The sequence below is a fragment of the Rana temporaria genome, chromosome 4 (assembly GCF_905171775.1).
Source record: "Rana temporaria chromosome 4, aRanTem1.1, whole genome shotgun sequence".
Lineage (NCBI taxonomy): Eukaryota > Metazoa > Chordata > Amphibia > Anura > Ranidae > Rana > Rana temporaria.
The window spans coordinates 469,439,179-469,583,357 of NC_053492.1; positions in this window are offsets into that span (position 1 = coordinate 469,439,179).

Genomic DNA, 144,179 nt, shown 5'->3' on the forward strand with positions numbered 1-144,179 from the left:
ACCGTATATACAGTATCTCACAAAAGTAAGTACACCCCTCACATTTTTGTAAATATTTACTTGTATCTTTTCATGTGACAACACTGAAGAAATTACACTTTGGCCCAGATTCTCGTAGATGGGCGTAAAACTGCGGCGGCGTAACGTATGTCATTTACGTTACGCCGCCACAAGTTTTTCAGGCAAGTGCTTGATTCACAAAGCACTTGCCTGTAAAGTTACGGCGGCGTAGCGTAAATCCCTCGACGCAAGCCCGCCTAATTCAAATGAGCCGGGTAGGGGGTGTGGATCATTTAAATTAGGCGCGTTCCCGCGCTGAACGAACTGCGCATGCGCCGTCCCTAAAATTGCCCGGCGTACATTGCTCTAAATGACGTCACAAGGACGTCATTGGTTTTGATGTGGACGTAAATGGCGTCCAGCCCCATTCACGGACGAGTTGCGCAAACGACGTAATTTTTTCAATTTTCGACACGGGAACGATGGCCATACTTAACAATGGCTGCGCCTCATATACCCAGGGGCAACTTTACGCGTTGCAAAGAGTACGTAAACGACGTAACTTCACTGCGTCGGTCGGGCGTACGTTCGTGAATTTGCGTATTTTGCTAATTTGCATACTCGATCGGGAAAACGACGTCGGCGACACCTAGCGGCGAAAAAAAATGCATTTAAGATCCGACAGCGTAAGAGACTTACGCCTGTCGGATCTAATGGTTATCTATGCGTAACTGATTCTAAGAATCAGGCGCATAGATACGACGGACGGACTCAGAGATATGACGGCGTATCTCTTTTAAGAATCTGGCCCCAAGTGTCAATATTTTGTGTGGCCGCCATTATTTTCCAGCACTGCCTTAACCCTCTTGGGCATGGAGGTCACCAGAGCTTCACAGGTTGCCACTGGAGTCCTCTTCCCCTCCTCCATGATGACATCACAGAGCTGGTGGATGTTGGAGACCTTGCGCTCCTCCACCTTCCGTTTGAGGATTCCCCACAGATGATCAATAGGGTTTAGGTCTGGAGACATGCTTGGCCAGTCCATCGCCTTTACCCTCAGCTTCTTTACGAATGCAGTGGTGGTTTTGGAGGTGTGTTTGGGGTAATCATGTTGGAATACTGCCCTGCGGCCCAGTCTCTGAAGGAAGGGGGATCATGCTCTGCTTCAGAATGTCACAGTACATGTTGGCATTCATGGTTCCCTCAATGATCTGTAGCTCCCCAGTGCCGGCAGCACTCATGCAGCCCCCCAGACCATAACACTCCCACCACAATGCTTGACTGTAGACAAGACACACTTGTCTTTGTCCTCCTCACCTGGTTGCCGCCACACACGCCTGACACCATCTGACACCAAATACCTTTATCTTGGTCTCATCAGACCACAGGACATGGTTCCAGTAATCCATGTCCCTAGTCAGCAACTGTTTGCGGTCTTTCTTATGCATCATCTTTAGAAGAGGCTTCCTTCTGGGACCAATTTAATGCAGCGTGTGGCGTATGGTCTGAGCACTGACAGGCTGACCCCCCCACCCCCCCACCCCTTTACCCTCTGCAGCAATGCTGGCAGCACTCATACGTCTATTTCCCAAAGACAACCTCTGGATATGACGCTGAGCACGTGACCTCAACTTCTTTGGTCTACCATGGCGAGGCCTGTTCTGAGGGGAACCCGTCCTGTTATATCGCTGGATGGTCTTGGCCCCCGTGCTGCAACTCGGTTTCAGGGTCTTGGTAATCTTCTTATAGCCTATGACAGTGATGGTGAACCTTTGCACCCCAGATGTTTTGGAACTACATTTCAATGATGCTCCACTACACTGCAGAGTGCACAAGCATCCTGGGAAATGTAGTTCCAAAACATCCGGGGGGCCAAGGTCCACCATCCATCACTGGCCTAGGCCACACCTGCTCCCCATTCACACCTGAGACCTTGTAACAGTAACGAGTCACATGACATCGGGGAGGGTGTACTCAGTTTTGTTGCCAGTGGTTTACTACTTAAGGCATACCTCCCAACCGTCCCGGATTACACGGGATCCTCCCACAATTCAAAGTGTGTCCCGGGGTCCCGCGGACTAGACAAGATTCCCGCAAAACAGGGCCCCGGGCGCGACATATGGTGGGGCGACATTCCGTGCCTCCATGCTCAACAACTTTGATCCCCGCCCCCCCGCTCAACAACTTTGATCCCTGCCCCCCCCGCTCAACAACTTTGATCCCTGCCCCCCCCGCTCAACAACTTTGATCCCCGCCCCCCCCGCTCAACAACTTTGATCCCCCCCCCAGTCAACAAGATGTCCGCATTGTTGGGAGGTATGCTTAAGGACCGCTCATTGTATATATATATATACGTAATTTTTTTAAAGATGAATATCTTGGTAACGGCAGCAGCCGCTGCCACAACCGAGATATCCATCTTTCCTGTGAGCGGTCCTGTAAACGATAACGGTGGTTTCCGCAGCAGATTCGCCACGAGATCACCGCTATCGGAGGCGGGAGAGGGGCCCCCCCTCCCGCCGCTTACCGGCAGTGGCGGAGGCGATCAGGTCCTCTCTCCTGCTCGGTTGGGATATCTCCATAGTATAGCAGGGCGGAAGCGACGTCAAAACGTCACTTTCGCCTATAAAGGAATATTTTCTTGTTGTAATTTTTTCAAATGACAAATTATTTTTTGCATTTTAGTGTAAATATGAGATGTGACGTCTTTTTGACCCCCAGATCTCATATTTTAGAGGACCTGTCATGCTTTTTTCTATTGCAAGGGATGTTTACATTCCTTGTAATAGGAATAAAAGTGACCTAATCTTTTTTAGTGTAAAAATGAAAAAAATAAATCAAAATAAATAAGAAAACAATTTTTTTTTTTTTTAAAGTGCCCCGGCCCGACAAGCTCGCGCGCAGAAGCGAACGCATACGTGAGCAGCGCCTGCTTATGAAAACGGTGTTCAAACCACACATCTGAGGTATCACCGCGATCGTTAGAGCGAGAGCAATAATTCTAGCCCTAGACCTCCTCTGTAGCTCAAAAGATGCAACCTATAGAATGTTTTATGGCCCGTACACACAATCGGTTAACCAGAGGATAACGTTCTGCTGGACCGTTTTCATCGGTCAAAACCGATCGTGTGTGGGCGCCATCGGTTATTTATCCATCGGTTAAAAAAAAGCCAACTTGCTTTAAAATTTAACCGATGGATTCCTAACCGATAGGTCAAAACCGATCGTTAGTAGGCACGACCATCAGTTAAATATCCACTCATGCTCAGAATCAAGTCGACGCATGCTTGGAAGCATTGAACTTTTTTCAGCACGTCGTTGTGTTTTACGTCACCGCGTTCTGACCCGATCGGTTATTTATCCGATGGTGTGTAGGCACGACGGACCATCAGTCAGCTTCATCGGTTAACCTATGACAACGGTCCTTCAGACCGTTTTCATCGGATGGACTGATCGTGTGTACGAGGCTTTAAACGTCGCCTATGAAGATTTTTAAGGGTAAAAGTTTGACGCCATTCCACGAGCGGGCGCAATTTTGAAGCGTGACATGTTGGGTATCAATTTACTCGGCGTAACATTATCTTTCACAATATAAAAAGAAATTGGGCTAACTTTACTGGTGTCTTATTTTTTTTTATTAAAAAAAGTTAAATTTTTCCAAAAAAAGTGCGCTTGTAAGACCGCTGCGCAAATACAGTGTGACAAAAAGTATTGCAATGACCGCCACTTTATTCTCTAGGATGTTAGAAAAAAATATATATAAGGTTTGGGGGGTTTTAAGTAATTTTCTAGCAAAAAAAAAAAACTGTTTTAATCTTGTAATCACCAAGTCTGAAAAACAGGCAAGGTCCTTAACCACTTAAGGACCGCCTCCTGCACATTTACGTTGGCAGAATGGCACGGCTGGGCACAAGCACGTACAGGTACGTCTTGTGCTAGTACCCAGGCGTGGGTCACGGGCGGGCGCCCACGACCCGGTCCAAAGCTCCCTGACCGGGACCGCGGAGCCCGCGGACCGATCGCCACTGGAGTCCCGCGATCGGTCCCCAGAGCTGAAGAATGGGGAGAGCTGTATGTAAACACACCTTCCCTGTTCTTCACTGTGGCGGCGTCATCGATCGTGTGATCCCTTTTATAGGGGGACACAATCGATGACGTCACACCTACAGCCACACCCCCCTACAGTTGTAAATACACTTTAGGTCACACATAACCACATCAGCGCCCCCTTGTGGTTAACTCCCAAACTGCAATTGTCATTTTCACAGTTATCAGTGCATTTTTATAGCACTGTTCGCTGTGAAAATGACAATGGTCCCAAAAATGTGTCAAAATTGTCCGAAGTGTCCGCCATAATGTCGCAGTCATGAAAAAAATCGCTGATCGCCGCCATTAGTAGTAAAAAAAAAAATTAATAAAAATGCGATAAAACTATCCCCTATTTTGTAAACGCTATAAATTTTGCGCAAACCAACCGATAAACGCTTATTGCGATTTTTTTCTTATCAAAAATATGTAGAAGAATACGTATCGGCCTAAACTGAGGAAAAAATGTGTTTTTTTATATCTTTTTGGGGGATATTTATTATAGCAAAAAGTAAAAAATATTGAGTTTTTTTCAAAATTGTCGCTCTATTTTTGTTTATAGCGCAAAAGATAAAAACCGCAGAGGTGATCAAATACCACCAAAAGAAAGCTCTATTTGTGGGGAAAAAAAGGACACCAATTTTGTTTGGGAACCACGTCGCACGACCGCGCAATTGTCAGTTAAAGCGACGCAGTGCCGAATGGCAAAACCTGGCCGGGTCCTTTAGCTGCATTTTGGCCCGGGTCTTAAGTGGTTAAGTGGTTAATGGCTGTGTGTTGAGTTATTTTGAGGGGACGGCAAATGTACACTGTTATACAAGCTGTACACTCACTACACAACATTGTAGATACAAAGTGTCGTTTCTTCGGTGTTGTCACATGAAAAGATAGAAGAAAAGATTTACAAATGAGTTAGGGGTGTACTTACTTTTGTGAGATACTGTATATATATATTTTTTTTTACTTTTTGTCTTCCCCTGGCCCGGTCTGGCTCCTCTCCGGCGTCCCCTCCACACAGCAGTGTTGTTAATATCCCAGCGGAGTCGCCGTGTCACGTCACCCCGGAGGAGTTTTTCGCCCTCGGGCCGCGGCTGATACGGATATTTCTGCTGACTCTGGTTTTTCGCTCACGTTTTACGCTCTGCTCTTATTATTTTTTCATTATCCAGCCAGCAAAAATAATAGTAATAATAATACTGCGGCCGGCACGTCCCTCCCCGCAGACCGATAGGTCACATTGGATGGCCCGCGTCAGGCGTGGGAGGATTATCTGGGATGAGACGTCTGGAAACTTTACATTAATTGTCAGCTGATGAGATTTTGTTTTATTGCTGTGATGAGTAATAATGATACATTTTTATATTATTGCAACAGCAACGTCTTCAACAACAAAACAAAGGCGGAGGGAAACCCGGGCTGCCATTAGAGATCATGGGGCCTTGTACAGCCAGAGTGCGCGCAAAGGACGTAAGAGTAGCAAAATTGTGATAGGGGAGGGGCTTATAACTTGATCGATGTATAGAGAGCAGGGGTCAGAGGTATGTGATATACAGAGTGCAGGGGTCAGGAATGTGTAATGTACAGAGAGCAGGGGTCAGAGGTATGTAATATACAGAGTGCAGGGGTCAGGAATGTGTAATGTGCAGAGTGCAGGGGTCAGAGGCATGTCATATACAAAGTACAGGGGTCAGGAGTATGTAATGTGCGGAGTGCAGGGGTCAGAGGTATGTCATATACAGTGTGCAGGGGTCAGGAATGTGTAATATGCAGAGTGCAGGGGTCAGGCATGTGTAATGTGCAGAGTGCAGGGTCAGGAGTATGTAATGTGCAGAGTGCAGGGGTCCAAGGTATGTAATATGCAGAGTGCAGGGGTCAGGAATGTGTAATGTGCAGAGTGCAGGGGTCGGGAGTATGTAATGTGCAGAGAGCAGGGGTCAGGAATGTGTAATGTGCAGAGTGCAGGGTCAAAAGCATGTAATATATAGAGTGCAGTGGTCAGGAATGTGTAATGTGCAGAGTGCAGGGGTCAGAGGCATGTAATATACAGAGTGCAGAGGTCAGGCATGTGTAATGTGCAGAGAGCAGGGGTCAGGAATGTGTAATGTGCAGAGTGCAAGGGTCAGAGGCATGTAATATACATAGTGCAGGGGTCAGAGGCATGAAATATACAGAGTGCAGGGGTCAGGAGTATCTAATGCGCAGAGGCATGTAATATACAGAGGGCAGGGATCAGGAGTATGTAATGTGCATGGCACAGGGATCAGAAGTGTGTAACGTATATATAGTGCAGGGGTCAAAAGTATGTAATGTACACTGTAGCATGCAGGGGGTCAGAAGTATATAATGCAGTTGCAGAACTAACAGGGTCGCAAAGGTCCCACTTGCGAGCCTGCCCCAGTATTCTGCCACTGTGGGCACACTTATGTAAGGGGGGGGGGGGGCACACTAATGTAAGGGGGGCACATTTATGTAAGAAGGGGGCACGCTCATGTAAGGATGTGCCCTGGGATCAGTGGGAAGGTCCCCTGCCAGGGGTTGAGGTGCCCTTCATGGTTTCTTGCACTGGGGCCCTGAAGATTCTGGTTATGTCTCTGATGTAGTGTACAGTCCAGAGTGAAAAAGCCAGAATTATGTAACAAACAGAATGCAGGGGTCATAAATATGTAATTTATAGAGTGCAGAGGTCAGATGTATGTAATGTACAGAGTGTAGGGGTCAGACGTATGTAATGTACAGAGTGTAGGGGTCAGACATATGTAATGTACAGAGTGTAGGGGTCAGACATATGTAATGTACAGAGTGTAGGGGTCAGACATATGTAATGTACAGAGTGTAGGGGTCAGACGTATGTAATGTACAGAGTGTAGGGGTCAGACGTATGTAATGTACAGAGTGTAGGGGTCAGACGTATGTAATGTACAGGGTGTAGGGTCAGACGTATGTAATGTACAGAGTGTAGGGGTCAGACGTATGTAATGTACAGAGTGTAGGGGTCAGACATATGTAATGTACAGAGTGTAGGGGTCAGACGTATGTAATGTACAGGGTGTAGGGGTCAGACGTATGTAATGTACAGGGTGTAGGGGTCAGACGTATGTAATGTACAGAGTGTAGGGGTCAGACGTATGTAATGTACAGGGTGTAGGGGTCAGACGTATGTAATGTACAGAGTGTAGGGGTCAGACGTATGTAATGTACAGGGTGTAGGGGTCAGACGTATGTAATGTACAGAGTGTAGGGGTCAGACGTATGTAATGTACAGGGTGTAGGGGTCAGACGTATGTAATGTACAGAGTGTAGGGGTCAGACGTATGTAATGTACAGGGTGTAGGGGTCAGACGTATGTAATGTACAGAGTGTAGGGGTCAGACGTATGTAATGTACAGAGTGTAGGGGTCAGACGTATGTAATGTACAGGGTGTAGGGGTCAGACGTATGTAATGTACAGAGTGTAGGGGTCAGACGTATGTAATGTACAGGGTGTAGGGGTCAGACGTATGTAATGTACAGGGTGTAGGGGTCAGACGTATGTAATGTACAGAGTGTAGGGGTCAGACGTATGTAATGTACAGGGTGTAGGGGTCAGACGTATGAAATGTACAGAGTGTAGGGGTCAGAATTACATAAAGTAGTGCAATGACCGTCATTTTATTCTCTAGGGCAGGGGTCTCAAAGTACCGGCCCGCGGGCCATTTGCGGACCGGTTTTAAATGGCCCGCAGGCAGGGCGGGTGCTGCGGAAGTGTAGATCGAGGTGCATGAAGAGTAGTGCAGGAAGCGTCTGTCATAAGTTCACTTGTCTCTCATGTCACACTGCTACTCCCCGGCGGCCCCTCCTCTCTTCTCGTCCATCCCCATTTGCTTGTGACATTATCTGAGATGGACGAGAAGAGAGGGGGGGCTGCCGGGGAGTAGCAGCTTGACATGAGAGACAAGTGAACTTATGACAGACGCTTCCTGCGCTACTCTGCCTTTGAAGAAAACAACAAGTAAATGCTGACCTGTGCCCTGGTGTGCTCTCATGTGCCCTGATGTGCTCTCATGTGCCCTGATTGTGCCCTAATGTGCTCTCATGTGCCCTGATGTGCTTTCATGTGCCCTGATTGTGCCCTGATGTGCTCTCATGTGCCCTGATGTGCTCTGATGTGCTCTCATGTGCCCTGATGTGCTCTCATGTGCCCTGATGTGCCCTCATGTGCCCAGATGTGCTCTCATGTGCCCTGATGTGCTCCCATGTGCCCTGATGTGCTCTCATGTGCCCTGATTGGGCCCTCATGTGCCCTGATGTACCCTAATGTGCTCTCATGTGTCCTGATTGTGCCCTGATGTGCCCCATGTACCCTCATGTGCCCCATGTACACTCATGTGCCTCATGTACCCTGATGTGCTGGGCTCTGTACATCAGGGTACCCTGTGCCCTGTACCCTGATGTGCCATGTGCCCTGTCCTGATGTGCTGTGCCCCATGTGCCCTGATGTGCTCTCATGTGCCCCATGTTCCCTGATTGTGCCCTGATGTGCCCCATGTGCCCTGATTGTGCCCTGGTGTGCTTGTATGTGCCCCATGTGCCCTAAAATGCCCCATGTGCTCTGATTGTGCCCTGATGTGGCCCATGTACCCTGATGTGCCATGGGGCACATGAGAGCACATCAGGGCACAATCAGGGAACATGGGGCACACCAGGGAACATGCGGCACATGAGAGCACATGGGGCACAGCACATCAGGACAGGGCACATGGCACATCAGGGTACAGGACATGGCACATCAGGGCACAGCACATCAGAACAGGGCACATGGCACAGGGCACATGAAACAGCACATCAGGGTACAAAGCCCAGCACATCAGGGCACATGGCACATCAGGGTACAGGGCACATGGGGTACCCTGATGTGCTGGGCTTTGTACCCTGATGTGCTGTTTCATGTGCCCTGTACCCTGATGTGCCATGTGCCCTGTCCTGATGTGCTGTGCCCTGATGTGCCATGTCCTGTACCCTGATGTGCCATGTGCCCTGTCCTGATGTGCTGTGCCCTGATGTGCTCTCATTTGCCCCATGTTCCCTGGTGTGCCCCATGTTCCCTGATTGTGCCCTGATATGTTCTCATGTGCCCTGTCCTGATTGTGCCCATGTGCCATGTGCCCTGTCCTGGTGTGCTGTGCCCTGATGTGCCATGTCCTGCACTGTGCCATGTGCCCTGTTCTGATATGCCCTGCCCTAATGTGCCGTGCACCCTGATGTGGCCTGTTGTGCTGTACCCCTATGTGCTGTGCTCTGATGTGCCCTGTACCCTGATGTGCTGGGCTTTGTACCCTGATGTGCGCTGTGCACTCATGTGTGCTGTGCCCTGATGTGCTGTACCCTGATGGTGAGTGGTCAGTGTGTAGTGTAGTGGTCAGTGTGCAGTGTAGTGGTCAGGGTTAATAATGTGTTCGCTGACACCAGTACTGTTTTTGAAGTTTGAAAGTTTGCATGCGGCCCCCCATGGGATATGGAAACTTGTCTTGTGGCCCTCAGGTAATTTGAGTTTGAGACCCCTGCTCTAGGGTGTTTGAAAAAAAAAGTTTGAGGGGTTCTAAGTAATTTTCTAGCAAAACTGATTTTAACTTGTAAACAACAAGTGGGGGGTCCAGGATATATTCTGATGCAGGGAGGGAGCCTATCGCGTTTCGGAAGCCTTCTTCTCCCATGTTCTCCTCCAGCCAGAAACACGCATCGGGATCTGGCCGCCGCCCAGCACACATGTATCCAATCTAATAGAGAATAACAAAGGATCTCGCTCGCCGTGTTCTGTCTTCTAAGCACCCAAACAAAAGGAAATCTTGCGGTTCCACGCTCCTAAGACTCCTGTATCAGCGCCCGACGTCATTGAATGCGCCGTGCCCTGCAACAACAAACACAGCCCTAGTCCATTACCGCCGCAAGAAGCCAAAACCATCCGCCGTGCAAGACGCAGCTTGCTGAGCGCGGCGTCTGAATAGGACGGTAAATACAGAACCCAGAGAGGGAAGGTTGGTGGAGGGGGGCTGGGAAAATAATTGTCATGTAATGAAATGTCTGACCTGCACGCTGTGGGAGGATAAAGAAAACACATCGAGACGCAAGACAGAGGTGGCATGAGAGCCGGGCCCTATGGAAGGAAGGTCACAAAGGATGGAACTTGGGGGGGGGGGGGGCTGAGCAGTCTGAGCCCCCCAATTTTCAGTTTGGATCTACTCTAATCAACCCCATAGATCCCAACTGTCCCGGATTTCGAGGGACTGTCCCTGATTTGGAAAAATGTCCCTCTTTCCTCCTCATTTCTCATTTGATCTCTATAGATGTATATAAAATGCACTTTTTATCTATCAAAATGTGTTTCCAGAGCTAAACCTTTAATCCGAATTCTAAATTTCTGCATTTGTAAATATAAAAAGCCAATATAAAGGAATAGTAGTGGTTAAAAAAAAAAAAGCACTTGTGGCTCTTTAATTAGGCAAATATGGCGGTCGCCTAAGGCCTCGCGCTCGCAGGGGCCTCGCGGCCGCCTAATTTGCCTGACCAAGGAAGAGGGAGAATGATGCCATTGCCTGCGGATGTGCGGGACCAATCTCCTCATGCAAGGACTTATAGGCGTGAGTGGGGCCTCATGTCCAAGTTTTGCCTAAGGTCTCATAAAGCCTAGACAGGTGGGGGCCATCTTCCCCCTCACTCGTCTTCATACCCAGCCACGAGAAGGACCCGATCGCCTCTGCCACTCCTGTAATCGGCGGAGGGCGCGGGAGGGGGGCCCCTCTTCCGCCCCTGATAAAAGTGATCTCGCGGCGAATCCGCCGCAGAGACCACTATTATCGGAAACCGGACGGCCGACTGAAGAAGAGGATTTCTGGGATATGGTCGCTAGCTGCTGCCATGACAGAGATATGACTCTTCAAACAGCGGATGTATATCGGCGTGCGGCGGTCCGGAAGTGGATAACGATAAATGGCGCCGCAACACGTGCAAAATGTGTTACTGCAGCACCACACGTGTGACATAAAGTTACATAGTAGGCGAGGTTGAAAAAAAGACACAAGTCCATCAAGTCCAACCCATGTGTGAGATTATGGGCCAGATTCTCATACATTTACGTTGCTCCTGGGCAGCGTAACGTATGTGATTTACGTTACACCGCCGCAGGTTTACAGCGTTAGTGCCTGATTCTCAGAACACTTACCTGTAAACTTGCGGCGGTGTATCGTAAAAGCGCTCGGCGTAAGCCCGCCCAATTCAAATGGGGCGGGCACCATTTAAATTAGGCGCGTTCCCGCGCTGAGCGTACTGCGCATGCTCCGTCGGGTAAATTACCTGACGCGCATTGCGCTAAATGACGTCGCCCCGACGTCATTTGCTTAGACGTTAACGTAAATGGCGTCCAGCGCCATTCACGGACGTCTTACGCAAACGACGTAGATTTTTATAAATTTCGACGCGGGAACGACGGCCATACTTAACATTGGCTGCGCCTTATAGACCCAGAGGGAACTTTACGCGCTGCAAAGGCTACGGAAACGTCGTAAATTCTCTGCGTCGAGCGCGCGTAAGTTCGGGAATCGTCGTAATTAGCTAATTTACATAAGCGACGGGGAAAACGACGTCGGCGACACCTAGCGGCGGGAAAAAAAATTGCATTTAGGATCTGACAGCGTAAGAGCCTTACGCCTGTCAGATCTAATGGGTATCTATGCGTAACTGATTCTAAGAATCAGTCGCATAGATACCCGGGGCCAGATTAGGACTTACGACGGCGCAAATGGTGTTGCGCCGTTGTAACGCCTTTAAGAATCTGGGCCAATATGTCAGTGTTACATTGTATATCCCTGGATGTTGTGTGCCCAGCCGCGGTGGAAGTCATCAATCTTCTTAATAAGTATTTAAAGTGACTTTACATCATGGCGTCTCATTAATTACCAATTGCTCTCCATTACTTTTGCACATAACCGGAAAGGCTCTGGACTCCAGGAGAAAACTTTCTACACACCGGGGCCTGGCACCACTACAGTGCCCTCTCTGCTCTCCCGAGTGCCCAGTCCAGTTATTATGATTATTTCTATACAGGATTTATACTATAAAGCAGTGGTCTCCAACAGTGGCGGCTGGTGCTCAAATATTTTGGGGGGGCCATCAATTGTCACCACTGTGCCATGCCATCAAACGCAGTCACTGTGCCATGCCATCAAACGGAGCCACTGTGCCATCAATTGTCTCCACAGTGCCATGCCATCAAACGCAGACACTGTGCCATCAATTGTCACCACTGTGCCATGCCATCATACACAGCCACTGTGCCATCAATTGTCACCACTGTGCCATGCCATCAATTGTCACCACTGTGCCATGCCATCAAACGCAGCCACTGTGCCATCAATTGTCACCACTGTGCCATGACATCAAATATAGCCACTGTGCCAACTGTCACTACTGTGCCCTTTAATTGTCACCACTGTGCCCATTGTTGCCACTGTGCATGTCACTGTGCCCTTTAATTGTTGCCACTGTGCCCATTGTCACCACTGTGCCCTTTAATTGTCACCACTGTGCCCATTGTCGCCACTGTGCCCATTGATGCCACTGTGCATGTCACTGTGCCCTTTAATTGTTGCCACTGTGCCCATTGTCACCACTGTGCCCTTTGTCACCACTGCACCCATTGATGCCACTGTGCCCTTTGTCGCCTCTGTGCCCATTGTCGCCGCTGTGCCCTGTAAAATGCACTTACCTTTCTGCTTCCACGTCCCTCGATGTCTTCTCCCGCTTTGGTGACGCTTCAGCCAATCAGGTTACCGATAACCAGAATCCGGGAACCTGATTGGCTGAGACGGCCGTCAGTCTTATCCAAGGAACGCACCCCCCGTACGTTCCGAGGATAAGACATCCGGGGGACGAGGGCTGTACTCGGAAAGCCGCTGGCTCTGATAGGCACTTCCGCACAGCCCACCAGCTGCCGTTATTCAGGTGGTCGGCGCTCAAGGTCCGGCCACCTGAATAGACCAGCGGCAGCTGGCAACAATAACATACATTCATGCAATGCATGAATGTATGTTAATTGTGAGAGCGGGCCGTTTTTTTTTGTGACTACAGGGGGGGGGGGGCAGCACTGATGGGCACTGATAGGTGGTACTGATAGGCAGCACTGATAGGTGGTACTGATAGGCAGCACTGATAGGTGGAACTGAGAGGCAGCACTGATAGGTGGAACTGAGAGGCAGCACTGATAGGTGGCACTGGTAAGCCACTGATGGGCACTGGTTGGCAGCACTGGTGGAAACAGATTGATAGTACTCATGGGCACTGATTGGCAGCACTGGTGGGTACTTTTTTATTTGCCGCCTATCATTGCCTCCTCATCAGTGCCCATCGGTGAAGGAGAAGAATTACCTGTTTGCAAAATGAAAAACCATGAAAAAAAATATATATTTTCCAAATTTTCAGTCTTTATTTGTTTATTTATCAAAAGATTAAAAAAAACTCCTTGGTAATTACTGTAAATAGCACCAAAAGAAAGCTCTATTTGTGTGCAAACGTTTTGTTTGAGTGCAGCGTTGTATGACCGCGCAATTTTCATTCAAAGTGCGACATCGCTGAAAGCTGAAAATTGGCCTGGGCAGAAAGGGGGGTAACAGTGCCCACCAGGCAAGTGGTTAAACTGAACCAGTGCTCAGGTTCAGTGCTGCTTTGTCTTCAGCATTCTATGTCCTGAGAACCTGCGATCCTGTATTCTGTATTCCAATGACTCTACCTTCCATTCCACCCACTGTGCCATACAACCCACCACCTACAGAAGGATGCCGGCTGTCTCCGGAGGTTCTCATTAGACTGAAGGAGACCTGGGACCTCCATAGTTGGCACTCTGCTCTCTGTATTGGGACTCTCTGTAGCTGGGTCTCTGCTCTCTGTAGTTGGGTCTCTGCTCTCGGTAGTTGGGTCTCTGCTCTCTGTAGTTGGGTCTCTGCTCTGTGTAGTTGGGCCTCTGCTCTGTGTAGTTGGGTCTCTGCTCTCTGTAGTTGGGTCTCTGCTCTGTGTAGTTGGGTCTCTGCTCTCTCATAGTTGCGTCTCTGCTCTCTGTAGTTGGGTCTCTGCTCTCTGTAGTTGGGTCTCTGCTCTCTGTAGTTGGGTCTCTGCTCTGTGTAGTTGGGTCTCTGCTCTCTGTAGTTGGGACTCTGCTCTCTGTAGTTGGGTCTCTGCTCTCTGTAGCTGGGCCTCTGCTGTCTGTAGTTGGGTCTCTGCTCTCTCATAGTTGGGTCTCTGCTCTCTGTAGTTGGGTCTCTGCTTTCTGTAGTTGGGTCTCTGCTCTATGTAGTTAGGTCTCTGCTCTCTGTAGTTGGGTCTCTGCTCTGTGTAGTTGCGTCTCTGCTCTCTGTAGTTGGGTCTCTGCTCTCTGTAGTTGGGTCTCTGCTCTCTGTAGTTGGGTCTCTACTCTCTGTAGCTGGGCCTCTGCTGTCTGTAGTTGGGTCTCTGCTCTCTCATAGTTGGGTCTCTGCTCTCTGTAGTTGGGTCTCTGCTTTCTGTAGTTGGGTCTCTGCTCTATGTAGTTAGGTCTCTGCTCTGTGTAGTTGGGCCTCTGCTCTGTGTAGTTGGGCCTCTGCTCTGTGTAGTTGGGCCTCTGCTTTGTGTAGTTGGGCCTCTGCTCTGTGTAGTTGGGCCTCTGCTTTGTGTAGTTGGGCCTCTGCTCTGTGTAGTTGGGTCTCTGCTTTGTGTAGTTGGGCCTTTGCTCTGTGTAGTTGGGTCTCTGCTCTCTGTAGTTGGGCCTCTGCTCTCTGTAGTTGGGACTCTGCTCTCTCATAGTTGCGTCTCTGCTCTCTGTAGTTGGGTCTCTGCTCTCTGTAGTTGGGTCTCTGCTCTGTGTAGTTGGGACTCTGCTCTCTCATAGTTTTGTCTCTGCTCTCTGTAGTTGGGTCTTAGCTCTCTGTAGTTAGGACTCTGCTCTCTGTAGTTGGGACTCTGCTCTCTCATAGTTTTGTCTCTGCTCTCTGTAGTTGGATCTTAGCTCTCTGTAGTTGGGACTCTGGTCTCTGTAGTTAGGACTCTGCTCTCTGTAGTTGGGACTCTGTTCTCTGTAGTTAGGACTCTGCTCTCTGTAGTTGGGACTCTGCTCTCTGTAGTTGGGTCTTAGCTCTCTGTAGTTGGGTCTCTGCTCTCTGTAGTTGGGTCTCTGCTCTGTCTAGTTGGGTCTCTGCTCTCTGTAGTTGGGACTCTGCTCTCTCATAGTTGCGTCTCTGCTCTCTGTAGTTGGGTCTCTGCTCTCGGTAATTGGGTCTCTGCTCTCTGTAGTTGGGTCTCTGCTCTGTGTAGTTGGGCCTCTGCTCTGTGTAGTTGGGTCTCTGCTCTCTGTAGTTGGGTCTCTGCTCTGTGTAGTTGGGTCTCTGCTCTCTCATAGTTGCGTCTCTGCTCTCTGTAGTTGGGTCTCTGCTCTCTGTAGTTGGGTCTCTGCTCTCTGTAGTTGGGTCTCTGCTCTCTGTAGTTGGGTCTCTGCTCTGTGTAGTTGGGTCTCTGCTCTCTGTAGTTGGGACTCTGCTCTCTGTAGTTGGGTCTCTGCTCTCTGTAGCTGGGCCTCTGCTGTCTGTAGTTGGGTCTCTGCTCTCTCATAGTTGGGTCTCTGCTCTCTGTAGTTGGGTCTCTGCTTTCTGTAGTTGGGTCTCTGCTCTATGTAGTTAGGTCTCTGCTCTCTGTAGTTGGGTCTCTGCTCTGTGTAGTTGCGTCTCTGCTCTCTGTAGTTGGGTCTCTGCTCTCTGTAGTTGGGTCTCTGCTCTCTGTAGTTGGGTCTCTACTCTCTGTAGCTGGGCCTCTGCTGTCTGTAGTTGGGTCTCTGCTCTCTCATAGTTGGGTCTCTGCTCTCTGTAGTTGGGTCTCTGCTTTCTGTAGTTGGGTCTCTGCTCTATGTAGTTAGGTCTCTGCTCTCTGTAGTTGGGTCTCTGCTCTGTGTAGTTGCGTCTCTGCTCTCTGTAGTTGGGTCTCTGCTCTCTGTAGTTGGGTCTCTACTCTGTGTAGTTGGGCCTCTGCTCTGTGTAGTTGGGCCTCTGCTCTGTGTAGTTGGGCCTCTGCTTTGTGTAGTTGGGCCTCTGCTCTGTGTAGTTGGGTCTCTGCTTTGTGTAGTTGGGCCTCTGCTCTGTGTAGTTGGGTTTCTGCTCTCTGTAGTTGGGCCTCTGCTCTCTGTAGTTGGGACTCTGCTCTCTCATAGTTGCGTCTCTGCTCTCTGTAGTTGGGTCTCTGCTCTCTGTAGTTGGGTCTCTGCTCTGTGTAGTTGGGTCTCTGCTCTGTGTAGTTGGGTCTCTGCTCTCTGTAGTTGGGTCTCTGCTCTCTGTAGTTGGGTCTCTGCTCTCTCATAGTTGCATCTCTGCTCTCTGTAGTTGGGTCTCTGCTTTGTGTAGTTGGGTCTCTGCTCTCTGTAGTTGGGTCTCTGTTCTCTGTGTAGTTGGGTCTCTGCTCTCTGTAGTTGGGACTCTGCTCTCTGTAGTTGGGCCTCTGCTCTGTGTAGTTGGGCCTCTGCTCTGTGTAGTTGGGTCTCTGCTCTGTGTAGTTGGGCCTCTGCTCTGTGTAGTTGGGCCTCTGCTCTGCGTAGTTGGGTCTCTGCTCTGCGTAGTTGGGTCTCTGCTCTCTGTAGTTGGGTCTCTGCTCTGTGTAGTTGGGTCTCTGATCTCTGTAGTTGGGCCTCTGCTCTCTGTAGTTGGGCCTCTGCTCTGTGTAGTTGGGCCTCTGCTCTCTGTAGTTGGGCCTCTGCTCTGTGTAGTTGGGTCTCTGCTCTCTGTAGTTGGGCCTCTGCTCTGTGTAGTTGGGCCTCTGCTCTGTGTAGTTGGGCCTCTGCTCTGTGTAGTTGGGTCTCTGCTCTGTATAGTTGGGTCTCTGCTCTCTGTAGTTGGGTCTCTGCTCTCTGTAGTTGGGTCTCTGCTCTCTGTATTTGGGTCTCTGCTCTCTGTATTTGGGTCTCTGTTCTCTGTGTAGTTGGGTCTCTGCTCTCTGTAGTTGGGACTCTGTTCTCTGTAGTTGGGTGTCTTCTCTCTGTAGTTATGTCTCTGCTCTCTGTAGTTGGGTCTCTGCTCTCTGTAGTTGGGTCTCTGCTCTCTGTAGTTGGGTCTCTGCTCTCTGTAGTTGGGACTCTGCTCTCTCATAGTTGCGTCTCTGCTCTCTGTAGTTGGGTCTCTGCTCTCTGTAGTTGGGTCTCTGCTCTGTGTAGTTGGGTCTCTGCTCTCTGTAGTTGGGTCTCTGCTCTGTGTAGTTGCGTCTCTGCTCTCTGTAGTTGGGTCTTTGCTGTGTAGTTGGGTCTCTGCACTGTGTAGTTGGGTCTCTGCTCTGTAGTTGGGCCTCTGCTCTCTGTAGTTGAGACTCTTTTTTCTGTAGTTGGGTCTCTGCTCTGTATAGTTGGGGTTCTGCTCTCTGTAGTTGGGTCTCTGCTCTGTGTAGTTGGGACTCTGCTCTCTGTAGTTGGGTCTCTGCTCTGTGTAGTTGGGACTCTGCTCTCTGTAGTTGGGTCTCTGCTCTGTGTAGTTGGGACTCTGCTCTCTGTAGTTGGGACTCTGCTCTCTGTAGTTGGGTCTCTGCTCTGTGTAGTTGGGTCTCTGCCCTCTGTAGTTGGGTCTCTGCTCTCTGTAGTTGGGTCTCTGCTCTCTGTAGTTGGGTCTCTGCTTTGTGTAGTTGGGTCTCTGCTCTCTGTAGTTGGGTCTCTGTTCTCTGTGTAGTTGGGTCTCTGCTCTCTGTAGTTGGGCCTCTGCTCTGTGTAGTTGGGCCTCTGCTCTGTGTAGTTGGGTCTCTGCTCTGTGTAGTTGGGCCTCTGCTCTGCGTAGTTGGGTCTCTGCTCTGCGTAGTTGGGTCTCTGCTCTCTGTAGTTGGGTCTCTGCTCTGTGTAGTTGGGTCTCTGATCTCTGTAGTTGGGCCTCTGCTCTCTGTAGTTGGGCCTCTGCTCTCTGTAGTTGGGCCTCTGCTCTGTGTAGTTGGGCCTCTGCTCTCTGTAGTTGGGCCTCTGCTCTGTGTAGTTGGGTCTCTGCTCTCTGTAGTTGGGCCTCTGCTCTGTGTAGTTGGGCCTCTGCTCTGTGTAGTTGGGCCTCTGCTCTGTGTAGTTGGGTCTCTGCTCTGTATAGTTGGGTCTCTGCTCTCTGTAGTTGGGTCTCTGCTCTCTGTAGTTGGGTCTCTGCTCTCTGTAGTTGGGTCTCTGCTCTCTGTATTTGGGTCTCTGCTCTCTGTATTTGGGTCTCTGTTCTCTGTGTAGTTGGGTCTCTGCTCTCTGTAGTTGGGACTCTGCTCTCTGTAGTTGGGTGTCTTCTCTCTGTAGTTATGTCTCTGCTTTCTGTAGTTGGGTCTCTGCTCTCTGTAGTTGGGTCTCTGCTCTCTGTAGTTGGGTCTCTGCTCTCTGTAGTTGGGACTCTGCTCTCTCATAGTTGCGTCTCTGCTCTCTGTAGTTGGGTCTCTGCTCTCTGTAGTTGGGTCTCTGCTCTCTGTAGTTGGGTCTCTGCTCTCTGTAGTTGGGATTCTGCTCTGTGTAGTTGCGTCTCTGCTCTCTGTAGTTGGGTCTTTGCTGTGTAGTTGGGTCTCTGCACTGTGTAGTTGGGTCTCTGCTCTGTAGTTGGGCCTCTGCTCTGTGTAGTTGGGACTCTGGTCTCTGTAGTTGAGACTCTTTTTTTCTGTAGTTGGGTCTCTGCTCTGTATAGTTGGGGTTCTGCTCTCTGTAGTTGGGTCTCTGCTCTGTGTAGTTGGGACTCTGCTCTCTGTAGTTGGGTCTCTGCTCTGTGTAGTTGGGACTCTGCTCTCTGTAGTTGGGACTCTGCTCTCTGTAGTTGGGTCTCTGCTCTGTGTAGTTGGGTCTCTGCCCTCTGTAGTTGGTTCTCTGCTCTCTGTAGTTGGGTCTCTGCTCTCTGTAGTTGGGACTTTGCTCTCTGTAGTTGGGTCTCTGCTCCCTGTAGTTGGGTCTCTGCTCTGTGTAGTTGCGTCTCTGCTCTCTGTAGTTGGGTCTCTGCTCTGTCTAGTTGGGTCTCTGCTCTCTGTAGTTGGGCCTCTGCTCTGCGTAGTTGGGTCTCTGCTCTCTGTAGTTGGGTCTCTGCTCTGTGTAGTTGGGTCTCTGCTCTGTGTAGTTGGGCCTCTGCTCTGTGTAGTTGGGCTTCTGCTCTCTGTAGTTGGGTCTCTGCTCTCTGTAGTTGGGCCTCTGCTCTGTGTAGTTGGGCCTCTGCTCTGTGTAGTTGGGCCTCTGCTCTCTGTAGTTGGGTCTCTGCTCTCTGTAGTTGGGTATCTGCTCTGTGTAGTTGGGCCTCTGCTCTCTGTAGTTGGGTCTCTGCTCTCTGTGGTTGGGTCTCTGCTCTCTGTAGTTGGGTCTCTGCTCTGTGTAGTTGGGTCTCTGCTCTCTGTAGTTGTGTCTCTGCTCTCTGTGTAGTTGGGTCTCTGCTCTGTGTAGTTGGGTCTCTGCTCTGTGTAGTTGGGTCTCTGCTCTGTGTAGTTGGGTCTCTACTCTGTGTAGTTGGGTCTCTGCTCTGTGTAGTTGGGTCTCTGCTCTGTGTAGTTGGGTCTCTACTCTGTGTAGTTGGGTCTCTGCTCTGCGTAGTTGGGTCTCTGCTCTCTCATAGTTGCGTCTCTGCTCTCTGTAGGTGTCTCTGCTCTCTGTAGTTGGGTCTCTGCTCTATGTAGTTGGGTCTCTGCTCTCTCTAGTTGGGTCTCTGCTATGTGTAGTTGGGTCTCTGCTCTGTGTAGTTGGGTCTCTGCTCTGTGTAGTTGGGTCTCTGCTCTCTGTAGTTGGGTCTCTGCTCTCTGTAGTTGGGCCTCTGCTCTGCGTAGTTGGGTCTCTGCTCTCTGTAGTTGGGTCTCTGCTCTGTGTAGTTGGGTCTCTGCTCTGTGTAGTTGGGCCTCTGCTCTGTGTAGTTGGGCTTCTGCTCTCTGTAGTTGGGTCTCTGCTCTCTGTAGTTGGGCCTCTGCTCTGTGTAGTTGGGCCTCTGCTCTGTGTAGTTGGGCCTCTGCTCTCTGTAGTTGGGTCTCTGCTCTCTGTAGTTGGGTATCTGCTCTGTGTAGTTGGGCCTCTGCTCTCTGTAGTTGGGTCTCTGCTCTCTGTGGTTGGGTCTCTGCTCTCTGTAGTTGGGTCTCTGCTCTCTGTAGTTGGGTCTCTGCTCTCTGTAGTTGGGTCTTTGCTCTCTGTAGTTGGGTCTCTGCTCTGTGTTGTTGGGTCTCTGCTCTCTGTAGTTGAGACTCTTTTTTCTGTAGTTGGGCCTCTGCTCTCTGTAGTTGGGACTCTTGTTTCTGTAGTTGGGTCTCTGCTCTGTGTAGTTGGGCCTCTGCCCTCTGTAGTTGGGTCTCTGCTCTCTGTAGTTGGGTCTCTGCTCTCTGTAGTTGGGACTTTGCTCTCTGTAGTTGGGTCTCTGCTCTGTGTAGTTGGGTCTCTGCTCTGTGTAGTTGGGTCTCTGCTCTCTGTAGTTGGGTCTCTGCTCTCTGTAGTTGGGTCTCTGCTCTCTGTAGTTGGGATTCTGCTCTGTGTAGTTGCGTCTCTGCTCTCTGTAGTTGGGTCTTTGCTGTGTAGTTGGGTCTCTGCACTGTGTAGTTGGGTCTCTGCTCTGTAGTTGGGCCTCTGCTCTGTGTAGTTGGGACTCTGGTCTCTGTAGTTGAGACTCTTTTTTTCTGTAGTTGGGTCTCTGCTCTGTATAGTTGGGGTTCTGCTCTCTGTAGTTGGGTCTCTGCTCTGTGTAGTTGGGACTCTGCTCTCTGTAGTTGGGTCTCTGCTCTGTGTAGTTGGGACTCTGCTCTCTGTAGTTGGGTCTCTGCTCTGTGTAGTTGGGTCTCTGCCCTCTGTAGTTGGTTCTCTGCTCTCTGTAGTTGGGTCTCTGCTCTCTGTAGTTGGGACTTTGCTCTCTGTAGTTGGGTCTCTGCTCCCTGTAGTTGGGTCTCTGCTCTGTGTAGTTGCGTCTCTGCTCTCTGTAGTTGGGTCTCTGCTCTCTGTAGTTGGGATTCTGCTCTGTGTAGTTGCGTCTCTGCTCTCTGTAGTTGGGTCTTTGCTGTGTAGTTGGGTCTCTGCACTGTGTAGTTGGGTCTCTGCTCTGTAGTTGGGCCTCTGCTCTGTGTAGTTGGGACTCTGGTCTCTGTAGTTGAGACTCTTTTTTTCTGTAGTTGGGTCTCTGCTCTGTATAGTTGGGGTTCTGCTCTCTGTAGTTGGGTCTCTGCTCTGCGTAGTTGGGTCTCTGCTCTCTGTAGTTGGGTCTCTGCTCTGTGTAGTTGGGTCTCTGCTCTGTGTAGTTGGGCCTCTGCTCTGTGTAGTTGGGCTTCTGCTCTCTGTAGTTGGGTCTCTGCTCTCTGTAGTTGGGCCTCTGCTCTGTGTAGTTGGGCCTCTGCTCTGTGTAGTTGGGCCTCTGCTCTCTGTAGTTGGGTCTCTGCTCTCTGTAGTTGGGTCTCTGCTCTGTGTAGTTGGGCCTCTGCTCTCTGTAGTTGGGTCTCTGCTCTCTGTGGTTGGGTCTCTGCTCTCTGTAGTTGGGTCTCTGCTCTCTGTAGTTGGGTCTCTGCTCTCTGTAGTTGGGTCTTTGCTCTCTGTAGTTGGGTCTCTGCTCTGTGTTGTTGGGTCTCTGCTCTCTGTAGTTGAGACTCTTTTTTCTGTAGTTGGGCCTCTGCTCTCTGTAGTTGGGACTCTTGTTTCTGTAGTTGGGTCTCTGCTCTGTGTAGTTGGGCCTCTGCCCTCTGTAGTTGGGTCTCTGCTCTCTGTAGTTGGGTCTCTGCTCTCTGTAGTTGGGACTTTGCTCTCTGTAGTTGGGTCTCTGCTCTGTGTAGTTGGGTCTCTGCTCTGTGTAGTTGGGTCTCTGCTCTCTGTAGTTGGGTCTCTGCTCTCTGTAGTTGGGTCTCTGCTCTCTGTAGTTGGGATTCTGCTCTGTGTAGTTGCGTCTCTGCTCTCTGTAGTTGGGTCTTTGCTGTGTAGTTGGGTCTCTGCACTGTGTAGTTGGGTCTCTGCTCTGTAGTTGGGCCTCTGCTCTGTGTAGTTGGGACTCTGGTCTCTGTAGTTGAGACTCTTTTTTTCTGTAGTTGGGTCTCTGCTCTGTATAGTTGGGGTTCTGCTCTCTGTAGTTGGGTCTCTGCTCTGTGTAGTTGGGACTCTGCTCTCTGTAGTTGGGTCTCTGCTCTGTGTAGTTGGGACTCTGCTCTCTGTAGTTGGGTCTCTGCTCTGTGTAGTTGGGTCTCTGCCCTCTGTAGTTGGTTCTCTGCTCTCTGTAGTTGGGTCTCTGCTCTCTGTAGTTGGGACTTTGCTCTCTGTAGTTGGGTCTCTGCTCCCTGTAGTTGGGTCTCTGCTCTGTGTAGTTGCGTCTCTGCTCTCTGTAGTTGGGTCTCTGCTCTGTCTAGTTGGGTCTCTGCTCTCTGTAGTTGGGTCTCTGCTCTCTGTAGTTGGGCCTCTGCTCTGCGTAGTTGGGTCTCTGCTCTCTGTAGTTGGGTCTCTGCTCTGTGTAGTTGGGTCTATGCTCTGTGTAGTTGGGCCTCTGCTCTGTGTAGTTGGGCTTCTGCTCTCTGTAGTTGGGTCTCTGCTCTCTGTAGTTGGGCCTCTGCTCTGTGTAGTTGGGCCTCTGCTCTGTGTAGTTGGGCCTCTGCTCTCTGTAGTTGGGTCTCTGCTCTCTGTAGTTGGGTATCTGCTCTGTGTAGTTGGGCCTCTGCTCTCTGTAGTTGGGTCTCTGCTCTCTGTGGTTGGGTCTCTGCTCTCTGTAGTTGGGTCTCTGCTCTGTGTAGTTGGGTCTCTGCTCTCTGTAGTTGTGTCTCTGCTCTCTGTGTAGTTGGGTCTCTGCTCTGTGTAGTTGGGTCTCTGCTCTGTGTAGTTGGGTCTCTACTCTGTGTAGTTGGGTCTCTGCTCTGCGTAGTTGGGTCTCTGCTCTCTCATAGTTGCGTCTCTGCTCTCTGTAGGTGTCTCTGCTCTCTGTAGTTGGGTCTCTGCTCTATGTAGTTGGGTCTCTGCTCTCTCTAGTTGGGTCTCTGCTCTGTGTAGTTGGGTCTCTGCTCTGTGTAGTTGGGTCTCTGCTCTGTGTAGTTGGGTCTCTGCTCTCTGTAGTTGGGTCTCTGCTCTCTGTAGTTGGGCCTCTGCTCTGCGTAGTTGGGTCTCTGCTCTCTGTAGTTGGGTCTCTGCTCTGTGTAGTTGGGTCTCTGCTCTGTGTAGTTGGGCCTCTGCTCTGTGTAGTTGGGCTTCTGCTCTCTGTAGTTGGGTCTCTGCTCTCTGTAGTTGGGCCTCTGCTCTGTGTAGTTGGGCCTCTGCTCTGTGTAGTTGGGCCTCTGCTCTCTGTAGTTGGGTCTCTGCTCTCTGTAGTTGGGTATCTGCTCTGTGTAGTTGGGCCTCTGCTCTCTGTAGTTGGGTCTCTGCTCTCTGTGGTTGGGTCTCTGCTCTCTGTAGTTGGGTCTCTGCTCTCTGTAGTTGGGTCTCTGCTCTCTGTAGTTGGGTCTTTGCTCTCTGTAGTTGGGTCTCTGCTCTGTGTTGTTGGGTCTCTGCTCTCTGTAGTTGAGACTCTTTTTTCTGTAGTTGGGCCTCTGCTCTCTGTAGTTGGGACTCTTGTTTCTGTAGTTGGGTCTCTGCTCTGTGTAATTGGGCCTCTGCCCTCTGTAGTTGGGTCTCTGCTCTCTGTAGTTGGGACTTTGCTCTCTGTAGTTGGGTCTCTGCTCTGTGTAGTTGGGTCTCTGCTCTCTGTAGTTGGGTATCTGCTCTGTGTAGTTGGGCCTCTGCTCTCTGTAGTTGGGTCTCTGCTCTCTGTGGTTGGGTCTCTGCTCTCTGTAGTTGGGTCTCTGCTCTCTGTAGTTGGGTCTCTGCTCTCTGTAGTTGGGTCTCTGCTCTCTGTGTAGTTGGGTCTCTGCTCTGTGTAGTTGGGCCTCTGCTCTGTGTAGTTGGGCCTCTGCTCTCTGTAGTTGGGTCTCTGCTCTCTGTAGTTGGGTCTCTGCTCTCTGTAGTTTGGTCTCTGCTCTCTGTAGTTGGGCCTCTGCTCTCTGTAGTTGGGTCTCTGCTCTGTGTAGTTGGGTCTCTGCTCTGTGTAGTTGGGCCTCTGCTCTGTGTAGTTGGGCCTCTGCTCTGTGTAGTTGGGTCTCTGCTCTCTGTATTTGGGTCTCTGCTCTGTGTAGTTGGGTCTCTGCTCTGCGTAGTTGGGTCTCTGCTCTGCGTAGTTGGGTCTCTGCTCTGTGTAGTTGGGTCTCTGCTCTCTGTAGTTGGGTCTCTGCTCTCTGTAGTTGCGTCTCTGCTCTCTGTAGTTGCGTCTCTGCTCTCTGTAGTTGGGTCTCTGCTCTGCGTAGTTGGGTCTCTGCTCTGTGTAGTTGGGTCTCTGCTCTCTGTAGTTGGGTCTCTGCTCTCTGTAGTTGCGTCTCTGCTCTCTGTAGTTGCGTCTCTGCTCTCTGTAGTTGGGTCTCTGCTCTGCGTAGTTGGGTCTCTGTTCTGTGTAGTTGGGTCTCTGCTCTCTGTAGTTGCGTCTCTGCTCTGTGTAGTTGGGTCTCTGCTCCCTGTAGTTGGGTCTCTGCTCCCTGTAGTTGGGTCTCTGCTCTGTGTAGTTGGGTCTCTGCTCTGTGTAGTTGGGTCTCTGCTCTCTGTAGTTGGGTCTCTGCTCTCTGTAGTTGCGTCTCTGCTCTCTGTAGTTGCGTCTCTGCTCTGTGTAGTTGGGTCTCTGCTCTGTGTAGTTGGGTCTCTGCTCTCTGTAGTTGGGTCTCTGCTCTCTGTAGTTGGGCCTCTGCTCTGCGTAGTTGGGTCTCTGCTCTCTGTAGTTGCGTCTCTGCTCCGTGTAGTTGGGTCTCTGCTCCCTGTAGTTGGGTCTCTGCTCTCTGTAGTTGAGACTCTTTTTTCTGTAGTTGGGTCTCTGCTCTCTGTAGTTGGGTCTCTGCTCTCTGTAGTTGGGTCTCTGCTCCCTGTAGTTGGGTCTCTGCTCTGTGTAGTTGGGTCTCTGCTCTCTGTAGTTGGGTCTCTGCTCTCTGTAGTTGAGACTCTTTTTTTCTGTAGTTGGGTCTCTGCTCTCTGTAGTTGTGTCTCTGCTCTGTGTAGTTGGGTCTCTGCTCTGTGTAGTTGGGTCTCTGCTCCCTGTAGTTGGGTCTCTGCTCTGTGTAGTTGGGTCTCTGCTCTGTAGTTAGGACTCTACTCTCTGTAGTTGGGTCTCTGCTCTGTGTAGTTGGGTCTCTGCTCCCTGTAGTTGGGTCTCTGCTCTGTGTAGTTGGGTCTCTGCTCTGTGTAGTTGGGTCTCTGCTCTCTGTAGTTGGGAGTCAGCTCTCTGTAGTTGGGTCTCTGCTCTCTGTAGTTGGGTCTCTGCTCTGTGTAGTTGTGTCTCTGCTCTGCGTAGTTGGGACTCTGGTCTCTGTAGTTGAGACTCTTTTTTCTGTAGTTGGGTCTCTGCTCTGTATAGTTGGGTCTCTTTTCTCTGTAGTTGGGTCTCTGCTCTCTGTAGTTGGGTCTCTGCTCTCTGTAGTTGGGTGTCTGCTCTGTGTAGTTGGGTCTCTGCTCCCTGTAGTTGGATCTCTGCTCTGTGTAGTTGGGTCTCTGCTCCCTGTAGTTGGGTCTCTGCTCTGTGTAGTTGGGTCTCTGCTCCCTGTAGTTGGGTCTCTGCTCCCTGTAGTTGGGTCTCTGCTCTGTGTAGTTGGGTCTCTGCTCTGTGTAGTTGGGTCTCTGCTCTCTGTAGTTGGGTCTCTGCTCTGTGTAGTTGGGTCTCTGCTCCCTGTAGTTGGGTCTCTGCTCTGTGTAGTTGGGCCTCTGCTCTGTGTAGTTGGGCCTCTGCTCTGCGTAGTTGGGTCTCTGCTCTCTGTATTTGGGTCTCTGCTCTGTGTAGTTGGGTCTCTGCTCTCTGTAGTTGGGTCTCTGCTCTCTGTAGTTGGGTCTCTGCTCCGTGTAGTTGGGTCTCTGCTCTCTGTAGTTGGGTCTCTGCTCTCTGTAGTTGGGTCTCTGCTCTCTCATAGTTGCGTCTCTGCTCTGTGTAGTTGGGTCTCTGCTCTGTGTAGTTGGGTGTCTGCTCTCTGTAGTTGGGTCTCTGCTCTCTGTAGTTGGGTCTCTGCTCTCTGTAGTTGGGTCTTTGCTCTGTGTAGTTGTGTCTCTGCTCTGCGTAGTTGGGACTCTGGTCTCTGTAGTTGAGACTCTTTTTTCTGTAGTTGGGTCTCTGCTCTGTATAGTTGGGTCTCTTTTCTCTGTAGTTGGGTCTCTGCTCTCTGTAGTTGGGTCTCTGCTCTGTGTAGTTGGGTCTCTGCTCCCTGTAGTTGGGTCTCTGCTCTGTGTAGTTGGGTCTCTGCTCTGTGTAGTTGGGTCTCTGCTCTCTGTAGTTGGGTCTCTGCTCTCTGTAGTTGGGTCTTAGCTCTCTGTAGTTGTGTCTCTGCTCTCTGTAGTTGGGACTCTGCTCTCTGTAGTTGGGTCTCTGCTCTCTGTAGTTGGGTCTTAGCTCTCTGTAGTTGTGTCTCTGCTCTCTGTAGTTGCATCTCTGCTCTGTGTAGTTGGGTCTCTGCTCTCTGTAGTTGGGACTCTGCTCTCTGTAGTTGGGTCTCTGCTCTCTGTAGTTGGGTCTCTGCTCTGTGTAGTTGGGTCTCTGCTCCCTGTAGTTGGGTCTCTGCTCTGTGTAGTTGGGTCTCTGCTCCCTGTAGTTGGGTCTCTGCTCTGTGTAGTTGGGTCTCTGCTCCCTGTAGTTGGGTCTCTGCTCTCTGTAGTTGGGTCTCTGCTCCGTGTAGTTGGGTCTCTGCTCTCTGTAGTTGGGTCTCTGCTCTCTGTAGTTGGGTCTCTGCTCTCTCATAGTTGCGTCTCTGCTCTGTGTAGTTGGGTCTCTGCTCTGTGTAGTTGGGTGTCTGCTCTCTGTAGTTGGGTCTCTGCTCTCTGTAGTTGGGTCTCTGCTCTCTGTAGTTGGGTCTTTGCTCTGTGTAGTTGTGTCTCTGCTCTGCGTAGTTGGGACTCTGGTCTCTGTAGTTGAGACTCTTTTTTCTGTAGTTGGGTCTCTGCTCTGTATAGTTGGGTCTCTTTTCTCTGTAGTTGGGTCTCTGCTCTCTGTAGTTGGGTCTCTGCTCTGTGTAGTTGGGTCTCTGCTCCCTGTAGTTGGGTCTCTGCTCTGTGTAGTTGGGTCTCTGCTCTGTGTAGTTGGGTCTCTGCTCTCTGTAGTTGGGTCTCTGCTCTCTGTAGTTGGGTCTTAGCTCTCTGTAGTTGTGTCTCTGCTCTCTGTAGTTGGGACTCTGCTCTCTGTAGTTGGGTCTCTGCTCTCTGTAGTTGGGTCTTAGCTCTCTGTAGTTGTGTCTCTGCTCTCTGTAGTTGCATCTCTGCTCTGTGTAGTTGGGTCTCTGCTCTCTGTAGTTGGGACTCTGCTCTCTGTAGTTGGGTCTCTGCTCTCTGTAGTTGGGTCTCTGCTCTGTGTAGTTGGGTCTCTGCTCCCTGTAGTTGGGTCTCTGCTCTGTGTAGTTGGGTCTCTGCTCCCTGTAGTTGGGTCTCTGCTCTGTGTAGTTGGGTCTCTGCTCCCTGTAGTTGGGTCTCTGCTCTGTGTAGTTGGGTCTCTGCTCCCTGTAGTTGGGTCTCTGCTCTGTGTAGTTGGGTCTCTGCTCTGTGTAGTTGGGTCTCTGCTCTCTGTAGTTGGGCCTCTGCTCTCTGTAGTTGGGTCTCTGCTCTGTGTAGTTGGGTCTCTGCTCTCTGTAGTCATTACTCCCTCAATGTAATCGGCTTTGGATTTCGGCATTTCCCTCCTTTTCTTCTCTGCATTCCAAAATGAACTGAGAACCAACAATTTGCAATCAGCAGGTTTTGATTAGCTGGTGTTTTTCCATAGAGACCTGTGCGATTCTCAGTCATTCAGGAATTACGGCAATTCCCGGGATGTTATTCTCTCTGCAGAGGAGCTGGATCGGCACTCACATATTTGGCTGATTTGCTGAATTCTTCCCACCAGCTGCAGCTCATTGTGTGCAGTCATTGTCATCATCTCTGTATAACTATTGGGCTGGATTCAGGTACCTTTTGCGTTTTTTTTTACGGAGGCGCAGGGCAACGTTTTTGCCCTGCGCCCCCGCAAATTTACTGCGCTGCCCTTGATTCACGGAGCAGTAGCTCCGTAAATTGCGTGTGCGCTCCGGCAAAATGCCCGGCGTAAGCGCGCGCAATTTAAATGATCCCGTAGGGGGCGGGAATCGTTTAAATTAGGCGCGTTCCCGCGCCGATCGTAGAGCGCATGCTCCGTCGGGAAACTTTCCCGGCGTGCGTTGCGGCAAATGACGTCGCAAGGACGTCATTTGCTTCAAAGTGAACGTGAATGGCGTCCAGCGCCATTCACGAATCACTTACGCAAACTACGTAAAGTTCAAATTTCGCGACGCGGGAACGACGCGTATACGTAACATGGGCTGCCCCTGCTAATAGCAGGGGCAGCCTTGCGCGAAAACCGCCGTACGTAAACGACGTAAACTGCGTACGCAGGGCTCGCGCAACGTTGTGAATCGGCGTTAGTATGCAATTTGCATACTATACGCTGAGCACAACGGGAACGCCACCTAGCGGCCATCGCAAGAATGCAGCCTAAGATATGCGGGCATAAGAGCCTTATGCCGCGCAGATCTTAGGCTGCAGTCGGCGTAACGAGGTTCCTGAATCAGGAGCATTCGTTACGCCGGGGCAAGTAAGCAATTGCGCTGCGTAACCTATGGTTACACAGGCGCAATTGCTTCTTGAATCCGGCCCAGTGTATAGTATGCAAATTGCATACTAACACCGATTCACAACGTTGCGCGAGCCCTGCGTACGCAATTTACGTCGTTTACGTAAAGCGGTTTTCGCGCAAGGCTGTCCCTGCTATTAGCAGGGGCAGCCCATGTTACGTATACCCGTTGTTCCCGCGTCGCAAAATTTTAATTTTACGTCGTTTGCGTAAGTGAATCGTGAATGGCGCTGGACGCCATTCACGTTCACTTTGAAGCAAATGACGTCCTTGCGACGTCATTTGCCGCAATGCACGTCGGGAAAGTTTCCCGACGGAGCATGCGATCTATGATCGGCGCGGGAACGTGCCTAATTTAAATGATTCCCGCCCCCGGCGGGATCATTTACAGTAGGCGCCCTTACGCCGGACAAGTTAACACAGCGCCCCCGCAATTTACGGAGCTTCTGCTCCGTGAATCGCGGGCAGTGCAGAAAATTTGCACGGGCGCAGGGCAAAAACGCTGCCCTGTGCCTGCGTAAGAAAGGCGCAGATTCTTACTGAATCTGGGCCATTGTCATCAGCTCTGTATAACTATTGGGGTAGATTCAAAAAGCAATTGCGTCTGCGTAACCATAGTTACGCAGCGCAATTGCTTACTTGTGCCGGCGTATCGAATGCTCCTGATTCAGGAACCTCGTAGGCTGCATTCTTACGCAGGCCGCTAGGTGGCGTTCCCGTTGTGGTCAGCGTAGAGTATGCAAATTGCATACTAATGCCGATTCACAACCGTACGCGCGCCCTGCATACGCAGTTTACGTCGTTTACGTACGGCGGTTTTCGCGCAAGGCTGCCCCTGCTATTAGCAGGGGCAGCCCATGTTACGTATACCCGTCGTTCCCGCGTCGCGAAATTAGAATTTTACGTCGTTTGCGTAAGTGAATCGTGAATGGCGCTGGACGCCATTCACGTTCACTTTGAAGCAAATGACGTCCTTGCGACGTCATTTGCCGCAATGCACGTCGGGAAAGTTTCCCGACGGAGCATGCGCTCTACGATCGGTGCGGGAACGCGCCTAATTTAAATGATCCACGCCCCCTACGGGATCATTCAAATTACGCGCCCTTACGCCGGGCATTTTTGAGGAGCGCCCACGCAAATTACGTGGCTACTGCTTCGCGAATGAAGCGTAGCGCAAATAATTTGCGGGGGCGCAGGGCAAAAACGGGACGCTGCGCCTCCGTAAGAAGTGCGCAGCGGTACCAGAATCTGCCCCAATGTTGGCTTTAGATACACTTGAAGTAGTTTTTTGTTAGCAGGTGTTCTGTATTATTCCATATTTTTGTTTTATATTTTGTGTTTTTTTGGTAACTTGACAACGTTAATTAAAAAAAAAATATATATATTCTGTCTGTCTGTATGCAAATTGCATGATAGCGCAGATTCACAACCGTACGCGCGCCCTGCATACGCAGTTTACGTCGTTTGCGTACGTCGGGTTTTGCGTAAGGCTGCCCCTGCTATTAGCAGGGGCAGCCAATGCTACGTATACCCATCGTTCCCGCGTCGGGAAATTTTAAAATTTCGTCGTTTGCGTAAGTGAATCGTGAATGGCGCTGGACGCCATTCACGTTCACTTTGAAGCAAATGACGTCCTTGCGACGTCATTTGCCGCAATGCACGTCGGGAAAGTAAAGTTTCCCGACGGAGCATGCGCTCTACGATCGGCGCGGGAACGCGCCTAATTTAAATGATTCCCGCCCCCTACGGGATCATTTAAATTGTGCGCGCTTACGCCGGCCATTTTGCCGGCGCGCCCGCGCAATTTACGGAGCTACTGCTCCGTGAATCAAGGGCAGCGCAGTAAATTTGCGGGGGCGCAGCGGCAAAAACGTTGCCCTGCGCCTCCGTAAAAAAAGCCCATTGTCATCAGCTCTGTGTAACTATTGTTACTATTGCCCTGCGGAGCACCTGTGCCAAGGGGCAGCGATTCTCGAGGTGGGGCGATTGTAGGTCCAGGTATGGTGAGTGCCCCTGGTGCCGGAGGATGGCGACCGCCTGCCTCTTACAAACAGCTCTAAGGACATTCTTGGGGGGGGGGGGGGATGCATACGTGCCGGGCAGAGTGTCCCAGTGTTAGATGGCAGCGGCAGCATCCAGGAAGCCTGCGTGAGAGTCTAAGTTTGGGCTGGAGGGGACCTTGGCATTCAGCCCTCCTCCCCCTCCTCCTCATGTGACTGCGAAGGGTTCAAGGCTGGGCAGCTTCAGAAGAGAGATGCAGATTACATACTGTACAAGATCAGCCGGCGCTGCTTACACACTGCGGCGGCGCCTGCCAACATAAAGGGCCAGATCCACCAACCAATTACGCCGGCGTATCTATTGATACGCCGCGTAATTTTAACCACTTAAGCCCCGGACCATTTTGTTGCTAAATGCCCAGGCCAGGTTTTGCGATTCGGCACTGCGTCGCTTTAACAGACAATTGCGCAGTCGTGCGACGTGGCTCCCAAACAAAATTGGCGTCCTTTTTTCCCCACAAATAGAGCTTTCTTTTGGTGGTATTTGATCACCTCTGCGGTTTAAATTTTTTGCGCTATAAACAAAAATAGAGCGACAATTTTGGAAAAAAATTCAATATTTTTTACTTTTTGCTATAATAAATATCCCCCAAAACATATATAAAAAAACATTTTTTTCCCCTCAGTTTAGGCCGATACGTATTCTTCTACATATTTTTGGTATAAGCGTATATTGATTGGTTTGCGCAAAAGTTATAGCGTCTACAAAATAGGGGATATTTTTATGCCATTTTTATTAATATTTTTTTTTTATACTACTAATGGCGGCGATCAGCAATTTTTTATCTTGACTGCGACATTATGGCGGACACATCGGACACTTTTGACACATTTTTGGGACCACTGCCATTTTTACAGCGACCAGTGCGCCGGTTACTGTGAAAATGACACTGACAGTGAAGGGGTTAACCGCAAGGTGGCGCTGTAGGGGTTAAGTGTTCCCTAATGTGTGTTTCTTACTGTAGGGGGGCGTGGCCTGGCGTGACATGTCACTGATCGTCGTTCCCTATGACAGGGAACAGACGATCACTGCCACTGCCACTAGGCGAAAGGTTTGTTTACACTTACCTCTCCCCGTTCTTCAGCTCTGTGACCCGATCATGGGACACCGGCGGCGATTAGGTCCACCGGTCCCGCAGGCGCAGTCACAGAGCTCAGGACCGGGTCGCGAGCGCGCTGGCTGAGCTCATTGGGCCAGATTCAGAAAGAAATACGTTATGCTGCGGCAGCGTAACGTATCCCATTTACGTTGCACCGCCACAGGTTTACAGCGTAAGTGCCTGATTCACAAAGCTCTTACCTGTAAACTTGCGGCGTTGTAACCTAATTCTGCTTGGCGCAAGCCGCCTAATTCAAATGGGGTGGGCACCATTTAAATTAGGCACGTTCCCGCGCCGAACGTTCTGCGCATGCTCCTTTAGGAAATCTCCCGACGTGCATTGCGCGAAATTACGGCGCCCCGAAGTTTTTTTTTAAATATCGACGTGCGTTACGGCGTTTCGTATTTCCGGACGTCTTACGCAAAAAAAAATCGAAATTCGACGCGGGAACGACGGCCATACTTTAACATGGCTGATCTAAAGATAAGCTATGTTAAAGCAGGTGTAACTTTGCGACGGGTAAAAATGACTAGCGACGATGTACGGGATTGCGACGAACGCGCTGATCTTCGTGGATCGCCATAACAAGTCATTTGCATATTCTACGCCGGCCACAATGGCCTCGCCACCTAGCGGCCGGCCTAGAATTGCATCCCTAAGATCCGACAGTGTAATTCAATTACACCTGTCGGATCTTAGGGCCGTAACACAGAGATACGCCGTCGTATCTCTTCTGTGAATCTGGCCCTTAAAGTCAACGTACCTGTACGTGGTTATGCCCAGCCGTGCCGCTCTGCCAACATATAATGTCGTGTGGCGGTCCTTAATCGGTTAAAGACTAATCAACAAAAATAGTACAGTGCAGGGGGGGGGGGGGGACAAAAGGGCACATTACAGGAACAGCCGGCGGGGCACAGTACAGGTTTCTGGGATGTTGCCTGGGACATGGCCATCCCGGGACAGCTTAGTAAAAAAGCGTCACTGTCCTGTCAAATCCAGGACAGTTGGCAGGTATGATGTAATTCAAGATTATCACTGGGCCCCCATGCACCTGGGGGCCCCTGGGCACTGCCCTTGGGTGCCCATGCATTAAGACGGCCCTGCAGCCAAAAACTGTACAGGCACTATGACTGTGCCATCTCTTGAGTTGGCACCTCAGCCCAGGAAGTAGATGGTGAACGTGGATGATGTCTGGACAAAAATGGCACCATCCTTCTAGAGCAGGGGTCTCCAAACTTTCTAAACAGAGGGCCAGTTTAATGTCCTTCAGACTTCAGCCAAGCTGTGGGCATAAAGGTCCTGACGTTAGTGGGAATAAACAATGCCCCATCTTTGGTGTCATTGGGTGGAATTGTGCCCCAATTGTTGGTGTCATTGGGAGTAAATGTGCCCCATCTTTGGTGTCATTGGGAGGAATTCTACCCCTTCATTGGTTTCGGGGGGGTGGGGGTGGGATTATGCCCCATTGTTGGTATCAGTGGATGAAAATAGTGCCCCAAGGGCCAGATATAAGCAAGCAAAGGGCCGCATCTGGCCCCCGGGCCGCATTTTGGAGACCCCTGTTCTGCAAAAAGCAGATGAAGATTATTAGCCGGATTCAGAAAGAGTTAAGCCGGCGTATCAGTAGATCTGCGCCGTCGTACATTTAAGTGTATTCTCAAATTGAGTTACGCTTAAATGTAGCTAAGATATGAATGCCTGCGCCGTCGTATCTTAGCTGTCTAGTTCCGCCGGCCGCTAGGGGCGTGAATGCTGATTTACGCCTAGAATGCGTAAATCAGCGAGATACGCCGATTCACGAACGTACGCTTGCCCGTCGCAGTAAAGATACGCCGTTTACGTAAGGCGTTTTGCGGCGTAAAGTTAGTTCAACAAAAAGTTGGACTAGCCAATGTTAAGTATGGACGTCGTTCCCGCGTCGAATTTTGAAAATTTTACGTCGTTTGCGTAAGTCGTCCGTGAATGGGGCTGGACGTAATTTACGTTCACGTCAAAACCAATACGTCCTTGCGGCGTACTTTGGAGCAATGCACACTGGGATATGTACACGGACGGTGAATGCGCCGTTCGTTAAAAACGTCAATCACGTTGGGTCACGAGTCATTAACATAAAACACGCCCCCCTGTTCCTCATTTGAATTAAGCGCCCTTACGCCGGCCCCATTTACGCTACGCCACCGTAACTTAGGAGGCAAGTGCTTTGTGAATACAGCGCTTGCCTCTCTAACTTACGGCGGCGTAGCGTATATGCCATACGTTACGCCTGCCTAACATTGCGCTCGCCTACGTGAATCCGGCTAATTGTCAGGGGGGAGAACTATTATCTCTGTGGAAGGTAAAGATACCTGGAAGTGTTACACTGATGCATTACAATGTATGCTGTACCATGAAAAAATATGGAGCTGCACAAACTGACATACAATTTGTATAAAAGTATTATTCTAATTAAATATAATACATATATACATATATATATATATACATATACACTCACCGGACACTTTATTAGGTACACCTTGCTAGTAGCGGGTTGGACCCCGTTTTGCCTTCATTCTTTGTGGCATAGATACAACAAGGTGTTGGAAACAGTATTCAGGTGTCCGGCCCCCTGTTGAGCGCCGGCCATCTGAATAACAGGGGTGGGCGTGTTTTGGAAGTGCCCGATGAGAGCGAGAGGCTCTGATAGGCTTCCCGATTACAGCCTGTGGGCTCTAATCGGCTTCCAAACGGTTAACCAGAGGGCGCACTGCTGTGCGTTCCCTGTTTAAACAATGCGGTGTTAGGGAATAGCTTCCCTAACACTGACCCGCCTCTCAGCCAATCAGGTTCACCGGGTCTGGTTACCGGTCATCTGATTGGCTGAAGCGACATCGAGGGCGGGAGAAGACATCGAGGGAACGTGGAGAGGGCGGCGCTGACCCGAGGAAGGTAAGTGCTGGGCTGGGGGGGAAACTGGCTGCATTTGGGGGCACAAACTGACGGAAATTGGGGGCACAAACTGGCTGCATTTGGGGGCACAAACTGATGGAAATTGGGGGCAAAAACTAACGGAAATTGGGGGCAAAAACTGGCTGCATTTGGGGGTACAAACTGGTAGAAATTGGGGGCACAAACTGGCTGCATTTGGGGGCACAAACTGGCTGCAATTGGGGAGACAAACTGGCAACAATTGGGGAGACAAACTGGCTGCATTTGGGGGGACAAACTGGCGGAAATTGGGGGCACAAACTGGCTGCATTTGGGGGCACAAACTGGCGACAATTGGGGGGACAAACTGGCTGCAATTGGGGGGACAAACTGGCGACAATTGGGGGGACAAACTGGCGGCATTTGGGAAGGACAAACTGGCGGAAATTGGGGGGACAAACTGGCTGAATTTGGGGGCACAAACTGGTGACAATTGGGGGGACAAACTGGCTGCATTTGGGGGGACAAACTGGCGGAAATTGGGGGCACAAACTGGCTGCATTTGGGGGCAAAAACTGGCTGCATTTGGGGGCACAAACTGGCTGCATTTGGGGGGACAAACTGGCTGCATTTGGGGGGACAAACTGGCGGAAATTGGGGGCACAAACTGGCTGCATTTGGGGGCACGAACTGGCTGCATTTGAGGGCACAAACTGGCTGCAATTGGGGGGACAAACTGGCGACAATTGGGGGGGACAAACTGGCTGCATTTGAGGGCACAAACTGGCTGCAATTGGGGGGACAAACTGGCTGCAATTGGGGGCACAAACTGGCTGCAATTGGGGGCACAAACTGGCTGCATTTGGGGGCACAAACTGGCTGCATTTGGGGGCACAAACTGGCTGCATTTGAGGACACAAACTGGCTGCAATTGGGGGGACAAACTGGCGACAATTGGGGGGGGACAAACTGGCTGCATTTGGGGGAACAAACTGGCGGAAATTGGGGGCACAAACTGGCGGAAATTGGGGGCACAAACTGGCTGCATTTGGGGGCACAAACTGGCTGCAATTGGGGGGACAAACTGGCGACAATTGGGGGGGACAGACTGGCTGCATTTGGGGGCACAAACTAGCTGGCTGCATTTGGGGGCACAAACTGTATACTAGTCAAAGAACCTGATAATCAATTATATATTCAGTACCATGGACAGGGAAGTCCAGCAATGGCCTGGGTATAAAGAGCGGACCCCCAGCTTATAGCCGGTCATCCTTTTTAGTTACGTAGCTGGAAAAGCTGAAGAAGGTCCACCATCTATTGAACACGGATCCAGAAGAAGTAAGAGTAAGGCCTCATTGTAACTGATGACAGTGTATTCTAGGAGTGCGAAAAACATGTCTCTGACCCAACCAACATCAACTAATTAATTTACTGTGTCAGGCTGGGTTCACACTACTACACTACTTTCATCCTACTTTGCTCTGTGTTCAATGTTTCCCTATGAGAGCGTCTTGTAGCGTCCTACACAAGTCGGTCCGACTTTGAAAATGCTCCCTGTACTACTTTTGGTCCTACATTGATCCTACTTCAGCCCATTGAATATCATTGAAGTCGGACCAAAGTAGTATCCTGTTCATGAAAGTAGGATGGATGTAGGACCAATGTAGCAGAGCAAAGTAGGATGAAAGTAGTGTAGTAGTGTGAACCCAGCCTGAATCAGTTTATGAGTATTGATCCAGAGGAAGAAAAACTAAAACTCCAATAAGAGGGCCACCAGGAGGTGCTTTAGCGTTTGATTGGTGTTAGATTGTGATTGATCATTAGAGAAGAGATGGGTCTGTTATCTGCCAGAATCCATTCTGTTTATTATACAGGGAAAAATGAACAGTCTATGTAGTTTTGTAAAGAAGCGCCAATTTACTTGCCATGCTCAGATGTAAATGCCGGATCCTTAGGCTGCATTCACACCTAAGCGACAGCCGCGTTCGCGTGTAGCGGCAGATTTGCCGCGAGTACAAATGTTTCAATTTTTTTTTTTTCCCTAAAAGTATTCCCATTGCTGTCTATGGGAAAACGCGCCTGTCGCGTGAAAAAAAGGGTCTGGGAATTTTTTTCAGGCGACAGGCGTTGCGCGTCTATGAGATGTGAACCATCTCCATAGACAGCAATGGGAATTCTCCCCTCTAGCGGCAGAAGCGTCCCGCGTCGGGCGTTTTGTCGCTTAGGTGTGAATGCAGCCTTAGGACTCATGCACACTTGCTTCGGCTTCAACACAGATTAATGACTAGTAGACATGTGCAATTTGTTTAGTTCTGAATTCGTTTTTTTTTAACAAATTTTCGAATTTTTGGATTTCCGAAATTTGGAATTTCTGAATTTCTGAATTTTAGACTTTTGGATTTTTGGAAATTCGGAATTTCGGACATTAGAAAATTCTAAATTTCGGGAATTCGTAAATTCAAAATTCGGTAATTACAAACTACGAATATCGGTAATTTGAAAATTCTAAATTTCGAAAATTAGAAATTTCGGTAATTTGGAAACTCTAAATTTCAGTAATTTGAAAATTCTAAATTTCGGAAATTTGACAATTCTTAATTTCGGAAATTTGACAATTCTAAGCTTCAGTAATTTGACAATTCTAAATTTTGGAAATTTGACAATTCTAAATTTCGGAAATTTGACAATTCTAAATTTCGGAAATTTCTGAATCCAAAAAAAAAGAAAAGTTCTGAATTCGTTTTTTTTAAACAAATTTTCGAATTTTTGGATTTCCGAAATTTAGAATTTCCGAATTTCTGAATATTAGACTTTTGGATTTTTGGAAATTCGGAATTTTGGAAATTAGAAAATTCCAAATTTTGGGAATTTGGAAATTCAAAATTCGGTAATTACAAAATACGAAAATCGGAAATTAGAAAATTCAAAATTTCGAAAATTTGAAAATTAGAAATTTCCGTAATTTGAAAATTAGAAATTTCCGTAATTTGAAAATTCTAAATTTCAGTAATTTGAAAATGCTAAATTTCAGAAATTTGACAATTCGAAATTTCGAAAATTTGACAATTCCAAATTTCGGAAATTTGACAATCCTAAATTTCGGTAATTTGAAAATTCTAAATTTCGGAAATTTGACAATTCTAAATTTCGGAATTTTGACAATTCTAAATTTCAGTAATTTGACAATTCTAAATTTCGGAAATTTGACAATTCTAAATTTCGGAAATTTGACAATTCTAAATTTCGGAAATTTGACGATTCTAAATTTCGGAAATTTGACGATTCTAAATTTCAGAAATTTGACGATTCTAAATTTCAGAAATTTGACGATTCTAAATTTCGGAAATTTCTGAATCCAGAATTTGCAAAAAAAAAATAATAACACAAAAAAGAAAAATGAACACATGATTTTTCGGCAGTGCACATGTCTAAACTAGTTTACACTTGCTTAAAAACAAGGCTTCGGAAAAGCTTTGTTAAAGCTCTCTGAACGCTACTCAAAGTCCCTGTAAATTAATAAAATGGTTAGCTTACAGTCCTGTTTACACCTTGATTTTGCTTTGCTTTGGCTTTGCTTCAAAAATTATACCCCATGTAGCTTCAGTGGTGCTTCAAAGCGTCTTCAAAGCCTCTGTAGAGGTCTATGGCAAAGCTAAAGCCGCACCGAAGACTCATCAAAGCCCCAGGAAGCCTCACCAAAGCCCCATCGAAGCTACACCCGAAGCCCCATCGAAGCTCCACCAAAGCAGGCGTTCAGAGAGCTTTAACAAAGCGTGTCGGAAGCCATGTTTTGAAGCAAGTGTAAACTAGCCGTTAATGTGTGTTGAAGCCGAAGCAAGTGTGAATGAGCCCTTAAACTCCCTTTTCCTCAAATCCCAATATTCCTGAACACCCACTGGGAAGGAAAGTTTCTAATCTTATCTCCTTCAGTAGCTCAGATAGGCCACACCTGATGAGACAGAGGTAGCTGGGCAAGTCATCTGCAGCCAGGTAAGAAGTCCTCCACTGTCAGAACTACCATGCAGGCAGCCAGACAAGAGTCTAATAGCACAAATCTTCCCCAGAAGCAGAGGCGGCTCTCTAATTAGGCAAATTAGGGGGTCGCCTAAGGCCTCGCACTCACAGGGGCCTCGCGCCCACCAAATTTGCCTGTGATCAATACTAATGTCGGCATCATCAGATCTCTCTATTACTCCTATTTCTTTCTCACCTCCCCCTCTCTCCCCCTCTTGCATTGGCTGAATATGTCTGATGGGTGAGGAGGGTGCCCTGGAAGTGGTGCTGATCACCTGTGTGCTAGATCCATGCATTTTCTGCAGCCATTTTTCTTGCTTGAATAATTTTTCCCATTATGGGCGAGAGTGGGGCCTCATGTCTAAGTTTTGCCTAAGGCCTCGCAAAGCCTCACAAAGCCTAGAGCCGCCTCTGCCCAGAAGATACAGCTACTGTGGCTAGAGGGATTCAAGACCTACGGGTAAAGCACCACCCCACTGGAACTAGTGTACTCTGATAGCAATTGGCAAAGGGCAGTACTTTAATTCCAGTGGGGTGGAGCCTTATCATTGGGCCTTGGATCCCTCCAGCTGCTCACCTGCGTTACCAGAGCTATCCTACACTTCACTGAGAGTGATACTGTTTATGATAAGGTGACCAGATTTTTTAAAATTAAATCCGGGGACATATTTTTTCTAGTAATGGCGGCAATCAGCGACTCTCTGCCCGCTGCCGCCACCGCCCGCCTCACAGCCTGTCAAGTCTTACTCTCCGGGCCCCCGGCTACTACTGGGTGGGGAGCGGAGGAAGATCACTCCGCCAGGGAAGGCAAGGATATAGGCAGGCAGGCGGCTGGCCGGGACTTGAGCCAAGGCAGAAGAACATGTGAGGGGCGCTGAATGGGCACCCGAAACTGAAGAAATATTCCCTCGGTTATGACCAGCACATGATCATCAGAAGGGGGCACAGATAATGGAAAAAATTACACCCCTAAGCTAGTAGGAGCGGCGGAGTAGGGTGTGTAATTCAGATATATATATATTTATTTTTTTGCATGTGATTGGATATTCTTTGCAAATTACAGCTTTACATCATTTACTAAGCTCTGAAGTGTGACGGAACCCACTGTCACTGTGTGCTTTGGGGAGGGCTGTGGGCTGGCCTCCTACTCACAGACTACGGTCAGGCCCGTCGGAACCCGACAGGCAAAGCAGGCATTTGCCTGGGGCCCCCGAGCTGGCCAGGGGCCCCAGCAACGAGGGCCCTTGCCGCACGGCTGCCACCTCCTGCAGTCCGGTTCGGCCGTGTACCATAACCGCGCGGTACAGGAGAATCAGGTTCCTGTTCCTGGCCGAACACGGAGTGTTCACTTCCTTTGGTCCGGCCCCGAGAACAGCAAACTGAAACTCCTGTATCACGCGGTTATGGTACACGGCCGACCGGACTGCAGGTGGACGCAGCGATGCGGCAAGGGCCCTCCCTGCTGGGGCCCCTGTGCGGACACCAACATATGCAGGCGTGTGCGTGTGAGGCGGGGCGGAGGATAGAGGTAAGACAAACCCCCCCCCCCCGCTTCTCAACTCGAAATGTCATTTTTTTTTGCTTGGGGCCCCCAAATGTCTTTGAACGGCCCTGACTACGGCCCAGCAGAGAACGGGAGATTTGGAGGGCTATTTGCCATCTCACACCACCTGGAGAAGATGCCACCTCCAGACATTTGTGTCCGCGGTCACCAGATTATCAGAACCGGGTGAACACGGTATCTGTGGCTTTGCTCGTGGAGTCGTTTCCGGCTACCTAAACCTATTGGCCCGGCTGGGCTAAATACCGTATTTATCTGCCTATAGCGCGCACCGGCGTATAGGGCGCACCCCCAACCTAGAAGGAAAATTTCAGGGAAAAAAAAGAAAATACTTACAGTTTGAATGCCCCTCGTCGGTGTCTTGCCCGGCGTCCATCGGCGGCCTTGTCAAGTCCGGCATCCGTCTGCCGCCTTGGTGGTGTCCTCCCCGCTTCTCCCGCGCTGTTTTTGAGCCGATACCCGCTTCCCGCGCTGTGTTTGAACGTCGCTGCCGACATATACCGAGCGCAGTACACTCAGGCACGCTCGGCCACGCTCGGCTCCTCTAGCATAAAGAATAGGAGGCGGCACAGGGCGTGACCGCGAGCGGAGCAGAGCCTGGCCGAGTGTACTGCGCTCGGTATATGTCGGCGGCGGCGTTCAAACACAGCGCGGGAAGCGGGTATCGGCCTATATCGCGCACCCACGATTTCCCCCTGATTTTAAGGGGAAAAAAGTGTGCGGTATACGCCGATAAATACGGTATATACTTTTATTCCACAAACTATTTACTTTTAGCTGATAAAGGCATATACAAGATGGCGGTATTCCCAAAGTAATGAAGGTCCCTATATCACCTGCATCCCATCCCCCCCTCATGTTAATTATCATAGCATGTAGACAAAAGGTCTGGGGACACATCCCAGCAGGGGATGTGTAAGGAGGGGCTGCCTGGTTATCATAATTCCTTTATGGGTTTCAACTGCAGTTTCTGTTTCAATGTACAAGTGTTGAGTTCCCATTGGTTCTTCCTTGTCCCCTACCCCCTCTCTAAAAAAAAAGGGGAGTGTCCCTAACTGTGTTTAAAAGTGTATGTTTTGTATTTAATAAACAGTTTATTCTCTGCCTGCATATATCTCAACACCTGTCTGGTTTGCCTCGTGATTGAGGGGTTAAGGGCTGGTTATGGTGAGTCTGCCGGCTGCGGGTGCGTTTGGAGGACAGGAGACACAGGTCTGGCAGAGGTGCCCAGCCGGGGTATCCGAGATCCGTTACATGGAGCAGCTGCACTTGCACAGTCTGTTTGCCTTTAATAAACCAACCCCACTGCGTCTGATCTTTCTACTAATTACAAATCCTACATTACAGCTTATCCAGGCTATTTTTTTCTGAGTCTCCAGCACTTCTTGGGTGGTTCAACGGAATCCCAAGGAATCTGGAAAACACACCCCTGCCAACATAATCCGGGTTGACCTAGGGCCTCCTCCGAGCCTAAAATGGACCCAAAAAGGCCATCAAAGTAGGGTGACCACATTTCCAAACTGCCATTCAGGGACACCTCCAGGGGAGGGCTGGCAGCCTTAGGCCTGGGGGGCAAGTCCAGTCAAGTGGCCCATTGATCCACTGAATCAGCTCACCATCCATGGCCCACCTGGTTTATCAATGCAGCCTCACCAGTACTCATCAGTGCAGCCAACTCCAGTGCCCATCAATGCAGCCTGATCACTGGGGCAGGTTACATGGGGTGTATGGGGGGGGGGAAATGGGGGGTCAGCCAGGGGTGTCAGGTTCTCTCACCTCAGTGATCTCAGCTCAGCAGGTCCTTGCACACTACGGCCTCCTAGGGGTAATGCTCTTGGTCCTGGGGTCAAGTTGCACCCAGCCCTGCAACCCTGCGTCCCAACTCCCTGGCACGCACTGCCTCTGCCTGCTTCCAAGAATCCGGGCCCAGGGAGTTGTAGTTTCTACTGCGCTGCTCTGTTTTTCACCCACTGGGAGCTTGAGCGTGGACTACAACTCCCGGAATGCAACAGCTAGGGTAAGCCGCTGTGGCCGTGCCCCCGGCCCGACTTCCAAGAGCAGAATAAAAAAGAAAATGCTAGTGGGCAGTGGTTGCCGGCCATTTTGAACATAAGTTTGAGCGGCCTGGGAGGCAATTGCCACCCTGCCCCCTGGCCCAGCCCTCCCCTGGACACCTCCCCTCGCACCTACGCTCGCCCAAAAAAATATGATTTTTTATACATTTTTTGCCAGTTTAAAAAAAAAAAAAAAAGCAAACAGTGGCAGTCGGGTGGCTCGGGCAATGGGAGGGAGGAGGACGGAGAAGTCGGGCAATGCGAGCGATACGGGAGGCAGGACGGGCACTGGGCAGCTGAGCAGTGGATCTGGATCTAAGCCAGCCAGCACTGCAGAATTCCACTGGCTGGAGGAGTCAGGACTCAGGAGTCGCTCTCTGGGCTGGCTGCTCTCTCTGCTGCCGCGGCCGGAGAAGGAGAGGAGGTGGGTGGACTCGGAGACTAGCGCAGGGCAGCACAGGGTAAAGGGCTCGTTCTGAGAGACTCTCTGCGAATGTGTCGTCACTCGTTGCTAGATGCCAGGCGGGGCGGCCCTAGCAACTATTTTTGAAATAGTTTATAAAGGTGGCTGTGTGTCCTTATTTTATTCTGGGACACTGTATTGTCCCGGAATGAAGGTACACGGGACATGGGACACAAATATAAATTGCGGGACTATCCCGGGCAATCCTGGACATGTGGGCACCCTACATCAAAGAGGTATCTCCATTATATGCCCAAACTACATAGACTGGGATTTCCTGATTCGAAGTAGCAGAAGAGCAACCTGAAACAATCCAGCAGTGGCGGTTCGTCCATAGAGGGCGCTGGAGTGCCGCCCCCTCTGGCTCTCACCGCCACTGAGTCTAATAACATAGATTCATGCATTGCACGAATCTATGTTATTGTCGCCGCTGCCACTGTTCTATTCAGATGTCCGGCCATCTGAATAACGGCAGCTGGTTGGCTGTACGGAAGTGCCTATCAGAGCCAACGGCTCTGATAAGCTTTTCCGAGTACAGCCCTCGGGTCCCGGAAGCTTATACAAGGAACGCACTAGGGATGCGCTCCTTGTATAAGACTGACAGGCGTCTCAGCCAATCAGGTTGGCCGTATCTGGCTACCGGTAACCTGATTGGCTGAGAAGCCTGTCAGTCATCGAGGGCGGTAGAAGACATCGAGGGACATGGATGGCTGACTCCAGTAAAGGTAAGTGCCAGGCTGGGGGGGGAAAGGGGCACTTTGCAGGGCACAGCGGCAACGAAGGGCACAGTCAGTGGCGACAATAGGCACAGTGGGGACAATGGACACAGTGGGGACAATGGGCACAGCGGCGACAATTAAAGGGCACAGCGGTGAAAATTAAAGGGCACAGTGGTGACAATTAAAGGGCACAGTGGTGACAATTGATGGCACAGTGGCTGTGTTTGATGGCATGGCACAGTGGCTGTGTTTGATGGCATGGCACAGTGGCTGTGTTTGATGGCATGGCACAGTGGCTGTGTTTGATGGCATGGCACAGTGGTGACAATTGATGGCACAGTGGCTGCGTTTGATGGCATGGCACAGTGGTGACAATTAATGGCACAGTGGCTGCGTTTAATGGCATGGCACAGTGGTGTGAATTGATGGCACAGTGGCTGCGTTTGATGGCATGGCACAGTGGTGACAATTGATGGCACAGTGGTGACAATTAATGGCACAGTGGCTGCGTTTGATGGCATGGCACAGTGGTGACAATTAATAGCACAGTGGCTGCGTTTGATGGCATGGCACAGTGGTGACAATTGATGGCACAGTGGCTGCATTTGATGGGCACAGTGAGGCTGCAATTTTTTTTTCCGTTTGCGCCCCCCAAAATTTTTGAGCACCAGCCGCCACTGCAATCCAGGACCATGGCACACCTCACCTTGCCACAAACAGAAAGGCCTGCAATGCCAAGGCCACTTCCAACTTGTAATTTTGGTCATCATCTCTTGACCACAGAAAGGTTGAAGGAAACATGATCAGTGAGTAAATTGGGTCCTTGAAGCCCTCGCTTCCTCAGCGTAGACCAACACTGTGTCCTGGAAGGTACAGGCAATGAGCCAACCAACTTATCGGTTCCATCCATCAGGACAGTGATGGAGATATAAAGTTGAGCCATCTGGGAATAACATGTTAATGATTGCTCTCCTCTGGCTGATCTTGGTGTCCTCCCTGCACAGGTTAATGAAGGAGTTCAGTCTGTGCCCTCTTATCCGCTCCTCACAATGGCTGTTTGTGTCCATTGTGTATGCCCTGTTCTTAATGATTAATAAATACAGCAGATCTCACAATGAACCGTTCAAGTTTAATGCTTTGTCTGGCACTTCTCCCATTCCTGCTCACCTGGCATGTGAAAAACAGCGACCCAGCGCGGCCCAGGAGCGTGAGACCCCCGTACACTGTGTACCTAGTGAAAAATTGGCTGGACCGGACACCGGTGTTGGGTTTTCTGGGATGTGATGGCACCGCGAGGGCCCCCTGCTGCGTCTGAGATATGAACTTGAAGAAAAGGCTATTATTCGATAAGAGGTGTTCCCAGATAATACGGACATTCTTTACAGGCTTCGTAAATGTTGGCCATGCAGATATTACAGAGTAATTAAACACCACGGGACCCTTGTATGGACTATAGACTGGGACCATGTCTGGAGGTTTCAATGGCCCAGATTCAGGTAGCAATTGCGTCTGCGTAACCATAGTTACGCAGCGCATTTGCTTACTTGCGCCGGCGTTTCGAATGCTCCTGATTCAGGAACCTCGATACGCCGACTGCAGCCTAAGATATGACTGGCATAAGGCTCTCATACGCCAGTCATATCGTAGGCTGCATTCTACGATGGCCGCTAGGGGGCGTTCACGTAGTGGTCAGCGTATAGTATGCAAATTGCATACTAACGCCGATTCACTACCCTACGCGAGCCCTGCGTACACAGTTTACGTTGTTTCCGTTCATCGGGTTTTGCGTAAGGCTGCCGGGGCAGCCAATGCTACGTATACCCGTCGTTCCCGCGTCGCAAAGTTTAAATTTTACGTTGTTTGCGTAAGTGAATTGTGAATGGCGCTGGACGCCATTTACGTTCACTTTGAAGCAAATGACGTCCTTGCGACGTCATTTGCCGCAATGCACGTTGGGAAAGTTTCCCGACGGAGCATGCGCACTACGTTCGGCGCGGGAACGCGCCTAATTTAAATGATCCACGCCCCCTACGGGATCATTTAAATTACGCGCCCTTACGCCGGGCATTTTTGAGGAGCGCCCACGCAAATTACGTGGCTACTGCTTCGTGAATGAAGCGTAGCGCAGATAATTTGCGGGGGCGCAGGGCAAAAACGGTACGCTGCGCCTCCGTAAGAAGTGCGCAGCGGTACCTGAATCTGGCCCAGTGCTTTCTGTTACATTGGGCAATAGTGGACAAAGTCACCAAAAAGTGCTGGTGCAAGAACAGTTTTGAACACCCACACTACTGCCCCCCTAGTACAAACACCTCGACCCAAGAACACCGACGCATCCGTAACCTTTTGAATTGGCTTTATTTAAAGCGGCAAAACTCTGGAAACAGAACGGGAGGCAACAACAATGCCAAAAAAAAAACCATAGGGCCGGATTCAGAGAGAATTTACGCCGGTGTATCCATACATACGGTGCGTAAATTCAAATCTACGCCGGCGTATCTACTTTCTGTATTCAGAAAGCTAGATACGCCGACATTAGCCTAAGATACGACTGGCATAAGTCTCTTACGCCGTCGTATCTTAGGGTGCATTCTGACGCTGGCCACTAGGGGCGCTTCCGTTGTTGTCGGCGTAGAATATGCTAATTACCTAGATACGCCGATTCACAAACGTACGTAAGCCCGGCGCAATTTATTTACGTCGTTTACGTTAGGCTTTTTCGGCGTAAGGTTGTTCCTGCTATTAGGAGGCACAGCCAATGTTAAGTATGGACGTCGTTCCCGCTTCGAAATTTGAATTTTTCACGTCGTTTGCGTAAGTCGTTCGCGAATAGGGCTGGACGTAATTTACGTTCACGTCGAAACCAATACGTTGTTGCGCCGTAATTGGAAGCAATGCACACTGGGATATGTACACGGACGGCGCATGCTGGTGACGTCACCAGTGCCATCCTGCTGCTGCAACATCTCCACTCCATTTGCCTGGCTTGCAAGCTCTCTTCCCCACCGCCGCCGGCCTCAACACCCTACAGCGGTGAAGGACAGCTTCCCACAGCACAGTGCCCAGCAGAAGAAGGACCACAAGTGACAGAACTGACGACCACCTCTAAAGAAATATGTACAAATGCCTATTTTTAACTTAAAAAATGTGAGTTGCCTGTACTCCTTTATATATTAAATTACTTAAAACATCTACACTTAGAGGCGCCTCTTCCCTTGCTTTTTGTGACATCCACTCAGCCCCTCAGTAGTAGTGTGTCCTTCAATGAAGTTCCCACTTGTCCTAAGGGGGACATCAGAGTCCCCCTTACATCAGGTTGCCCAAAGTCTCCCCCCCTTACATCAGGGTCCCCAGAGTCCCCATTACATCAGGGTTGCTAAAGGGACCTTCCTTCTCATTGCAGCAGTTGGCTACAGGACAGGTGGAAAACTGGACACTGGGATGGGATAGGTTTGGAGGAGAAACTTCCTACTCCTCTAAATGCCGGGACCAAGCACATGATTGTTTGCTAGGAAATGGGTGGTCCTGGCAACCAAACCCTAGCGCTGAGAACGACGGGCAGCGGGCGGATGGTGGATGCTGTCAGCTGCTGTACATTCAATGCTGAGTGGCATTGCTGTGGCAGCATGGACACTGGGTGTTTGGGCAGAACGCTCTGGGTGGGATTTGGTCCCAGCAACAACTGATGATGGCTGTGCCCTAGGTGGCAGTGTGCCCTAGGCGGCTGCCAATTCGCCTATTGGTAGCACCGGGCCCTGTCTTCTGCTCAGGACCACCATCAGAAATTATGGGGCCCCTTACACAGCTTAAAGCATGGGCCCCCTGGAGCACTGTATTTTGTTTTAAATTGTCTGAAAACGTTGTCTTGTATTTTTAGAGTCAGTCAAATAAAACTTTTTCTATCTTTCTAGAACTGTAGTATCTTTTTTGTGTTCATACTCCACCGAGGCACAAACAAAGTCCCACCCTACTTTACCTTTTTGAAACATATTTATGTAGCGATACCCCCGAAGGAGCCGCTGGTTGATTTGGGATCGGCCTATTAAGCCACCCTGGCGTTGTCCAGGGGTGCAATTGTAGAGACAAACAGTGGCCCGGATTCAAGAAGCAATTGCGCCTGTGTAACCATAGTTACACAGCGCAATTGCTTACTTGCCCCAGTGTAACGAATGCTCCTGATTCAGGAACCTCGTTACGCCGACTGCAGCCTAAGATATGCGCGGCATAAGGCTCTTATGCCCGCATATCTTAGGCTGCATTCTTGCGATGGCCGCTAGGTGGCGTTCCCGTTGTGCTCAGCGTATAGTATGCAAATTGCATACTAACGCCGATTCACAACGTTACGTTGCATACGTTACGCGTACGCAGTTTACGTTGTTTCCGTACAACGGTTTTCGCGTAAGGCTGCCCCTGCTATTAGCAGGGGCAGCCAATGTTACGTATACCCGTCGTTCCCGCGTCGCGAAATTTCAAATTTACGTAGTTTGCGTAAGTGATTCGTGAATGGCGCTGGACGCCATTCACGTTCACTTTGAAGCAAATGATGTCCTTGCAACGTCATTTGCCGCAATGCACGTCGGGAAAGTTTCCCAACGGAGCATGCGCTCTACGATCGGCGCGGGAACGCGCCTAATTTAAATGATTCCCGCCCCCTACGGGATCATTTAAATTGCGCGCGCTTACGCCGGGCATTTTGCCGGCGCGCCCACGCAATTTACGGAGCTACTGCTCTGTGAATCAAGGGCAGCGCAGTAAATTTGCGGGGGCGCAGGGCAAAAACGTTGCCCTGCGCCTCCGTAAAAAATGCGCAAATCTACCTGAATCCGGGCCAGTGAGCGAAGGTCCAGACAGTGAATAAAGGTTTTTTCCAATGCTTTATTTTCCAGGCCAACATCAACAACAATTGGGAAGGGCAAAGTTGATGAATAGAGAGAGGAAGAACCTTGCAGTATCAGGCCTGGATATTAGATAGAGCAGTCAGTACTGCTCTGCGTAGTACCAACTTGCAACTCGTCGCCACGCCAACTGAGTGGGCAAAGTGCCCCCCCGGACAGACCCTCTTTTACAGGCCTGGCAGCCGAGATGTCACTTAGGATTTCTGGGAGGAACGGGCCTCTCTCACAGACACGGCTCGGGCCTCTGCCACAGGCCAATTACAATAACTGAGCTAGATAGATAGATGGAGCGAATCCTCCCAGTAGATTTCTGCATTGGTCACCAGATGACAGCAAACATACCCGTCAGTACTCTGGTCACCGGATCCCCAATTGGTTCGTTCAGGCTCCGCTGGACGACCTGCCTCCGGGTCCTCCTCAAACCGACTCCCCAATCGAACGACACCCAGCCTGGGATCCCCTCATTAGAACTGGGAACCCAACCAGTCACCGGGGTCCCCCTGCACCTCCGAATGAGGTCCCAAGCAGTCTGCAACCATGGCCAGGTGGGCCACGCCGGCGGCGTCCATGGATGCGCGCACCCCGAAGGCGGATGCCGCACCCGGAACACATGACACCTGTCACAGATATACTCCTCTCCAGCACGCCCCGTGAGGGAAAAACTCCTCTGATTGGATGCTGGGGAAACTTACTCTGCCAGAACCCCTCTGGCGCCAACTGCTGGCCAGGGATGACATTGCATCCCTGGACCACAGATTGACCCAGTGGACATTTCTGGAATGACAGAAGTCACACAATTTGAACAAATAGTGAATGGGAGCATGGTAACTCTCCCATTCCCCACTAACTTTAGCGTAGTGCCCATACTGAAAGTAAGGGGGCGCTACATTTACGAGTGGTTGTTTGAGTTACTGTGGCCTCTCTATCATCTGACCCATTCTCCTCTGACCTCAACAAGGCATTTTCCTCCACACAACTCCCGCTCCCTGGATATTTTCTCTTTTTTGGACCATTCTCTGTTATCCCGAGAGATGGTTGCGTGTGAAAATCTCAGTAGATCATCAGTTTTTGAAATACATAGACCAGCCCGCCTGGCACCAACAACCACGCCATGTTCAAAGACACTTCACCACGTCTAGATGCCTAAATGCAGTTGCTTCCACGTGATTGGCTGATAAGCTTTGGGGGGGGGGGTTGTATTTGGCAAAGGGTGGTGGGTTTGAGTTGGGGGGAGGTTGTATTTGGCAAAGAGTGGTGGGTTTGAGTTGAGGGGTTGTATTTGGCAGAGAGTGGTGGGTTTAAGTTGAGGGGTTGTATTTGGCAAAGGGTGGTGGGTTTGAGTTGAGGGGTTGTATTTGGCAGAGGGTGGTGGGTTTGAGTTGAGGGGTTGTATTTGGCAGAGAGTGGTGGGTTTGAGTTGGGGGGGATGTGTTTGGCAGAGGGTGGTGGGTTTGAGTTGGGGGGGATGTGTTTGGCAAAGGGTGGTGGGTTTGAGTTGAGGGGTTGTATTTGGCAGAGGGTGGTGGGTTTGAGTTGAGGGGTTGTATTTGGCAGAGAGTGGTGGGTTTGAGTTGGGGGGGATGTGTTTGGCAGAGGGTGGTGGGTTTGAGTTGTATTTGGCAGAGAGTGGTGGGTTTGAGTTGGGGGGGATGTGTTTGTCAGAGGGTGGTGGGTTTGAGTTGGGGGGGGGTGTGGTTGGCAGAGGGTGGTGGATTTGAGTTTGGGGGGTTGTGTCTGGCAGAGGGTGGTGGGTTTGAGTTGGGGGTGGGTTGTATTTGGCAGATGGTGGTGGGTTTCAGTTAGGAGGGTTGTGTTTGGCAGAGGGTGGTGTGTTTGAGTTAGGGGGGCTGTGTTTGGCAGAGGGTGGTGGGTTTCAGTTAGGGGTGGTGGGTTTGAGTTGGGGGGTTGTGTTTGGCAAAGGGTGGTGGGTTTGAGTTGGGGAGGTTATGTTTGGCAGAGGGTGGTGGGTTTTAGTTGGGAGGTGGGGTTGTGTTTGGCAGAGGGTGGTGGGTTTGAGTTGGGGGGGGGGGTTGTGTTTGGCAGAGGGTGGTGGGTTTGAGTTTGGGGGGGGTTGTGTTTGGCAGAGGGTGGTGGGTTTGAGTTGGGGGGTGTATTTGGCAGAGGGTGGTGGGTTTCAGTTGCGGGGTTGTATTCGGCAGAGGGTGGTGGGTTTGAGTTGGGGGGGGTTGTGTTTGGCAGAGGGTAGTGGGTTTGAGTTGGGGGGGTTGTGTTTGGCAGAGGGTTGTGGGTTTGAGTTGGGGGGGGTTGTGTTTGGCAGAGGGTAGTGGGTTTGAGTTGGGGGGGTTGTGTTTGGCAGAGGGTTGTGGGTTTGAGTTGGGGGGGTTGTGTTTGGCAGAGGGTGGTGGGTTTGAGTTGGGGGGGTTGTGTTTGGCAGAGGGTGGTGGGTTTGAGTTGGGGGGGGTTATGTTTGGCAGAGGGTGTGGGTTTGAGTTGGGGGGGTTGTGTTTGGTAGAGGGTGGTGGGTTTGAGTCGGCGGGGGTTGTGTTTAGCAGAGGGTGGTGGGTTTGAGTTGGGGGGTTGTGTTTGGCAGAGGGTGGTGGGTTTGAGTCGGCGGGGGTTGTGTTTAGCAGAGGGTGGTGGGTTTGAGTTGGGGGGTTGTGTTTGGCAGAGGGTGGTGGGTTTCAATTGTGGGGGGGGGGGGGGCACATCAAAAGGAAGAAAGGAAAAGCTTCTGAAGCTGAGTTTTTTTTTTTGGAACACTGACTCGAGGAATGACAACGTCACGTAATTATCCCAATCTTCCCTCTGCGATAATGTGACCACAGAGGGTTTGCGGTGGGAATCGCACATGTCGGACCTCCCACGTATTTATCAACAAGCGGAGCGTGGCTGGCGAGGTGCAGCTGTGGTTCAGCGTCGGCCGGAGGCGTCTCTTTATGACATTCATGGAATGACTCATCACAGACGGGTGACACATTGTGGTGGATAACGAGGTGACATCCGAGATGGTGGGAGACACAAACGTCCAAAAATATCACTAGGAGGTCATTGCGTCACCAATTCGCCTATTAAAAAAAATAAAAATTAAATAAAACTCATGGGACAATGTGAATTTAAAGTATAACCTCTAAGGAAATAAATGAATAGTAACATCATCCAGAAATTTAAGTTTAATAGAGATTAGATTTATGGTCCCCAAACCTTGGTTGCGGCGGGAGACCTTGACTGGTGACACCTGGTCTTCTTGATTGGCCGGGTTTGAGATATTCTCCTGACGAAGCGGCAACTGGCCACGAAACTAGTTGGGATGTTTCCCGTGACCCTCAATCCTACTGTGATCTTCCCCCCTATTTACCATTGAAGATAGTAGGTCCATTCATATACATGTCCCCCTTGGTCACCGCGGGAGAACTTGACTGGTGACACCTGGTCTTCTTGATTGGCCGTATTTGAGATATTCTCCTGAAGAAGCGGCAACTGGCCGCGAAACTAGTTGAGATATTTCCCGTGACCCTCAATCCCACTGTGATCTTCCCCCTATTTACCATTGAAGATAGTAGGTCCATTCATATACCGTATTTATCGCGGTATAACGCGCTCCCGCGTATACCGCGTACCCCCAAAGTGACCCCCAATCCTGTGGAAAAAAAGTTATTTTTGTACTTACAGTTTTGGTGTCTTGCGCGGCGTCCATCGGAGGCCTCGTCGGGTCCGGCGTCCTTCTGCGGCTTCGGGTGTCCTTCTGCGGCGGGTCGGGTGTCCTCTTCGGCAGGTCCGGCGTCCTCTTCGGCGGGTCCGGCGTCCTCTTCGGCGGGTCCGGCGTCCTCCCCGCTCGTTTTCCGCGCCGAGTTTTGAATACTGCGCCAGCATATACCGAGCGCAGTACACTCGGGCAGGCTCGGCAACTGTCGCGCTCACGTCCTGTACGTCCAGGACGTGACCGCGGAAGAAGCCGAGACTGGCCGACTATACCCGAGCGTACTGCGCTCGGTATATGTCGGCGCAGTATTCAAAACTCGGCGTGGGAAAGCGGGTATCGGCGTATATCGCGCACCCACGATTTTGCCCTGATTTTCAGGGCAAAAAAGTGAGCGATATACGCCGATAAATACGGTACACGTCCCCCTTGGTCGCCTTGGGAAACCTTGACTGGTGACACCTAGTCTTCTTGATTGGCCGGGTTTTAGATATTCTCCTGAAGAAGCGGCAATTGGCCGCGAAACTAGTTGAGATGTTTCCCGTGACCCTCAATCCCACTGTGATCTTTCCCCCCTATTTACCATTGAAGATAGTAGGTCCATTCATATACACGCCCCCCTTGGTCACCACGGGAGAACTTGACTGGTGACACCTGGTCTTCTTGATTGGCCGGGTTTTAGATATTCTCCTGATGAAGCGGCAACTGGCCGCGAAACTAGTTGAGATGTTTCCCTGACCGTTTTTTTTGGTTTGAAGGCCAAAAATAATATTAGGCCTGACGATTACGTAACCCCCCCCCCCCCCAAATAGTATATATTTTCTGAAAGCAGACACCTTAGAGCAGGGGTCTCCAAACTGGGGCCCTGGGGCCAGATGTGGCCCTTTGCTTACTTTTATGCGGCCCACGGGGGGCACTATTTTATCCATTGATACCAATGACATCCATTGGGAAACAATTTCTTCCAATGACACCAATAAAGGGGTCCAATGACACCAATAATAAGGGAAAATTCCTCCAATGACACCAATGATGAGGCACTATTCGCCCTAATGATACCAACGATGGGGCACAATTTCTCCCAATGGCACCAATAATGGGCACAATTCCTCCCAATGACATCAACGACGGCAAACAATTTCTTTCAATGACACCAATGATAGGGGACAAGTCCTTCAATGATACCAATGAGGGGGCACTATTCCCCCCAATGACACCAAAGATGGGGCACACTTTCTCCCAATGACACCAATAATGGGGTCCAATGACACCAATGATAGGGGACAATTCCTCCAATGACACCAAAGATGAGGCACTATTCCCCCCAATAAAACCAATGATGGGGCACAATTTCTCCCAATGGCACCAATAATGGGGACCAATAACACCAATGATGGGGCACAATTCCCCAATGACACCAATGATAGGGGACAATTCCTCTGATGACACCAATGATAAGGAACAATTCCTCCAATGACACCAATGATGGGGCACTGCCCCCCCAAAGATACCAACAATAGGGGGCAATTTTTCCCAATGTCACCAATGATGGGGCACAATTCCCCCAATGATACCAATGTTGGGGAATCATTTCTTCCAATGACACCAATAATGGGGTCCAATGACACCAATACAGGGACAGTTCCTCCAAGTGATTCCAACAATGGGGCACAATTTTTCCCACGGACACAAATGGTGGGGCACAATTACCACTGAGACAAACAATGGGGCAATATTTTTTTTCGGGACCTTTTTTGTGGGGACCTTTTCTACTCCCAACTGCCACAGTCCAGGTCCCCCTAAAATCAGAAGGACAGTAAACCCGCCCTTTGTGGAGAAAGTTTGGAGACCCTAGAGAATAAAATAGAGGTAGCTCTATTTTTTTTTATGTGACATGATATTAACACAATGGTCTATGAAACGCAATATTTCAGTAAAAAAATATACTAAAGCACAACTTTCTGAGATGGGAATGAGGGACACCTATTAGCAAAAGTATGTAGGCATAGGGCACACCCCCTGCCACGCCCCCTTAAAGGAGAATTGTAACAAAACAAAAATGATTTTCCTTTATATCGGCTTTTGGAATTTACAAATGCAGCAATCAGGGACAGTTGGGAGCGAGGCTAAAGTAAATTCGCCGTATAGAGCCGAACGTCGGTGCGGCTCTATACGGCGCCTGCGCACCGACGTTCGGCTACTTTCGGAAAATCGTGACGCGATAGATGCGACCGTCGGAAGCCTGTCGGAAGCCTGTCGATCAAATAGGAACGCCCAGTCCCGCAGCCCATACCCGGAAGCGGCGGAGAAGATCGCTCTCTAAAACGGTAAGTACTGCTTTGATTTTAAAAAAACTACCCGATTCCCCTAGACAAAATGAGCATCACTCTAATGTTAAAAATGTACATTTCCGGGTGAACCTCCACTTTAATATAAAAAGCCTTGTGTGTGCAGAAGCCCCCCTCACCCACCCCTAATACTTACCTGAGCCCCATCTTGATCCAGCGATATTGCACAAGAGCCTCGGCTGTCCAGGACCCTCCCTCCTGATTGGCTGAGACCAGGGATAGGCATGGACCAAGGCTGTGGTGGACATTTTCCACAGACCTTAGTACAGACCTTAGTAAAGGACACCAAGGTACATTTCACATTAAAACCGTCAAAAAACACCCTTTAGAGAAGGTTCCCCATAGATCCGCCTTTAGAGCAGGGTCCCCATAGATCTCCCTTTAGTGCAGGGTCCCCATAGATCTCCCTTTAGTGCAGGGTCCCCATAGATCCCCCTATAGAGCAGGGTCCCCATAGATCCCCCTTTAGATCAGGGTCCCCATAGATCTCCCTTTAGAGCAGGGTCCCCATAGATCCCTCTTTAGAGAAGGGTCCACATAGATCTCCCTTTAGAGCAGGGTCCCCATAGATCCCCCTTTAGAGCAGGGTCCCCATAGATCCCCCATTAGAGCAGGGTCCCCATAGATCCCCCTTTAGAGCAGGGTCCCCATAGATCCCTCTTTAGAGAAGGGTCCACATAGATCCCCTTTAGAGCAGAGTCCTCACAGATCACACTTTAGAGTAGGCCAGGGTCCCCATAGATCAAGCTTTAGAGCAAGGTCCCCATAGATCCCCGTTTAGAGAAGGGTCCCCATAGATCCCCCTTTAGAGCAGGTTCCTCACAGATCCCACTTTAGAGTAGGGGTCCCAAAAGATCCCCCTTTAAAGCAGGGTCCCCATAGATCCCCCTTTAGAGAAGGGTCCTCACAGATCCCACTTTAGAGCTTCAAAAGTGTCCGAAATGTCGCAGTCACGAAAAAAATCGCTGATCGCCGAAATTAGTAGTTAAAAAAATAAATAAATAATAAAAATGCCATAAAACAATCCCCTATTTTGTAAATGCTATACATTTTGCGCAAACCAATCGATAAACGCTTATTGCAATTTCTTTTTACCAAAAAATATGTAGAAGAATACGTATCGGCCTAAACCGAAGGAAAAAAAAAGTTTTTATATATTTTTTGGGGATATTTATTATAGCAAAAAGTAAATAATATCGCATTTTTTTTTAAATTGTCGCTCTTTTTGTTTATAGCGCAAAAAAAAAAAAAAAAACCTGCAGAGGTGATCAAATACCACCAAAAGAAAGCTCTATTTGTGGGGGGAAAAAAAGGACTGCAATTTTGTTTGGGAGCCACGTCGCACGACCGCGCAATTGTCAGTTAAAGCGACGCAGTGCCGAATCGCAAAAAGGGGCCTGGTCCTTTAGCACCAAAATGGTCCGGGGGTGAAGTAGTTAATGACATTGGTTGGATGTTTAGGATGGTTGTCCTCCTGCAGGATAAATTTGGGGCCAATCACACGCCTTCCTGATGGTATGACGTGATGGAGAAGTATCTGCCTGTATTAAAGCGACGCAGTGCCGAATCGCAAAAAGGGGGCCAGGTCCTTTACCTGCATATTGGTCCGGGTTTTAAGTGGTTAAGGGGAAAAATCCATCCGGTCCTTAAGTGGTTAATCTTTCAGAATCTTAAAAAATATATATATATACAATTAAATATATATACAATGTAAGACGTGAAATATTTTCCTATAATATTTATTTTTATGATCTTTTCTCTAATCTACGAATTCTGTTGGCCGGGTTGTGTTGGGTTGGCACTCCCGCACGATATCTCGGTGTTATGTAAGGCCCCAGCATTGATTTCTTACATAAATACAGAGGAGATAGGAGCGGGGAGGTATGTGAGAAATGTATTTTTCCTTTTTTCTGCGCGCTCTCTGAAGTTTTGATTGGAAAGAGCGGCTCTTTGCCGCATTCAGCGCGTTCGCTCAGACGTGTGATATAATATGCCGAACAAGGTCACGGTGAACTCGGCGGCGCAGGCTACTATCTGATATGAAGCCTCAGATAAGGTCAGCGAGCAACACCATGCAATTAACCCTGCGCTGGCAGCCGGCGCGGCCCGGCGGGATGGTGACACGGGGGGGGGGGGGGGGCGATCATCGGCGATTTAATTAAATATGACATTTCCCGATGCTCTTATCACCCACCATTGCTCGCGGCATCACTTCTATCTTTCATTACTCCCAATCCCGGACAGATTTTCCTTCTCTGCTCCGAGTGGTTGGGCGGCCCGATAAAGGAAATATCGGGACAACAAATGGCGAGAAAGGAAATCTAGAAAAAGTGATCAGCTTCACGTACATAATTTTTATTAACCACTTACCCCCCGGAACATATTGCTGCCCAAAGACCAGAGTACTTTTTGCGATTCGGGACTGTGTCGCTTTAACAGACAATTGCGCGGTCGTGCGACGTGGCTCCCAAACAAAATTGGCGTCCTTTTGTTCCCACAAATAGAGCTTTCTTTTGGTGGTATTTGATCACCTCTGCGTTTTTTATTTTTTGCGATATAAACAAAAATAGAGCGACAATTTTGAAAAAAATGAATATTTTTTACTTTTTGCTGTAATAAATATCCCCCAAAAATATATAAAAAAACATTTTTTTTCCTCAGTTTAGGCCGATACGTATTCTTTTACATATTTTTCGTAAAAAAAAATCGCAATAAGCGTTTATTGATTGGTTTGCGCAAAAGTTAGAGCGTTTACAAAATAGGGGGTATTTTTATGTCATTTTTATTAATATATATTTTTTACTAGTAATGGCGGCGATCAGCGATTTTTTTTCGGTATTGCGACATTATGGCGGACACTTCAGACACTTTTGACACATTTTTGGGACCATTGGCATTTTTATAGCGATCAGTGCTATAAAAATGCATTGGATTACTATAAAAATGCCACTGGCAGTGAAGGGGTTAACACTAGGGGGCGGGGAAGGGGTTAAGTATGTTCCCTAGGTGTGTTCTAACTGTGGGGGTGGGGGGCGTGGCCTCACTAGGGGAAACACTGATCCTCTGTTCATACATTGTATAAACAGAAGATCAGCATTTCCCCCGCTGACAGGACCGGGAGCTGTGGGTTTACACACACAGCCCCCGGTCCCCGCTCTGTAACGAGCGATCGCGCGTGCCTGGCGGCGATCGCGCCCGACGGGCACACGCACGGGAGTCGTGGCGCGCGGGGGGCGCACGCCCATAGTGGCGGCTGAGAGAGAGGACGTTATACTACGTGCTCTTGCCCAGCCGAGCCGACCTGCCGACGTAGAACGGCGGTGCGCGGTCGGCTAGTGGTTAATGGGTGTTACCATTTAAAAGAAAATTGCTTGTACAGGTATATACTGTATATCACACGTGTCAAACACAAGGCCCGCGGGCCGAATCCGGCCCCCTCCCCCAGGTTTTTTTTATGTGGCCCTTGCACCTGTCCTGCAGCTGTGGCCAGGGCAGCCATCACAATTTTTGGGGCCCCTTACACAGCTTTAGGCAGGGCTCCCCTGCAGCAGAGAACAGGGGGGGGGGGGGCTGACGGAAAAAAAAAACAAGTGTAATCTCTTCAATCCTCTCTCCTGGCACGAAATGATAAGCAGAAAGGGGGAGGGGCTGGGGTCCACTGGGCCCCTTACAGGTGTAATGCAGAATAATAAAAAAAAAATGGGAAGGGGTCCATCCGGGCCTGTAAGGGGCCCTGGGGACCATCGGACCCCTTACAGGTGTAATGCCTGTACCCCCCTGATGGAAACCCTGGCTGTTGTGTCAGAGGGAGGAATAATAGCCCATCATTGGTATCAGTGGGAGGAATAGTGCCCCATTGTTGGTGTCAGTGGAAGGAATAGCTCCCCATTGTTGGTATCAGTGGGAAGAGTAGTGCCCCATTGTTGGTGCCAGTGGGAGGAATAGTGCCCCATTGTTGGTGTCAGTGGAAGGAATAGCTCCCCATTGTTGGTATCAGTGGGAGGAATAGTGCTCCATTGTTGGTGCCAGTGGGAGGAATAGTGCCCCATTGTTGGTGTCAGTGGAAGGAATAGCTCCCCATTGTTGGTATCAGTGGGAGGAATAGTGCTCCATTGTTGGTGCCAGTGGGAGGAATAGTGCCCCAAGGGTCAGAAAAAGGCAAGTAAAGGGCAGCGTCTGACTCCCTGAAGACCACGGATCTAAACCATCATTTTATGCCTTTGGAGGCTTTTGTTGATTGGACAAAAACAATGGCCTTGAACAGTTTGGTGGCCCCATTTATGGCCAACTTCCCATCCGTTCTGCATTTCAACACTCGCCGATCGACATGGAAAGTGAAAGTGATTGTTCAGGAGAAGACCCCGGAGGATGAGATGAAGGAACGTCGGACGCGAGTTTGCGGTTATGACAGTCGGCTCCTCCCTCTCCACGACTCTCATATTAGTTATGACAGTCGGCTCCTCCCTCTCCGCGGCTCTCATACACGGAATAATCTCTGGAAAGATATTTCAACAGAAGTTCTTCCAAAGCAAACAGGGAGAGGTGTGCCCGGGTCTCTTATCAGCATCAGGGAGATAGAGCCGCTCAGACGAGGGCTCTGAGGGGAAGCTTTGAAACCTCAGTCACGCCATGCACGGCTCCTGGAGGTGTTGCGCCGGTGACGGCCCACAAACAATTCCTGTTTTGCTAGCGTGCAGAACCGGCTTTATTTTTACTTTGCAGAAATATTGGCGTCTTGCTGCCTCATCAACCTGGCGCATTCCAAACACGGGTAATTACTGCGTCTGAGTTTACCTGTTTCAAGAGTTTCCTGGTGACCCCACCCCAGCCACAATATCCCCCCCGCATTTATTAACCCTTTGTATGCTACAGCCAGCATTGCAACATTCAAACTATGCCAGGGTTCCTCCTCCTGAGATCGCTAGGGGTTAGGGTTTCCACCTGTCCAGGATTCACCCGGACAGTTCGGGTTTGGAATCATGCGTCCCGATGCTTTCCCGGATTTGTATATTCCCAGACTTGTTCACTCTCCGACTTAGTTGGGGTAGGTGGTAGATTTTGGTGGGGGTGGGTCGGCCACGCCTCCTGACCTTTGACCTCTGGGAACCCGCCTTCTGACCTTTGACCTCTGGGGAGGTCCCTGTTTCAATTTCTGAGTCCTAGCCTTATTCTTCAAGGGAAAACCCTAACCCCTAACCCTAAGGTGAGTCCTAGCCTTATTCTTCAATGGAAAACTCTAACCCCTAACCCTAAGGTGAGTCCTAGCCTTATTCTTCAAGGGAAAACCCTAACCCTGTCAGGAACGTTACTTACCGAGGCCGAGATGCTGAGGGCGGCTCACCTTTGCGACTCTGTGCACCTCACCCCCTGGAGGTGGTAACAGCGAGGAGGGGCACAAAGAGGCACCGGCTACCAGCAGCGGAAGATGGTAAGACGAGAATCACTGGAGATGTGATGCGAAGACACCAGGGGAGCTGTGGTAGATATAGCAGAGATGCAGGTGCAAACAAAGTCCAGAAGGCTGAGAGCCCGTTCAGGTCAGGACAACAGGAGATCCAAGAAGCAAGCCAAATGGTCAGGGGTTCCGGAAGGCAGAGAGTCCAAGTCAGTAAGCCAATGGTCAAAGGGAGTGGAGACGGCAGCAGGTCCAATAAACAATCCAGGGGTCAAGTGCAGGAGAAGGCAAAGAGTAGTCAAGTCCAGATCCGGGTCAAACAGGTAAAGGTTCAGGTTTCTTCAAAGTGTTTCAAACAAGGTAAAGCTGACAACGAACCAGCCATTAGCAAAGGGGAAGGGGCTGGCTTAAATAGGCCGCACTGGCCACTGATTGGTCCACAGAAGTACAGGTTTCAGAACCAGGCTCCAATGGACAGCACACAGAATAGAACTGAGCAGTGGCTCAGAGACAAAAGAGCTGGACCTTCAATGGAGAGATCCTGGGTTCGATTCCACCCAGGACCAACTAGGGAGAGAGACCGTAAAAGGTCTGTGCCCTGACAAACCCTAAGCTAAGTCCTAGCCTTATTCTTCAAGGGAAAACCCTAACCCTAACCCCTAACCCTAAGGTGAGTCCTAGCCTTATTCTTCAAGGGAAAACTCTAACCCCTAACCCTAAGGTGAGTCTTAGCCTTATTCTTCAAGGGAAAACCCTAACCCTAAGGTGAGTCCTAGCCTTATTCTTCAAGGGAAAACCCTAACCCTAAGGTGAGTCCTAGCCTTATTCTTCAAGGGAAACCCCTAACCCCTAACCCTAAGGTGAGTCCTAGCCTAATTCTTCAAGGGAACACTCTAACCCCTAACCTTACGGTGAGTCTTAGCCTTATTCTTCAAGGGAAAACCCTAACCCCTAACCCTAAGGTGAGTCCTAGCCTAATTCTTCAAGGGAAAACCCTAACCCTAATCCTACCCCTAACACCTAAACCCAACCCCTAACCCTAAGGTGAGTCCTAGCCTTATTCTTCAAGGGAAAACCCTAACCCCTAACCCTAAGGTGAGTCCTAGCCTTATTCTTCAAGGGAAAACTCTAACCCCTAACCCTAAGGTGAGTCCTAGCCTTATTCTTCAAGGGAAAACCCTAACCCCTAACCCTAAGGTGAGTCCTAGCCTAATTCTTCAAGGGAAAACTCTAACCCCTAACCCTAAGGTGAGTCTTAGCCTTATTCTTCAAGGGAAAACCCTAACCCCTAACCCTAAGGTGAGTCCTAGCCTTATTCTTCAAGGGAAAACCCTAACCCTAATCCTACCCCTAACACCTAAACCCAACCCCTAACCCCTAAAACTAAGGTGAGTCCTAGCCTTATTCTTCAAGGGAAAACTATAACCCCTAACCCTAAGGTGAGTCTTAGCCATATTCTTTAAGGGAAAACTCTAACCCCTAACCTTAAGGTGAGTCTTAGGCCCCGTACACACGACCGAGTTTCTCGGCAGAATTCAGCCAGAAACTCGATCGGAGCTGGATTCTGCCGAGAAACTCGGTCATGTGTACACTTTTCAGCGAGGAAGCCGACGAGGAACTCGTCGGGCCGAATAGAGAACATGTTCTCTATTTCCTCGTTGTTCAATGAGGAAAGTCGGAAACACTGAACTCGACGAGGAAGTCGATATGTTTGGCATGTCGAGTTCCTCGGACGTGTGTACGGGACCTTAGCCTTATTCTTCAAGGGAAAACCCTAACCCTACCCCCTAACCCTAAGGTGAGTCCTAGCCTTATTCTTCAAGGGAAAACCCTAACCCTAACCCCTAACCCTAAGGTGAGTCTTAGCCTTATTCTTCAAGGGAAAACCCTAACCCTAACCCTAAGGTGAGTCCTAGCCTTATTCTTCAAGGGAAAACTCTAACCCCTAACCCTAAGGTGAGTCCTAGCCTAATTCTTCAAGGGAAAACTCTAACCCTTAACCCTAAGGTGAGTCCTAGCCTTATTCTTCAAGGGAAAACTCTAACCCTAATCCTACCCCTAACACCTAAACCCAACCCCTAACCCTAAGGTGAGTCCTAGCCTTATTCTTCAAGGGAAAACCCTAACCCCTAACCCTAAGGTGAGTCCTAGCCTTATTCTTCAAGGGAAAACCCTAACCCCTAACCCTAAGGTGAGTCCTAGCCTTATTCTTCAAGGGAAAACCGTAACCCTAATCCTTCCCCTAACACCTAAACCTAACCCTAAGGTGAGTCTTAGCCTTATTCTTCAAGGGAAAACCCTAACCCTAAGGTGAGTCCTAGCCTTATTCTTCAAGGGAAAACCCTAACCCTAAGGTGAGTCCTAGCCTTATTCTTCAAGGGAAACCCCTAACCCCTAACCCTAAGGTGAGTCCTAGCCTAATTCTTCAAGGGAACACTCTAACCCCTAACCTTACGGTGAGTCTTAGCCTTATTCTTCAAGGGAAAACCCTAACCCCTAACCCTAAGGTGAGTCCTAGCCTAATTCTTCAAGGGAAAACCCTAACCCTAATCCTACCCCTAACACCTAAACCCAACCCCTAACCCCTAACCCTAAGGTGAGTCCTAGCCTTATTCTTCAAGGGAAAACCCTAACCCCTAACCCTAAGGTGAGTCCTAGCCTTATTCTTCAAGGGAAAACTCTAACCCCTAACCCTAAGGTGAGTCCTAGCCTTATTCTTCAAGGGAAAACCCTAACCCCTAACCCTAAGGTGAGTCCTAGCCTAATTCTTCAAGGGAAAACTCTAACCCCTAACCCTAAGGTGAGTCTTAGCCTTATTCTTCAAGGGAAAACCCTAACCCTAACCCCTAACCCTAAGGTGAGTCCTAGCCTTATTCTTCAAGGGAAAACCCTAACCCTAATCCTACCCCTAACACCTAAACCCAACCCCTAACCCCTAAAACTAAGGTGAGTCCTAGCCTTATTCTTCAAGGGAAAACTATAACCCCTAACCCTAAGGTGAGTCTTAGCCATATTCTTTAAGGGAAAACTCTAACCCCTAACCTTAAGGTGAGTCTTAGGCCCCGTACACACGACCGAGTTTCTCGGCAGAATTCAGCCAGAAACTCGATCGGAGCTGGATTCTGCCGAGAAACTCGGTCATGTGTACACTTTTCAGCGAGGAAGCCGACGAGGAACTCGTCGGGCCGAATAGAGAACATGTTCTCTATTTCCTCGTTGTTCAATGAGGAAAGTCGGAAACACTGAACTCGACGAGGAAGTCGATATGTTTGGCATGTCGAGTTCCTCGGACGTGTGTACGGGACCTTAGCCTTATTCTTCAAGGGAAAACCCTAACCCTACCCCCTAACCCTAAGGTGAGTCCTAGCCTTATTCTTCAAGGGAAAACCCTAACCCTAACCCCTAACCCTAAGGTGAGTCTTAGCCTTATTCTTCAAGGGAAAACCCTAACCCTAACCCTAAGGTGAGTCCTAGCCTTATTCTTCAAGGGAAAACTCTAACCCCTAACCCTAAGGTGAGTCCTAGCCTAATTCTTCAAGGGAAAACTCTAACCCTTAACCCTAAGGTGAGTCCTAGCCTTATTCTTCAAGGGAAAACTCTAACCCTAATCCTACCCCTAACACCTAAACCCAACCCCTAACCCTAAGGTGAGTCCTAGCCTTATTCTTCAAGGGAAAACCCTAACCCCTAACCCTAAGGTGAGTCCTAGCCTTATTCTTCAAGGGAAAACTCTAACCCCTAACCCTAAGGTGAGTCCTAGCCTTATTCTTCAAGGGAAAACCGTAACCCTAATCCTACCCCTAACACCTAAACCTAACCCTAAGGTGAGTCTTAGCCTTATTCTTCAAGGGAAAACCCTAACCCTAAGGTGAGTCCTAGCCTTATTCTTCAAGGGAAAACCCTAACCCTAAGGTGAGTCCTAGCCTTATTCTTCAAGGGAAACCCCTAACCCCTAACCCTAAGGTGAGTCCTAGCCTAATTCTTCAAGGGAACACTCTAACCCCTAACCTTACGGTGAGTCTTAGCCTTATTCTTCAAGGGAAAACCCTAACCCCTAACCCTAAGGTGAGTCCTAGCCTAATTCTTCAAGGGAAAACCCTAACCCTAATCCTACCCCTAACACCTAAACCCAACCCCTAACCCCTAAGGTGAGTCCTAGCCTTATTCTTCAAGGGAAAACCCTAACCCCTAACCCTAAGGTGAGTCCTAGCCTTATTCTTCAAGGGAAAACTCTAACCCCTAACCCTAAGGTGAGTCCTAGCCGTATTCTTCAAGGGAAAACCCTAACCCCTAACCCTAAGGTGAGTCCTAGCCTAATTCTTCAAGGGAAAACTCTAACCCCTAACCCTAAGGTGAGTCTTAGCCTTATTCTTCAAGGGAAAACCCTAACCCTAACCCCTAACCCTAAGGTGAGTCCTAGCCTTATTCTTCAAGGGAAAACCCTAACCCTAATCCTACCCCTAACACCTAAACCCAACCCCTAACCCCTAAAACTAAGGTGAGTCCTAGCCTTATTCTTCAAGGGAAAACTATAACCCCTAACCCTAAGGTGAGTCTTAGCCATATTCTTTAAGGGAAAACTCTAACCCCTAACCTTAAGGTGAGTCTTAGGCCCCGTACACACGACCGAGTTTCTCGGCAGAATTCAGCCAGAAACTCGATCGGAGCTGGATTCTGCCGAGAAACTCGGTCATGTGTACACTTTTCAGCGAGGAAGCCGACGAGGAACTCGTCGGGCCGAATAGAGAACATGTTCTCTATTTCCTCGTTGTTCAATGAGGAAAGTCGGAAACACTGAACTCGACGAGGAAGTCGATATGTTTGGCATGTCGAGTTCCTCGGACGTGTGTACGGGACCTTAGCCTTATTCTTCAAGGGAAAACCCTAACCCTACCCCCTAACCCTAAGGTGAGTCCTAGCCTTATTCTTCAAGGGAAAACCCTAACCCTAACCCCTAACCCTAAGGTGAGTCTTAGCCTTATTCTTCAAGGGAAAACCCTAACCCTAACCCTAAGGTGAGTCCTAGCCTTATTCTTCAAGGGAAAACTCTAACCCCTAACCCTAAGGTGAGTCCTAGCCTAATTCTTCAAGGGAAAACTCTAACCCTTAACCCTAAGGTGAGTCCTAGCCTTATTCTTCAAGGGAAAACTCTAACCCTAATCCTACCCCTAACACCTAAACCCAACCCCTAACCCTAAGGTGAGTCCTAGCCTTATTCTTCAAGGGAAAACCCTAACCCCTAACCCTAAGGTGAGTCCTAGCCTTATTCTTCAAGGGAAAACTCTAACCCCTAACCCTAAGGTGAGTCCTAGCCTTATTCTTCAAGGGAAAACCGTAACCCTAATCCTTCCCCTAACACCTAAACCTAACCCTAAGGTGAGTCTTAGCCTTATTCTTCAAGGGAAAACCCTAACCCTAAGGTGAGTCCTAGCCTTATTCTTCAAGGGAAAACCCTAACCCTAAGGTGAGTCCTAGCCTTATTCTTCAAGGGAAACCCCTAACCCCTAACCCTAAGGTGAGTCCTAGCCTAATTCTTCAAGGGAACACTCTAACCCCTAACCTTACGGTGAGTCTTAGCCTTATTCTTCAAGGGAAAACCCTAACCCCTAACCCTAAGGTGAGTCCTAGCCTAATTCTTCAAGGGAAAACCCTAACCCTAATCCTACCCCTAACACCTAAACCCAACCCCTAACCCCTAACCCTAAGGTGAGTCCTAGCCTTATTCTTCAAGGGAAAACCCTAACCCCTAACCCTAAGGTGAGTCCTAGCCTTATTCTTCAAGGGAAAACTCTAACCCCTAACCCTAAGGTGAGTCCTAGCCGTATTCTTCAAGGGAAAACCCTAACCCCTAACCCTAAGGTGAGTCCTAGCCTAATTCTTCAAGGGAAAACTCTAACCCCTAACCCTAAGGTGAGTCTTAGCCTTATTCTTCAAGGGAAAACCCTAACCCTAACCCCTAACCCTAAGGTGAGTCCTAGCCTTATTCTTCAAGGGAAAACCCTAACCCTAATCCTACCCCTAACACCTAAACCCAACCCCTAACCCCTAAAACTAAGGTGAGTCCTAGCCTTATTCTTCAAGGGAAAACTATAACCCCTAACCCTAAGGTGAGTCTTAGCCATATTCTTTAAGGGAAAACTCTAACCCCTAACCTTAAGGTGAGTCTTAGGCCCCGTACACACGACCGAGTTTCTCGGCAGAATTCAGCCAGAAACTCGATCGGAGCTGGATTCTGCCGAGAAACTCGGTCATGTGTACACTTTTCAGCGAGGAAGCCGACGAGGAACTCGTCGGGCCGAATAGAGAACATGTTCTCTATTTCCTCGTTGTTCAATGAGGAAAGTCGGAAACACTGAACTCGACGAGGAAGTCGATATGTTTGGCATGTCGAGTTCCTCGGACGTGTGTACGGGACCTTAGCCTTATTCTTCAAGGGAAAACCCTAACCCTACCCCCTAACCCTAAGGTGAGTCCTAGCCTTATTCTTCAAGGGAAAACCCTAACCCTAACCCCTAACCCTAAGGTGAGTCTTAGCCTTATTCTTCAAGGGAAAACCCTAACCCTAACCCTAAGGTGAGTCCTAGCCTTATTCTTCAAGGGAAAACTCTAACCCCTAACCCTAAGGTGAGTCCTAGCCTAATTCTTCAAGGGAAAACTCTAACCCTTAACCCTAAGGTGAGTCCTAGCCTTATTCTTCAAGGGAAAACTCTAACCCTAATCCTACCCCTAACACCTAAACCCAACCCCTAACCCTAAGGTGAGTCCTAGCCTTATTCTTCAAGGGAAAACCCTAACCCCTAACCCTAAGGTGAGTCCTAGCCTTATTCTTCAAGGGAAAACTCTAACCCCTAACCCTAAGGTGAGTCCTAGCCTTATTCTTCAAGGGAAAACCGTAACCCTAATCCTACCCCTAACACCTAAACCTAACCCTAAGGTGAGTCTTAGCCTTATTCTTCAAGGGAAAACCCTAACCCTAAGGTGAGTCCTAGCCTTATTCTTCAAGGGAAAACCCTAACCCTAAGGTGAGTCCTAGCCTTATTCTTCAAGGGAAACCCCTAACCCCTAACCCTAAGGTGAGTCCTAGCCTAATTCTTCAAGGGAACACTCTAACCCCTAACCTTACGGTGAGTCTTAGCCTTATTCTTCAAGGGAAAACCCTAACCCCTAACCCTAAGGTGAGTCCTAGCCTAATTCTTCAAGGGAAAACCCTAACCCTAATCCTACCCCTAACACCTAAACCCAACCCCTAAGGTGAGTCCTAGCCTTATTCTTCAAGGGAAAACCCTAACCCCTAACCCTAAGGTGAGTCCTAGCCTTATTCTTCAAGGGAAAACTCTAACCCCTAACCCTAAGGTGAGTCCTAGCCGTATTCTTCAAGGGAAAACCCTAACCCCTAACCCTAAGGTGAGTCCTAGCCTAATTCTTCAAGGGAAAACTCTAACCCCTAACCCTAAGGTGAGTCTTAGCCTTATTCTTCAAGGGAAAACCCTAACCCTAACCCCTAACCCTAAGGTGAGTCCTAGCCTTATTCTTCAAGGGAAAACCCTAACCCTAATCCTACCCCTAACACCTAAACCCAACCCCTAACCCCTAAAACTAAGGTGAGTCCTAGCCTTATTCTTCAAGGGAAAACTATAACCCCTAACCCTAAGGTGAGTCTTAGCCATATTCTTTAAGGGAAAACTCTAACCCCTAACCTTAAGGTGAGTCTTAGGCCCCGTACACACGACCGAGTTTCTCGGCAGAATTCAGCCAGAAACTCGATCGGAGCTGGATTCTGCCGAGAAACTCGGTCATGTGTACACTTTTCAGCGAGGAAGCCGACGAGGAACTCGTCGGGCCGAATAGAGAACATGTTCTCTATTTCCTCGTTGTTCAATGAGGAAAGTCGGAAACACTGAACTCGACGAGGAAGTCGATATGTTTGGCATGTCGAGTTCCTCGGACGTGTGTACGGGACCTTAGCCTTATTCTTCAAGGGAAAACCCTAACCCTACCCCCTAACCCTAAGGTGAGTCCTAGCCTTATTCTTCAAGGGAAAACCCTAACCCTAACCCCTAACCCTAAGGTGAGTCTTAGCCTTATTCTTCAAGGGAAAACCCTAACCCTAACCCTAAGGTGAGTCCTAGCCTTATTCTTCAAGGGAAAACTCTAACCCCGAACCCTAAGGTTAGTCCTAGCCTAATTCTTCAAGGGAAAACTCTAACCCTTAACCCTAAGGTGAGTCCTAGCCTTATTCTTCAAGGGAAAACTCTAACCCTAATCCTACCCCTAACACCTAAACCCAACCCCTAACCCTAAGGTGAGTCCTAGCCTTATTCTTCAAGGGAAAACCCTAACCCTACCCCTAGCTGACCTTTGACCTATGAACTCAATATTCAATTCAATATTCAATATTGATTTGGCCCACCCTTTGCAGCTATAACAGCTTCAAATCTTCTGGGAAGGCCGTCCACAAGGTTTAGGAGGGTGTCTATGGGAATGTTTGACCATTCTTTGTGAGGTCAGGCACTGATGTTGGACGAGAAGGCCTGGCTTGCAGTCTCCACTCTAATTCATCACAAAGGTGTTCTATCGGGATGAGGTGCAGGCCAGTCAAGTTCCTCCACCCCAAACTCAGTCATTCATGTCTTTATGGAGAAAGACCATTGTGTGTGCTGGGATGGGATTTCACTGGTTTAAGACCAATGTGTATGTGCTGGGGATAGGATCTCACTGGAGAAAGAGCAATGCAAGACCAATGTGTGTGCTGGAGGTGTGATCCCGTTGGGGAAACACCAGTCTATGAGTCGGTGGTGGGATCTCACTGGGAAAGACCAATTTGTTTGTTAGAGTTGTTAACTCACTGTGGAAGGGTTACTTTATTTGCTGGGGATGGGTCAGTGGCGGCTGGTACTCAATTATTTTTTTTTGGGGGGGGGGGGGCGTAAACAAACTTAAAAAAAACTAAAAACATCAATTGCAGCCACTGTGCCCATCAATTGCTGCCAGTGTGCCCATCAATTGCCGCCACTGTGCAGATCAATTGTTACCAGTGTGCCTCATCAATTGCTGTCAGTGTGCCCATCAATTGCAGGCAGTGTGCCTCATCAATTGCTACCAGTGTGCCCATCAATTGCTGCCAGTGTGCCCCATCAATTGCTGCCAGTGTGCCAATCAAAAAATAACAGTGTGCCCAATCAATTGCTGCCAGTGAGCCCCATCAATTGCCAATAGATAGATTCATGCAATGCACAAATCTATCTATTGGTGATAGACAGGTGCACGAGAGAGGGGGCGGCGCTCCTGCGCCCTTTATGGACTGGGATGGGTTCTTACTGGAAAAAGCCAATGTGTGTGCCAGGGCTGCAATCTCACTGGAAAAGCCAATCTGAATGCTGGTGGTGGGATCTCACTGGGAAAGCCAATCTGAATGCTGGTGGTGGGATCTCACTGGGGAAATCCAATATGAATGCTGGTGGTGGGATCTCACTGGGGAAAGCCAATCTGAATGCTGGTGGTGGGATCTCACTGGGGAAAGCCAATCTGAATGCTGGTGGTGGGATCTCACTGGGAAAGCCAATCTGAATGCTGGTGGTGGGATCTCACTGGGGAAAGCCAATCTGAATGCTGGTGGTGGGATCTCACTGGGAAAGCCAATCTGAATGGTGGTGGTGGGACTTCACTGGGAAAGCCAATCTGAATGCTGGTGGTGGGATCTCACTGGGGAAAGCCAATCTGAATGCTGGTGGTGGGATCTCACTGGGGAAAGCCAATCTGAATGCTGGTGGTGGGATCTCACTGGGGAAAGCCAATCTGAATGCTGGTAGTGGGATCTCACTGGGAAAGCCAATCTGAATGCTGGTGGTGGGATCTCACTGGGAAAGCCAATCTAAATGCTGGTGGTGGGATCTCACTGGGAAAGCCAATCTGAATGCTGGTGGTGGGATCTCACTGGGGAAAGCCAATCAGAATGCTGGTGGTGGGATCTCACTGGGGAAAGCCAATCTGAATGCTGGTGGTGCTATCTCACTGGGGAAGCCAATCTGAATGCTGGTGGTGGGATCTCACTGGGGAAAGCCAATCAGAATGCTGGTGGTGGGATCTCACTGGGGAAAGCCAATCTGAATGCTGGTGGTGGGATCTCACTGGGAAAGCCAATCTGAATGCTGGTGGTGGGATCTCACTGGGGAAAGCCAATCTGAATGCTAGTGGTGGGAATCTCACTGGGAAAGCCAATCTGAATGCTGGTGGTGGGATCTCACTGGGGAAAGCCAATCTGAATGCTGGTGGTGGGATCTCACTGGGGAAAGCCAATCTGAATGCTAGTGGTGGGAATCTCACTGGGGAAAGCCAATCTAAATGCTGGTAGTGGGATCTCACTGGGAAAGCCAATCTGAATGCTGGTGGTGGGATCTCACTGGGGAAAGCCAATCTGAATGCTAGTGGTGGGAATCTCACTGGGAAAGCCAATCTGAATGCTGGTGGTGGGATCTTACTGGGGAAAGCCAATCTGAATGCTGGTGGTGGGATCTCACTGGGGAAAGCCAATCTGAATGCTGGTGGTGGGATCTCACTGGGAAAGCCAATCTGAATGCTGGTGGTGGGATCTCACTGGGAAAGCCAATCTGAATGCTAGTGGTGGGATATCACTGGGGAAAGCCAATCTGAATGCTGGTGGTGGGATCTCACTGGGGAAAGCCAATCTGAATGCTGGTGGTGGGATCTCACTGGGGAAAGCCAATCTGAATGCTGGTGGTGGGATTTCACTGGGAAAGCCAATCTGAATGCTGGTGGTGGGATCTCACTGGGAAAGCCAATCTGAATGCTAGTGGTGGGAATCTCACTGGGAAAGCCAATCTGAATGCTGGTGGTGGGATCTTACTGGGGAAAGCCAATCTGAATGCTGGTGGTGGGATCTCACTGGGGAAAGCCAATCTGAATGCTGGTGGTGGGATCTCACTGGGAAAGCCAATCTGAATGCTGGTGGTGGGATCTCACTGGGAAAGCCAATCTGAATGCTAGTGGTGGGATATCACTGGGGAAAGCCAATCTGAATGCTGGTGGTGGGATCTCACTGGGGAAAGCCAATCTGAATGCTGGTGGTGGGATCTCACTGGGGAAAGCCAATCTGAATGCTGGTGGTGGGATTTCACTGGGAAAATTAAAAAAAATGGAAGGGGTAGTGGCGCTGTCTAGAATAGAGGCTGAATGTACCAATGAGGTACGGATGTGACTTGTATGTGATCAAACCAAGTGAAAAGAATACAAGTACCTGAGTGTGATAATATGTGATGGCCTAATTGGCATATAATATACACTCTGAAAGTTGTACAACAAATGTGCAAAAAATGGCTCTGAGCCGCAAAGGTGGTCACTCAGTGTGTGAACTGTAAGTTAAGTGATGCCACAAAATTACAAACTTAGATATATCAGATAAACCGTGATCATTAATCAGTGATAAATGAAATCAAAAAATATATATGTACCGGCGTGGTGGTGAATACCAATAAGTATGTAACTTAGCAATAAATGCAGTGAGGCTATAACAAAATAAAAATAAAAATAAGAGTAGATAGATGCATAAGTCCAATGATTAAATATAGCAGCCACACTATACAGTCCACGTAATGTCAAAAAATAAAAATAAAAATAAAAATATTAATGAAAATAAACATAACTTAAAAAGAATATATGTTTAGATAAGTGTCCGTGAGCTGGTGCACCCACGAAGGGTGATAAATCACAAAAAATGCAGTGGTGGATTCGCACAGTGCTCCGGTGCTCCCCTCCTGGGTCCCTACTCACCAAAGGCACTCACCCCTGCAGGGGTAAAGTGCAAGTAGAATGGATCTCCAGCAGCTGCGATATCGTTCTTCCTGGGTCCTATGGATGCACAGATGTCCTGGCCTGGATGGCTCTGCTTCTTTTTTATTAATTCCGGGATTCCTCCAATGAAAAAAATATTCTCATGGCGCAGTATGTTCAAAAAATGGGGGGTTTATTTGTTTAATTAACACTGCCTATGAGGCATGTGCAATACAGCATACATAAAATAAAACGTTTTTAAAACCAATTTCCAATGGGTATTGGGATAAGGACAATTGGTGGGGATAAAATATAAAAACAAAGTAGTAGGCAATCAGCATGCAAAAGCATAAGCCTCCCAGCACAGCACTACTAGCCGGTAAGATCGTAAGTGTCGTCTCCAGCTGGGGAACGCCGCGCGCTCCACAGGGTAACAGCTGATCAATCCGGGAGTGCGTGTGGGTGTGCGTGTGTCCGCTTTACGCACGTTTCGTATTGGTTACGTCTTCTGAAGCGGGTCACGCACACCCACACGCACTCCCGGATTGATCAGCTGTTACCCTGTGGAGCGCGCGGCGTTCCCCAGCTGGAGACGACACTTACGATCTTACCGGCTAGTAGTGCTGTGCTGGGAGGCTTATGCTTTTGCATGCTGATTGCCTACTACTTTGTTTTTATATTTTATCCCCACCAATTGTCCTTATCCCAATACCCATTGGAAATTGGTTTTAAAAACGTTTTATTTTATGTATGCTGTATTGCACATGCCTCATAGGCAGTGTTAATTAAACAAATAAACCCCCCATTTTTTGAACATACTGCGCCATGAGAATATTTTTTTCATTGGAGGAATCCCGGAATTAATAAAAAAGAAGCAGAGCCATCCAGGCCAGGACATCTGTGCATCCATAGGACCCAGGAAGAACGATATCGCAGCTGCTGGAGATCCATTCTACTTGCACTTTACCCCTGCAGGGGTGAGTGCCTTTGGTGAGTAGGGACCCAGGAGGGGAGCACCGGAGCACTGTGCGAATCCACCACTGCATTTTTTGTGATTTATCACCCTTCGTGGGTGCACCAGCTCACGGACACTTATCTAAACATATATTCTTTTTAAGTTATGTTTATTTTCATTAATATTTTTATTTTTATTTTTATTTTTTGACATTACGTGGACTGTATAGTGTGGCTGCTATATTTAATCATTGGACTTATGCATCTATCTACTCTTATTTTTATTTTTATTTTGTTATAGCCTCACTGCATTTATTGCTAAGTTACATACTTATTGGTATTCACCACCACGCCGGTACATATATATTTTTTGATTTCATTTATCACTGATTAATGATCACGGTTTATCTGATATATCTAAGTTTGTAATTTTGTGGCATCACTTAACTTACAGTTCACACACTGAGTGACCACCTTTGCGGCTCAGAGCCATTTTTTGCACATTTGTTGTACAACTTTCAGAGTGTATATTATATGCCAATTAGGCCATCACATATTATCACACTCAGGTACTTGTATTCTTTTCACTTGGTTTGATCACATACAAGTCACATCCGTACCTCATTGGTACATTCAGCCTCTATTCTAGACAGCGCCACTACCCCTTCCATTTTTTTTAATTTAGTTCAGTTTGTATCCCCTAGGGGATTACTTATTAGGGGGGCTGCAGTCTCCAGTTACATCCACACTCACCGTCTCTGAGTTATTTATAATACTGACACCACCCTAGTTCATTGCTCCACCCTCACATATTCTCTCCTAAGCGCGGTACACCTCCCCTTTATTTCACTGGGAAAGCCAATCTGAATGCTGGTGGTGGGATCTCACTGGGAAAGCCAATCTGAATGCTGGATGTGGGATCTCACTGGGGAAAGCCAATCTGAATGCTGGTGGTGGGATCTCACTGGGAAAGCCAATCTGAATGCTGGTGGTGGGATCTCACTGGGGAAAGCCAATCTGAATGCTGGTGGTGGGATCTCACTGGGAAAGACCCCCTCAAAGGACATTCAGTAGAAGTGGTATGATCAGTAGGGTGAAGGTGTGATGCCACTGTTTTTTTTTCTCTGTTTTACGAATTCAAGAAGCCCCCAGTGACTGAGTATAAAGCTTGAATTATATATATACAATGTATATAATGCTGAAGATACAATCAGCGGGTTGAGTCTCAGCGCAGTGATAAGGTTGTCTTTTGTTTTATAAACATCGATCCTTCCACAGACATATATGTGTATGTTCTAACTTGCAGTGTTTACAGAGATCTTTCATGTACTTCTTGGATATTTCCAAACACGGGGAAGTCAGAGATGAGAGTTTACATTCTAAACAATGTAGCAGAGTTGGAAGCATTTGAAAAAAACTTCCAGGCGCACCTCACCGCCGTCCCTTTCCCAGTTCAGCAATCCAAACTTTATAACCAAAGCCTCATTGACTGTGAACCTGAACTTTACGTCTCAGACAACCAATCATGTTTTAAGAGAGATCGCTCCCGGACTCCCCCCTGATTGGGTGTTTGTAGACAGCAGCCAGAGATGGAGGTGTACTGCCCATCAAATGGAAAGGATCTGATTGATTGCTTATGATTCCATGTAGATAGATCAGGATGGCTCAGCTACTTCCAAAAACTATTGAAAACAGTTCAACAATCAGAACAGGTTACAATTTAACTGGGGAAGGGGTATCCGGGGGCCCTCTTATTATTAACCATCTAGGGGTGGTAGGATGGGGAAGGGGCCCTAGTCCTCATCAATACCAGGACAGGGTGCCATGCCAGGGAGAAGTCCCCCTTCTAGCCCCCTTTCCTGGCCACCAGGCTGCATGCTCTGATTAAGGGTCTTGTATTGAGATTTTAGAGGGACCTCACACTCTTCCTTCCTTCCTCTCTTTCTTTCCTATTTTTTTTCTTTCTTCTTTCTTTTTTTCCTTTTTTCTTTCTTTTCCTTCCTCTCTTTCTTTCTTTTTCCTTTCTCCCTTTCTTTATTTTTCCTTTCGCTCTTACTTTCTTTTCTTTATTTTCTTTCTTTCTTCCTTTCCTATTTTATTTATTTTCCTTTCCTCTTTCTTTCTTAGTTTCTTCCTTTTCCTTTGTCTCTTTGTCTCTTTCTTTTTCCTTTCTCTCTTTCTTTCTTTTCATTTCTCTCTCTCTCTTTCTTCCCTTTCCTTTCTTTCTTTCTCATATAGATCTTTATTTTCCTTTCTCTCTTTCCTTATTTTCTTTTCTCTCTTTCCTTTTTTTTTCTTTCCTCTTTTTTTCCTTTCTTTTTTTCTTTCTTTCTTATTTTTTTTTGTTTTTCTTTCTTTTCCTTTATCTCTTTCTTTCTTGTCCTTTCTCTCTCTTTCTTTCTTGTCCTTTCTCTCTCTTTCTTTCTTTTTCCTTTCTTCCTTTCTTTAATTTTCCTTTCTCTCTCTCTTTCTTTTCTTTCTTTCTTTTCCTTTGTCTCTTTCTCTCTATCTTTTCCTTTCTCTCTTTCTTTTTATTTCCTCTCTTTCTTTTTCCTTTCTCTTTTTTTCCCCCTTCTCTTTTTCTTCCATTTCCTATTTTCTCTCTTTCTCTCTTTATTTCCTCTTTCTTTCTTAGTTTATTCATTTTCCTTTGTCTCTTTCTCTCTTTCTTTTTCCTTTCTCTTTCTTTTACCTTTCTCGTCTTTTCTTTTCCTTTCCTATTTTCTTTCTTTCTTTCTTTCTTTCTTTCTTTCTCTCTTTCTTTCTTTCTTTCTTTCTTTCTTCCTCTTTCTTTCTCGCTCTCTTTCTTTCTTTTTTTTCTCTTTCTTTCTTTCTTTCTTTCTTTCTTTCTTTCTTTCTTTCTTTCTTTCTCTCTTTCTTTCTTTTTCTTTCTTTCTTTCTTTCTTTCTCTCTTTCTTTCTTTTTCTTTCTCTCTCTCTCTCTTTCTTTCTCCCCCCTCTCTCTCTCTCTCTCTTTCTTTTCCTATCTCTCTCTCTTTATTTTCCTCTCTCTCTCTTTCTTTTCCTCTCTCTCTTTCTTTTCCTTTCTCTCTCTCTTTATTTTCCTCTCTCTCTCTTTCCTTCCCTCTCTCTCTCTTTCTTTTCCTTTCTCTCTCTCTCTTTCTTTTCCTTTCTCTCTCTCTTTCTTTTCCTTTCTCTCTCTCTTTATTTTCCTTTCTTTCTTTCTTTCTTTCTTTCTTTCTTTTCCTTTCTCTCTTTCTTTATTTCCCTTTCTCTCTTTCTTTCGTTCCCTTTCTCTCTTTCTTTCTTTCTTTCTTTCTTTATTTTCCTTTCTCCCTCTCTTTCTCTCTTTCTTTCGTTCCCTTTCTTTCTTTCTTTCTTTCTTTCTTTCTTTCTTTCTTTCTTTCTTTCTTTCTTTCTTTCTTTCTTTCTTTCTTTCTTTCTTTCTTTTCCTTTCTCTCTCTCTTTCTCACATAGATCTGCCTTGAAATCAGTACTAGACCCGAAGAGTGATTTTTTCATTATACAAGAAACTGAATTTTGTTTGGAAGGGATTATAAAAAATGCTCTAATGGAAATAAACTGTTGCCTTTCTGATTAAGGCATTGCTAATTTACCACCTCACTGGTTGCCTGAAATAGCGCAGGCAATAAATAATCAGAAACCCTTTCTGTTTAATTTGAAGCTTCCCCGATTGTACAAATCTTCACATCACATTGGCAGGCACGCCATGTACGAGTCTACCTATCATTTGTCCCAGATCTGTAAACAATCAATTAAGGAGCTGATTACATATCATCATTCATATTTCTGTGTCAGCTTTGTCCTATAATTAAAATCTACCCCGTGTGATTATGTTATGGACAGGACCCAATGAAAATAATTGAAGTAAAGAACTATAATGTGCAACAAATCCGAAACAAAAAAAAAAAAAACAATATGTGCTATGTATTGCAAATATGACATTATGTGCAGCTCACATAATTCATACAGGAGGGTGTATTATATAACAAGTCACTAATGTTCTATAGAATACAAACCTCCTACTATTGTGAAAGTGCTTCACTGTAAGATGTGACTTCATCTTGGCTACAAACTGTACCTCTATTGTACTCCAACCCCCCGCCCCCCATCTCTCTATTGTACCCCAATCCTTCCTTTATCCTTCTATTGAACTCCATTTCCCCTTCTGTCCCTCTATTATACCCCTATCCCCCTGTGCCCCTATGTTGTCCATTCATTCTACCATCCCTCCCTGTGTCCCTCTATTATACCTCTATCCCCCTGTGTCCCTATGTTGTGCCCCAGTCCCCCCTCTGTCCATTCGTTCTACCATCCCTCCCTCTGTCCCTTTATTATACCCCTATCCCCCTATGTTGTCCCCCTCTGTCCATTCGTTCTACCATCCCTCCCTCTGTCCCTCTATTATACCCCTATCCCCCTGTGCCCCTATGTTGTGCCCCAGTCCCCCCTCTGTCCCATCATTGTATCAAAATCTTCCCTCTGTCCATTTATTCTTCCCCAATCCCTCCCTCTGTCCCTATATTATACCCCTATCCCCATGTGCCCCTATATTGTGCCTCAGCCCTTCTTCTGTCCCTTCATTATATCCAAATCCTCCCTCTGTCCATTCATTCTACCCCAATCCCTCCCTCTGTCCCTCTATTATACCCCTATCCCCCTGTGCACCAGTCCTCCCTCTGTCCATTCATTCTACCCCAATCCCTCCCTCTGTCCCTCTATTATACCCCTATACCCATGTGCCCCTATATTGTTCCCCAGTCCTCCCTCTGTCCCATCTTTGTATCCAAATCTTCCCTCTGTCCATTCATTCTATTTAACTAGTAGCCGACCGCGCACCGTCATTATACGGCGGCAGGTCGGCTCTCCTGGGCGAGAGCCCGTAGCTATACGTCCTATCGTATAGCCGCCACTAGGGGGCGCGTGCGCGCCGCCGGAGGCGCGCGCGCGCGCTCCCCGCTCGCCCCCGACTCCCGTGCGTGTGCCCGGCGGGCGCGATCGCCGCCGGGCACACGCGATCGCTCGGTACAGAGCGGGGAACGGGAGCTGTGTGTGTAAACACACAGCTCTCGTTCCTGTCAGCAGGGGAAATGCTGATTTTCTGTTCATACAATGTATGAACAGAAAATCAGTGTTTCCCCTAGTGAGGCCACCCCCCCCCCCCCACAGTAAGAACACACCCAGGCATACTTAACCCCTTCCCCGCCCCCTAGTGTTAACCCCTTCACTGCCAGTGGCATTTTTATAGTAATCTAATGCATTTTTATAGCACTGATCGCTATAAAAATGCCAATGGTCCCAAAAATGTGTCAAAAATGTCCGAAGTGTCCGCCATAATGTCGCAATACCGAAAAAAAAATCGCTGATCGCCGCCATTACTAGTAAAAAAAATATTAATAAAAATGCCATAAAAATACCCCCTATTTTGTAAACGCTATAACTTTTGCGCAAACCAATCAATAAACGCTTATTGCGATTTTTTTTACGAAAAATATGTAGAAGAATACGTATCGGCCTAAACTGAGGAAAAAAAATGTTTTTTTATATATTTTTGGGGGATATTTATTACAGCAAAAAGTAAAAAATATTCATTTTTTTCAAAATTGTCGCTCTATTTTTGTTTATAGCGCAAAAAATAAAAAACGCAGAGGTGATCAAATACCACCAAAAGAAAGCTCTATTTGTGGGAAAAAAAGGACGCCAATTTTGTTTGGGAGCCACGTCGCACGACCGCGCAATTGTCTGTTAAAGCGACGCAGTCCCGAATCGCAAAAAGTACTCTGGTCTTTAGGCAGCAATATGTTCCGGGGGGTAAGTGGTTAATCCTTCCATCTGTCCCTTTGTTATGTCCAAATCCCCCCTTTGTCACTCTACTGTACACCAATCTCTCCTCTGCCTTTCTTTCATACCCCATTCCTCATTTCATCCTTCATTTGCACCCCAATCCTCCCGCTGTCCCTAAATTTTACTCCAACCCCTTCTGTCCTTAAGTTATACCCTAATACCTCCTCCTCTGTTTCTCTTCTATATCCTAATCCTTCTATGGCCCTCTAATGTACCCAAGTTCCTTCTCTGGTCCCTTAGTGTACTCCAATCTCACCTCTGTCCCTCTATTATACCCCAATCTCACCTCTGTCCCTCTATATTACTCCAATCTCACCTCTGTCCCTCTATTATACCCTAGTCTCCCCTCTTCCTCTCTAAAGTTCCCCAATCTTCCCCTTGTCCTTCTATTGAGCTCCAATCCCAGCTCTGTCCCTCTATTATACCCCAATCTCACCTCTGTCCCTCTATTATACCCCAATCCCAGCTCTGTCCCTCTAATATACCCCAATCTCACCTCTGCCTTTCTATTGTTCACTGTATGCCGTGATTCCACAATCGTCACCCGACACGTTTCGTCCACTTGGACGTCATCTGGTGTGTCACTCTGTTATATCCCAGTTCTCCCTCTCTCCCTTTACTGTACCCACATCTCTTCCTCTGTCCCTCCTTGGTACCCCAATGCAGAAGTGGAGTGCCAGATTTTTTCTGTGCTCTCCAGGGTAAAATACTGTAATGCACCGTACACAAGAGCAGTTTTCCCGCCGGAAAAGAAAAACGCTGGTTTTCCCGACGGAATTCCTCTCAAGCCTGCCTTGCATACACACGGTCACACAAAAGTTCAGTGAACTTTTGACTGCCAAAAGACTAGGACAAGCCGAGAAAATTAAGTTCTATGCTTCCGACATGTAATTATTAAAATATGACATCACGGGGGGATGATCAAAAGATACTTTCTATAGCAGTAATCTCCAAACTGGAGCCTGAGGACCATATGTGGCCCTTTTGCTTGCCTTTATTGGCCCTTACATTGAGGTCTTCTGTCCTGTGAAGTTTTGGTTGGATTACGTGAGGCACAGACTGGCCGGAGAGTGAAAACCAAGCCTTACTTATACTGAGCCTCTAACTTTACAAGAATATATGATAATCGTGACTTTGGATTACTATTGTCGAGTAGCCGATCGGATCCAGGACCAGCTGTATCGATTGAGTTGATCGACCTTTAAGCTTTTGGTGACTTGGGTGGTGTAAGCCTTCCCTAGTCATCGGCATTTGGTAAGCCTCTCTCCTACCATTGGTGGTGGTACTTCTGTCAAGCTGTTGTCCCATCTTCAAGGCTTATTTGTGGTGGAGTCGTCTGAATTTTCATCTATTTGGACTTTAATCACTTTTTGCACCTTTTACTTTCATTCACCACTGTTGTGGTATCACAATTTGTGTTTTCACATTAAGTTTGTTGTTCATTTATTTAGTCAAGTTTGTTTAATATGGTCACGTGGTGATATTTTGTACTATTGAGGTACTATACACACGTAGATTTGGTTTGAACCTTCAGATGTGGTTCATTTCCATATCTTTATGCAGATATTAGCGCCATTTTTTTGTTCTTATCACTATTCCTCCCACAGACAACAATGAGAGGGCACTGCTTTTTGACACAGGCTCCGCCCCGAGGCGCTTCGTCACTGATCATGCAACTTTCTCAAGAGGTCAATGATGGGGCACTTTTCCTCCCACAAACACCAATGATGGGACACTATTCCTCCAATTGGCAACAATGATGGGGACTATTCCTCCCACTGATACCAATGATGGGACACTATTCCTCTCACTGACACCAATGATGGGGCCCTATTCCTCCCACTGATACCAATGATGGGACACTATTCCTTCCACTGGCACCAATAATGGGGCACTATTCCTCCCACTGACACCAATGATGGGGCCCTATTCCTCCCACTGACACCAATGATGGGACACTATTCCTCCCACTGGCACCAATAATGGGACACTATTCCTCCCGCTGATACCAATGATAGGGCACTATTCCTCCCACTGGCACCAATAATGGGACACTATTCCTCCCACTGGCACCAATAATGGGATACTATTCCTCCCACTGGCACCAATAATGGGACACTATTCCTCCCACTGATACCAATGATAGGGCACTACTTTTTGCCCAAGGCACTTCGTCACTGATCATGCAACTTTCTCAGAAGGTCAATGATGGGGCACTATTCCTCCCACAGACACCAGTGATGGGACACTATTCCTCCAATTGGCAACAATGATGGGGCCCTATTCCTCCCACTGATACCAATGATGGGACACTATTGCTCTCACTGGCACCAATAATGGGACACTATTCCTCCCGCTGATACCAATGATAGGGCACTATTCCTCCCACGTGTACCAATGATGAGGCACTATTCCTCCCACTGATACCAATGATCAGCCACTATTCCTCTCACTGACACCAATGATGAGGCACTATTCCTCCCACTGACACCAATGATGGAGCACTATTCCTCCAACAGACAACAATTATAGGGCACTGCTTTTTGACACAGGCTCCGCCCGAGGCACTTCGCCACCGATCACACGACTTTCTCAAGAGGTCAATAATGGGACACGATTCCTCCCACAGACACCAATGATGGGACACGATTCCTCCAATTGGCACCAATGATGGGGCACTATTCCTCCCACTGATACCAATGATGGGGCTCTATTCATTCCACATGCACCATTGTTGGGGCACGAATTCTCCCACTGATACCAATGATGGGGCACTATTCCTCCCACTGATACCAATGATGGGGCACTAATCCTCCCTACTGACACCGATGATGGGCCCCTATTTCTCCCACTGAGACCAATGATGGGGCACCATTCCTACCTTAAATACCAACAATGGGGCATCGTTCCTCCCACCGATACCAACAATAGGGCACTATTTCTTCCACTAAAACCCTATGATGGGCCACTGTTTGCTCTCACTAACACCAGGGTCTTTTCTAAACCCACTGGCCCCAGGCTGCCCCCCCCCCCCCAAGCCTGAAGGACTGTAAACTGGCCCTTTGTTTAGAGCGTTTGCAGACCTCTGTTCTCGCTGAGCATTAGCTACTGTAAAACTTGATTTGTCTTGTACAGTAAAATTTGGAGAATGCGGACTGCCCCTTGAAAGCGCTTTTAAATGAGGGGTGAGGGATGCACAGCGCCAGGACACAGATCAAACAATGGCAGAGGCTGCAGGTATACAGGAGCCGCTATTAGTAGATTATTCAGTATCTGATCTATAGGCATGCCGTGCAGAGCGCTCTTTGCCAGCCCCTATCAGCCATCCCTGGCTGGCCTCTCCCTCTCCAGCTTGTCTCTGCACGTGAATCACAAGTTGGCTCATACATGTCTGAGGGCACCAGATGTAGAAAGTGATTGGTGCTGCTGATCCCATGTCGGATTCCAGAACTCCGGGAAAAACTCGGCTGTCTCACTGTGATAACCGGCCTGCTGACTCAGAAATGAAAGGCTTTTAGTAACTTTTCCCAAGTCGTCAGGAATAAATTCCGAAAATGTTATAATATACAGCCAGGGCAGCCATCACAAATTTTGGGGCCCCTTACACAGCTTTAGGCAGGACCCCCCTGGAGCAGAGAACGGGGAGGGGGGTGCTGACAAAAAGGAAAACAAGTACCGTATTTATCGGCGTATACCTCGCACTTGTTTCCCCTTAAATCAGGGGAAAATCGTGGGAGCGCAATATACGCCGATCCCCGCTGATCCCCGATGTCTCCGACATTGTCCGAGCCGAGCCGAGTGTACTGCGCCTTCAGCTAGGCTTGGCCAGGGTCGGCCACGCTCGGCTCCGCCCGCAGCCACGCGAGAGGAGACGAGTGCGCAGGAAATCCGGCTCTGCACAGCGCGCCAAATTCAAACACACAACGCTGCAACCCCGGGCAAGGTGCGGATGGACACCTCCAAAGTCGCAGACGGACGCCGGACAAGGCTCGACGGACCCCGCGCAACGCCCCGGACAAGGCTGCCGATGGACGCCGGGCAAGACAGCAGACGGACACCGACAAGGCTGGACGGACCCCGCGCAAAGCCACAGACGGACGCCGGACATGGCCGCCGATGGACGCCGGGCAAGACATCAAAAATTTAAGTTTTTTCCCTAAACTTCCCTTCTCAGCTTGGGGTGCGCGCTATACGCCGGCGCGCGGTATATGTCGATAAATACGGTAATCTCTCGTGTTATTGTGTAATCTCTTCTCTCCTGACGCGTTGGGCCCCTTACAGGTGTAATGCAAAAAAAAACATTAGGGGGGCCAGCCAAGCCTGTAAGGTGCCCTGGGGACCATCGGGCCCCTTACAGGTGTAATGCAAAAAAAAAAAACATTAGGGGGGCCAGCCAAGCCTGTAAGGGGCCCTGAGGACCATCGGGCCCCTTACAGGTGTAATGCAAAAAAAAAACATTAGGGGGGGCCAGCCGAGCCTGTAAGGAGCCCTGGGGACCATCAAGCCCCTTACAGGTGTAATGCAAAAAAAAAAAACTTTAGGGGGCCAGCCGAGCCTGTAAGGGGCCCTGGGGACCATCGGGTCCCTTACAGGTGTAATGCAAAAAAAAAACATTAGGGGGGCCAGCCGAGCCTGTAAGGGGCACTGTGGACCATCGGGCCCCTTACAGGTGTAATGCAAAAAAAAAAAAACATTAGGGGGGCCAGCCGAGCCTGTAAGGGGCCCTGAGGACCATCGGGCCCCTTACAGGTGTAATGCAAAAAAAAAAACATTAGGGGGGCCAGCCGAGCCTGTAAGGGGCCCTGGGGACCATCGGGCCCCTTACAGGTGTAATGCAAAAAAAAACATTAGGGGGCCAGCCGAGCCTGTAAGGGGCCCTGGGGACCATCGGGCCCCTTACAAGTGTAATAAAAAAAAAAACATTAGGGGGGCCAGCCGAGCCTGTAAGGGACCCTGGGGACCATCGGGCCCCTTACAGGTGTAATGCAAAAAAAAAAACATTAGGGGGGGCCAGCCGAGCCTGTAAGGGGCCCTGGGGACCATCGGGCCCCTTACAGGTGTAATGCAAAAAAAACATTAGGGGGGCCAGAGGAGCCTGTAAGGGGCCCTGGGGACCATCGGGCCCCTTACAGGTGTAATGTAAAAAAAAACATTAGGGGGGCCAGCCAAGCCTGTAAGGGGTGCTGTGGACCATCGGGCCCCTTACAGGTGTAATGCAAAAAAAAAACATTAGGGGGGCCAGCCGAGCCTGTAAGGGGCCCTGGGGACCATCGGGCCCCTTACAGGTGTAATGTAAAAAAAAAACATTAGGGGGGCCAGCCAAGCCTGTAAGGGGCCCTGAGGACCATCGGGCCCCTTACAGGTGGAATGCAAAAAAAAAACCATTAGGGGGGCCAGCCGAGCCTGTAAGGGGCCCTGTGGACCATCGGGACCCTTACAGGTGTAATGCAAAAAAAAAACATTAGGGGGGCCAGCCGAGCCTGTAAGGTTCCCCAGGGACCATCGGGCCCCTTACAGGTGCAATGTAAAAAAAAAAACATATGGGGGGCCAGCCGAGCCTGTAAGGGGCCCTGAGGACCATCGGGCCCCTTACAGGTGTAATGCAAAAAAAAAACATTAGGGGGGCCAGCCGAACCTGTAATGGGCCCTGAGGACCATCGGGCCCCTTACAGGTGTAATGCAAAAAAAAAAAAACGGGAGGGGGGCCAGCAAGGCCCCTGGGGACCATCGGGCCCCTTACATATGCAATGCCTGTACCCCCCTAATGGCGGCCCTGTATACAGCAACAGCATAATTTTTTCAGAAAAACTAAATATTTTCTCAATAAAAAGCCGTCCCTAAATTCCAGCCAGTGACTCTGCCAATGCCGAGATGATGTCATCGATCTGCTGCAGGCAGGAGGAAGCATTTCTCCCCTCTCCCAGTAATCAGATTATGACTGTAACGGGAGTCCCTTTTGGGCATAGGATTACTGAGAAATGATATCTCGGATTACATGAGATTGGACATTAATGATAATTCAGGTATTGCAGGAGATCTGGACATATTACAGGTGGTTTATTCTGACCCCAACAGGTCAATAAGAATGTCTCATTCAATGTGTAACCTAGACTGTTGAGATGCTAATTAAGTCCACCTGGCTGTGGTGATGGGGCTTTCTGTGATTGCATTCTGTTGTCCATTGAGCGCATCGAGGCCTTCTGGTAATGACTGCGCTCCCAATAAGCATTTTAATAAATAAATAAATTTAATAAATTGTGCTAATTAGGTCTGCTCCTAAGAGCTTTCATTGTGTATGCTAATGACACTGTTTTGTGTGAAAATACTATTGATAATAGATGTGGAATGTGACTTGTCAGCTGTAGTAATTAACTCCTCTAGATTCGGTGCCAGAATGTCTGTCTGGGATGTGGATTGAGGGGGAACACGTTATGCACCCATTGTGTGATGTTTTGGGTGGAGAGTTTCATTGTCCCTGTGATTACTGTAGCATGCTTGTAACTGTATATAACAAGGCTGAGTTACCATTAAAGCATTCATTCGTTTTTGAACCAGAGAACAGAGCTGTGTGTGTCTCGTCCTTCTGGGGAATTCTAATGGATCGTGTCTGTTGGATTGTTGGAGTGTCGGATAAGCTGTCTTGGGTTGGTGGAATGGAAGATCGTAAACAGAGTTAACCCCTGACCGTTACAATGACCTTGTAACTTTGTAGCAGCATGAGTATACTACTGTGACACTCTATGTGTTCTTCACGCCGTCTTTTTTTTTGGCGGCTTGCTAGCAGCGTTGCCAACCTTCATCAACACTTTTTTACTGACAAAACATGAGAAATTTACTGACGAAGCACATTTTTTTAATGACAACCTGAAAAAAAAAAATGACAGAACTCCTATTAAAAACAAAGACAATCGATATTTAAACAGTACAAACACAATGGCCCAGATTCTGAAAGGGCTTACGACGGCGCAACGCCATGTGCGCCATCGTAAGTCCTAATCTGGGCCGTCGTATCTATGCGACTGATTCTTAGAATCAGTTACGCATAGATAACCATTAGATCCGACAGGCGTGAGGCTCTTACGCTGTCGGATCTTAAATGCAATTTTTTTTTTCGCCGCTAGGTGTCGCCTCCGTCGTTTTCCCGATCGAGTATGCAAATTAGCAAAATACGCGAATTCCCGAACGTACGCGCGGTCGACGCAGTGAAGATACGACGTTTACGTTAGATTTGCGACGCGTAAGGTTGCCCCTGCTATATGAGGGGCAACCAATGTTAAGTATGGCCGTCGTTCCTGCGTCGAAATTTAAAAATTTACGTTGTTTGCGTATGTCGTCCGTGAATGGGGCTGGACGCCATTTACGTTCACGTCGAAACCAATGACGTCCTTGCGACGTCATTTCTCGCAACGCACGTCGGCAAATTTTAGGGACGGCGCATGCGCAGTACGTTCGGCGCGGGAACGCGCCTAATTTAAGTGATCCACGCCCCCTACCCGGATCATTTGAATTAGGCGGGCTTGCGCTGGGAGATTTACGCTACGCCGCCGCAACTTCACAGGCAAGTGCTTTGTGAATAAAGCACTTTCCCGTAAAACTTGCGGCGGCGTAACGTAAATGAGATACGTTACGCCCGCATAGTTTTACGCCGAGATACGAGAATTTGGGCCAATATGGAAACAATGACAATACCCATAATAAGAAACTTGGCAACACAGCACAACAAATTATTAGCACCTGATATTTACAGTTGGTTATAAAACTCACTGGGCCAGATTCAGGTACCTTTGCGCAGTTTTTACGGAGGCGCAGGGCAACGTTTTTGCCCTACGCCCCCGCAAATTTTCTGCGCTACCCGCGATTCACGGAGCAGTAGCTCCGTAAATTGCGTGGGCGCTTCGGCAAAATGCCCGGCGTAAGGGCGCGTAATTTAAATGATCCCGTAGGGGGCGGGAATCATTTAAATTAGGCGCGTTCCCGCGCCGATCGTAGAGCGCATGCTCCGTCGGGAAACTTTCCTGACGTGCATTGCGGCAAATGACGTCGCAAGGACGTCATATGCTTCAAAGTGAACGTGAATGGCGTCTAGCGCCATTCACGATTCACTTACGCAAACTACGTAAAGTTCAAATTTCGCGACGCGGGAACGACGGGTATACGTAACATTGGCTGCCCCTGCTAATAGCAGGGGCAGCCTGACGTGAAAACCGCCGTACGCAAACGACGTAAACTGCGTACGCAGGGCTCGCGTAACGTTGTGAATCGGCGTTAGTATGCAATTTGCATACTATACACTGAGCACAACGGGAACGCCCCCTAGCGGCCATCGCAAGAATGCAGCCTAAGATATGCGGGCATAAGAGCCTTATGCCGCGCAGATCTTAGGCTGCAGTCGGCGTAACGAGGTTCCTGAATCAGGAGCATTTGTTACGCCGGCGCAAGTAAGCAATTGCGCTGCGTAACTATGGTTACGCAGGCGCAATTGCTCTCTGAATCCGGGCCACTGTTTTTTTTAAATAAACTGTCAGTAAATTTACTGACAGTTGGCAACCCTGCTTGATAGGTTTCTTTTTGCCTGTTTCTTTAATGCATCTAAAACCTCAGTTTTTTTTTCTTATAATTAGAATATCTTCAGGGAATTCTTCATTTTCTCTGCAGAACACAGGTAAGGTCCTTCCCATAAATCCCCGACTGTACTGGAGCGCGTCACGAGGGCCGCAGGATTGATTAGATAATCTGATGGAATACTTTGTCATGAAATTCTTCTATGTGCAAGTAGGTCAGTCTGAGGGTCACCGAATGATGTCAGCAGTGGTCATGTGACCAGCGTGAGATAGCAGGACATTGCGCACAAGGACGTTCCCAGTACCGGGAGCAGAACTGCGATTCCCCGCTCTGCTTGTACATTAACCCCTCCGACTCCGAGACACATTCTTATAGAACATCCCAACCGCGCGTCACAATGAGCCAGGTTTTCAGAATTCGCACTTACCCTCATTGGCCACTTTATTAGGTACACCTTGCCAGTCCCGGGTTGGACCCCCTTTGGCCTTCATTCTTGATGGCAGAGATACAACAAGGTGTCCCCCCACCCTTATATAAACATCCACTCTGGTTATAAGAATAATTAACCACTTAAGGACCGCCTTCTGCACATATACGTCGGCAAAATGGCACGGCTGGGCACAGCACGTACAGGTACGTCCTCTTTAATTGGACCCGATTGCCGCTGGAGTCCCGCGATCGGTCCCCGGAGCTGAAGAACGGGGAGAGCTGTGTGTAAACACAGCTTCCCCGTTCTTCACTGTGGCGCTGTCATTGATCGTGTGTTCCCTGATATAGGGAAACACGATCAATGATGTCACACGTCCAACCCCGCCCCTCTACAGTTAGAAACACATATGAGGTCACACTTAACCCCTTCAGCGCCCCTTTGTGGTTAACTCCCAAACTGCAATTGTAATTTTCACAGTAAACAATGCATTTTTTGCTGTGAAAAATGACAATTGTCCCAAAAATGTATCAAAATTGTCCGATGTGTCCGCCATAATGTCACGGCCACTGAAAAAATCGCTGATCGCCGTCATTTGTAGTAAAACATTTTTTTAATAAAAATGCAATAAAACTATCCCCTATTTTGTAAACACTATACATTTTGCGCAAACCAACCGATAAGTGCTTATTGCGATTTTCTTTACCAAAAACCTAAACTGAGGAAAAAAGACGTTTTTTTTATATTTTTTGGTGGATATTTATTATAGCAAAAAGGAAAAAATATTGCATTTTTTTTCAAAATTTACGGTCTTTTTTTGTTTTTAGCGCAAAAAATAAAAACCGCAGAGGTGATCAAATACCACCAAAAGAAAGCTCTATTTGTGGGAACAAAAGGACGCCAATTTTGTTTGGGAGCCACGTCGCACGACCGCGCAATTGTCAGTTAAAGCGTCGCAGTGCCGAGTCGCAAAAAAGTGGCCCACGGTCATTGGCCAGCCCAAATGGTCCGGGGCTGAAGTGGTTAAGATGTGGCGCTTTTAAACGCTGGCTTCCCTGTTCACTACCGTGTTTCCCCGAAAATAAGCCCGGGTCTTATATTAATTTTGGCAACAAAAGACACAGTAGGGCTTATTTTTGGGGTAGGTCTTACCATGTAATGTGCTGTCTTTTCTCCCCCTCTCTCTCCCTACAAGACAGGAATCCCCAGTGTAAACGGAGTTAAAATGCTTGTAAAATCCTATAATCCACTCTAATACAGTAGTATATAATGTGTGTGTTTCTGTGATATAATTGTGCCAATACCTTCGTTCAGCGCTTCTGTGACCCGCCGGAGCTCTCTTCCCTGCAATTATATTACAGACACACACATTGTACATTATATACTACTGTAATAGAGTGGATTATAGAATGTTACAAACATTTTAAATTAGGGCTTATTTTCGGGGTAGGGCTTATATTGCAGCCCTCCTGGAAAATAACGCTAGGTCTTATTTTCGGGGTAGGTCTTATTTTCGGGGAAACACGGTAGCTCATGTAACAATACATTTAGCACCAAAAGTAAATTAAATCTCGGGGGGGGTTAAAAAAGGGAGAAAATAAAAAATGTGATGCTAATATAGTCTTTCTTCTTCTGAGGCCACATCTAGGACAACACGGCCAGGTTTGGAGATTTGGAGAGGGTTCAAAGGCAACTAAGGAAACAGGAGAGATGGAAAATCTTGCAGTGAAAGATTAGATAAACCAGGTATGTTCTGTACGGAAAAAAATACATCTTAGCAGCAACATGTTTAAATATATCCAAGGTACGTCTAAAGATTTGGCAAAAGAACATTTCACACCAAGAACTGTACAGAGGGCAAGAGGACATCCACTGCGTGTGGAGGGAAGGAAATTTGCCATCAATTCAGGAAGTATCTGAGATACTTATCATTCATTTCCTTATAGTGTTAAACAGTCGCAACAAAAAGTCCAAAACCCCCAAAAAATTGGAACTTGCATAAAAATACAGAATGCATATCCATGACAGTTGAGTGTCACCACATGCTACTCTTCACCAAAAAGGACCCCACTCACCAGGTTATTCGACCCCCTAATTACACCATATTGTCAAAAGTATTGGGACACCTGCCTTTACTCTAACAAGAAATTTTATGGCATCCCATTTTTAGTCCGTAGGGTTCAATATTGAGTTGGCCCCGCCCTTTGCAGCTAATAACAGTTTCACCTCTTCTGGGAAGGCCGTCCACAAGGTTTCTCCTCTGCACCTCCTCTGTTTATATGGAGAAGGTTCTGTAAAAGGGGCAGGGCAGAGAGCTGGCTCGATATGGGGTGCATGTGGGAGCCCTGACCAATTCCTATCTAGGATTGGCAGGGGGAAGGCCTCCTACATATACCCATGGACATCCTGCTGGGGAAGGAGTTGTCGGCTGGATGAACTGGATGATGGAATGTTAAGCCCCATACACGCTATCAGTTTTGCTGATGGTTTTCTCTTCAGGTTTACCAAAACCATCTAATATGAGGTCAAACCTTAAGCGTTTCAATTTGAAAGCAATCAGGCAGGTCCTTGTACTACATGGTTTTGGTAAACCTGAAGAGAAAACCAGCAGGAAAACTGATAGTGTGTATGGGGCTTTAAACTGTCCTGTCTAAGGGAATACCCTTTCCACGGGGTAATGTTGTGAGGTCAGGCACTGATGGCCTGGCTCGCAGTCTCCACTCTAATTCCTTCCAAAGGTGTTCTATCGGGTTGAGGTCAGGACTCTGTGCAGGCCAATCAAGTTCCTCCATCCCAAACTTGCTCATCCATGTCTTTATGGACCTTGCATTGTGCACTGGTCATGTTGGAACAGGAAGGGGCCGTCCCCAGACTGTTCCCACAAAGTTGGGAGGATGAAATTGTCCAAAATGTCTTGGTATGCTGACGCCTTAAGAGTTCCCTTCACTGGAACTAAGGGGCCAAGCCCAACCCCTGAAAAACAACCCCGCACCATAATCCCCCAAAAGATTTGGACCAGTGCACAATGCAAGGTCCATAAAGACATGGATGAGCGAGTTTGGGGTGGAGCAAAGGGTGGGCCAACTCAATATTGAACACTACGGACTAAAGCCGTAAAACCACCAGAAGCATCATCAGAAGTACAGTACTTTACCAAACGACATTATTTCTACAAAACTCCTGAAAGAATGTACCGAAATCGTGACACTGACCATAACACATCTCATAAATCAATCGTACGAAGAAGGCATTGTTCCAACTTCCCTCAAGCAAGGCATAATCAAACCCCTCCTAAAGAAACCCAACCTCGACCCTAAAGACCAAAACTACCGCAGACCGGTAACAAGCCTTAGCACCATCTCTAAGATAATGGAGAAAGCAGTAGTGCAACAGCTACAACTCCATTTGGACACCCACAAACTCCTGGACCCACTACAATCGGGTTTCCACCCAGGACACGGGACAGAAAAGGCACTCAAAATATGGGATGACGCCCTCGAAGCAGCAGATGACGGAGAATCATGTCTCCTGGTGCTGCTGGACCTCAGTGCAGCTTTCGACACAGTAGACCACAAAATTCTGCTCACTCGTCTTACAGAAGTAGCCGGAGTCGCAGACTCAGATCTACCCTGGCTCACATCATTCCTAGAGAATCGATCCCAGACAGTGAAACTGGGAGCCTTCGTGTCGGAGGCGCGCACGGTCACATGCGGAGTCCCTCAAGGATCACTCCTGTCGCCTGTACTCTTCAACATCTATCTCCGCCCACTCCTCAAAATCATCAGCAAACAGGACCTGCTCTACCACTCCTACACTGATGACACTCAACTGTCATGTATATGCAGTAGTCTCTCTGTTTCCATCTGTTCATTAGAGGCCTGACCCTGTTCTGGTTCCCTTTTTATCACTTCCTCTTCCTGTATGGCCCCACCCAGGCCATCCCAGGAAGTCTATATTAACTGTTGCACTACAGGTCTGCAGTGCTGTTCAACAGTGTTGCTTTGCTTAAGTTCCTGTCTGCAGTGTGCTACTATTGTCTTCCTGTGTACCGTTTTTGGCCTGTCCCTGACTTCTCCTGTTTGTCTGTGCCCCTGAGCTTTTGCCTGTCTCTTGGTTACCCTTGTCTGCCTGTTGCTCTGACCTCGGCCTACCCATCACTACCGTTTGTCCTGCCTGCTGCTTCCCCTCTCTCCCTGCGGAGTGTGACCTAGGGGATCCCAGGGGTCGCGACCTGGATCCAGCTGCGGTGAAGGCCATCCTCACCACTAGAGGCTCTGGTGAATACAAAGCTGGGTCTTAGACTCTGCGCCCTGGGTAATCTTGGGTTCGCGCTTCCTCCCTGATAGCAGCAGTCGGCTATAGGGTTCACTACCCTGAGGTGCATCCCTGACCCCAACAGGGTGCACTTGTCACCTGGCTACGGGTAACCTGACATCAACTTTATTTTCGCATCACTAACAAAAAAGTCCAATATCACGGACTAGAAAAATGCCTCACATTGATAGATAATTGGATGGCGGAGAGCTCCCTCAAACTCAATGGATCCAAAGCAGAACTTCTCTTTCTACACGCAAACTGAAAGACAAACTCTAGGACGACTTTGACACCACCCACCATTCTTGGACAAACCATCACCCCAAGCACCAAAGTCAAAACCCTCAGGCCCCGTACACACGGCCTGAGGCCCCGTACACACGACCGAGGAACTCGACGTGCCAAACACATCGAGTTCCTCGTCGAGTTCAGTGTGGAAGCCGCCGAGGAGCTCGCGGGGCCGACTTTCCTCATTGAACAACGAGGAAATAGAGAACATGTTCTCTTTTCGGCCCGACGAGTTCCTCGACGGGTTCCTCGCTGAAAACTGTACACACGACCGAGTTTCTCACCAGAATCCAGCTCCGACCGAGTTTCTGGCTGAATTCTGCCGAGAAACTCGGTCGTGTGTACGGGGCCTCAGAGTCATCTTTGATTTAGACATGACGATGGACGCACAAATAGGATCAGTAGTTAGCGGATCTCACTATCTTCTCCGCTTGCTGCGTAGACTCATCCCATTCATTCCAGAAGAGGACACAGCAGTAGTAGTTGGAACACTCATCAATTCCCGACTCGACTACGCAAACTCCCTCTACCTCGGACTCCCCAATTACCAGATTTCTCATCTACAAGTCGTCCAGAACACAGCTGCAAGACTGATAACAGGAAACAAAAAATGGGAATCAATCACCCCGTCCTTGAGGACTCTCCATTGGCTTTCCGCAAAGGATCGGGTTACATTCAAGACCCTCTGCCTAACCCACAAATGCACACAAAGAAACGCGCCTCAATATTTATGCGTGAAAATAAAACACTACACCCCTAATCGGGCCCTCCGATCAACAAATCTCCTCCACATCCCCAAGTCCCGCTACAAATCTAAAAGAGAACGAAGAGTCGCAGTCCAAGGACCACGGCTATGGAACGCTCTACCCACGGACATCCGCATGGAAGAAAACCAACGGGCTTTCGGGAAAAAATGTAAGACCCATCTATTCTGAAGGATCAGGACGAAATTGGACTCAAGCGCCTTGAGGCGATTCAGTTCGCATTTGTAGGGCTATACAAGTTACTCACTCACTCACTCTAAAGCCTTGTACACGCGTGGTACGATTTTTGGCCAACCGAGTGTCTGATGTTTGACAAAAGGCTGTGTGCCAGGATCTTGTCTTGCATACTAACATTACACAATTGTTGTACCACCAACACGAGCGTAGTAACGTACTATGAGGAATTTCAGCTTTTGAGCGCCACCCTTTGAGCCCCTTCTGCTGATTTCGTGTTTGGTGACCATTGATTCCGAGCAGGCGTGTTTGTACTTTTGACTTTTGTGTGATGAATTTGTGTACTGACCATACGAAAATCAGACACGGAGCCATTGTCCGCCGAAAAATTTACTAGCCTGTCATCCAACATTTGTTGGCCGAAAATTGGACAACAATTGTCTAAAGGAGCGTACCAACGGTCAGATTTTAGGACAACAGTCTGTCAACAGACAATCCCCTTCCAACAATCAAACCGTGTGTACGAGGCTTTAGGCTGGGATGTCATTAAACTTCTTGTGCGTGTAAAGGCCTGTGTCCCAATACTTTTGACAATATAGTGCAGGTCATATCGGGCTTTAATCAGTAATTGCCTCAGGCTCTTCTCAATGCTCAACAATGAACTCCAAGAGGCATGTATTGCCTGTTCAACTGCTTGACGACCAGCGCACGATGATATACGTCGACAGCATGGCACGGACAGGCAGAAGGACATATATATATATGCACGTCCATGGGCGTTCGCTGAAATTTTTTCAGGGGTGGAGCGCTTCGGCAGCGGCGATACACGGTCGCATTTAACCCTTTCTTCAAACGCTAGCGGGGGTTAGAAGCGCCCCGCTAGCGGCCAAATAGCGTAGCTAAAACGATGGTAAAGCACCGCTTTGTAGCGGCGCTTTACCGATAACGCGGCAGTGTGAAATAGCTCTTGAGATAATTCGGCTTCACTCCATGCCCATATAAATATAGCCTAGAGAATGTACAGACCCCCCTTCAGAACAGATGGACCCCCCTGCAGCACAGACCTGTCCATTCAGCACAGATGGACCCCCCCTTCAGCACAGACCCCCCCATTCTGCACAGACCCCTTCATTCAGCACAGATGGACCCCTCCTTCAGCACAGACACCCCCCATTCCACACAGACCCCTCTTTCAGCACAGACCCCCCTTCAGCACAGATGGACCCCCTTTAAGCACAGACCCCCCCCCCCTTCAGCACAGATGGACCCCCCCCCCTTCAGCACAGATGGACCCCCCATTCAGCACAAACCCCCCCCCCCCCCCTTGAGCACAGACGGACCCCCCTCCCCCATCTCATTCAGTACCTCAGATCAGCCATCAGCGCGGCACATGCACAGCAGGTGGGGGAGGCGGCTTCACTCTGCTCGCTGTGCCTGTGTGACATCCGGCCCTTTTCGATTTTTCCAGGGGGGTCAATTGCCCCCCCCTTGCCCTATGGAGCGGACGCCCATGTACACGTCCCCTTTAAAAAGCAGTATTGTGAGCTCCGTGAGCCGGATCACGGGTCACGTGGACTCGATATCTGCGGGTATACCCACGATCATCTCCCCGTGTAAACACAGCATCTCCCCGTTCTGCCTAGTGACACTGTCACTGATCGTGTTCCCTGTAATCGGAAACAGTGATCAGTGACGTGTCACGGCAAGCCACGCCCCCTAACAGTTAGAAGCACTCCCTAGGTCACACTTAACCCCTTCAGTGCCCTCTACAGGTTAACTCCTTCACTGCCAGTGGCATTTTTACAGTAATCAGTGCATTTTCATAGCATCGATCGCTGTTAAAATGACAATGGTCCCAAAATGGTGTCAAACGTGTCTGATGTGCCCGCCATAATGTCGCAGTCATGATAAAAATCGCTGATCGCCGCCATTACTAGTAAAAAACATATATTAAGAAAAATGCCATAAAACTATCCTACCCTATTTTGTAGACGCTATAACTTTTGCGCAAGCCAATCAATAAACGTTTAATGAGTTTTTTTTTACCAAAAATATGTAGAAGAATACGTATCGGCCTAAACTGAGGACATTTTTTTTTATATATATTTTTAGGGTGATATTTATTATAGCAAAAAGTAAAAAATATAAAAAAAAAATTCTAAATTGTCGCTCTATTTTTGTTTATAGCGCGAAAAAAATAAAAACCGCAGAGGTGATCAAATACCACCAAAAGAAAGATCTATTTGTGGGAAAAAAAGGAGGCCAATTTTGTTTGGGAGCCACGTCGCACGACCGCGCAATTGTCAGTTAAAGCGACGCAGTGCCGAAGTCGCAAAAAATGGCCCGGTCATTGGGCAGCCAAATCATCCGGGGCTGAAGCGGTTAAACGGGTATTTTCGTTAATTTGGATATTTCTGAATTTGTCAAAATTTGTTAGAAAACTAATTTGGAACAAAACGCAATTGCACAGGTCTGATGCCTCGTGCACACGAGCGGGGCTGAAGTGGTTAATAATTTACGCTGAACTGGTCGTTATGAATTTCAACCATAAATTTTATATTTTTGACTTCAAGTAATAAAATACACTTGACTCTACTACAGTCTGTAGGGCTTGCCTCTCATATGTTACACTTCCCTCCTTGTATGTTGAGGGGAAATTGGCGCTCTGGGGCCGTGTGGTCTTATGAAGGATCGCTATGAAAATTCTGGCGGCGGCGGTGGTGATCGCGCTCTCCCCATAGGGATGACGTGGTGTCAGCTTCCTATAAAAACTCCCAGCGGGAATGTTCCTACAACTAATTTATTCCCCCGTAATTAAAAAAACAACACAAGTTTCGGTGGGACGGAGCAGAAACCCCAGATGTTCTTCGTTTTACAGGCCATTATTAAAATGTGTTCAGCTAATGAATAAACATAGTTCCATCCTCTAGTGGGGTTTTTCTTCGGAAACAGCTGCGCCAACGCTCTATTCGCTGCACTCGGAGGGTTCCCCCAATAACGGGGCGGAAAGGAGAACATGGGTTTGTATACGGGTGGGATTTTTTACTATTTGAAATTGAGTCCTGTAAAGCGGAAGGGCCAGATCCACGTAGCTCGGCGTAATTTTAAGCAGGCGTAGCGTATCGTAGTTACGCTAGAAAAATAGATAAAACGTAGAAAAATAGATAAAACATCAATTGCAGTCTCACTGTGCCCATCAATTGCCGCCACTGTGCCCATCAAACGCAGCCACTGTGCCATAAAATTGTCGCCACTGTGCCATGCCATGAAACGCAGCCACTGTGCCATCAATTGTCACCACTGTGCCGTGCCATCAATTTTCGCCACTGTGCCATGTCATTGTCAACACTGTGCCCATCAATTGTCGCCACTGTGCCATGCCAAATGCAGCCACTGTGCCATCAATTGTCGCCACTGTGCCCATCAATTGTCGCCACTGTGCCATAAATTTTCGCCACTGCGCCATGCCAAACGCAGCAACTGTGCCATGTCATTGTCACCACTATGCCCATCAATTGTCGCCACTGTGCCTTCAATTGTCGCCACTGTGCCATCAATTGTCACCACTGTGCCCATCAATTTTCGCCACTGTGCCGTGCCATCAATTGTTGCCACTGTGCCATGTCATTGTCGCCACTGTGCTCATCAATTGTCGCCACTGTGCCATGCCAAACGCAGCCACTGTGCCATCAATTGTCGCCACTGTGCCCATCAATTTTCGCCACTGTGCCATCAATTTTCGCCACTGTGCCATGCCAAACGCAGCCACTGTGCCCTGCCATTGTCGCCACTGTGCCCATCAATTGTCGCCACTGTGCCATCAATTGTCGCCACTGTGCCATGCCAAACGCAGTCACTGTGCCATGCCATTGTCGCCACTGTGCCCATCAATTGTCGCCACTGTGCCATGCCAAACCCAGCCACTGTGCCATGCCATTGTCGCCACTGTGCCCATCAATTGCCACCAGTTTGCCCCTAAAATACCGCCAGATTGCCCCTTAAAATGCCGCCAGATCCCCATGTCCCCATTCATGCAATGCATGAATCTATGTATTGCTTTCAGTGGCGGTGCAGGAGAGAGAGGGGGCGGCGCTCCTGCGCCCTCTATGGACGCACCGCCACTGCCGCGTACACGTAATCAGAAATTCCGACAGCAAAAGTCCGATGTGAGATTTTGGTCGGAAATTCCGACCGTGTGCATGCTCCATCTGACTTTTGCTGCCGGAATTTCCCCCAACAAAAGATTGAGAGCAGGTTCTCAAATTTTCAGACGGAAATAAAATTTCTATCGGAAAATCCGATCGTCTGTATGCAATTCCGACGCGGAAAATTCCGGCGCATTCTCGGAAACAACTCGAGGCATGCTCGAAAGCATTGAACTTCATTTTTCTCGGCTCGTCGTAGTGTTATACGTCACCGCGTTCTTGATGGTCGAAAGTTCCGAGAACTTTTGTGTGGCTGTGTGTATGCAAGCCAAGCTTGAGCGGAATTCTGTCGGAAAAACCACCTAAGGTTTTTCCGACGGAAAATCCGATCGCGTGTATGCGGCATAAGAGTAAATTTTTTTTTTTTGTAAGTTAAAATTCATTACATCAAACATAATTATAATTATACAGGATTTATATAGCGCCCGTTTACGCAACGCTTTAAAATATAAAAGGGAGACAATGCAGTTACAATACAATCAAGAGGATTTAGAGGGCCCTGCTCAGAAGAGCTTACACTCTAATAGGGTGGGGCATTCCATTAAACACCTTATATCCTCCAGCTCATGTTGTGGCCGTTTCCATCATATGTGTGGGCATCTGAAGCACAGTTCCTGTTTCTTCCTTGTTTTCAGGGAGAGGTGCATGCTGGGTAGCCAGCATGCACCTCTCGATCTCACACATGCGCAGTAGAACGGCGCTCGTAGCGCAGTTCGTTTGTTTTGTTGTCATGACAACGAGCGACGACGGAGAAACATCCCACCCCATTGTTATGACAACACAGGGCATTCTTCCCTTTTCAAAAATGGCACTGAGATCCGCCTTAATCGCTCCATTTCCTGTAAGGAAATAACACAATTTTTAGGCACAGTAATGCCCAGAGACTCCTGGGAAATGAACTTTGCATGCTGTACATAGTGCACTCCACATAGCGCACTCCTGAACTTTGCATGCTGTACGTAGCGTACTCTTGAACTTTGCATGCTGTACATAGTGCACTCCTGAACTTTGCATGCTGTACATAGTGCACTCCCCATAGCGCACTCCTGAACTTTGCATGCTGTACATAGTGCACTCCACATAGCGCACTCCTGAACTTTGCATGCTGTACATAGTGCACTCCCCATAGTGCACTCCTGAACTCTGCATGCTGTACATAGTGCACTCCCCATAGTGCACTCCTGAACTCTGCATGCTGTACATGGTGCACTCCTGAACTTTGCATGCTGTACATAGTGAACTCCACATAGCGCACTCCTGAACTTTGCGTGCTGTACATAGTGCACTCCTGAACTTTGCATGCAGTGTCATCTTAAGAGCATTATAGGCCCCCGGGCAATACAGTGCACTGGGGCCCTGTCTACACAATCACGCACGAGAATTTACTGACAAAAATCATAAAATTTACTGGCAGAACCACATCTTTTACTGCCAGTGCAAAAAAAAGTACCTAAAATTACAGTTTTCAGTGCCGAACAATGCAAATGTCAGTATTTAAACTATAAAATGTCTTCATTGACATGAAGGTCAGGTTACTCTAACCCAGCCAGCACAGAGTTTCCTCTTACATCAGAGTCTGCAGGGATCCCCCTTACAGTGAAAGGGAACTCTTATGTAAAGGGGAACGCTGCAGATCATGATCTAAGGGGGGAACTCTGATGTGGAGGGGGCTATGGTGACCAGAGACCACCTTATATCAGAGTCCACTGCTTTCTTTTTCCCACTTACATCAGGGTCCGCAGACTGAGTTCCCCCTTGCATTGTAAGGGGGAATCCTGCAGACTCTGATGTAAAGGGGAACTCTGATGTGGGGGGCACTCTGGTGACCAGAGACCACCTTCCGTAGAGTAAATACACTAAGGTAAGGGGGGTCACTAATATAGGAGGGGGAACCTTTATATCAGTGCCCCCTTACATTTTTGCATTCACTCCCCCCTTACATCAGCAACCCCCCGCACTCATGGAGGATCGGATCTTCTCTGTGATTTCCGCAAACTGGGCATTAGCAGTTCTAACCCGTCACTCTCCACAATTTTTTACTGGAGTTGCTGGGCAGCTGGTGGGGCCCCCCAGGCAAGCAGGGCCCCCGGGCAACTGCCCAGCGTGCCCAATGGAAAAGATGGCCCTGTTTGCATGCTGTAAGTGGCGCACTCCTGAACTTTGCATGCTGTACATAGCGTATTCCTGAACTCGGCATTCTGTACATATATAGCGCACTCCTGAACTTTGCATGCTGTACATAGTGCACTCCTGAACTTTGCATGCTGTAAGTAGCGCACTCCTGAACTTTGCATGCTGTACATAGCGTATTCCTGAACTCGGCATTCTGTACATATATAGCGCACTCCTGAACTTTGCATGCTGTACATAGTGCACTCCTGAACTTTGCATGCTGTAAGTAGCGCACTCCTGAACTTTGCATGCTGTACATAGCATATTCCTGAACTTGGCATTCTGTACATAGCGCACCCCTGAACTTTGCATGCAGTACATAGTGCACTCCTGAACTTTGCATGCTGTAAATAGTGCACTCCTGAACTTTGCATGCTGTACATAGTGCACTCCTGAACTCTGCACTCTGTACGAAGCACATTTCTGAACCCTGCACTCTGTACGTAGCGCACTCCCAAACCCAGCGTGCTGCTCGTAGTGCACGCCTGAACTCTGCACTCTGTACACAGCGCACTCCAGAACCCAGCATGCTGCTCGTAGTGCATGCCTAAACTCTGCACTCTGTACATGGCGCACCCCAGATACAACTGGCCATTTCAGGGCAGCCATACTGCTGATGCGGCCCGTAATAAAATTGAGTCTGACACCCCTTCTTCAGACCTTCCTTTTTTTTTTATGGGATCTTGCTAGGTCATATACTTGAAAACATGCGCTCCCTGCATTCCGGTGATCTTTCACCTCTTCCATGTTCTGGGGTTGCCTATCCCCGACATAAATCATTAAAAACTATGAATTGAAACATTTTAATGCGTTGTTACAAATCACACATTAAGCTTTACAAATTTAAATGTAAACCTAAAATTGCTGCAAGGAGACCGAAGATTTTCCTCTGAACTCGTCTTTGTCTTTCTGGAAAATCTCAATTTGAAAGTTGGATAAAAAAAAAAAAATCAGTAAACGCAGTTCATGAAGTCGACCAATTACAGCGGATCTGTCTGCATAGTGTTTAATACAACTACTTCTGTACTAATAGGTGAAGGACAGCTCATGTAAATTATGTGCTTGTACCCCCCCCCCCCTCCCTTCCCTTCCCCATCCTGCCCCCACCACCCCATCCTGCCTCCCCCCCCAGATTCAAAGGCTTTTCCTGCCTCTCCAGCTGCCAGACGGGGGCTGAGCATAGCCGCGCCGGCTATTAGGGGAAGATTTGTGGGCTGGAAGGGGGGATTAGGGTCTCATTTTGTCTCTGTAAGGAGCCTGGAGCTGGAGGGAGAAGCAGGATGTATCGCAAATCCAGCCTTCCAGCTGGAACCGATTGGAGGGAGCTGACCTCAGTTCCCCTCTCTCACACCTATGTATTCCATACATTCGAAAATCCAGCTCTTAAAGGGGCAAATCCAACCCAACGTCCAGAAATAGAAAACAAAAATAACAAATACTGGAACTCTACCTGCCAGAATATTTGTAGAGGAATATAGTTGCACAGTATTGTTGTATATTTGCATAGTATAGGGGGGGGGGGCATCACTTTACAGATGTTACATGTTCCTGTCTGCGCTTACCTGAACTCTCCTTCCTGCTCACCTGAGCTCTCCTTCCTGCTCACCTGAGCTCTCCTTCCTGCTCACCTGAACTCTTCTTCCTGCTCACCTGAACTCTCCTTCCTGCTCACCTGAACTCTCCTTCCTGCTCACCTGAACTCTCCTTCCTGCTCACCTGAACTCTCCTTCCTGCTCACCTGAACTCTCCTTCCTGCTCACCTGAACTCTTCTTCCTGCTCACCTGAACTCTCCTTCCTGCTCACCTGAACTCTCCTTCCTGCTCACCTGAACTCTCCTTCCTGCTCACCTGAACTCTCCTTCCTGCTCACCTGAACTCTCCTTCCTGCTCACCTGAACTCTCCTTCCTGCTCACCTGAACTCTCCTTCCTGCTCACCTGAACTCTCCTTCCAGCTCACCTGAACTCTCCTTCCTGCTCACCTGAACTCTCCTTCCAGCTCACCTGAACTCTCCTTCCTGCTCACCTGAACTCTCCTTCCTGCTCACCGGAACTCTTCTTCCTGCTCACCTGAACTCTCCTTCCTGCTCACCTGAACTCTTCTTCCTGCTCACCTGAACTCTCCTTCCTGCTCACCTGAACTCTCCTTCCTGCTCACCTGAACTCTCCTTCCTGCTCACCTGAATTATTCTTCCAGCTAACCTGAACTCTCCTTCCAGCTAACCTGAACTCTCCTTCCAGCTCACCTGAACTCTCCTCCTTGCTCACCTCAACTCGCCTTCCTTCTCACCTGAACTCTCCTTCCTGCTCACCTGAACTCTTCTTCCAGCTCACCTGAACACTCCTTCCTGCTCACCTGAACTCTCCTTCCTGCTCACCTGAACTCTTCTTCCTGCTCACCTGAACTCTCCTTCCTGCTCAGGCTGGGTTCACACTACGGTTTTCAGACGATTTCAGTATTGAAAACGTACGGGCACGGACGGGAAAACGTAGAGATAGAGAATGCATTGCAAATCGTATGCACTCGGATGCATCCGGGTGCGTACGATTTGCTGGCAAAACGTTTTTTAAACGTACGCAAAACCGTGTTCAACCACGGTTTTGCGGTCGTTTTTAAAACAGTATGGCAACCGCATACGTTTTCCTTTAACATTAATGTTAATGGAAAACGCACATATGTGCGGTGCCATACGTTCCCGTCCGTTTCAGCCGCATACGTTTTTTCATATAAATCGTATGCGGCTGACGGACGGGAAAACCGTAGTGTGAACCCAGCCTCACCTGAACTCTCCTTCCTGCTCACCTGAACTCTCCTTCCAGCTAACCTGAACTCTCCTTCCTGCTCACCTGAACTCTCCTTCCTGCTCACCTGAACTCTCCTTCCTGCTCACCTGAACTCTCCTTCCAGCTAACCTGAACTCTCCTTCCTGCTCACCTGAACTCTCCTTCCTTCTCACCTGAACTCTCCTTCCAGCTCACCTGAACTCTCCTTCCAGATAACCTGAACTCTCCTTCCTGCTCACCAGAGCTCTCCTTCCTGCTCACCTGAACTCTCCTTCCTGCTCACCAGAGCTCTCCTTCCTGCTCACCTGAACTCTCCTTCCTGCTCACCAGAGCTCTCCTTCCTGCTCACCTGAACTCTCCTTCCTGCTCACCAGAGCTCTCCTTCCTGCTCACCTGAACTCTCCTTCCTGCTCACCTGAGCTCTCCTTCCTGCTCACCTGAACTCTCCTTCCTGCTCACCAGAGCTCTCCTTCCTGCTCACCTGAACTCTCCTTCCTGCTCACCTGAACTCTCCTTCCTGCTCACCAGAGCTCTCCTTCCTGCTCACCCGAACTCTCCTTCCTGCTCACCAGAGCTCTCCTTCCTGCTCACCAGAGCTCTCCTTCCTGCTCACCTGAACTCTCCTTCCTGCTCACCTGAACTCTCCTTCCAGCTAACCTGAACTCTCCTTCCTGCTCACCTGAACTCTCCTTCCTGCTCACCTGAACTCTCCTTCCTTCTCACCTGAACTCTCCTTCCAGCTAACCTGAACTCTCCTTCCTGCTCACCTGAACTCTCCTTCCTGCTCACCAGAGCTCTCCTTCCTGCTCACCCGAACTCTCCTTCCTGCTCACCAGAGCTCTCCTTCCTGCTCACCTGAATTATTCTTCCAGCTAACCTGAACTCTCCTTCCAGCTAACCTGAACTCTCCTTCCAGCTCACCTGAACTCTCCTCCTTGCTCACCTCAACTCTCCTTCCTTCTCACCTCAACTCTCCTTCCTGCTCACCTGAACTCTTCTTCCAGCTCACCTGAACTCTCCTTCCAGCTCACCTGAACACTCCTTCCTGCTCACCTGAACTCTTCTTCCTGCTCACCTGAACTCTCCTTCCTGCTCACCTGAACTCTCCTTCCTGCTCACCTGAACTCTCCTTCCAGCTAACCTGAACTCTCCTTCCTGCTCACCTGAACTCTCCTTCCTTCTCACCTGAACTCTCCTTCCAGCTAACCTGAACTCTCCTTCCTGCTCACCGGAACTCTCCTTCCTGCTCACCAGAGCTCTCCTTCCTGCTCACCTGAACTCTCCTTCCTGCTCACCAGAGCTCTCCTTCCTGCTCACCAGAGCTCTCCTTCCTGCTCACCTGAACTCTCCTTCCTGCTCACCAGAGCTCTCCTTCCTGCTCACCTGAACTCTCCTTCCTGCTCACCAGAGCTCTCCTTCCTGCTCACCTGAACTCTCCTTCCTGCTCACCTGAACTCTCCTTCCTGCTCACCTGAACTCTCCTTCCTGCTCACCTGAACTCTCCTTCCTGCTCACCTGAACTCTCCTTCCAGCTAACCTGAACTCTCCTTCCTGCTTACCTGAACTCTCCTTCCTTCTCACCTGAACTCTCCTTCCAGCTAACCTGAACTCTCCTTCCTGCTCACCTGAACTCTCCTTCCTGCTCACCAGAGCTCTCCTTCCTGCTCACCTGAACTCTCCTTCCTGCTCACCAGAGCTCTCCTTCCTGCTCACCAGAGCTCTCCTTCCTGCTCACCTGAACTCTCCTTCCTGCTCACCAGAGCTCTCCTTCCTGCTCACCTGAACTCTCCTTCCTGCTCACCAGAGCTCTCCTTCCTGCTCACCTGAACTCTCCTTCCTGCTCACCTGAACTCTCCTTCCAGCTCACCTGAACTCTCCTTCCTGCTCACCTGAACTCTCCTTCCTGCTCACCTGAACTCTCCTTCCTGCTCACCTGAACTCTCCTTCCTGCTCACCTGAACTCTCCTTCCTGCTCACCTGAGCTCTCCTTCCTGCTCACCTGAACTCCCCTTCCTGCTCACCTGAACTCTCCTTCCTGCTCACCTGAACTCTCCTTCCTGCTCACCTGAACTCTCCTTCCTGCTCACCTGAACTCTCCTTCCAGCTCACCTGAACTCTCCTTCCAGCTCACCTGAACTCTCCTTCCTGCTCACTTGAACTCTCACCTGAACTCTCCTTCCAGCTAACCTAATAACCTCTGCACTCTGTGTTACATATTACTGACCTCTGCACAAAGTGTTTCATACTACTGACCCCGGCATTCTGCATTACACACTAATGACCTCTACACTCTGTGTTACATACTACTGACCCCAGTATTCTGCATTACATATTAATGACCTCTTCCAGGAAATGCTGGAAAGGTACTTAATACTGCCCCCTCAATTTTTTTGTTTTTACCCCTTGATGTAACGGGGAAGAGTGGGGTGTTTGGGGGGAATGGGGGAGGGTATTAAAGTGTAAGATGATGTTAAAGGTCCACTTTAATAACCATAGAATATACTCTGTTACACCTTTAACAAGCGCTACATCACAACATGCATGCAAATAAAAAGAGTGATTACAATGTCAATAAAAAGAGCGTAATAAAAAATAAAGTGTAATAAAAACATAGTTTTATTACACTTAATAAAACTTACTAAAAACATAACCCTCATTTTCCCAAAGCCGCACAAACTTTTCCCCTTCCCTTCATATGTATTGCATCCTTTATAGAGTATAAAAGTGTAGTTGTCGCTTATAAAAACAGGAATGTAAATTCATTATTCCAGCACAGAGTTCAATTTATGCATTTTATATGTTTGTGGCTTAAAGTGTATATAAATCCTCATCTTGTAAAACAACATATTCAGCTTAAAAAAATATTTATATATGAAAAAGGCAAAACATTTCTATACAGAAAAAAACAAACAAACAATGGGCCAGATTCTCAAAGTCTACTGATACACCGTCGTATCTCTGTTTTTGGCCCCGGGTATCTATGCGTCTGATTCCTAGAATCATTTACGCATAGATACGGCGTAGATCCGACAGGTGTAAGTCACTTACACCATCGGATCTTAGATGTAATTCTACGCTGGCCGCTAGGTGGCGTTTACGTTGATTTCTCATTGACTATGCAAATGAGCCCGATACGCCGATTCCCGAACGATTTTGTGCTATATAAGGGGTAACCTTACGTCGGTCCGCCGTCTGCCATGTTAAGTATGGCCGTCGGGACAGCGTCGGGTTTTTCCGTCGTTTACGTATTTTACGTAACTCGTCGCGAATAGGGCTGTGCGTTAATTACGTTCACGTCACAACCAATGTATTTGCAGCGTAATACGGAGCATGCGCAGTGGCCTACGTTTAAGGCCGGCGCATGCGCAGTTCATTCGGCACGGGGGCGCGCTTAATTTAAATACAAGCCGCCCCCTTTGATTTACGCGGGGATACGTCGGGCCTTTAGACTACGCCGCCGCAAATTACGGAGCAAGTGCTTGGAGAATACGGCACTTGCTCCAGTAAGTTGCGGCGGCGTAGTGTTAATGGCAAACGCTCGTAGATACGTGGATCTACGAGAATCTGGCCCAAAATATACACTCCCCCCCCTTTTTTTTTTAATGATCGCATTCCCTTTGTTCTCAGTTACATAAGAGCTGGGGTAGGAGAACAACAGCACACTGAGCTTCCCAGTGATAGGCTGTGCGGGGCAGGGGGGGGACGGTAGTGTCAGGATAAGTCTGATTATTGGAGGAGAGCAGGCTGAGCTCCCAGCACAGCTAGAGAACTGACCATATGCCTAGTGTGGTCAGATTTTAATAGGAAAGCAGAGGGACTAGCGGGAACACCAGGGATTTCACACAAGGGCAGCAATACAAAGAGAACAGGATAGCTGTTCATACAAGTACATGATACAGAAGGCCCATATCAGAAATATGAAATGTTGAGTTTACATATCCTTCAATCCTAAACCAGAGTCATAACTAAAACCTTGGTGCAAGAAAACATAAAGGGCCAGCCTGACCCAAGCTCAGGGCCTTTTCCTGTAGACCTGGGGCCCTTTACAGAGTTCCCCCTTACATAATAGTCTACAAAGTTCCCCCCTACATCAGAATCCACAGCATTCCCCCTTACATTAGAGTCCCCCTTACATCAGAGTTCCCAGCATTCCCATGGCCTCCTTTACATCAAAGTTCCCCTTTACAGCGCATCAAAGTACGCAGGGTTCCACCTTACAGTGCAAAGGGGGAACTCTGCGGACCCTGATGTAAAGGGTCTGATGGTCAGCTTCATTCAATCCACTTCCTCTAAGCTCATCATCCCGGACGAGCCCCCAATTTGCTCTCTGTCTCTCCTCCTTTCAGCATACCTCCAATAACTAATTGGCTCAGTGTGCTACTTTTTCCTCTCAAGCTTCCACCCTGCTGTGCAGGGGCTACAGTTGGCTGATATTGGATAGATTCAGGTATTTATTTTTATGATGTATTAATGAATACAGAGCTGCAATCATTTGTGTCTTTTATATCGGCCTAGATTGTGTTTTTGCATTATATGCATCATGTGAAAAGTCTTTAGCTGTGTTTTGCTGCATGTGGGCTTTCTATGTAGTTTACACTATAGAGAGAACTAGTCGTGATCCACAGGCAACCTTGCTTTAACCACTTAACCCCCAGACCATATTGCTGGTCCAAGACCGGGCCACTTTTTGCGATTCTGCACTGCGTCGCTTTAACTCGTGCGACGTGGCTCCCAAACAAAATTGGCCTCCTTTTTTTCCCCACAAATAGAGCTTTCTTTTGGTGGTATTTGATCACCTCTGCGGTTTTTATTTTTTGCGCTATAAACAAAAATAGAGCGACAATTTGGAAAAAAAAAATTATTTTTTACTTTTTGCTATAATAAATATCCCCAAAATATATATAAAAAAATTTTTATTTTTTTCCCTCAGTTTAGGCCGATACGTATTCTTCTACATATTTTTGGTAAAAAAAATCGCAATAAGCGTTTATTGATTGGTTTGCGCAAAAGTTATAGTGTCTACAAAATAGGGGATAGTTTTATTGCATTTTTATTAATATATATTTTTTACTAGTAATGGCGACGATCAGCGATTTTTTTTTCGGTACTGCGACATTATGGCGGACACTTCGGACACTTTTGACACATTTTTGGGACCATTGGCATTTTTATAGCGATCAGTGCTATAAAAATGCATTGGATTACTATAAAAATGCCACTGGCAGGGAAGGGGTTAACACTAGGGGGCAGGGAAGGGGTTAAGTATGTTCCCTGGGTGTGTTCTAACTGTAGGGGGGGGTGGCCTCACTAGGGGAAATGACTGATCGCTGTTCATACATTGTATGAACAGAAGATCAGCATTTCTCTCCCTGACAGGACCGGGAGCTGTGTGTTTACACATACACAGCTCCCGGTCCCCGCTCTGTAACGAGCAATCGCGGATGCCCGGCGGCGATCGCGCCCGCCGGGCACGTGCACGAGGGCCTAGTGGCCTGCGCGAGAGCCGATGTTATATTACGTGCTCTCGCGCAGGGGAGCCGACCTGCCGCCGTAAAGCGACGGCGGCCGGTCGGCAAGTGGCTAACCACTTCCCCCCAGGTCAATGGCATATTGACGTCCGGGAAGTGGTTCTGTTATCCTTACTGGACGCCTATCGACGTCCACGAGAGTTTTGCAATACGAGCGCTTTATTATGCAAAATCCTAACTCGGTTTTTGGGTGTTGTCTCGCAACACAAGCAGGATTCAGGCCAAAGCGGTGTGCAGTACCACGTTTGGCCTGAGTGGGAGGGAAATACTACGTTCCCAAGCCTTTCCGAGGTTTGCCCAGGTCAGCTGAGCTCGGGCTGCTTTTGAGGCTCCTCTGGCCGCATGCGGTATTGCATGCCATTGAAGTCAATGCGGAACAAATTATTTTCGTTTCCATTGACTTCTATGGGGAAACTCGCTTTGATATGCGAGTACTTTGGATTACAAGCATTCTCCTGGAACGGATTAAGCTTGTAACCCGAGGTTCCGCTGTATATAAATGTGAAGACAGCAGATCTACATGTAAAACCTATGTAGGGAGATTTGGTTCATCTCTGTGCATCATCTGAGGCTGTTCACTTCACTGGGTGTATGGAAGGTTTACATCCACTTTAATGCTTATCCATGGTTATCCAGGGTTGCACATTATAGAGGTATGGGGACGCAACTTAATTCTACAGGTTTGTTGTAATCTATGGCCCGGATTCACAAAGCACTTACGCCAACGTATCTCGAGATACGCCACGTAAGTGTAACTATGCGCCATCGTATCTGTGCGCCGTGCCCACAAAACTAGATACGCCTGAAAATGGGCTTCCTACGCCCGACGTAACTTGCCTACGTCGTCGTATCGTGGGCGCATATTTACGCCGGGCGCATTTGCCGCTCCCATAGATTTTCTATGCACAGACTGGGCCAGATTCAAGAAGCAATTGCGCCCGTGTAACCATAGTGTAACAATTGCTTACTTGCTCCGGCGTTACGAATGCTCCTGATTCAGGAACCTCGTTACACCGACTGCAGCCTAAAATCTGCGCGGCATAAGGCTCTTATGCCTCGCAGATTTTAGGCTGCATTCTTGCGTGGGCCGCTAGGGGGCGCTCCCATTGTGATCAGCGTGTAGTATGCAAATTGCATACTACCACTGATTCACAAGCTTGCGCGGGCCCCGCGCAAGCCAGGTACGGAGTTTCCGTACGGCAACTTTAGCGCAAGGCTGCCCCTTCTAATAGTAGGGGCAGCCAATGCTAAAGTATAGCCGGCCTTCCCGCGCCGTGAAATTTGAATTTCACGGCGTTTGCGTAAGTGATTCGTGAATGGCGCTGGACGCCATTCACGTTCACTTTGAAGCAAATGATGTCCTTGCAACGTCATTTGCCGCAATGCACGTCGGGAAAGTTTCCCGACGGAGCATGCGCTGTACGCTCGGCGCGGGAGCGCGCCTAATTTAAATGATTCCCGCCCCAGGCGGGATCATTTAACTTGCGCGCGCTTACGCCGGGCAAATTTGCCGGCGCGCCCTCGCAATTCACGGAGCTGCTGCTCCGTGAATCGAGGGTAGCGCAAATTATTTGCGGGGGCGCAGGGAAAAATCGTTGCCCTGCTCCCCCGCAAATAAAGCGCGAATCTACTTGAATCTGGGCCACTTTATGCAAATGAGGGAGATACGCCGATTCACAAACGTAGTTGCGCCCGGCGCATCATATACGCGGTTTGCGTAAGTCGTACGTCCGGCGTAAAGTTATTCGCCATATTGGAGGCACAACTCATGCAAAGGTATGGACCAGGGAACACAAGCCGTCGTATCTTTTGACGTTTACGTTGTACGTGAATATGACTAGGCGTAGGTTACGTTCACGTCGTAGGCAGTGATCCGTCGTATGTTAGGCAGTTGTTCCGACGTGATTCTAAGCATGCGCACTGGGATGCGCCTATGGGACGGCGCATGCGCCGTTCGTTTTAAGTACTTCTATGACGCTTGGCCCATCATTTGCATGGGGTCACGCCTCATTAGCATGGCTCACGCCCACTTCCACTTCCACTGGCTTACGCCAAGGAAACCCAGCGTATCTTTAAAAGCGAGTGCTTTGTGAATCCAGTGCTAAAAGAGATACGCTACGGCGGCATAAATATGCGCTGATGTATGTGAATCCGGGCCAATATTTTGACATTGGTAACAAGTTAGACAGGTCCTCTTTGCTGATTGCTAGAATGTGTGCTGGAAAAGTTTGGTGTTTTGTGCAGTTGTTAAATTCTCAATATCCAATCTACGGTTTAAATTGATGGCCCAGCTGCTCTATTTCTAGAAGATTACAGCGGCCAGCCGCGTGAAGGATGATGTCAGATCTCTCGGATGGGTTTATTCCCCATGTTCAGGTGCGGAAGAAGCCTGTTGGCACCTCGTTAGGTGTTTCGGGTGATTTATGTTCTGTAGAATCACCGGTGACACTTTCCCATTCCGAGCCGCGGATTGTTCATTCGGCTCCAGCCACGGGGCCCCGTTCTCATTTGGTGGTCTTTATCTTGGACGGGATAAGAGAGACATTTTTCAAAATGAAGCGAATTACCCGAGACGGTGTGTCATATTGTGTCTTATAGCTTCATATTAGCAACGTGCCCCCCGAGAAATCTTCCACCCCATGAGAGATCGGTCTATCCTGGAGGTCAGCGAGGTGCGACTGATGCCGGAAAAACTCCATAACAAATTTCCAGCCATTCCACCAGTGGCGGCTGGTGATCAAATTTTTTTTGGGGGGGGCGCAAACAAACAAAAAAAAATCAGCAATTGCAGCCTCACTGTGCCCATCAAACGCAGCTACTGTGCCCATCAATTGCCACCACTATGCCCATCAAACGCAGCCACTGTGCCATCAATTGTCACCACTGTGCCCATCAATTGCCACCACTGTACCCATCAAATGCAGCCACTGTGCCCATCAAACAAAGCCAATGTGCCATAAAACGCAGCCACTGTGCCCAGCAATTGTCGCCACTGTGCCATGCCATCAATTGTCGCCACTGTGCCATCAATTGTCGCCACTGTGACATCAATTGCCACCACTGTGCCCATCAAACGCAGCCGCTGTGCCCATCAATTGTCGCCACTGTGTCCATCAATTGTCGCCACTGTGCCCATCAATTGTCGCCACTGTGCCATCAAACACAGCCACTGTGCCATCAATTGTCGCCACTGTGCCATCAATTGTCGCCACTGTGCCATCAAACGCAGCCGCTGTGCCATGCCATCAAAGGCAGCCACTGTGCCATCAATTGTCATCACTGTGCCAATCAATTATCGCCACTGTGCCCATCAATTGTTGCCACTGTGCCATCAAACGCAGCCACTGTGCCATGCCATCAAACGCAGCCACTGTGCCATCAATTGTTGCCACTGTGCCCATCAACTGTTGCCACTGTGCCCATTAATTGCCGCCAGATTGCCCCCTCAAAAACCGCCAGATTGCTTCCCCCCGTCCCCCAGCACTTACCTTTCTCGGGTCAGCCACGCTCCCTCGATGTCTTCCCCCGAGTCCCGCCCTCGATTTTGCTTCAGCCAATCAGGTTACCAGTAACTAGACCCGGTGAACCTGATTGGCTGAGACGAGTGTCAGTGTTAACCAGGGAATGCACATCCCCTGCGTCCCCTGGTTAACTATTTGGAAGCCGATTAGAGCCAACAGGCTGTAATCGGAAAGCCTCTGGCTCTGATAGACACTTCCAAACACCAACAAACTGCTGTTATTCAGGTGGCCGGCGCTCACCAGGGGGCCGGCCATCTGAATAGTGGGTGGCAATGGCGACAATACATAGAGATTCGTGCAATGCATGAATCTCTATGTATTGTACACTTGAGTGACGGCGCAGGGGAGAGAGGGTGCGGCGCTCCTGCGCCCACTATGGACGCCCCGCCGCTGCATTCCACCCCGATTAATCTTTTGCTGGATAGTGTATCCGTTTTTAATTTTAGCCCCCTGATGACGAAGGAAAAATTAATCTTGACACTTGAACACAACTTCTCAAAAGAGATACGACGGCGTATCTCCAGATATGCCGTCGTATCTCTGAGTCGCGCCGTCGTATCTATGCGCCTGATTCTTAGAATCAGTTACGCATAGATTTCCCTTAGATCCGCCAGGTGTAAGTCTCTTATGCCGTTGGATCGTAACTGCATTTTTCCGCTGACCGCTAGGGGCGTGTAAGCTGATTTATGCGTTGAAATATGTCAATCAGCTATATGTACGCGAATTCCCGAACGTACGCCTGGCCGACGCAGTAAAGTTACGCAGTTTACGTTAGGCTTTTCCCGGCGTATAGTTGCCCCTGCTATATGGTGGCATAAGTGCGGCGTAACAATGTTAAGTATGGCCGTCGTTCCCGCGTCTAAATTTGAAAATTTTGCGTCGTTTGCGTAACTCGTCCGTGAATGGGGCTGGACGTAATTTACGTCCACGTCAAAACCAATGACGTCCTTGCGGCGTATTAGGAGCAATGCACACTGGGAGATTTCCACGGACGGTGCATGCGCCTTTTGTGAAAAACGTCAATCACTTCGGGTCACAGTACATTTAAATAAAACACGCCCCCTGATCCAAATTTGAATTAGGCGGGCTTACGCCGGCGGATTTACGCTACGCCGCCGCAACTTACGGAGCAAGTGCTTTGAGAATACAGCACTTGCCCGTCTAAGTTGCAGCGGCATAACGTAAATCGGATACGTTACGCCACCGCAGAACTACGAGAATCTGGCCCTTAGTTTATCGAGGTAAATTATACCGGGTTTTTCCAGGACAAATCAGGCTTTCATTTGGCGGTAAATGGTAATGGATGTAACAGAATCGCTTCCCACACTCCTTTTGAGTGCTTCCGTCATATACCGCTTCCTCCAGTCTGAATACCGTGTTTGCCCCGAAAAAAAGCCCGGGTCTTTTATTATTTTTTGCAACCAAAAACACACTAGGGCTTATTTTCGGGGTAGGGCTTGCAATTTAATCGCCAGTGTGCACAGTGTAAAAGTGCTTGCAAACTGCCAGAATCCTCTCCACCACAGCAGAATATAATGCAAAGGGTATGTGTCTCTGCAATCTAACCGTGTCACGTACCTTCCCACAGCGCCGCTCTTCACTGGCACAAGCACTGCAGTGTTGTACGTAACCGCGCTTTGCAAGAGCATTTTCAGAAAACGATGGTGTGTAGGCAACGTCGTTTTTTAAAATGAAGTTTGAAAAAGGTCGTTTTTTTTCATGAGAAAAAACAACGTTTTTTTACAAGTCAAAAAACGACCGTGTGTACGCGGCATAAGCCTACAATGATATCTCCGGATTCGAACCCCCTCCCGGCCCGCACTTCTCATAATAATAATAATAATAATTCCCGAGACTCAACGGCTGGAATTTTTACCAAATGTATAAAACCCTCCTCTCCCGCCTCGGTAATCCTATAATGGGCTCTGGGCTATCGGCGGACTCCGGACCCGACCTCAGAGAAAGGAATCCTTTATGTAGTAAATTCTCATTTCCTGCTGCCAGCAGCGCGGCCTCGCATCATCGGCGCGATCGGCACCTGTTAGAGACGTATTTTACGAAACCCGAGAAGAAAAATCCATTAAAGATCGAGTCACTAAGTGTCTGACGGAGGATGATGATTATCCAGGTATTTGGCCACTTCATTCCAGAAGACAGAAAAGATCTGAGCCCCCGGGACGTATATAATATTCTTCCCGGGTTTAATGGGGCGTGATAATGACCGCGGCGCGTTTCCAGCTCTGCCTCTCGGCGCTGGCTTTTTCTATTTCCAGTGAGCACACACTTGGAAGTTTTATTGAACTAAAGAATTTTTAAACATTGTTTTAAAGAATTCTTTTTTTTTTTTCCCCTTATAACAAATTTCACAAGTACCGTATATATAGTACCGTATATAGTACCGTGTATAGTACCGTATATAGTACCGTATATACTCGATTATAAGCCGAGTGTTTCAGCACATTTTTTTGTGCTAAAAATGCCCCCCCTCGGCTTATACTCGAGTCACCTTTTTGCGCCTGATCTCCCGGAATTTGGGGACCACTGGACCCCAAACTTGGCACACATGTACCCCCATTTCTCCTCTACAAGTTGTCCGGGGGACCTACGGCCGGGGAGAACCGTTTTTTCAAAGCCGGGCAACCCTTCCATAGACTCCTATGTTAAACGGTAATTTCTCTGGTGAGTTTGGGGACCCGGTACCAGCTAGTTGTAGGTCTCCTGGACCCAGGTCTTGGCACACATGTATCCCCATTTCTCCTCTACAAGTGTGCAAAGATTATTGTCTGGAGGACCTACGGCTGGGGAGCACCGATTTTTCAAAGCCGGGCACCCCTTCCATAGACTCCCATGTTAAACGCCAGTCTAGTCATGGGCACAGTGAGGCATGTGCACAGTGAGGCATGGGCACAGTGAGGCATGGGCACAGTGAGGCATGCACATGGACACAGTGAGGCATGGGCACAGTGAGGCATGGACACAGTGAGGCATGGGCACAGTGAGGCATGGGCACAGTGAGGCATGGACACAGTGAGGCACGGGCACAGTGAGGCATGGGCACAGTGAGGCATGGGCACAGTGAGGCATGGACACAGTGAGGCATGGGCACAGTGAGGCATGGACACAGTGAGGCATGGGCACAGTGAGGCATGGGCACAGTGAGGCATGCACATGGACACAGTGAGGCATGCACATGAGCACAGTGAGGCATGGGCACAGTGGGGCATGGACACAGTGAGGCATGCAGATGGACATCCTAGGCTTATACTCGAGTCAATACGTTTTCCCAGTTGTCTGTGGTAAAATTAGGTGCCTTCGGCTTATATTCAGGTCGGTTTAGACTATATACGGTACCTATTTGTTCTGTGCAAATGAGGTTAAAAAAACAAAAACAAATGTTCTTAGGCTATTTCATAAACATTATATATATATTTTTTCCAGACACCCTAGAGAACAAAATGGCGGTAGTTGCAATACTTTATGTCACACCGTATTTGCGCAGCGGTCTTACAAGCGAAATTTTTTGAGAAAGAATCCACTTTTTTGAATACAATAAAACAAACAAAGGTTAGTCCAATTTCTTTTTTATATTGTGAAAGATAATGTTACGCCGAGTAAATTGATACCCAACATGTCGCGTTTAACATTTTTGCCCGCTTGTGGAATGGCGGCAAACTTTGACACTTACAGATCTCTGTAGGTGAAGTTTAAAAATGTCTACAGGTTACCAGATTTGAATTACAGGGGAGGTCTTTTGTGTTTTCCCCAATCTACTGAAGCTTTTCCTGCTCTCTCCATCCCCATCACTTCCTGTCCTTGTGACTACACTTCCTTCTTCTCTACAATGTTCTGGCCAGTAGTGGCTGGTGTTTTTTTGTTTGGGGGGGGGGGGGGCGGCGGCAAACAACTACCCCACCCCTCCTCACTGTTTGCCGGTTTAACGGCACTTACTCCATCTAGGCAGCGGATACATCGAGCAGCCAAAGGGATCGGGGCATCGGCGGGCACATCGAACAGCGTCAGGCACATTGGGCAGCGGTGGGGATAGGGGCATTGGTGGGCACATCGGGCAGCGGTGGGGATCGGTATCGGTGGGCACATCGGGTAGTGGAGGAAAATCGGCGGGCACATCAGGCAGCGGTGGGGATCGGGGCAGCGGCAGGCACATAGGGCAGCGGCGGGGGAACAGGACATCGGCGGGCACATCGGGCAGCGGCAGGGATCGGCATCGGCAGGCACATCGGTAGTGGAGGGGATCTGTATCGGCGGGCACATCGGGCATTGGCGGGGTTGGGGAATTGGCGGGTACATCAAACAGCGGCGGGCACATTGGGTAGCGGCGGGGATAGGGGCATCGGTGGGCACATCAAGCATCGGCGAACACATTGAGCAGTGGTGGGTATAGGGGCATTGGTGGGCACATCGGGCAGCGGCGGGAATCAGTATCAGCAGACACATTGGGTAGTGGAGGAGGATCGGTATCGACATGCACTTTGGGCATCGGCGGGGATCAAATCAGCGATGGGCACATCGGGCAGAGGCAGGGATCGGTGAATTGCAGGCACATCGGGCAGCGGCGGGGATAGGGGCATTGATGGGTACATCAGGCAGCGGTGGGGATCTGTTTCGGCGGGCACATCGGGCATCCGCAGGGGTTGGGGCATTGGCGGGCACATCGAACAGCGTCGGGCACCTTTGGCAGCAACGGGGATAGGGGTATCGGTGGGCACATCGAGCATCGGCGAGCATATCGGGCAGCGGTGGGGATAGGGGCATTGGTGGGCACATCGGCAGCGGCGGGGATCGGTATCAGCAGGCACATTGGGTAGTGGAGGGGGATCGGTGTCGGCGGGCACATTGGGCAGCGGCGGACACATTGGGCAGCGTTGGGGATCGGGGCATCGGCAGGCACATTGGGCAGCGGTGGGGATAGGGGCACTGGTGGGCACATCGGGGTAGCAGCGGGTATCGGTGGGCAAATCGGGAAGTGGAGGGGATTGGTATCGGCGGGCACATCGGGTATCGGTGGGAGTCGGGGCAGTGGTAGGCACATTGGGCAGCGGTGAGGATCGGGGCATCGGCAGGCACATTGGGCAGTGGAGGGGATTGGTATTGGTGGGCACGCCGGGTAGTGGAGGGGACATCGGGCATCAGCGGGGATCAGGCAGCGGCTCCTATGTCTTCTCCTCCTCGCGGTGGGGATAGGGGCATTGGTGGGCACATCGGGCAGCGGTGGGGATCGGTATCGGTGGGCACATCGGGTAGTGGAGGGAAATCGGCGGGCACATCAGGCAGCGGTGGGGATCGGGGCAGCAGCAGACACATTGGGTAGTGGAGGAGGATCGGTATCGACAGGCACTTTGGGCATCGGCAGGGATCGGGGCATCGCAGGCACATCGGGCAGCGGCGGGGATAGGGGCATTGGTGGGTACATCGGGCAGCGGTGGAGATCTGTATCGGCGGACACATCGGGCATCCGCGGGGGTAGCGGCATGTGGATCATAGATCATTATTTGGGATGTGGCAGGTGTGGATAGAGGGGGCAGCGCCGGGTGCCCCCCAAGGGACGGGCCGGTCGCTGGTTCTGGCTGAAGCCTGCCCCTTATTTGAATGATCGGGGGATGTCACCACAGGAATCCTTGTTGGCCATAAACTCAGAAGACTTGACATTGGGAGCCGAGAAGGAAGATCGGCCGATCACGAGCGGCGCTGGGAGGACACGGTTTGGTTCCTGGCAGGGGCTCAGCTCTGGAAGAAGAAGTTTTTCTTAAGACGTCTTGAGCGGGGAGGATTGAAGAGGTGAAGAGCGATCGGGGGAGTCATAAAACAGAATTACTGAAAGATGCTGACAGGGAAGAGGAGGAGGATGAGTGAGGGATTGGACGGAGGTGTCGCCCAGCTGACAGGAGGAAGAAGAGGAATGAGGATGAATCAGACCATGTGACACACACATCAGAGGAGATGGAAACCAAATTGTTACAATTGTAGATGATCTTTAACATGCGCCTGTCATTTACAAAACTATCTTTTTTTACATCTGCATTTTTCCATTAACCAATTAAGCCCCGGACCAAAATGCAGCTAAAGGCCCAGGCCAGGTTTTGCGATTCGGCAATGCGTTGCTTTAACAGACAATTGCGCGGTCGTGCGACGTGGCTCCCAAACAAAATTGGCGTCCTTTTTTTCCCACAAATAGAGCTTTCTTTTGGTGGTATTTGATCACCTCTGCGGTTTTATTTTTTTGCGCTATAAACAAAAATAGAGCGACAATTTTGAAAAAAATGCAATATTTTTTACTTTTTGCTATAATAAATATCCCCCAAAAACATTTCCCTCAGTTTAGGCCGATACGTATTCTTCTACCTATTTTTGGTAATAAGCGTTTATCGATTGGTTTGTGCAAAATTTATAGCGTTTACAAAATAGGGGATAGTTTTATTGCATTTTTATCATTTTTTTTTTTTACTACTAATGGCGGCGATCAGCGATTTTTTCCGTGACTGCGACATTATGGCGGACACTTTGGACAATTTTGACACATTTTTGGGACCATTGTCATTTTCACAACAAAAAATGCATTTAAATTGCATTGTTTATTGTGAAAATGACAGTTGCAGTTTGGGAGTTAACCACAGGGGGCGCTGTAGGAGTTAGGGTTCACCTAGTGTGTGTTTACAACTGTAGGGGGGTGTGGCTGTAGGTCTGACGTCATCGATCGAGTCTCCCTATAAAAGGGATCACTCGATCGATGCAGCCGCCACAGTGAAGCACGGGGAAGCTGTGTTTACATACGGCTCTCCCCGTTCTTCAGCTCCGGGGAGCGATTGCAAGGGGGCGGCTAGAAACGAATAGCCGCGCCGTCGTCCCGAATCGCTCCCACACGATTTCCGACCACCGCATGTACCGGGGGGGTGGGGGGGGGTCCTGATCGGACCCCCGACCCGCGGAAAGGCAGGGACGTACAGGTACGCCCATCTGCCTGTACGTGCCATTCTGTGGACGTATATGTACATGCGGCGGTCGTTAAGTGGTTAAGGACCGGGCCTATTTTTCAAACTTGTTGTTGACAAGTTAAAATCAAGTTTTATTGCTAGAAAATGACTTAGAAACCCCCAAACATTATACATATTTTTTTCGGGCACCCTAGAGAATAAAACGGCAGTCATTGCAATACTTTATGTCACGCCGTATTTGCGCAGCGGTCTTACAAATGCAATTTTTGGGGGAAAAACTTTTTAAATAAAAAAATAAGACAACAGTAAAGTTTGCCCAATTTTATTTTTATATTGTGAAAAGTAATGTTACGCCGAGTAAATTGATACCCAACATGCCACGCTTCAAAATTGTGCCAGCTTGTGGAATGGCAACAAACATTGACACTTTAACTACTTTAGACCTGGGCCATAGTCAAACGACGGCCTCCAGGTGGCTCTATAAATCCCGGAGGCCATATTTTGACGTCCTTGCATCCTCCGGCCACTGGGGGGCGCGCACCTGGCGCGTCCCCGATATGCCGATGATCGTGCCTGGCGGTCGCGATGTCCGCCATGTACCCGCGATCGGCAATGACAGAGCAGGGACGCAGAGCTCTGTGTGTAAACACAGAGCTCCACGTCCTGTCAGGGAGAGGAAACAGATGCTGTGTCCCTTGTACATAGGGACACAGCATCGGTCACCTCCCCCCACAGTAAGAATCACTCCCATGATACACATTTAACCCCTTCCTCGCCCCTAGTGTTAACCCCTTCCCTGCCAGTCACATTTATACAGTAATCAATGCATTTTTATAGCACTGATCGCTGTATTAATGTGAATGGTCCCAAAAATGTGTCAAAAGTTTACGATGTGTCTGCCGCAATGTCGCAGTCCTGACAAAATTCACAGATCGCCGTATTACTAGTAAAACAATAATACTAAAAAAAATGTCAGAATTATATCCCCTATTTTGTAGCCACTATAACTTTTGCTCAAACCAATCACTATACGGTTATTGCGATTTTTTTTCTTACCAAAAATATGTAGAATACGTATCGGCCTAAACTGAGAAAAAAAATAGTTATTTTTTTTAAAAATGGGATATTTATTATAGGAAAAAGTAAAAAATATTGGTGTAGATTTAGGTAGGGTCGCGCAATGATACGGCGGCGCAGCGTATCGTATTTACGCTACGCCGCCGTAACTTACAGGAGCAAGTGCAGTATTCACAAAGCACTTGCTCCGTAAGTTGCGGCGGCGTAGCGTAAATGGGGCCGGCGTAAGCGCGCGTAATTCAAATGTGGAAGGGGGGGGCCTGTTTTATGTAAATGTATGATGACCTGACGTGATTGACGTTTTGTTTGGACGGCACATGCGCCGTCCGTGTACATATCCCAGTGTGCATTGCTCCCGAGTACGGCGCAACGACGTCATTGGTTTCGACGTGAACGTAAATTACGTCCAGCCCTATTCGCGAACGACTTACGCAAACAACGTAAAATAAATTCAAATTTCGAAGCGGGAACTTAACATTGGCTGCGCCTCCTAATAGCAGGAGCAACGTTACGCCAAAAAAGCCTAACGTAAACAACGTAAATAAATTGCGCCGGGCGCACGTACGTTTGTGAATCGGCATATCTAGGTAATTAGCATATTCTACGCAGACAACAACGGAAGCGCCCCTAGCGGCCAACGTTATATTGCACACAATTCTACGCTGCCGCAATCAAGTTACGTTGGTGGAGAAAGCCTATTTTTTAAGCGTATCTGCCTTTGAGAATCGGCGTAACGATACGCGGGCGCGGATTTCAAATTACGTAAAATGTACGTGAATCTACCCCATTGTGTTTTTTTTTTTAATTGTCGCTCTTTGTTTGTTTATAGCACAAAAAAAAAAAAAAAAAACGCAGAGGTGATCAAATACCACCAAAAGAAAGCTCTATTTGTGGGGAAAAAAAGGACCTAAATTTTGTTTGGGAGCCACGTCGCACGACCGCGCAATTTTAATTTAAAGCGACGCTGTGCTGAAAGCAGAAATTTCGCCTGGGCAGGAAGGGGGTATATGTGCCCAGTTAGCAAGTGGTTAAAATCTCCATTTAAATGTAAAAAATGTCTACAAGTTACCAGTTTAGAGTTACACAGGAGGTCTTTTGTGTTTTCCCAAATCTACTAATACTTTCCCTGCTCTCTACATCCCCATCACTTCCTGTCCTTGTGACTACACTTCCTTCTTCTCCACAAAACTCTGTAACAAAGTTCTGGCCAGTGGAAGCTGGTGGTTTTTTGTTTGGGGGGGTGACAAACAACCACCCCACCCCCCCTTACTGTCTGCCGGTTCAACGGCACTTACCCCATCTAGGCAGCGGGTACATCAAGCAGTGATGGGGATCAGGGCAGCGGCGGGCACATTGGGCAGCAGCGGGTATAGGGACATCGGTGGACACATTGGGCAGCGGCGGATATTGGTATCGGCGGGCACATCGGGTAGTGGAGGGGAGCGGTATCGGCGAGCACATCGGGCATCGGTGGAGGCGGGGGGCACACCGGGCAGCGGTGGGGATTGGGGCATCAGCAGGCACACTGGGCAGCCACGGGGATCGGGGCATCGGCAGGCACATCAGGCACCAATGGGGATAGGGGCATTGGTGGGCACATCGAGCCAACGGTGGGCAGCGGCGGGGTTCGGGGCAGCGGCAGGGTTCAGGCAGCGGCGGGCACAACAGGCAGCGGCGAGGACCAGCAGGCAACAGAAAAGTAAAAAAAAAAATTATATTGTGAAAGGTAATGTTATGCCGAGTAAATTGATACCCAACCATGTCACGCTTCAAAATTGCGCCCGCTCATGGAATGGCGACAAATTTTGACCCTTAAAAATCTCCATAGGCGACGTTTAAACGTTTCTACAGGTTACCAGTTTTGAGTTTCAGAGGAGGTCTTGCGCCAACGCCTCACATGTGTAGTTTGAACACCGTTTACATATGCGGGAGCGACTTACGTATGCGTTCGCTTTTGAGCACGAGCTCAGAGGGACAGGGAGCTTTATATTTTTTTCTTATTTATTTTACTTTTTGTTTTAACACTGTCCCTTTAAAAAATAATTTGGATCACTTTGTTCCTATAACAAGAAATGTAAACATCCCGGGGTTATGGCAGCTATCAAAGTACTGACGTAGAATGACGGCGGGCGGTCCGGAAGAGGTTAAAATAATGTCTGTGACCAGGCAATGACAACTCTCTGTCCTGGTCACCCAATTGTTCTCCTGTGTTGTCATACAGTCCTCTGACAGCAGACTACAAATGGCCGCTCTGAGACATTAGATAGGAGGAGTCCATCGTTGTCACTAGGGTTGTCCCGATACCACTTTTTTAGGACTGAGTACAAGTACCGATACTTTTTTTCAAGTACTCACCGATACCGAATACCGATACTTTTTTTTTAATGTGTCCCCAAATGCAGCCATGTCCCCCCACAAATGCAGCCATGTCCCCCCACAGATGCAGCCATGTCTCCCCCCATATCTCTCCCCATATCCAGCCATGTCCCCCCCCATATCCAGCCATGTCCCCCCATATGCAGCCATGTCTCCCCCCATATCCAGCCATGTCCCCCATATGCAGCCATGTCTCCCCCCCATATGCAGCCATGCCCCCCCCCATATCCAACCATGTCCCCCCCCATGCAGCCATGTCTCCCATATGCAGCCATGTCCCCCATATGCAGCCATGTCTCCCCCCATATCCAGCCATGTCCCCCATATGCAGCAATGTCCCCCATATGCAGCCATCTCTCCCCCAATATCCAGCCATGTCCCCCATATGCAGCCATGTCCCCCATATGCAGCCATGTCCCCCATATGCAGCCATGTCTCCCCCCATATCCAGTCATGTCCCCCATATCCAGCCATGTCCCCCATATCCAGCCATGTCCCCCATATCCAGCCATGTCTCCCCCCATATCCAACCATGTCCCCCATATGCAGCCATGTCTCCCCCCATATCCAGCCATGTCCCCCCCCTATGCAGCCATGTCTCCCCCCCATATCCAGCCATGTCCCCCATATCCAGCCATGTCCCCCATATGCAGCCATGTCTCCCCCCATATCCAGCCATGCCCCCCCCTATGCAGCCATGTCTCCCCCCCATATCCAGCCATGTCCCCCATATGCAGCCATGTCCCCCATATGCAGCCATGTCTCCCCCCATATCCAGCCATGTCCCCCTTACCTGCATCCCGCTGCTGCCGACTGGTTAATACGCGCGGGGAACATTACAGCTTTCATTTGAATAGCTGTAATGATTCGCGCCGCGCTGCATATAGACACTCCCCCTTGCTCGGGATTGGACAGTTCACCCGAGCAAGGGGGAGTCTCTATACACGGCGCGGCGAGAATCATTACAGCTATTCAAATGAAAGCTGTAATGTTCCCCGCGCGTATTAACCAGTCGGCGGCAGCGGGGATGCGGCGGGATGCGGCGTAATGACGGCGGGATGCGGCGTAACGGCGGCGCGGGGGGTTAGTATTCTATTTCGGTATCGGGGGTATTTGCGGGAGTACTAGTACTCCCGCAAATACTCGGAATCGGTCCCGATACCGATACTAGTATCGGTATCGGGACAAACCTAGTTGTCACCATCGGGAAACCCGCCCTGAGAAATGCCCGGGGGGGTAGGCTAGAACCTCCATCAGATTTTTCCTGTCTGTGACCCTGTTGAAGGGGAGTGAGGGGAAATCTTTCTAGCAAAGCCCAACAGGGGTTCTAATTCGTCTCCACACCGTCCAAAACTAGAAAAAAGGTAGCAGTGCGTTCACTTTAATCACACATCATATCACATGGCTGCAGTATACTTTATTGCATGGCAATAATAAATCCCCGGCAACAATGTATCATAAAGCAAAGTATTGTATCGCTGCACAGCAATGATATAACCAACAATCACTCAGACATTGTATAACGTTGTATATCACTGGAATGGAAGAAACAATCACTCGGCAACCTTATCAGAGATCTAAATCACTCATCGAATGTTATGTTTCTAACAGGTACCTGGCAGGCATTGCTTGTCCCAATTATCTTTTATTTGTTGCAGCAAGTCAGCAACGGAGGATGGCAGCTTCTGCTGTTACCTGCATGAGAGTTCTATTTCTAGGAGGTCCCCGTAACCTCACTCCAAGCCCATTCCATGAAATTCTCCTTTCTAGGAGGTCCCCGTAACCTCACCCCAAGCCCATTCCATGAAATTCTCCTTTCTAGGAGGTCCCCGTAACCTCACTCCAAGCCCATTCCATGAAATTCTCCTTTCTAGGAGGTCCCCGTAACCTCACCCCAAGCCCATTCCATGAAATTCTCCTTTCTAGGAGGTCCCCGTAACCTCACCCCAAGCCCATTCCATGAGATTCTTCTTTCTATGAGGTCCCTGTAACCTCACTCCAAGCCCATTCCATGAAATTCTCCTTTCTAGGAGGTCCCCGTAACCTCACCCCAAGCCCATTCCATGAGATTCTTCTTTCTAGGAGGTCCCCGTACCCTCACTCCAAGCCCATTCCATGAGATTCTCCTTTCTAGGAGGTCCCCGTACCCTCACTCCAAGCCCATTCCATGAGATTCTCCTTTCTAGGAGGCCCTGTACCCTCACTCCAAGTCTATTCCATGAGATTCACCTTTCTAGGAGGTCCCCATACCCTCACTCCAAGTCTATTTCATGAGATTCTCCTTTCTAGGAGGTCCCCGTACCCTCACTCCAAGTCCATTCCATGAGATTGTCCTTTCTAGGAGGTCCCCGTACCCTCACTCCAAGTCCATTCCATGAGATTGTCCTTTCTAGGAGGTCCCCGTACCCTCATTCCAAGTCCATTCCATGAGATTGTCCTTTCTAGGAGGTCCCCGTACCCTCACTCCAAGTCCATTCCATGAGATTGTCCTTTCTAGGAGGTCCCCGTACCCTCATTCCAAGTCCATTCCATGAGATTGTCCTTTCTAGGAGGTCCCCATACCCTCATTCCAAGTCTATTCCTGTAACGTCACACCTATAACTTTCCACTAAGTACAACTATAGTTGCTTCATTCCCAGTCAACTCTCTTCGTTTCTTCCTTCTTTCCGAATACCCTCTCACTTCCTGCGGCCTATTTAAACTCCCAGCACTGACAGGAAGGTGTTCCTCTATTGCTGACAGAACGCCACTGTCAGCTGGGCTTCCAGACTCACCTGATCTAAGCTCCATCTTCCTGAACTGGATCACCAGGACTCCTTGTTCGCTACAGCTCACAGCAACCAGCTCCAGGCTCCCAGGACGCTCATCCATGCCCAGCTATCTGCAACCGCAAGTACTCTACTATAGAAACCAATTGCTAAACACTGATCTCCATACTTGTCGCTTGCTTCCAAGTTATGTTCACTACTATTGCTATCAATTGCTATGGAGTTTCCCTGAAGCCTGTACCAGCTCTCATGTAATGTTCACTGCTACCAGCTCTCATGTTAATGTTCATTACTAACCCCTAGAGTGCAGTCCCAGTACTGCAGCTATACTTATCCTTATACCATTAATACCAAGATTTACTTTAATGTTGCTTATGCTGGAATAAGCACTAATTACTTTACTGAGGCTGTGATGATAGAACCCAAACTCTTAACTGAGTTAAGAGTGAAACCTGGGTTCGAACCTGAGAAGTTTCCGCAGTTGCGATCCATAAACCTGAAACTAATTTGGCGTATTGTTACAATTCCATGAGATTGTCCTTTCTAGGAGGTCCCTGTACCCTCACTCCAAGTCTATTCCATGATTCCATAAGATTCCGCTTTCTAGGAGGTCCCCGTGCCCTCATTCTAAGTCCATTCCATGAGATTGTCCTTTCTAGGAGGTCACCAATGCCATACCCTTACTCCAAGTCCATTCCATGAGATTGTGTCTTTTCTAGGAGGTCCCTGTACCCTCACTCCAAGCCCATTCCATGAGATTCTCCTTTCTAGGAGGTCCTCATACCCTCACTCCAAGTCCATTCCATGAGATTCTCCTTTCTAGGAGGTCCTCATACCCTCACTCCAAGTCTATTCCATGAGATTGTCCTTTCTAGGAGGTCCCTGTACCTTCACTCCAAGTCTATTCCATGAGATTCTCCTTTCTAGGAGGTCCCTGTGCCCTCACTCCAAGTCCATTCCATGATTCCACGAGATTCTGCTTTCTAGGACGTCCCCATACCCTCATTCTAAGTCCATTCCATGAGATTGTGCTTTCTAGGAGGTCACCAATGCCATACCCTTACTCCAAGTCCATTCCATGAGATTGTGTCTTTTCTAGGAGGTCCCTGTACCCTCACTCCAAACCCATTCCATGAGATTCTCCTTTCTAGGAGGTCCTCATACCCTCACTCCAAGTCCATTCCATGAGATTCTCCTTTCTAGGAGGTCCTCATACCCTCACTCCAAGTCTATTCCATGAGATTGTCCTTTCTAGGAGGTCCCTGTACCTTCACTCCAAGTCTATTCCATGAGATTCTCCTTTCTAGGAGGTCCCTGTGCCCTCACTCCAAGTCCATTCCATGATTCCACGAGATTCTGCTTTCTAGGACGTCCCCATACCCTCATTCTAAGTCCATTCCATGAGATTCTGCTTTCTAGGAGGTTCCCAGCCTCCTAGAAATGACAATCTCATGGAATAGATTTAGAATTATGGTACGGGAACCTCCTAGAAAGCAGAATATCATGAAATGGACTTGGAGTGAGGGTACAGGGACCTCCTACAAAAGACAATCTCATGGAATGGACTTGGAGTAAGGGTATGGCATTGGTGACCTAGAAAGGACAATCTCATGGAATGGACTTAGAATGAGGGTATGGGGACCTCCTAGAAAGCAGAATCTCATGGAATGGACTTGGCGTGAAGGTATGGGGACCTCCTAAAAAGCAGAATCTCATGGAATGAACTTGGAGTAAGGGTATGGCATTGATGACCTCCTAGAAAGAACAATCTCATGGAATGGACTTAGAATGAGGGTATGGGGACCTCCTAGAAAGCAGAATCTCATGGAATGGACTTGGGTTGAAGGTTTGGGGACCTCCTATAAAGCAGAATCTTGGAGTGAGGCTCTGGGGACCGCCTAGAAAGAGGAATCTCATGGATTGGATTTGGAGTGAGGGTACAGGGCCTCCTAGAAAGCAGAATATCATGAAATGGACTTGGAGTGAGGGTACAGGGACCTCCTACAAAAGACAATGTCATGTAATGGACTTGGAGTAAGGGTATGGCATTGGTGACCTAGAAAGGACAATCTCATGGAATGGACTTAGAATGAGGGTATGGGGACCTCCTAGAAAGCAGAATCTCATGGAATGGACTTGGCGTGAAGGTATGGGGACCTCCTAAAAAGCAGAATCTCATGGAATGAACTTGGAGTAAGGGTATGGCATTGATGACCTCCTAGAAAGAACAATCGCATTGAATGGACTTAGAATGAGGGTATGGGGACCTCCTAGAAAGCAGAATCTCATGGAATGGACTTGGGTTGAAGGTTTGGGGACCTCCTAGAAAGCAGAATCTTGGAGTGAGGCTACCGCCTAGAAAGAGGAATCTCATGGATTGGATTTGGAGTGAGGGTACAGGGCCTCCTAGAAAGCAGAATCTCATGGAATGGACTTGGAGTGAGGGTACAGGGCCTCCTAGAAAGGAGAATCTCATATAATGGACTTGGATTGGATGGGCCATACGCTCACTCTGCCGCACGCTCCCGATGCTCATGAAACTCTGAAAGGGGCGGGTGTATTACTATTACATCGTGTAAGGGCCGGATGACTAAAGAAGAGGCCAAATTTAAAATTGATGGGCAGAGCTCATAAATTGGGGGTGGTTTTAACAATAAACTACATGTCTGCTCTGAAATCATTAACCACTTACCCCCCGGACCATACTGCTGCCCAAAGACCAGAGTACTTTTTGCGATTCGGGACTGCGTCGCTTTAACAGACAATTGCGCGGTCGTGCGACGTGGCTCCCAAACAAAATTGGCGTCCTTTTTTTCCCACAAATAGAGCTTTCTTTTGGTGGTATTTGATCACCTCTGCGGTTTTTAGTTTTTGCACTATAAACAAAAATAGAGCGACAATTTTGAAAAAAATGAATATTTTTTACATTTTGCTATAATAAATATCCCTCAAAAATATATAAAAAAACATTTTTTTTCCTCAGTTTAGACCGATACGTTTTCTTCTACATATTTTTCGTAAAAAAAAATCGCAATAAGCGTTTATTGATTGGTTTGCGCAAAAGTTATAGCGTTTACAAAATAGGGGGTATTTTTATGTCATTTTTATTATATTTTTTTTACTAGTAATGGCGGCGATCAGCGATTTTTTTTTTTCGGTACTGCGACATTATGGCGGACACTTCGGACACTTTTGACACATTTTTGGGACCATTGGCATTTTTATAGCGATCAGTGCTATAAAAATGCATTGGATTACTATAAAAATGCCACTGGCAGTGATGGGGTTAACACTAGGGGGCGGGGAGGGGGTTAAGTATGCCTGGGTGTGTTCTTACTGTGGGGGGGGGGGGGGTGGCCTCACTAGGGGAAACACTGATCTTCTGTTCATACATTGTATGAACAGAAGATCAGCATTTCCCCTGCTGACAGGACCGGGAGCTGTGTGTTTACACACACAGCTCCCGGTCCCCGCTCTGTACCGAGCGATCGCGTGTGCCCGGCGGCGATCGCGCCCGCCGGGCACACGCACGGGAGTCAGGGGTGCATGGGGGGCGCGCGCGCGTGCCTCCGGCGGCGCGCGCGCCCCTAGTGGCGGCTGGGAGAGAGGACGTCATATTACGTGCTCTCGCCCAGCAGAGCCACCTTGTGGACGTATAACGACGGTGCGCGGTCGGCAAGTGGTTAATTAGACTCTGAGCATCCACCCCTTGCAGAGTTCAATGAATAATACACCCGTTACCCGCCCCTTTCAGAGTTCAATGAATAATACACCCGTGACCCGCCCCTTTCAGAGTTCAATGAATAATACACCCGCCCCTTGCAGAGTTGCACGAGCATCGGGAGCGTGTGGCACAATGTCATCTTGATAGTGCAATCGCCGTTTACAGCTGATCAACAGCTGTTCATGTTCGGCGATTTTCGGTGGCTCCGCTGTGCTCCATACCGCGCAAGCGCTGCGCCTGCGCAGTACAGGGCGGGCATTATTCGACGGGGGACCTTTCTCGCCAGGACATCAGCATCATGTAGTTCTTTCATCCCCAGTCCGACGGTCCCTGGCCCATCCCTTTCATTGGATTTCAGTCTTTCAATTATGGAGGCTCAACATCACATGCGGGCATTACCTAGGGTGGTCTTCATAAAAATGCAGCCTACCTAGGAACACCCACTCTTCCAGACTGACACCCACCAATCATGGCATTTTGATATTTTCATAACTCTTATGTAGGCATAAGGAGCTGACCCCCTGGCTGACCCCCTGGCTCGTGTGATAGGCTGAACACTGTATCTACTATCACATGAGCTGGTCTAGGGGGGCGGAACCTTGTTACAGCGCCACCGCCAAAGCCGAACACAGACCCAGTCAGCTCCGTGATACACCAATGCCATACCCTCACTCCAAGCCCATTCCATGAGATTCTCCTTTCTAGAAGGTCCTCATACCCTCAGTCCAAGTCTATTCCATGAGATTGTCCTTTCTAGGAGGTCCCTGTACCCCCGAGCCGGTCTAGGGGGCGGGACCTTGTTACAGCACCACCGCCGAAGCCGAACACAGACCCAGTCAGCTCCGTGATACACAGGAGCAGGAGAGAGCTGAGCACTGTAGCCGCAACTCAAAGCTTCCCCAGGGCAGGAAGCCTACCGGGAAATCTCCCGGTATCCCGGTAGGCCAGTCCGGCCCTGCCCCCTGCTACTATTCAATAAATATAAAAAAGTTACTGTAGCCCCCTCCAACTAAATGTCATTCAGTTTGGGATGCAGTGTTTGCTGGACAGCACGAATGATCTGCTTGGCTTCACTTTTTGCCAAAATCGCTGCTACAAAAATGTTATTCGGTGGATTTCTCAATTCTTCGGACTGTTTGAAATTATTGGCTATGCCCCCCCTTTTTCTACCATGGAAGGTTCATAAGGGACGCGGTTTGACAGCTCTATGGAAGAGCCCTACCTGGATCGCTGGCAGACGCAAGTTTAATGTTTATCTTTTTTGGCAGAATCGCATTTTATTTCAGCTGACTCTGCATCTTAGGTCCCTACAGTACTGTAAACCCCTCCCCCACCTATACAAAGTGGTATGGGTATTGCTCAAGCTCTGGCGTGGTTTCCTGGCATGTATAGCCAGGAGGGTACAGCGCGGGTCCCGGCATGGCATGTGGTTATCCACAGGCCCTTGGCACGCACCTTAAAATACTATTTAATGTATACAAGCTGGCAGCTCGTTGTTTTCTAATCAGCCTGTTCTTGGAAAAGGAATGTGAAGCCATAAACACCTTGGAACAAACCTTTATTTTCTCATCAATCATCGTCCCCGGGCCACATTTTATTTATTTCAACTTTAAAGCCCAATTGAACTTTTATTTTTTTTTAGCAGCTAAATACATTCCAGGTACATCAAAACAGAAAAGGTGTGCAAAGGCTTAGTTGTTTAATGCAGCCACAGCAGAAGTAGAAGAGGCTGTCCCCTGCCAGCATGCTGTGAGAAAGCAGTGGTCTCCCTGAAGAGGTCCATAAGACCCCCCCCCCCCTGCTGAGTCATATCTATAGCACAGCAATCAGCAAAGTTCATGCTCCCCTCTGATTGGAGAGCTTTAGCTCTTACCCAGCGGTAGTGATGATCCAAGTGTGTCTGGGACCAGTTTGAAGGGCTGTTCGCCCCGTTCAGAAATTGCGAACGTTAACCCGCTTGAAGGGTTGGCTTGGCTGTGCGAATCGCCGTACCGGAACGTAGGGCCCTTTAAAGGCTATAGCATGTCGCCAGAGCCGATGTGCCTAGCTGGCGGACGCGATGTCCGCCGGTCACCCGTGATCGCTCCACAGAGAGCCAGAACGGGGATCTGTCAATGTAAACAAACAGATCCCCGTTCTGACAGGGGAGTAGAGAGAGATCGTTCGTTCCTAGTGATCAGAAACAGCGATCTCTCTCCTCCTGTTAGTCCCCCCCCCCGCACAGTTAGAAACACCTCCCAGGGTACAGTGCTCCATTCTCACACTGGACTTCCAGATTTTACTAAGCCATATGCCCCCAAAACTCCACGACCCCCTGGCCAGGGTTGTGGGGAATAGGCCCTTGTCCTCATCAGCATGAAGATCAAGTGATTTACCAGGGAGGTCCCGCTGGCAAGGTACCTCACCCGTTTTAACCTCATGCAGCATGGTGTGGTTCGGTGAAGAAAGGGGGTGCATCATTTTCCTCCCCCTTTACAGACCAGCTAGGCTGTATGCTCAGATAAGAGTCTGGTAGAGAATTTGGTGGGGACCCTGCATATTTTTTTTTATTTTTTATTTCATGTGTTCCCCGATAGAATACATTTTTTACACTATCCATTTGTTTACATTCATCTGCCAGCTGAAATCCCTTGTTGACAGCTGAATGTGCCTGGCTGGGATGAGTAACTGGTTGTTAGGATGCTGGGGATGCCAGTTCCCTAACAACCAGGAGCCCTGAGCAGGAAGATTTCACATTTAGCAGGGGTAGTATTACCAATGCTAAATCTTTCACTTCACACTGCTAATGGAGGGTCGCTCAACCAAATACCCATTTGTTCAGCCGTTCACACAGGTATTTTCATAGACTGTGTTAAGAGATCTCCCTCTTATTATTTTCCCTGCTGGTCGAATGTTCTTAGCCTATAGCAACAAACCTAGTCACCCCCCGTCGCTCGATTAATCGCCCCTTTCCTCGCCCGCTCGCTTGTCTGTCGCTTGCCAGGCTCAACCAGGTGGCGGCTTTGGCCGCGTCCCCCGTGCATCTCCTCCCGAGTTCCGGCGGTCGCCGGCCAATTGGGTCCTAGGACTTCCGGGCAATCGGGTCTCAGGACCCACTTCCTGATTGGCTGGGAGGAGAAGTAGGAAGGCATTAGTGAATATTAATTTACTAATGTCACACAAGTGGGTGGGCTTGGGGCGCAGTGCTCTGCGCCCCGAGCCCACCCTTTTTGAAGCCTCAGGCTCTAATCACGTGCTTCAAAAAAACAAAAACCCCATTGAAATCCATGCGTCCGGCACCCTGCATGGAGTTTAGGGGCCAGGCGCATGGATTAAGGGAGCAGCGCCCCTTATAAGTGGCTGCCACTGCCTCCCACTGGTACCAAGAACGGGGCAATAAATCCTACACTTACACAAACAATGGAGTACTATTTCTCCCACTGACATCCATGGATGGGGCACTATTCCTCCTACTGACACCAATGATGGGGCACCATTCCTCCCACTGACACTAATGATGGGGCACTATTCCTCACACTGGCACCCAATGATGGGGCACCATTCCTCCAACTGACACCAAGGATGGGGCACTATTCCTTCCACTGACACCAATGATGCGGCACTATTCCACCTACTTACACCAAGGATGGGGCACTATTCCTTCCACTGACACCAATGGTGCGGCACTATTCCACCTACTTACACCAGTGATGGGGCACTATTCCTCCCACTGACACCCAATGATGTGGCACTATTTCTTCCACTAACACCACTGATGGGACACTATGCCTTCCGCTGACACCGACAAGGGGGCATTTTTTACTTCCACTGATGCCAGGACACTCCTTCTGGCCATAGTTCAGCCTACCTAAAGTCTGAAGGACACTAAACTAGCCCTTTGTCCTTGGCCTACAGTGTTAGGCTATTTTCTCTATTTAAAGTGTATGCCTACCCTAACACTAAAACCCCTGAATCTACAGACATCCATGATCCAACACTAACCTATCTAGCCCTGTAAAGAAAAATGAATATACATATATTTTTTTTAAGCCGATCTCCAGCAGCGGGTCTCCAGCAGCGGAAGCTCTGCAGAGGACTCAGCTGACAACGGCTGTGAACTGAATAGGAATTGACGTCACCCATAGACTTACTATGGGGCTTCCGTTGTCGGCTGTGTCCTCTGCACCCAGTGCCGGCCCAAGACATTGTGCTGCCTGGTACCAAGAATGAAATGCTGCCCCCCCCCCAAAAAAAAAAAAATTACGCCCACCCAAATGCCCCCACATCCATTATTTTATATCATGATAACTAAAGTGGACCTATCATGGCTCTATACATGTATCCTCACCACCATACGTTTACTGTTTTTACCCAGCTGGGTAATAAAGAGCACAGCAAAGAGCACCTGTCTTGGACATTCCTTTACTTCTACCAAATGCAATACACATCATTCACCCCTAGGAATTCGGAGGAGCCATGAGGTAATGTGCCGCCCAAATGTCCAGCAGCTCCTCCGGGGGTAATGCTACATTCTTATGGCTATTTTTTTCCTAGGTGATGAGGCATTTGCAAATGTCATCAATGGCTCTCCAATCCATCATACGGGTTCTAGGGATCAGTGCCATATACATATAGGAGACAAGACCTCATGCCAGTGTCAAATTTTGGAATCTCAGTCCTAAGTCATGGAATGGTATGGACGCCTCTTGTCACTCTCGAGCATCACTTATGAAGTCTCAATGTGCTGAGTGCGCAGAATGCGCCCGCCAGAAATCCACCTAAATGCCGTTTCTCCAATGAAAACGTCAATAAATCGAGTTCCGAGAGGTGACCTCTGACGGGACAGCACTTCCTCCTCCCCGCCGACTCTTGAAATCTGACATGGAATTACATTGATAAGATTCTTATTGGCCTGTTGTAGATGGAGATAAGGCCAGGAGGAGCTCTTCACATCAGCAGAATTGTATGTGCCCGCCTCAACGGCCCTCTGTTCTCATGCCATTCATGCTTGTCCTCCGGCCAAGGTATTTTTTTTTATTGACAGAAGGATAAGAGGCTGCGCATAGCTTTATACTGCAGGAATATGGAGCAACGTCTGACGCTAAGTGCCGCATCAACATACCGCGTTGTCCTTGACAGGGCCACTTCAAGGCATAAGCGGGTCCGGGGCAAATACTACTTGAGCGAGCCATTGCCATCATAAAACTCTTCTAAATTAGGACACCAGCATAAACCTTTTTGAATAGCTTTGAATGTAGCGGAAGTGTTGGGGTATCTGTCCATTTTTCTTGGTGACCACATGGGAACTGAGGTGCTCCCCCCAACAGGGCCAAGATCTACAATAATGGTTTCACCTTTTGTCCATAAAACAAAAAGTGCTTTTATTGCAGTCTGCTTCACCATGGCAGAAAGCTGGTGCCTTTTATTCAAGTCCAATTTTTAATCTTATGCCGCGTGCACACAGTCGGAATTTCCAACACGCAAAGTCTGATGTGAGTTTTTGGTTGGAAATTCCGACCGTGTGTACCGTATTTGCAGGCGTATAAGACGACCCCCTAATTTTCCAGCTAAAATGTTGGTTTTGGGATATACTCGCCGTATAAGACTACCCCCTTCCTACTAGTCATGCCTCGCCTTACTGTGCCATTACATGCCAGACTCACCGTGCCCCATTACATGCCAGACTCACTGTGCCCCATTACATGCAAGACTCACTGTGCCCCATTACATGCAAGACTCACTGTGCCCCATTACATGCCTCACTGTGCCACTACATGACAGATTCACTGTTCCCTTATGACATGCCTCACTGTGTCTTGACGATCCCTTACGTTATCCTAAGACATGCAGAATCGCGGCCGAGGACGAGAGGGCCTCCGCAAACACTGAACACAGTGGGCCAGATTCACATAGATTAGCGGATCTTTAGATCCTTTCGATCTACGTGTTTTACGATCCGCCGGTGCAATTTCGCGAGGCTAGTGCAGTATTCATCAAGCACTTACCTCGAAAATTGCACCGTCGGATCGTAACTCCCCCGGCGGAATGCAAATTCCGCGGCTAGGGGGAGTGTACAATTTAAATCAGGCGCGTTCCCGCGCCGATTTAACTGCGCATGCGCCGCCGGCAAAATTTCCCAGTGCGCATGCTCCAAATGACGCCGCTAGGACGTCATTGTTTGCGGCGGCTGCGTCAATTGCGGCCAATTGTTTCCCTGATCGACTTACGCAAACGGCGTAAAAATTTAAATCTCGGCGCGGGAACGACGGCCATACTTAACATTAGCTACCCCTCATATAGCAGGGGTAGCTATCCGCCGGAAAAAGCCGAACGCAAACGACGTTAAAAAAAAGCAACGGGCGGGCGTACGGACTTGAATCGGCGGTTCTCCTCATTTGCATATCCGACGCGTAAAAAAAAGCGACGACACCTAGCGGCCGGCGGTAGATTGCAGCCTAAGATTCGACTGGTGTAAGTCACTTACACCTGTCGGATCTAAGGGAGATCTATGTGGAATCTGATTCTATGAATCAGCCTCATAGATCCGACCGGCTGGACTCAGAGGTACGACGGCGGATCAGGAGATCCGCCGTCGTATCTCTTTGATGAATCTGCCCCAGTGTCTCCTGGGAAACTGAGTGTTCAGCCTATCACGGAACAGAAGAAGGAGGAGGCGCGGCTTTTGAAAAATGGATGGCCGCGATTCTGCATGTCTTAGGATAAGGTAAGGGATGTTAGGTTACCGGCGTATAATGCCCCATACACACCATCACTTTATGTGATGAAAAAAAACGACACTTTCTGTGAAGTAAAAAATGACGTTTTTGAAACTTCAATTTTCAAAGACGAAGTTGCCTACACACCATCGTTTTTCTCACAATGTTCTTGCAAAGTGAGGTTACGTTCCACCACGTTTTACCATTAAAGCTTGCTTCATAAGTAGCTTCTGGGCATGCGTGGATGAAAAAACGTCTTAGAAAATGACGTTTTTTGCTACACACAGTCAATTTCTGTGAAGTAAAAAGTGCACTTTTGAAAAATGACACATAAAATTGAAGCATGCTTCAATTTTTTTTGGTCGTTTTTTACAAGACATAAAACGACGTTTTCCCCCACACACAGTCAATTAAAGTGACGTTTTTAAAAACGTCATTTTTTTTCATCACATAAAGTGATGGTGTGTACGCGGCATAAGACGACCCCCGACTTTTAAGAAGAATTTCAGGGGTTAAAAAGTCGTCCTATATGCCGGAAAATACGGTAGGCTCCATCAGACTTTTTCTTTTCGGAATTTCCGATTGTGTGTACGCGGCATTAGAGATAGATTTTGGATTTTACCATTATGTTAAAGCTCGGAAACTGCACCTCGTGAATGTAAGGTGGCCAGTTTGGCCACTGAGTGGCGCCTTCTAATAACCGATAATTTGTTTGTAGAGCAGCTATTCTCTACCAGGTTTCAGTGGAACCCTAGGGTTCCTCCATGGTTTGCTAGGGGTTCCTTGAGCTGTGGCTGATTGACCTCTTGTCTGAAGGTGAGTGCATAGTTTTGGGTGCAAAACCACTTGACAGTGCCAGTAGCATCATCATCACATGCCTGATGAAGGGTTCCTGAGCGACTCCGAAATGTTGCACCTTTGTGATGTGATGTTGACGATCCTTGGTGTGCTGGCGAATATGTACGCTTGCTTGATGTTTCCGGGACCCAACTGGTAATCGCTGCAGCACCCACCTTTTCTATGAGCCATTTCTACCAGGAACGTGTGCGATAGGAATATTGATCAGACAGTAGCATGACACCAGTGACCTTTTTATCTGTCTGGAAGGGTGGCATTCTGACCATCAATGTAAGGGGGGAATTCTTCTCACATGTCCAGTATAAAGCAAATTCTTTCACTGACCCCCCCAATTAAATCATTTTAAGCAGAGGTTTCCCGAGACCTCAAAATTATTTTAAGGGTTGCTCTGGGGTAGGACGATTAGGAAAGGTCGGTGTAGAGTAAGACAGAGTGCATTCAGGTAGAGTCATATAGGTAGATTCAGGTACCTATGCCAAACTTTGCGGCGGCGTAGCTTCAGGCATTTAAGCTACGCCGCCGTAAGTTAGCTAGGCAAGTACATGATTCACTGTGGGCCAGATTCTCAAAGGCGTTACGACGGCGCAAAGCCATTTGCGCCGTCGTAAGTCCTAATCTGGCCCGGCCTATCTATGCGACTGATTCTTAGAATCAGTTACGCATAGATATCCCTTAGGCCCCATACACACGATAGAATTTATCCGCGAATACGGTCCAGCGGACCGTTTCCGCGGATAAATCCTCTCGAGGATTTCAGCAGATTTTAATGCGATGGAGTGTACTCACCATCGCATTGAAATCCGCGCCGAAATCCTCTGGCGATGACGTGTCGCGCCGTCGCTGCGATTATGACGCGGCGACGTGCGCGACGCTGTCATATAAGGAATTCCACGCATGCGTCGAATCATTACGACGCATGCGGGGGATCCCTTCGGACGGATGGATCCGGTGAGTCTGTACAGACCAGCGGATCCATCCGTTGGGATGGACTCCAGCAGATGGATATGTTCTGCATGTCAGCAAATATTCGATCTGCTGGAAATCCATCCCAGGGGAGATATATCCGCGGAAAAAGATCCGCTGGAGTGTACACACCATAGGATCTGAATTCTATGGTGTGTACGGGGCCTAAGATCTGACAAGCGTAAGGCTCTTACGCTGTCAGATCTTAAATGCATTTTTTTTCCCCGCCGCTAGGTGTCGCCGACGTCGTTTTCCCCGTCGCTTATGTAAATTAGCAATTCACGACGATTCCCGAACGTACGCGCGAACGACGCAGAGAATTTACGACGTTTACGTAAGCGTAAACTTGCCCCTGCTAATATGAGGGGCAAGTTTACGTAGATCCGTCGTATGCCATGTTAAGTATGGCGTCGGGTCAGCGTCGGCTTGTTCCGTCGGTTCTGTCGTTTTCCTAAGTCGTCCGCGAATACGACTTTACATCAATGACGCCCACGTCGGCGTCATTGACGTTTTCCGTCGTGAACTGGAGCATGCGCACTGGGCTATTTTAAGCCCGGCGCATGCGCAGTTCGATCGGCGCGGGGGCGCGCTTAATTTAAATACAAGCCGCCCCCTTTGAATTACGTGGCCTTACGCCGGGCCAATTACATCACGTCGACGCAAATTACGGAGCAAGTGCTTGGAGAATACGGCACTTGCTCCAGTAAGTTGCGGCGGCGCAGTGTAAATGGCTTACGCGACACCGTCGCAGATTCTACAAGAATCTGGCCCAATGTACTTACCTGCTAAGTTACGGCGGCGTAGCCTAAATCGGCGGGCGTAAGGGCGCCTAATTCAAATGTGTTTGAGGGGGGCGTGTTGTATGTTAATGGGGCTTGACCTTACATTTTTTACGTTTTTTGCGAACTGCGCATGCGCCGGGCGCCTACATTTCCCAGTGTGCATTGCGGCTAAGTACGCCGCACGGGCCTATTGATTTTGACGTGGACGTAAACGACTTAAATCCCGATTCACGGACGACTTACGCAAACGACGTAAAAAATTCGAATTTCGATGTGGGAACGGCGGCCATACTTGACATTACTATTCCAATAGGGCCTAGCTCTAACTTTACGCAGCCTATCTCTTACGTAAACGGCGTAAAAGTACTGCGTCGGCCAGGCGTACGTTCGTGAATCGGCGTATCTACTCATTTACATATTCTACGCCGACCGCAATGGAAGCGCCACCTAGCGGCCATCCAAAATATTGCAATCTAATATAGGACGGCGCAAGCCGTCTTATCTTAGATATGTTTAAGCGTATCTCTGTTTGAGCATACACTTAAACATAAGTCGGCGTAGATTCTGAGTTAGGCCGGCTTATCTACTGATAAGCCGGCCTAACTCTTACTGAATCTACCTAATAGAGGGGAAAGGAGGTAGCTATGGGAGTTGGCTCCAATGGGTCTGGTTGGGGTCCTATTCTTAGCCATGTAGCCTGGAAGTGTGAGGTATTCCCCGGCCGGGCAATGCCTGAAGAGATCCTGGAACTCTAGTGGGAAGGAGTTGCAGGGTCAGGATGAAGTTGGCGAAGGTACTGCCAACCACTGCCAGAAATGTGAGATCTTGTCTGCCAACTCGTTCCTCCAGTAAAGCATTGGAAATCAACCACACTTGTCACCTCTTTATTCCTGGCCTATTCTGATTTGGAACCTGGTTCAGCTGGGTGAAAGTGGCATGAAGGGTCGTGGCATGGTAATGTATATGTGGTGTTGAACTGTACACATTATATGCTTGTAGGCAGAAGCAGTGTACTTTCTCCACTTCAGGTGGCTCTCAACTGCAGCGGCTTTGCAGAGGCAGAGGAATTCTAGAGGAACGTGGCTCTATGGTTTCCTGGGTCACTGGGGAAGCAATCTGGTTGGATGCTGCTGTCCCATGTGACTCTGGCAGCCATCTTCAGGCAGAGTCTATTTAAGCTCCTGGCCTTGTCACGCATTTGGCATGTGGGTAGTGTAGTAAGGTTACCAGATTTTTAAAATGCAATCCGGGGGCATATTTTTTTTTTTATTGGCAAATGATAAACTATTTTATATGCATATTCTCCTCAAATTATATATGCAGTCAGTGGTGTAGTTGGGTTGTCAGCGCCCGGGTCAAGGCAAGAAATTTGCACCCACCAACAGACTTTTAGCACTCCCTGAGTCCCTTCCACTAGTACAGTAGTACTGACCAACCTGATTCCTACACTGACCTACCTGACCACTGCACTGACCTACCCGATTCCTACACTGACCACTGCACTGACCTACCCGATTCCTACACTGACCACTGCACTGACCTACCCGATTCCTACACTGACCAGTGGCGGTTCGTCCATAGAGGGCGCTGGAGCGCCGCCCCCTCTGGCTCTCACCGCCACTGAGTGAAATAACATAGATTCATGCATTGCACGAATCTATGTTATTTTCGCCGCTGCCGCTGTTATTCAGATGGTCGGCGCTCAATTTCCGGCCATCTGAATAACGCCAGCTGGTTGGCTGTAGGGAAATGTCTATCAAAGCCAGCGGCTCTGATAGGCTTTCCCAATACAGCCCGGAAGCTTATTCTCGGAGCGCACAGACTGTACGCCCCTTGAATAAGATGACAGGCGTCTCAGCCAATCAGGTTGGCCGGTTCTGGCTACCAGTAACCTGATTGGCTGAGACGCCTGTCAGTCATTGAGGGCGGGAGAAGACATCGTGGGACGTGGATGCCTAAAACCAGTAAAAGGTAAGTGCCGGGCGGGGGGGGGGGAAGAAAGCAATTTACAGGACACAGTGGGGACAATTGGCACAGTGGTGACCATTAAAGAGCACAGTGGTGACAATGTATGGCACAGTGGCTGCGTTTAATGGCATGGCACAGTGGTGACAATGCATGGCACAGTGGTGACAATGGATGGCACAGTAGCTGCGTTTAATGGCATGGCACAGTGGTGACAATGGATGGCACAGTGACTGCGTTTAATGGCATGGCACAGTGGTGACAATGTATGGCACAGTGGCTGCGTTTAATGGCATGGCACAGTGGTGACAATGTATGGCACAGTGACTACGTTTAATGGCATGGCACAGTGGTGACAATGTATGGCACAGTGACTGCGTTTAATGGCATGGCACAGTGGTGACAATGTATGGCACAGTGGCTGCGTTTAATGGCATGGCACAGTGGTGACAATGCATGGCACAGTGGTGACAATGGATGGCACAGTGACTGCGTTTAATGGCATGGCACAGTGGTGACAATGTATGGCACAGTGGCTGCGTTTAATGGCATGGCACAGTGGTGCGAATTGATGGCACAGTGACTGCATTTGACGGCATGGCACAGTGACTGCGTTTAATGGCATGGCACAGTGGTGACAATGTATGGCACAGTGACTACGTTTAATGGCATGGCACAGTGGTGACAATGTATGGCACAGTGACTGCGTTTAATGGCATGGCACAGTGGTGACAATGTATGGCACAGTGGCTGCGTTTAATGGCATGGCACAGTGGTGACAATGCATGGCACAGTGGTGACAATGGATGGCACAGTGACTGCGTTTAATGGCATGGCACAGTGGTGACAATGTATGGCACAGTGGCTGCGTTTAATGGCATGGCACAGTGGTGCGAATTGATGGCACAGTGGCTGCATTTGATGGCATGGCACAGTGGTGCAAATTGATGGCACAGTGGCTGCGTTTGATGGCATGTAACAGTGGCTGCGTTTGGGCACAGTGAGACTGCAATTTTTTTTTCCCTTTGCGCCCCCCCAAAAATTTTGAGCACCAGCCGCCACTGACACTGACCTACCTGATCCCTACACTGACCACTACACTAATATACCTGATTCCTGCACTGACCTGCCTGATTCCCCACACACATATTGGCCAGAGTCCCCCCCCCCACACACACACATATTAGCCAGAGTTCTAACCCCCCACCGCACATATTATCCACATATTGCCACACTGGCAGCAATTGATGGGCACAGTAGCGGCAATTGATGGGCACAGAGTCAACAATAATGGGTACAGTAGCTGCGTTTGATGGGCACAGTGGCAGCAATTTATGGGCACAGTGACTGCGTTTGATGGGCACAGTGGCTGCGTTTGATGGGCACAGTGGCTGCGTTTGATGGGCACAGTGGCTGCAATTGATGTTTTTTAGATTTTCATAACTCAGGTTATTGTAGCCTCCAACACAATTACTAGGGACACCCAAGCAGCAGGCAGAAGCAATCAATTACAAGAGCCCTGCTTAGGGCAGGATGGCTACACACAGCTCTTCCAGGCAGCACAGCCCTCTCTGACATGGCAGGAGATTTTTTTTTTTCCGAGTCTTGTCCCTCTCTCAACCTGGGACTGGACAATGGAAAGATGCAGCAGACTGATGAGCTCATCTCTCAGTCCTTCTGCTCTCTCCTCCTCTCAACGTGCTCCTAGTTAGCATATGAGCAATCTAGCACAATTGGCTGTCTCTTTGTTCTGCTTCTTCCTATACTAGTCTGAGCTCTGCTGTGCAGGGATTGCAAGAGGCTGATGCCAAGTCAAACCTACACTTACATTTAAAAAAATAATAATACATTTGATAGGAATGATATATTAAAGAACACAGAGCTGCATTCATTTGTGTCTTTTCTATCTTCAGTAAAAGTTGTGAGTTTTATGTCTTGGGGCTCCTTTCTTTGTGTCGGGTCCTGGCATGGGCCTGCAAGTGTGAGAGGTGCCAGTTCTTTAGTGAAGGGCCCGTTGTTGGGTGGTGGTGCGCCGAGCCTTGCCAAGCTTCTGCTGTACAAGTGACATTCAGGCCCTGGAAGTGGGACTCGCCATTCCTGTGTATACAGCTGTTTCTTGTCATTGTGCGGGAGATGAATTGGGACTCCTCCTTTTACTGTGTTCACAATGTCTGGAGGAGGACGGAAGAGGAGGACGGGGGGGGCACCTCAATCTGTACCCAACAGGTCTGAATCATCCAGACTGGAATATTTCCATCTGTATTATGTGCCGTGCCCGGGATGGTGCCAGCCTCGCCCACCAGCAGGACAAACTGACCATGGGCTACCAATCTGATATGCTGGGTACACCGGGATCACAGATCCATGATATACATGCCAATGTAAAGTGTAACCAATATGCTCAGATGAACGACACCTATAGGAGAAGGTGACCATTTTATAAATGAAATCCGGGGACATATATATTTTTTTTTTGGCAAATTGTAAACTATTTTATACGCAAATTTTCCTCAATTTATATATACAGTCAGTGGTGTAGTTGGTTGTCAGCGCCCGGGACAAGGCAAGAGATTTACACCCCCCCCCCGCCAGACTTTTAGTACTCGGTGAGTCCCTTCCACTAGTACAGTAGTACTGACCAACCTGATTCCTACACCGACCTACCTGACCACTACACTGACCTACTGGATTCCTTCACTGACCAACTTGATTCCTACACCGACCTACCTGACCACTACACTGCCCTACCTGATTCCTATACTGACCTACCTGATTCCTATACTGACCACTACACTGACCTACCTGATTCCTATACTGACCACTACACTGCCCTACCTGATTCCTACATTGACCTACCTGATTCCTACACTGACCACTACACTGACCTACCTTATTCCTACACTGACCTACCTTATCCCTACACTGACCTACCTGATTCCTACACTGACCTACCTTATCCCTACACTGACCTACCTGATTCCTACACTGACCATTGCACAAACCTACCTGATTCCTATATTGACCACTACACTGCCCTACCTGATTCCTACACTGACCACTACACTGCCCTACCTGAATCCTATACTGACCACTACACTGACCTACCTGATTCCTACACTGACCACTACACTGCCCTACCTGATTCCTACACTGACCACTACACTGCCCTACCTGAATCCTATACTGACCACTACACTGACCTACCTGATTCCTACACTGACCACTACACTGACCTACCTGATTCCTACACTGACCACTACACTGACCTACCTGATTCCTACACTGACCACTACACTGCCCTACCTGATTCCTACACTGACCACTACACTGCCCTACCTGAATCCTATACTGACCACTACACTGACCTACCTGATTCCTACACTGACCACTACACTGACCTACCTGATTCCCACACTGACCACTACACCGACCTACCTGATTCCTACACTGACCACTACACCGACCTACCTGATTCCTACACTGACCACTACACAAACCTACCTGATTCCTACACTGACCACTACACTGACCTACCTGATTCTCACACTGACCACTACACTGACCTACCTGATTCCTACACTGACCTACCTGATTCCTACACTGGCCACTACACTGACCTACCTGATTCCTACACTGACCACTACACCGACCTACCTGATTCCTACACTGACCACTACACCGACCTACCTGATTCCTACACTGACCACTACACAAACCTACCTGATTCCTACACTGACCACTACACTGACCTACCTGATTCTCACACTGACCACTACACTGACCTACCTGATTCCTACACTGACCTACCTGATTCCTACACTGGCCACTACACTGACCTACCTGATTCCTACACTGACCACTACACTGACCTACCTGATTCCTACACTCACCACTTCACTGACCTACCTAATTTCCTACACTGACCTACCTGATTCCCACACTGACCACTACCGTGTTTCCACGAAAGTACACCCTACCCCGAAAATAAGCCCTATCTGGATTATCGGGGCGGGCTGCAATATAAGCCCTACCCCGAAAATAAGACCTAGTAAATCTCCGTAATTTTTTTTTTTTAAATGCTGGCTATTGTCTCCGTTTTGCTGCTATAATTAAAAACAACCATGTTTGCAGCCACCGCTGCCCCGCCGGAGGCCCTCTTCTCTCCTCCCGGCTGATGTCTGCTGCTGCTTCCTCTTGTGCGCGCGTCAGCCGGGGATCTCGGCTATTCTATTTCCTCCCCTCCTCCCACCAGATGTCTTCAGCGCAAGGGAGGCAATTTCGGCTCTTCTTTCTCCTCCTCTCCACCCGCTGACGTCTGCGCCCTCCTCCCTCTTTAGTGCATGGAGCGGGCTGACGTCACCACAGCCGAACTTCTCTTCATCACCTCAGAGATCTCAGGGAAGAATACGGTACCAGTACTGTAAAAAAGGTGTTAAACAGGTACCGTACTTTTAACAGTATACCAGCATAAAACTGCATACAGTACCAGTAATAATGATTTAAAAAACGGACTCCTGACATGACAATGGGGGTGGGGGGGAGACCTGAGGGGAAGACAGAGGACACAGAATTTTTTGATTTTAACAGGTTTTCAGAAAATAGAGAGTCATAAAATACAGAGCACAAACACTGTGGGCCAGATTCACAAACGAATTACGCCGGCGTATCTATGGATACGCTGCGTAATTTTAAAAATGCCCCGTCGTATCTGTGTTTTGTATCTACAAAACAATATACGACTGAATCTGGGCTCGATCCGACAGGCGTACGTCTTAGTACGCTGTCGGATCTAAGGTGCATATTTACGCTGGCCGCTAGGTGGCGTTTCCGTCGAATTCCGCGTCGAGTATGCAAATTAGCTAGATACGGCAATCCACGAACGTACGTCCGGC